The 144,179-nt window shown below is 43.6% G+C and overlaps 1 pseudogene; it reads left to right on the top strand.

Annotated features, from left to right (window-relative positions):
- Positions 1-82,962: 82,962 nt before the first annotated feature.
- Positions 82,963-83,080, top strand: LOC126189399 (5S ribosomal RNA; annotated as a pseudogene).
- The last annotated feature ends 61,099 nt before the right edge of the window (positions 83,081-144,179 follow it).

Genomic DNA, 144,179 nt, shown 5'->3' with positions numbered 1-144,179 from the left:
ACCTTTTTGTAACACCCTGTATAATCCGTTACCACTGAAAATTTGGAAATTTGTGGTAAGTTCCTATGGGACCGAACTGCTAAGGCCATCCGTCCCTAGGTTTAGACACTACTTAATCTTACTTAAACTTACGCTAAGGAAAACACACACACCCATGCCCGAGGGAGGACCCGAACCTCCGACGGGGGGAGCCGCGCGAAGCGTGGCAAGGCGCCCAGACCGCGCGGCTACCCTGCCCGGCACTGAACACAGTCTTCGTGGGAGTACCATTTTTTTCCCTGCACTATTTATTATTATGCGACTATCTCAGAATATGGTCCCAGTTCAGGCTGTCTATCTAGCTGTTTCAGGGAGCAATATTTCGCATAATTATTGACCGAATTTAGCAATCTGAAATGCTGTCGTAATCTACTCATTAACAGTTATAAGCTTAAGCTAAAATGTATAGCATAACACTGCTGGAAACTGTGTATTTCTCTAGAGGCAGCGTTACTGATAGCGCGCAAATACCCGGCTTTATTCATCCAATAATTAAGAATACATTTAGCGACTTCTAACAAAGTTTGCACATAATTTCAAACCTTTATGAAGGTTCTCAGGAGAGCTTCTGTAAAGTTTGGAAGTTAGGAGACGAGGTACTGGCAGAAGTAAAGGTGTGAGGACGGGGCGTGAGCCGTGCTTGGGTAGCTCAGATGGAACAGCCGGCACGGTGGCTCAGCATGTTCGTTCAGAGAGCTGGCTGCTCTCTGTAATAAAAAAAACTGAGTAAAAGGATCAACAACGAGCTTCAAAGAATGTCATGTGACGTCCGCTACGAGCAAATGCAACGAACCTTAACGAAAGAAACGGAAAAAAAAAGAAAAAAAATGGTAGAGCACTTGCCCACGATAAGCAAAGGTCCCGAGTTCGAGTCTCGGTCCGACACACAGTTTTAATGTCAGGAAGTTTCATATCAGCGTACACTCCGCTGCAGAGTGAAAATCTCATTTTTTATGAAATGTTATCTTGCTTACCCTAAAAAAGAAATGAGAGGAGAAATATTCATCACTTACTTGATTTTCGCTGTTTATGCAGTAAAACTTCAGCAACGGATGTGACAGTATCCACGTATACCACTGTACATACCTGCAAAATGATGTCAGTGTACGACAGGTTGTTCAGGAGAGGAACACTGAGGTACGCGAAAAACTTGGTTTTGCTTAAAATGTAGGGCATACTTCCCAGACTGTATTCATCCAGTGTTCGATAGTGAGAGCACTTAGCGACTTCCTATAAACTTTAAGCATTATTTCTAACCTTTTCTAAACTTTATCTTGTTTACATGCTAATCGTCAATTATTTAACGCTTTAACTTATTTGTGTAGATTAGATTAGATTAGTACTTGTTCAATAAATCATGAATACGACACTTCGTAATGACGTGGAACGTGTCAGGTTAATAAAAGGTGGCAATACAAGATATTACATTACACAAAATATTACATGACACTTTTTTTGGGGTGGGGGGGTAGGGATATTACCCACTTACTATATCCAAAAATTCATCTAATGAGTAGAAGGAGTTGGCATTTTAATTTCCTTTGAAATGCTATATGGCTATCTGTCAGACTTTTGATGCTATTAGCTAAGTGACCAAAGACTTTCGTGGCAGCATTATTTATCCCCTTCTGAGCCAAAGTTAGATTTAACCTTGATTTGTGAAGATCAATCATTCTCGTAGTGTTGTAGCCATTTACACTGCTATTACTTTTGAATTCGTTCGGATTGTTAATAACAAATTTCATAAGTGAATATATGTGAGGCTACAGTGAAGATCCCTAGCTCTTTAAATAAGTGTCTGCAGGATGATCTTGGATGAGCTCCATGTATTTTATTCTGATTACACTCTTTTGTGCAATGAACACTCTTTTACTCAATGATCTTTGTTGCTGTTTTATACAAGATAGTTCGATTCTTGAACTCTTCGATGCATGATTGGGTGGACTCGCAAATATGCATGAGATGGTTCTATGAGACCACTACCTCACGACAAATATGTATAGCTATTTACTAAATAAATTTTATGAAGATGATTGGTCTGGTAACACAGAAAGAGTGAGAAAGTATTTGTTTGCTACTGTGACCATTTTAGAATAAGGAAGACAATATCACAAACTATGTTATAATTTTTTGTTTCACCCCATAAGTTCAGCTCACGAGCGAAACGCGTTACAAATAATTATACTAAGCTTTTGCAAATATTTTTTGTGCTTTTGCTGCATGTTCGACCACTTTTTCTGTGTAACTTAGGTGGGTACATGAAACATCTTAGTTTTGGTAATTTTCCTGTTTCCACAATCTTCAGCTGTTGGCGAGTAGCTCCACAACATACCTGGCTTGCAGAACATTATTTTGGATGCTTTCGTTGTTGAACCTCATCTTCAAACGAAGACGTATCACTTCTTGCCCTTTTTCATTGACGAAAAATCTCCTTTAATCAGATCTTCCTTCCTGGTGGATGAGCTGTTGCTGTAAAAAGAAACACAGAGTATTGTGGTTGCCACATCCATTACGTTTGTTCATAAATCAAAAGCCTGGCTACCTCCTTTACTGTATCTTGCATTTCCCAGTACCTGCTTTCTGGTCAAGAATATCAGTCCTGATTTAGTATCGTTATTGAATAGAACTGTTGCTGGCTTCGTTTTACGTCCTTGTCCACTGTGATGCAGAGGACTGAACAATATGAAAGTTTTGTTATTTTTGGGCACATAACCTACAGGTTTCAATGTCGTTGTTAGTGTCTTTATTGTAATAGAAGCAATACTGTTTTTTTGTCTGATCAGGATCCTCAAAATGCTTTTATTTCCTCAGACGTAATATTCTGCCAACTTTTTTTGTTGATGTTAGCAATATGCCTACTTCTGAATTAGTGCAATGCACGATCTCTTCTAACATTCTTTGGGACATTGAATAGTAATACGCGTTCTTAGCGACAGTTACACTACATGTTACTGGATCAGATAGAATTTTCATGATATTGCGTACTCGAATTATGCTTCACGGTGGCAGTGCTGTTCACCATAGAGTTCCATTACGACCAAGAATGAAATGAATACTTCTGTTGCCTGTCGTCAACTGGAATACTGGAAGGTGCGGATTCATTGTCCTGTGGATCATCAGTGTCTGATTCGCGTTTCTGACCAAAAGAACTTCATTTTAAAGCCATTAAGGAGTTGTTAATTCAAAGTTCTGATTACTTGTGCTGACTTCAGATGACGTTCTTCTAACAGATAATGTAGAATCCATGCTGTAAGTAAAGGATAGAAGTATCTTGCATAATTATTCTGTTCGTGAACTAAACTTAAACTTACTTGAAAAAACTTTAGCGTATTCAAAAGAATATTTAATTGTAGCTTTTTCATTACTTTCGACTTTTCAGCAATGAGTGCAGGCGTCCCAAACTGTTAATTGTTGTCAGTAATCTTGCTAACGTAAAGAGCCATTCAGACGATTAATATTCATATAAAAATAAATGAATTATTCGAGAGATAGCTTGTTTGATAAGGGTTCCAGCAGAACTATTCCATGAATTAGACGTGTAGGATTACAAAATTAACAACTAAAATAATAAGTTTGAACTGTACCACTTAATGTTTTTCCTAAAGACGTCAAATGTAGTTGGAAGTATTACACGGATGTTAAATTAAAGTAAACGGTTTGTAAGTCAATTTATTGATAAAACGGAGGGATGCCGAGTTCAAAAGACTCCTGTAGTGCATCCAAGGGTTAAAAGAGTCTGCGATTTACTGGTAGACCAGAAATCGTTTTATTATTCACTTCGCAGAAATAAAAGAACTAACTGAAAGCACAACACAGAAGAAACTATGTAAAATGTATTACATTGTTGTATGGCCTATACTGTATTATTATTAGCGCCAAAGTATTGGCAACCTGAATCTTATAATTTCAGTCAGTTCAGAAGTGAGGAGCCCAGCGGTCAAATGATTTACAAACAGTCATTCTAAGTACACTATTCAATTTGGTTAATTTTAAATGGGCGTGCAGGGTGAGTGGGGAGAGGAATGGTGCAAATTTCTGTCTGCTAGGCTTTCTTTTCTGAGTAGCACCCATGATGCACTGAGAATTGCTTCATCATTCTACAAAAAAAGGTTGTTAGAAATAAGTGATAGCAATTGTCTCATGGACCGATCAGACCGTGATTTAATGTAACATCTAGAAAAACTCTGAGGGCGTGCTGAAAAGTAATCCTTCCGAAACTTTATGCGAAACATTTTAAACCTTTTAACTAAAACAAATTAAGAGTCTACTTCTTTATTCTTCATGTCTACATATTTATTTTTCACTATCGTCATCCTAGAGACGAACAACTTCTCCTAACTAGAGACAAGATTTTTTGAAGAATAATTATTTAGAATGTTAATCACGTTTCTTCTATTTCAAAAGATTTAAGTTTTCGCATAAAAAGCTAGGAGGCATTACTTTCCAGCACACCATCGTAAATATCATATATCTTTCATTATTTTGAGAATGAAAAGGAATTTTTTATTTTTCAATTTAGTTGTGTGCTAATGTCCGTGATGGGGGCAGACCGGGTGTGTGGGGCGGGGGGAGGTCTAGCTAACACCGGATAATACTCAGGGGCAGTGCTGTTTTTCTGGGGGAACGGTGGGGATGCGTTCCCCTAAACTTTTTCGTCGACAAAGTAATTTTTTTACAATGTTGAGAACTTGGAAGAATGCCAAAGATTTATTTCACGGACGTAAATTTTTTATTTCATTTTCTCGTGTTGGTAATTGCAATACGAATGATACTAGTGCAGTTTTTGGTGGGAAAATCGATGTCATCGACTGTTTCAAGTATTTGGAAGCTGCGGCAACCGTTCTCAACGACTGAATCGCTGGCAGCCAGTTTGACAAGCATGTACTGCCCTCGCCCGCTAATAGCGATGGTAGTGCTAAACGGATATGCGTACGCTCAAATTGCATGCTTCATTTGAGGTGATGTAAACTGAAGTGTTCGATATCACATTCTCTTGTATGTTTGTGTGTTTCTCGGTATCGACTACTTCATTTGAGCAAAGTTAAATGAAGAGTCCGATGCCTTTTTTTTTTTACTTCGACATGTTTATGACGTCATGGCTAAAAGTAGATGGGTGGTATCCCATGCTTCAGTTATAACTAATTTTCGCTGCATTACATCCCATGTCGGAGTACCCTCAAACTTTTTTTTTTAGAAAAAAAGCAATGCTCAGAGGTAATGGTGTCAGAACGGCTGGGAACCACAGCGCTAGAACCGTCCCGTCTCCGTTAAGAGTCCCGACAGTAACAAGACGTGCTGGCTGTTGTGGGTGTTCAGTGCAGCAGCGCGGCCTGAGGAGTGGATGGCCGGCGCGACTCGGCGCGACGTGCGTGCCTTACGCAACGATAAGTGTGCAGGGCCGAGTCAGGAGGTCGCCGCCACAGGCGTCCCTTTGTTCCACCAACGGCGCTCAGCCAGCCTCTACGCAGCCTCGCTGCCTGCGCAGAGCTGTGCCAAGGAATTAGCTTTCTTGTTATTTATTAGCGTTTGGCGTACATACTGTGCAACCAGTACCATATAAAGCGTGACAATTATTGAACTATATGAAGAAAACGTAAATTAGTGAGAAACTACTGCGTGCACACAATTTATTTAACATGTAAACGTCACTACAGATATTCGGATTTAGATGATGACATGTTCGATATGCCTGCCATCATTGGCGATGATGTGGCGCAGACGAAAAGCGAAATTCTGCATGACGCTCGCTAAAGTGTCGGAACTACAATGCTATCGATGACTTCCAGAATGGCTGTTTTCAGCTCAGTAATGGTTTTGGGGTTATTGCTGTACATCTTGTCTTTAATGTAGCCCAACGAAAAGAAGTCGCATGCGTTCACATCCGGAAAATGTTGTTGTTGTTGTTGTGGTCTTCAGTCCCGAGACTGGTTTGATGCAGCTCTCCATGCTACTCTATCCTGTGCAAGCTTCTTCATCTCCCAGTACCTACTGCAGCCTACATCCTTCTCTTTGTCTCCCTCTACGATTTCTACCCTCCACGCTGCCCTCCAGTACTAAATTGGTGATCCCTTGATGCCTCAGAATATGTCCTACCAACCGATCACTTCTTCTAGTCAAGTTGTGCCACCTCCTCATTAGTTATGTGATCTACCCATCTAATCATCAGCATTCTTATGTAGCACCACATTTCGAAAGCTTCTATCCTCTTCTTGTGTAAACTATTTATCGTCCGTGTTTCACTTCCATACATGGTTACACTCCATACAAATACTTTCAGAAACGACTTCCTGACACTTAAATGTATACTCGATGTTAACAAATTTCTCTTCTTCAGAAACGCTTTCCTCGCCAACGCCAGTCTACATTTTATGTCCTCTCTACTTCGACCATCATCAGTTATTTTGCTTCCTAAATAGCAAAATTCATTTACTACTTTAAGTGTCTCATTTCCTAATCTAATTCCCTCAGCATCACCCGACTTAATTCGACTACATTCCATTATCTTCGTTTTGCTTTTGTTGATGTTAATCTTATGTTCTCCTTTCAAGACACTGTCCATTCCGTTCAACTGCTCTTCCAGGTCCTTTGCTGTCTCTGACAGAATTTTAATGTCACCGGCGAACCTCAAAGAGAATATGGTGGCCAATACAGGCCCGTGCCAGTGGCCTCTGGTTACCACAGAGCCAGAATGCCTTGCCCAAAATGCTACTCCGACTTCGATGGGGTCGAGCTCCGTCTTGCATGAACCATCTTGTCAAAATCAGGATCTTTGGATAATGGGGATGAAATCGTCTTCCAAAACCTTCAAATAACTTTCGATAGTCACCGTGCCGTACAGGAATATCGCGCCGATTCTTCCGTGACTGGACATTGCTCACCACGCAATTACCCGTTGAGGGTGAAGAGACTTAACGATCGCGAAATGCGGATTCTCAGTCCCCCAGATGCGCCAGATTTGCTTACTGACGAACCCATACAAACGAAAGTGGGCTTCGTCACTAAACCAAACCATACAGCCCATACCAATTCCCACCATGCCCCGAGACCAACCGTACAGATTGAACGTCCTAACTCAAACCACTGAGAAGTTATGACGATTTTATTGCATATAGTTCAGTAACTGTCACCCTATAAGTGCTACCAGTCTTGAGCAAAACGAATTTTTTGAAGCACATGCAGAGCACATAGCAGCTGATAACAGTTGAGAATAATATATCAAGGTAACAGACAAAAAGTACACTTCCGGTCATTAAAATTGCAACAGGATGAAGGCGGGCTGCAACTAACGTCAAATTGGCATGCTTCGATACGCAAATGATCAGCATTTCAGCACAGCATCGCGAAGGAGGTAGAAGTAACGCTATCTAAGTTCAGTACATAAAGAAATAGACAGAAAATTACATTCGAATGTTAGTTGTTTACCTCAAATAATATGGAGAAAAGCCCTCAAGCACGCATCAGAACTCGACAGTGGCATGATAGAGACCTCTTGTTATGTAGTTTATTGTTTCGCAATATTGTTGCAGAATCTGGATGTGAATGGCCCCGCGTGATTAACACCCGAGAGCCCAGAAGTTTCTTTCAGTCAGGTGGGCAGGGCCTAAGCAAACAGATTTGTTTGAAGCAAAAAAGTTCAAATCGTTCAAATGCCTCTGAGCACTATGTGACTTAACTTCTGAGGTCATCAGTCCCCTAGAACTTAGAATTACTTAACCTAACTAACCTAAGGACATCACACACATCCATGCCCGAGGCAGGATTCGAACCTACGACTCCGTTGCGGTCGCGCGGTTCCAGACTGTAGCGCCTAGAACCGCTCTGCCACCCAGGCCGGCAGCAAAAAAGTGTCCACACGGATAGTGCGATGTCTTTTTTAGCTCCACAGTCAACTCTTGACAGATGGGTGGCCAGGCTTTTTTTTTAGGACGAGTTTCGAGTTTCGATCCTGCCTACAGCATCTCGACGTATGTATCCGACTACGGAGGCTCCGAGAGAACTAACGTTGCCGGATTGGATTCGTCATCGTCATAAAAGTTTAGTATGTAGCTTTATTGAATGGCGTTGTCTTTCAACAAGATAACGCGAGTCGGTATATTGCCCGCACTGTCCTGATCTACCTCGTTACAGATGGTTTCAGAACGATATCGTGGACAGCACGTTCTCCAGGCCTCTCACCCATTGAAAACCTGTGGTGAAGGGTTGATGAGAGACTGGCACACAACCACACGATAGCCATTACGATTGATGAACTCTGGCACGTCGTACCCATATATGCCATCTAAGCTCAAACTCACTCGATGTCCAGTCGGGTGAGAGACATGGCTCTGAGCACTATGGGCTTTACATCTGCGGTCATCAGTCCCCTAGACTTAGAACTCCTTAAACCCAACTATCACATACATCCATCCTCCAGGCAGGATTCGAACCTGCGACCGTAGCAGCAGCGCGGTTCCAGACTGAAGCGCCTAGAACCTCTCGGCCACAGCTAAATTTCATAGCTTTGTCGAGACATCATTTAGCGTACGAACCGCACAGGAAGGCGACGAGCAGATAGGAAGTAAGAAAACGCAGGTGTAGCCAGAAGCTCAACGTCTCGTACTTTCATTATTCGGATATTACGGAGCTAGTTTTTAAGAACAGGATCCGTGCTGCACAAACTGCAGTGCATTGTGAAGAGCCTTACTTACGATATTCTGAGAGCACACTTTCGAAAATGAGTCGTGAAACATACGACAGGGTGTTTCATAAAGATTTATCCAATTTCGCAAGGTTGTGTCTTCTATATGAAAGAACAGTGGTAGTTTTTAACTTACGCGTCGAAGCTAAAAGCTTATGTTGGCGCCAGTAAAAGGTTGCCGGTTCATGCTGTTGCCTACGGGGTCTCCCTGCTGCAGATAGTTCGTTCACTGTCTCGTGGCGACGTTTGCGTATCACATCATACAGGATTCTGTTACCACAGGTCTTTCGTGGCGGTTATAAACAACAACGTGTAGAGTTGTGTGAATTCATTCTGGGCGTGGAGACGGAAAATAATGGTTTCCATTCGGGTTTATTGCTGAGTGATGACTTGAAAAATGCACAAAAAAGTGAAGCGCCACACTCTAAGAATTTGGGAATACAACAGCCACTTACTGTAGTCGAACGCGAGAGGAATTCTCCGAAGCTTCATATGTTTTGGCCGTTTCCTGAGAAAAAATTTACGGCTTGTCGTTTCTTTGCATAAAAGACAACTGTAAGAATCAGGTACCTGGGTATGTTGGAAATCTGATTCATTCCATAACTGAGAGAACGTACCCAAAATTTAATTTTTTAGTGGGATGAAATTCCACCACACTGGCACGTGCAGCTAACAGTTGTTCCTAACCAGGAGCCAGCTCAGTGATCGATCAGCCACGTGAAGCTTACGGATCTCAGGTGGCATCATTGGCCGTCTAGCTCGCCTATATCTCGGTATGTAGCCTTGTTGCGGGGGTTTGTAAAAGGCTCCGTCCGTAGACCTTTCCATACAACAAGTTTAAGACAATTGTAATGAAAGAGTCGAGGGGCATGAAAGGGAAGCAGTGGTTGGGAAGGGAGTGAGACAGGGTTGTAGCCTATCCCAGATGTTATTCAATCTGTATATAGAGCAAGCAGTAAAGGAAACGAAAGAAAAATTCGGAGTAGGAATTAAAATGCATGGAGAAGAAATTAAAACTTTGAGGTTCACCGATGACATTGTAATTCTGTCAGAGACAGCAAAGGATCTGGAAGAGCAGCTGAATGGAATGGACAATGTCTTGAAAGGAGGATATAAGATGAACATCAACAAAAGCAAAACGAGGATAATGGAACGTAGTCGAATTAAATTGGGTGATGCTGAGGGTATTAGATTAGGAAATGAGACGCTTAAAGTAGTAAAGGAGTTTTGCTATTTGGGGAGCAAAATAACTAATGATGGTCGAAGTAGAGAGTATATAAAATGGAGACTGGCGATGGCAGGGTAAGCGTTTCTTAAGCAGAGAAATTTGTTAACATCGAGTATAGATTTAAGTGTCAGGAGATATTTTCTGAAAGTATTTGTGTGGAGTGTAGCCATGTACGGAAGTGAAACGTGGATGGTAAATAGTTTAGACAAAAAGAGAATAGAAGCTTTCGAAATGTGGTGCTACAGAAGGATGCTGTAGATTAGATGGGTAGATCACATAACTAATGAGGAGGTACTGGATAGAATTGGGGAGAAGAGAAATTTGTGGCACAACTTGACTAGAAGAAGGGATCGATTGGTAGGACATGTTCTGAGACATCAAGGGATCACCAGTCTGGTATTGGAGGGAAGCGTGGAGGGCAAAAATCGTAGAAGGAGACCAAGAGATGGATACACTAAACAGATTCAGAAGGATGTAGGTTGCAGTATGTACTGGGAGATGAAGAAGCTTGCACAGGATAGAGTAGCATGGACAGCTGCATCAAACCAGTCTCTGGACTGAAGACCACAACAACAACAATGAAAACTTTTTTCCAAACGTAATTATAAAAAGCACTCCAAGGTTGTATGTACACTCATGTAGGGGAAACACCCTCTTAAAATGGTATGGGTCTTTTGAAAATAAAAGCTTTGCAGTCCTATACGTGGAACAAGATTTGTCCTCGGTTTCAGTTTTCATTCACGTAGATGATATAGTGTAATGACGTTGACTAAATCTTTTTTAATACCCTGTACTTTCTCCAATGTACAACTCTTGTAATGAAGCTGAAGCTAAATTTAAGTACTTGTTTTGATGGGAACACGTAATTATTTATAAACCAAACATTCGTGATAAGGAAATGTGACTCTGGAGCTCTATACAGTGGATGTTATTGAAACTTACATATGACCTTTTGCCGAAGCAGTAAGTTACAGGAGCAGACGAGATAGCAAAAAAAGGGGGTTATTAGAGACGGAGAACAAACTCGGACTGAGTGAAGGAAATTGGCCTTTTCCTTTCGAGGGAACCTTCCCGTCATTTGCCAGGAACGATTTAAGGAAGTCATAGAAAACCTAATACAGGACAGCCGGACGCGGGTTTGAACCAACGTCTCCCGAATGCGAAACCAGTGTGCTAACCACTACGTCACTCGGTGCAGATCAAGGTAGGTCGACGGGCGCTTGTTTGCTGGTCTCTGCTTGCTAAATATTGTGCGGACTGATCTCGCACATTAATGTGGAAATGATATCGAGAAATTATCTGTCGATTCTGATGGATTAATTATTCTTTTGTATTTAAAGTCAATAATCACAAATCTGAGGAAACTTCCTCGTTTGGCAGCTGGAGGCTATAAGCAGAAAGCTACACTTGTTCAGTTTTGAGCCGGCCGCTGTGGCCGAGAGGTTCTAGGCGCTTCAGTCTGGAACCGCGCTGCTGCTACGGTCGCAGGTTCGAATCCTGCCTGGGGCATGGATGTATGTGATAGTTAGGTTTAAGGAGTTCTAAGTCTAGGGGACTGATGACCGCAGGTGCAAAGCCCATAGTGCTCAGAGCCATTTGACAATATTCACTACTCGATGATCTGCAACCTACCGCGATCTGATCAATGGTGTTCTTCCGGATGTTCTGCTAAATTGTTGTTTCCTCTTTGTGCACAATATTTCGATGACTGACAGAGTAGTCCTCTTCCGGCTACGAGGTTTTTATGTGTACTCGCTGCCTGGACTCAAAGCAGACCGTGAACTGTTATTGATTCGCCGCCAATGTTTACAGCTGATTTCGAATCCCGATGCCCACCGCGCTCTTTGACGTTCTTTTGTTTTTTACAGTCCGCGCTGATAATTCAGGAAACGCACATTCTCTCAGAGTTTTCCAGCTCTGGTGGACGGGAAGTCCCATAGTGCTTAGAGCCATTTGAACCATTTGTTCAGTTTTGTGTCACTCTCTTGATGAATAGTTACTTAGGCAACTGCTTGATATTCATATAACAACTATGTTAAGCTCTTCCTTAGTTACTCTAGATTATGTAAGAGAGAGAGAGTGTGTGTGTGTGTGTGTGTGTGTGTGTGTGTGTGTGTGTCTGTGTGTGTGTATGTGTATGTACGTGTGTGTAATGTTACTATTTAACACACGGGTTTGATTGCATTTCCAAATTGTTTCCTGGGGCACAGAATTTATACCTGAAGCATGCGCGTGCTTAGAGGTTCAAGGATTAACTATCACTACATGTGAGTGCAATTCACTCCTTATCAACATACACACACACCTTACAAAATCTTATGATGAAGTCCAGATCACCAAGAAAAGGGAACGAATATGGGATTATGAATTATTTGGCAATATTAATTAAGTTATTTTTCAGACCGATCTCTCTTTTTACTCCAAGGTGCGTTACTGATACCACTGAAAGACTGTGTCGTTCTTTTCTCTCTTGAAGAATTATCTGTTATGGCGTTCCTTCGAACAGCAACTGCAACAGTTTTCTTTTTCTATTCTCACCACTACCTGCACTCCCACGTTCTCCAGAAACTGCATGCTGCGTTGGAAGTAGATAAAATTACTGTCCACAGTTGTAGTCTACCGTAGAACAATGTAGAGGCCATAAAACATACGTACTTCTCCATCTCTACTACTTGCTGATTCCTGTGCCCATTCAAACATCCTTCATCTTTCACTGCAATGTGTGGAGTACCTAGAACGAAGACTCATCAAATCTCTTCAAGGTCGATTGGAAGTTGTTTTGTAAGACTAGTTTAGGAATGAGTACAGTACTAGACAACATGAGCACGCCATGAAGAACTTCCACTGTGTGTCTGTTAACTGTGTGCTGATGTTGTAGCCGTAGTCGTGAGCTGTCTTAAACGGGGTTGCATGTCGGACAGCATACAGAGGGACCCAAACCTTCAAAATTACACGGAGGATTGAGGGCTCCAAATGAAGGATTTTGAGACGAGGAACCGAAACTTGGAAACGAAGATTTCAGGAGGTACGATGTCTGCAGTGAGCAATACATGCGAGGCACGTGTTTGTGAACCGCTCTTGTTACATAAGAAACGGCTGCCTGCCACATCACAGTTGGTGGCGCTATCTCGAAAACTGACGTAGTGTAAAGGTAACTAAAATGACATGAACTAAAAAAAAAAGTCAAACAGACTTCTTGTATTGACGTCTATTGAATTTTTCTCTTCTTGAACTTTTAAGTCTTAATTTTCAAATGTTTATTCTTGCACCGGTTTTTTATGCCTGTTCCAATGACGTAATCTTACTGTAATGGAATGACCGAACAATGTGGCGCAGTGATTAACATACTGGACTCCTATTCGGGAGGACGACGGTTCGCACCCGCGTCCGTCCCTTCTGATTTAGTTTTTTCGCGATTTCCCTAAATGCCAGGACGGTTCCTTTGAAAGGCCACGGACGATTTCCTACTCTATTCTTCGCTAATCCGAGCTTATAATCCGTCTCTAATGACCTCATTGTCGACGGGACGTTAAACATTAACCTTCTTCCCTCCTCCTTCGAGTGAGAGAAATGAAACTGTGACTATTCGCGTTGCCCTTGCTTGTATACGTTCATCATCCCTCTTTGCCTTGTATGGGTCTCAAACACTTAAGCAATATTCTATGATGGTACGCAAAACTGATTTTGCATTTTCCGAGTATTCTGCCAATGAATCTGAAGCTCCACCCGCCTTACCTACAACTGAGTCTATGTAACGATTTTGTTCCATGTTCCTACCACTTGTTACATCAAGGTGTTAATATGATTTGATTGATTCTAATTGCGAATCACTAGTGTTGTTGTCGTAGGGTACTACGAAATTTCCGTTTCGTGAAGTGCATAATTTCATATTTCAGTACATCGGAAGCAAGCTGCCAGTCTTTGCACCACTTTGAAATCATTCAGTATGTGATTGAATATTTCTGAAACGTTTTTAGACAGTGCCTCGTTACAGATAACGGCGTCTTTTGAGAAAAGTCTGAAGAGCTATTAATAGGTTATTAACGTAGAACATGAACAACAAAATTCCCAACAAACATTCCTGGGGCACGGCTGAAGTTACTTCTACCGAGGAGTCTCCGTCCCGGGTAACATACTGCGATGTCCTTAGCAAGAAATACTCACTCCCGTCACAAATTTTGTTTGATGTTCCATATCATCGTACTTTTGTTAATGAAAGTCGGTGTGGCACCGAGTTAAATGCTTTTCGGTAGTTCATAAACACTGCATCTACCTGATTTCCTTGATCCACGGTTTTCAGGATGTCATGTGAGAGAACCGCAATACCGATGTTTTCAGAAACTTTGTTGGTTGATGTGGAGGAAATCGTTACGTAGGAGATACATAATTATGTTTGAGCTAGCATTCTACAACAGACTGACGTCACAGATACTAAACGGTAATTTTGTAGATCAGTTCGGCTACCCTTGTTCTAGACGAGTGTGACAGGCTGTTCGGAATTCCCGTGACAAGCTTCTAGGACTTTTAGAGAGGAGTGAGTACATAATATTTTGAACAGGAACCAACGTCCGGAAACGTACTGTTTCCGCTCTACGACGGTTTCAATTCAGATGTGTAACGCGTGAACATCTGATGAAGGAAAGAGAGAAGTCCTGGTATGCAGTAGACTAATTCACTGCCTGTGCGTCTCCGATATAGTAAACATAGTGCGGTACACATTTCCGTAATACGCAGACATGTATGTCGAAGCTGGAAGTAAAGGACGAACTGCTAGTCGGCTGTACCACGAACGTTTTCCGCAACGTGGCACGCCATAGCACAAACTTTTCGCCCAAGTTACACAGTGGCTCCCAGAAACAGGTACCTCCCGTCTTGTGCTTCAGTTTGGAGTTGCAGCGGATTTCCTACCGCGCAACACCTGGGTTTGTAGAAGTCTGTAATAGCTTATTGCTATTGTTCTTTCTAAGAGTAGGTTTGGACGTATTAGATAAAGTCTTTAGGTTGTCTTAGTTGCTCAGCACTGGAGCCTTGAGATGATTCATGAGCTGGCTTGGTTAGTCCAGCCTTAACAAGTCTGGCCACCTGGTGGTGTTTGACTAGGGTGGCCTTTGTCCGAGCGATTAGCGGGTTGCTTGCTTGCTCGGTGTTGTTGTAAAACTTCTTGGCTGTTTCCTTGAACCGCCTTCGAAGTGGCAGAATGTCGGCGACGAAGTGTAGATCCTCGGAGGGAAAATCTCGTGGGAGGTGGAGTGCCAGTTTCAGAACCCTATTTTGGATCGTCTGAAGACGGCGTAGGTTGGTCTCCGCTATGTAACCCCATACTACCGCTGGATATTCCAGCAGGGGGCGAATTGTAGCCTTATACAGCGTGAGACCTAAGTGGGCAGGAAGCGTTGATGTTCGGTTTAGCACAGGGTGTAGCAGTCGTAGTCTACCCTGTGCTTTCTCCCTCACCTCTTCTATACGTTGGCGCCACGTTAGACGTTTGTCTACGTGATGCCAAGGTAGGTACCTCCAGTGAAGAGGCAGGTCTGTGGTGCCCCACGGCAACGCCGCACGTCCGCATTTGAAGAAGATGTGCTGCTTCGCGATGAAGAGAACGTGTCAACGAATACTCGAACAATTGCGCGTGAAATGCATGTTAGCCACAGCAGAGTCCGGGACATTCTGTGTGGGCAACAATTACAACTATACTAATTACAAAGGGCACACTCTATGGGTCCAGCCGATTTTCCTTGACGCATTGCCTACTTACTATGCGTGGTTCCTGCACCACTGCAACGATACACCTCTGTTTCTATCTCGAGGTTTGTTCACAGATGAATGTAATCTCACTAGGGACCATGTTCTGAATTCGCAAAACAGCCGCGTCTGGGCAGACGAAAACCCTCGTGCTGTGCATGTTCGAGGATTTCAGCACCGGTTTGGTACTAACGTGTGGGTAGGCATTCAGTGTGGTCATGTGATTAGTCCATATCTCCTTCCACTCAAGGTAACTGGCCCTGCATACTTTATCTTGCTACAAAAAATTATTGGACCCGTTCTTGGAAGCTGTGCCAATGAACGCCCGTCAGGAAATGTGGTTTCTGGTGCACCAGCTCACTTCTCACGTGCGTTTCGGAGAAGTCTCAACAGACGATATGGTGAAAGATGGATAGGCCGAGGTGGTTCAACCGCGTGGCCGCCGCGATCGCCAGATTTAATTCCTGTGGACTACTCATTGTGTTTGGTATACGAAACTCTTGTAGAGACAGAGAAAGATCTCTTAGCATGAGTTCTGGTCACTACAGTAGAAATTAAAGAGACACCAGATGAGATGGAGACGGTGTACCAAATATGCTTTTAGGTAAAATGTCTGTAACAACGTTAGTGGTCGCCACATCGAGCCGCTGTTGTAATACACCAATACTGTTCTGTACGTACAGTATGCGAGTTCTTTTTTGTTTTGCAAAAATGTAAAAACGTAATGTTTAAGAGTAAAAAAAGTCCTTAACTGATAAATGGATGTTTCGTTATATTTTCTTTCGAATTGTCACCTGATCATTTTACTAGTTCACGCCTAATTCAGTTCCTCAACTAGAAGTGGGTAAATTAAACGTCTGAACTGAAACAGCCGTAGAACGGAAACGGTACGTTTCCGGACGTGGGTTCTTATTCAAAATATTATGTACTCACTCCCCTCTGCAAGTCCTAGAAGTTTGTAACGCGAGTTTCCGAACGCCCTATATGTGCATAAGTGAAATATTTTCAGAAATGCGAGAATAATTTTGACGACTACAAGCTGAAAAAACATAAAATGTTGGTTTTGAAACCAAACATTTACTTCATAACCAAAGAAGTACGACAAAATCATCAGTGAAACCAATACCACTCATTACTCAGAATAAACACCAAATAAACTATAATGACATGTGACACAACTTTCAAAGATTGTTAATACATACAGGGTGATTCACAAAGATATGAAAATAATTTAATATGTTATTCTACAAGTAAAACTAAAGAAAAAATTTCATATAAACATAGGTCCACAAATGTTTAGTTACGGAGTTACGGCTAATAAGAGATTTTGCCTGAAATTTAGCAATTTCGCTAATATGAAGCCATCACAAAACCGTTCAAGGTTAAAGTGAAGCACGATTTCCATTTATTTTGTTGTTATTGGTCTGGTGAATATAATAAAATATGTCCCACACGTGTATCTGCAGTAGCTTTCCAGAACATCCAGAGAAGCAAAGATTATTGTGCACTTTATTGAACAATTCATTTTCCCACGACGCCTACATCTACATCTGCATCCATACTCCGCAAGCCACCTGACGGTGTGTGGCGGAGGGTACCTTCAGTACCTCTATCGGTTCTCCCTTCTATTCCAGTCTCGTATTGTTCGTGGAAAGAAGGATTGTCGGTATGCCTCTGTGTGGGCTCTAATCTCTCTGATTTTATCCTCATGGTCTCTTCGCGAGATATACGTAGGAGGGAGCAATATACTGCTTGACTCTTCGGTGAAGGTATGTTCTCGAAACTTTGACAAAAGCCTGTGCCGAGCTACTGAGCGTCTCTCCTGCAGAGTCTTCCACTGGAGTTTATCTATCATCTCCGTAACCCTTTCGCGATTACTAAATGATCCTGTAACGAAGCGCGCTGCTCTCCGTTGGATCTTCTCTATGTCTTGTATCAACCCTGTCTGGTAGGGATCCCACAATGCTGAGGAGTATTCAAGCAGTGGGCGAACAAGCGTACTGTAACCTACTTCCTTTTTTTTCGGATTGCATTTCCTTAGGATTCTTCCAATGAATCTCAGTCTGGCATCTGCTTTACCGACGATCAACATTATATGATCATTCCATTTTAAACCACTCCTAACGCGTACTCCCAGATAATTTATGGTATTAACTGCTTCCAGTTGCTGACCTGCTATTTTGTAGCTAAATGATAAAGGATCTATCTTTCTGTGTATTCGCAGCACATTACACTTGTGTACATTGAGATTCAATTGCCATTCCCTGCACCATGCGTCAATTCGCTGCAGATCCTCCTGCATTTCAGTACAATTTTCCATTGTTACAACCTCTCGATACACCACAGCATCATCTGCAAAAAGCCTCAGTGAACTTCTGATGTCATCCACCAGGTCATTTATGTATATTCTGAATAGCAACGGTCCTATGACACTCCCCTGCGGCACACCTGAAATCACTCTTACTTCGGAAGACTTCTCTCCATTGAGAATAACATGCTGCGTCCTGTTATCTAGGAACTCCTCAATCCAATCACACAATTGGTCTGATAGTCCATATGCTCTTACTTCGTTCATTAAACGACTGTGGGGAACTGTATCGAACGCCTTGCGGAAGTCAAGAAACACGGCATCTACCTGTGAACCCGTGTCTATGGCCCTCTGAGTCTCGTGGACGATTAGCGCATGCTGGGTTTCACATGACCGTCTTTTTCGAAACCCATGCTGATTCCTACAGAGTAGATTTCTAGTCTCCAGAAAAGTCATTATACTCGAACACAATACGTGTTCCAAAATTCTACAACTGATCGACGTTAGAGATATAGGTCTATAGTTCTGCACATCTGTTCGACGTCCCTTCTTGAAAACGGGGATGACCTGTGCCCTTTTCCAATCCTTTGGAACGCTACGCTCTTCTAGAGACCTACGGTACACCGCTGCAAGAAGGGCCTAACTGGCGAGACGTAGTTACAATTTCTTCAAGAAGAAATGCACCCCTTGCTCGAAGGTGTTCCACTTGCTACACGATTGAAAATTTATTTTCAACACGACGGCGTGCCTCCACATTTCACCAGCGCCGTTACTACACACTTAAATGAACATTTTCTCCAGAAATGGATTGGTCGTGGTGCTACACGTCTGTGGCCACCCAGATCGTCCGATATAACACCAATGGATTTTTGAATATGGGGATGGATGAAAGACTTAGTTTATGAGGACAAAGGCAATGCACATGAGGCATTACTTGCTCACATCATGAATGCAATAGACGAAATTAAGAGAAAACCTGTGAAACTGAAACGAGCAAAAAAATCTGTTAATACACGAGCAGCTAAATGCATTAAACAGGGAGAGAAGATGCTAGTTGTGGTACGAGGTACCCTCCGCCACTGTGTGGTGGATTGCGGAGTATGTATGTAGATGTAGAAATTTTCTTCACATATGCAAACTGATTTATTTGGATACAGTTGCCAAACTTCTTGATTTGTAAGCCAAAGAGTAATCAGCCTTTTCTATAGTAATCTGAAAATGTTTACTCAACTGTTCAGTAAACTTAGTTGTTGCATAAATAGAGCCCATGGACAATCCATCATCAACATTAAGCAACAGTACCAAGTTCTCACCACAGAACATACATGCATCTGAACACCTTTCTCGTAAGTTACGTTCAGTAAGAAATTTAACAATACACTCATACCAGCATTTTGGAGCTTACTTTAGACCAAACAGACTCCTCATTACTTTATATACAAGTAACGTACAATCTTCAAAGCTCTATGGTTGATACGTACACTGATGAGACAAAACATTATGACTACTGCCCACCGCCAGGCTGTATGCTTCCTAGCAGTGCTGAGGGCACGGGACGCGGTAGGAGAATTATATGAGCGGAGCAGAGACGAATGGGGAATCATTCTACTAACGATAAGCGAAGCAAATGCGGAAATCCGCCACTTAAGAGACTTTGATAAAAGCCAGACTGTTGGGCCTGGGAGCGGGCATCTAGGAAACGGCAATCGTGGTCGGCTGTCGAGTTCTACTGTCATGAAGATCTACGGAAAGAGGTTGAAGAATATTGAACCCACAAGTAGGCGACAAGAAGTTGGGCTTCCATACCTCATCATAGAACGTAGGGATCGGAGGCTTGGCAGCTCCCTAAGGCACGATAGGCGGCGATCCGTGTCAGATCTGACGACAGAGTGCTGGTGTAGGCACAGGCTTTTTGGAGCACACCGTTCAGCGCAAAGTGTTGTACATGGTGTTCCGCACCAGAGGAACCTTACGTGTTCCTATGTTGTCCCAACAACATCGTCAATTATGATTACAGTGGGCACGGGATCATGCAGATTGGGCCACAGACCAATGGAATCGTGTCGTCTCGTCGGATGAATCTCGTTTATTGTTAAAATAGGTCGATGGCCGTGTCCCGATTCGCTGCTATCCAAGCGAACGACTGCTCGAAACATGCAGCGCGCCACGGACGGAGGTCCGTGGGAGCAGTATTATGTTATGGGAGATATTCACCTGGGATTCCGTGGGACCTACGGTAGTAATCTAAGGCACCCAGACAGTCGTGGACTATGTGTACCTTATTAGGGACCACCTGTAAACCCTTATGTTTGATGTCTTCCTCAACAGCAATGGCATCTTCCAGCAAGATAGCTGTTCATGTCACAAGGCCAGAATCGTGCTGCAATAACGAGGGGCATGATAATGAACTCACTTTGATGTCTTGACCATCAGATGCGTCTTATCCGACTCAGATGAAACCCATCTGGGACGCTATCGGGCGCCAGTTCTGCTCCCACAAACCAACCGCCCGTAAATGACGAGAAGTGTGTGACCTGTGCGTGGGCATCTGGTGCCACAAACCTCTGGAAACCTATCACGTACTTGTCGAATCCATGGCACGCAGAATCACTGCTAAACTGCGTTCCAGAAGTGGACCATCACGCTTTTAAGTAGGTGGTCGTAATGTTTTGACTCAACACTGTACATACTTTCTCCATCAAAATACCATACAGAATTGCTATCCTTACATCAAATTGCCTTATACACCAACCATGCAAAACCGCAAAACTCGACGGGGCTTACATCGTCTCATATCTTGCAACAGAGCTAAATTTCTCAATGTAATGTAATCCAATGCTTTTGCCAACAATCGAGCCTTATCTCGAAGCACTTCATTATTTACATTCAATTTTGCAGCAAAATTTCATCGATTTTCTATTTTTTATAACTTATTCCATGTCTTTTTTTCAGTAGATAAATCGTGGCATGTAACAGAAACGTAATAAAACTCTTTGGCAATGTTTGCAAAAATCGTACACACAGGTCACCATCATCGATCGATTTAGCTAACAGTGAAAGTTTAGTTTGTACTTCATCAGATTCCGCTGAATGATCTTGTATACCACCAGATGCTTGCGACACAATGTTCTGAAATTTGTGTCCAAGAAAATCAATGTTGTTAGCTGTGTGAACATCGTAAATTTTATATAGTTTATCCCAAATTTCTTTGCCAGTCTTGCATTTCCCCAACACGAAGTGAAGGCTTGGTGTCAAACTATAGAATTAGCCATTTCCTTGCTTTTGCATTAGCCTGGGTCTTTTAGAAAGATAGATTTCGAAATTCTGAACACTTTCTTAAGACTTAATCAGCTCACCATTTAGCAGATCAAAGATTTCGTCACACTCTAAAGTAGTTCTCATTATGATTCTCCAAGATCCCCCTTTTTTTCGCAAATGAGTATTTCAATTTACTGCCGTTCGTCGGCCATTGTCTCGTCTTTTACACTTGTATAACGTCGAGTTATCGTGGAAATATGCTACAAGTGTCACAGTTCATGAAAACTTTACCAGCCATGTTCTTCTGGCATGTTGGCAAAACATCAAATGCTGTCTTTGAAACGAAACGTATACTCAACTACTAAAGTATGACAATACCATCAGTAAATAACCAACATCACTCATTACTCTCTCCGAGCCCCAAAGCAACAATAGTTTTGAAACTAGTTCCCATGTTTTATTTTTTCCAGAGCATTCATCGCTTCCTTCGTTCCTTTCTTCAATTCATCAAAGTTTTTTGACTGCACTGCTTCTTTATAATTCCTTGGTGTCTCGCAAAGAAACATCATTCTTGGTTGTTGGGACGAAAATTCACGGTAACATATTTCGCCATTCACGTAAATTGCGGTTTCCATAGTGTTCATTTCATGCTTCCAAGTTGCTCACAACATGTTCCTGAGTGTCGTATAAATGGTTACTAAACTTTTGTCACTTATTGCTACATCATAGTTTATACACTCCCATTAACTATTCTTTTCAAAAGTTATATGTTCACGATCATTTTCTGTAACACTTTCATTTTCATTTACATCATGTACATCAACAACCCTTTTAGTGTCTTGAGTAAGTGCTTTCTGTATTCGTTTGCAGTTGAATTTTACATCTCTATAAACATACACACGCCTTTTTTCAATAAAATAAACACAGTAGCCAAAATTATCATAACCAACCACATATTCTTTTGAAGATTTAGCATCAAATTTCTTGCGTTTTTGTGTAGGAATCCAAGAATAGCATGCCCTTCAAAATATTAGCGAAATTTCAAAATGGCCTTCTTTCTTCAAAAATACACTCCTGGAAATTGAAATAAGAACACCGTGAATTCATTGTCCCAGGAAGGGGAAACTTTATTGACACATTCCTGGGGTCAGATACATCACATGATCACACTGACAGAACCACAGGCACATAGACACAGGCAACAGAGCATGCACAATGTCGGCACTAGTACAGTGTATATCCACCTTTCGCAGCAATGCAGGCTGCTATTCTCCCATGGAGACGATCGTAGAGATGCTGGATGTAGTCCTGTGGAACGGCTTGCCATGCCATTTCCACCTGGCGCCTCAGTTGGACCAGCGTTCGTGCTGGACGTGCAGACCGCGTGAGACGACGCTTCATCCAGTCCCAAACATGCTCAATGGGGGACAGATCCGGAGATCTTGCTGGCCAGGGTAGTTGACTTACACCTTCTAGAGCACGTTGGGTGGCACGGGATACATGCGGACGTGCACTGTCCTGTTGGAACAGCAAGTTCCCTTGCCGGTCTAGGAATGGTAGAACGATGGGTTCGATGACGGTTTGGATGTACCGTGCACTATTCAGTGTCCCCTCGACGATCACCAGTGGTGTACGGCCAGTGTAGGAGATCGCTCCCCACACCATGATGCCGGGTGTTGGCCCTGTGTGCCTCGGTCGTATGCAGTCCTGATTGTGGCGCTCACCTGCACGGCGCCAAACACGCATACGACCATCATTGGCACCAAGGCAGAAGCGACTCTCATCGCTGAAGACGACACGTCTCCATTCGTCCCTCCATTCACGCCTGTCGCGACACCACTGGAGGCGGGCTGCACGATGTTGGGACGTGAGCGGAAGACGGCCTAACGGTGTGCGGGACCGTAGCCCAGCTTCATGGAGACGGTTGCGAATGGTCCTTGCCGATACCCCAGGAGCAACAGTGTCCCTAATTTGCCGGGAAGTGGCGGTGCGGTCCCCTACGGCACTGCGTAGGATCCTACGGTCTTGGCGTGCATCCGTGCGTCGCTGCGGTCCGGTCCCAGGTCGACGGGCACGTGCACCTTCCGCCGACCACTGGCGACAACATCGATGTACTGTGGAGACCTCACGCCCCACGTGTTGAGCAATTCGGCGGTACGTCCACCCGGCCTCCCGCATGCCCACTATACGCCCTCGCTCAAAGTCCGTCAACTGCACATACGGTTCACGTCCACGCTGTCGCGGCATGCTACCAGTGTTAAAGACTGCGATGGAGCTCCGTATGCCACGGCAAACTGGCTGACACTGACGGCGGCGGTGCACAAATGCTGCGCAGCTAGCGCCATTCGACGGCCAACACCGCGGTTCCTGGTGTGTCCGCTGTGCCGTGCGTGTGATCATTGCTTGTACAGCCCTCTCGCAGTGTCCGGAGCAAGTATGGTGGGTCTGACACACCGGTGTCAATGTGTTCTTTTTTCCATTTCCAGGAGTGTATTCCGAGGTGCCACTCCCCCTCCCCCACCAAGGGAGGAGGAGGGGATACAACGCGTCCCCAAATGAGGACATTCTGTTCAAGAGGGTGCAGTAAAGGTGAAAAGTCAAAGTATTTTATTTGCTTTTATTTCACCAAAATACATAAATTACGCAGAGCTTACTTAATGATTATCTACATAAACTACGGTTTTACACTTTTGGAGAACAGTAATCAAAGGAACAACTCTTTTTCTATCCAGACGTAAATGAATGTTACATTTTACATAATAAAATTTGGTTTTGCCTTTGCTACCCGGTTTCTTGTACCTGTCAAATGATTTTTTGTCATTGACCATTAGAAGACGTCCAACGTTGTCCAAACGAACATCAGCTTTTGGACGAACTTCCGCATTGGCTCGTTTTCAAATACTTGGAGATGGCATTGGTCTCACACTATTGGGACACCCCCATTTCCTGGGAGTTAGCTTATCTATTTTTGGCAGTATTTCGCAACACTTGCCATAAAGTGAAGTAAATCTAGGATCTTATGTTTAGGAACACCTAATTCTGGTGGTAAGGGGATCTCCAAAACCTATAGTATAAAATGCTATTACAAAAAGAAAAGCTCATAAAAAACGTGCATCTGAGTAGCCCAGATGAAAAATCCACTAAATTCATTTTATGTCGATTTTGAGGTGGGTACACAACCGTATAGACTTTTTCAGTGCCTACATGATAGAATATGTTTCAGGTTGCAAAACCGGCAATAAACCGTCGAAAATGGCTATCGAATATCGTGTTCGCTTTCAAAAGCAGCTAACTGCATGTTATTTTTCTTATTCAGCTTTAGATTGGCTGCGCTGTAACAAATCCGTATGCAACAATAACATTTTCGCAGCCAATGCATTGTCGTTTGGATGGGACGAGTGTTTCGTGATTATCTCAGTGTCACTTATCATGCAGTTAGCGAGCTTTGTGTGTAGGCTGCTCAACCTAACAATATACCGTATGATATGAAACGCCTAACATTACCTCCATCATTGTCCTCTTGTTCATAAATATCACCAGGATAGATCTTCAGTTTCAGATGAATTAAGGAGCTCTATAACTTCTTCTTCCGTAAGTGACCTTCGTCTATCTTGGACTCGGGGCATTGTGAAATCACCGTACGATGACTAAAGAGACAACGGAATAATGTCCTAAATTTCCGTGCTATTACAACCTTTCAGTCACAATGTCCTCATTTAGTGACATGTATAAAGTTATAAATATGTCACTTATCTATCGTTCTAAAAGACACCTTCAGTTTTCGCCTTCAAGAATATCCTTTCTACGCACAAATAAATTATTTTACCTAAACTCAGTAGATATTAACCGGCTGACGGGAAGTACAAAGATTACTGGGAAGCGTCCATGTGACTGTACATATTCAATTTTGTTTTGTGGTACCACAGATTGACAGGAAGTGTCGATACTATTTTCAAATAAACTTTCTGGTAGTGGCAATATGAGGGCAACAATCACAAACGGTAAAAATTAACGAATTAAAATGTATTAAGCATTTACTATGACCTTATATGAGGACGCCATGACCGAAAGGGTTAAGTACAAAACTGCTTTCGCATGAGTGTAGCTGATTGTTACGTGGACGTATTGATTCAAATGAAAGCTGTCCGATTTAGGACTCGCGATTGTGTTCCTTAGTAATATTACTCGTATTTCGCTGATCTACGAATGTTAAACTTCTATACCGCCGACTAACCTTTCTTAATTGAACTTTACTAACGATTCCTTTAATTAAGCCTTTGTTAAGAGGGAATAATAAATTACCATTTGGGTGATTAGGAGTTCGCTTTCCTATGTCGTTTTGATTAAAGTACTTCGGAACTGATGTCTTATCGATTTATTACGTACATGTAATAACGGTCAAGTTAACTAAGCCGAACGAAGAGAGAGGACTACAGTGCAAGTCATTGTGTTCCTCTGTGATGGCTGTCTGTCTATCTTCACGCTCCTTGCGGCCGCGATATGTGACATATAGATGAATATACTCCCTGGAAGCCGATTCACGACGGGTTTCTTCAAATAGCGTGTAAGCCGGTTCAGACGCCACTGTATTTCTCTTTACTTCCTTGCCAGAAAAAACTTTATTCTGGCTGTTCGCATTTTACCTCTCTCTCTCTCTCTCTCTCTCTCTCTCTCTCTCTCTCTCTCTCTCTCTCTCTCCGAATTCTGCATTTGTACCCTGATAGCGATAACATGGAATGGAGTACATCGTACAATTGTATTATAAGGTGCCTCTTTCATTGACGAACTGCAGTTTCCCAGTAGCCTACCAATGAACCGAAGACTACCATTTACTGCGTATACAGATTGATCTTGTAAGCATTTCAGCATTTTAATGTCATATCTTCCTAGACAAATGACTGACTCGATAAATATTTTACAAATGGAACCAAGTACGTTATACCGGGCGGCGAGTTCAGAATCGATTGTTGCAGCGCGTGCGCAACCAAGCAACCTTAATGGGACCTACATGTTCTCATGCACACTGATTTTTGCTCCTCTTCTTGGTAGAACAACTTCATAAATACAAGTGGAGCAGCATAATGCTGCGAATGTTCTACAGTATTAATTTATTTCGTTAACTGTTTTCGTGGTTGCAGTGTCATCATAAGACATTAACCGGTAATGGCCTTGTAACCCAAAAACATGCACAATACTGTGCTTTGGATTTTCGAGACAAATTCAGCAGGACCAACAAATTACTCACCGACGTAGGCGTTGCGTACAGGAAAGTACTGCCATTGGGCGATCATAACGATTCGCGGGAAAGCTTGGACAAAATTTTCACTTACAAGGGGATCGCGCCTACTCGTTATCGCCTATTTCGACCAAATTTATTTCGTTGCCGTTGGAGGTGTGGAGAGCTAAGTCTACAGAGAAGTTTTAGAAATCTGCGGAAGCTATAATAGCATAGAAGTTTAGATGACTTATCCAGCTACGTCCGCAGTGACCTGGAGATGGTGCCAATGAGGCACCGAAATTGGTGGGAAAATAAAATAATTGATAAAATTACGGCTGTCAGTATTACTTCCTTCAAAAGGAATTATGGTGTATGTAGGGATTCGCCAGACATGAAAATGACAGAGCTGTGAGCGCCAGATTGCCAAAGGCTTAGAAAAATAGCATTTTCGGCGCGGTTCAGGGAGGCATAACCCATTAATATGTGTAGTTTCCAGGCAGCGGTTGACGCAGCGGAACAAGTACAGAACGCTAATCCGAGTGTCGCGGGGTCCAAGCCCTACCCGGGAACATCCTTATTTCCAATTTTTACATTACTTACATTGCCAAATAAACCGAAATAATGCTTAATACTATATTGTATTTCTTAATATTTTCGTAAAAGATATGAAAAGGAAAGGCTAAGAACCTTTTGGGCTTGCAATTTTCAGGAAAGGATTGTAAGCCGTAGTCGAGGACTTCACGTATAATATTATATACTTTTATTATTTCACAGTTGATGATTTACACCCGCTGATGCGATATTTATCGAAAGACAGGGGAAGCAGTAGCCTAATGTTCTCAGTGTCTTACACATGTTGTAAATGCCGCATTGTTTTTAATTAATGGTCGTTTTAAAGTAGCTAGAGAAAAACAGACTCGCTTACATTCATAGACGGTTCCCTCACATCGCATTGCTTGACAGCAAACCACGCGTAATGCATCTTGTCACCAAATATTGGCGAGGGTAGCTGATGATGTACAGTGGAAGATGTGCTTTCTTTTTCTCTCTCAATGAGAGAACAATTTTGAAATTCTCCCATGAAATTCTTTACCTGGCCATAAAAACAGACGCCGCAGGTTTTCACTATCGGGGACTATTTGGGGGAATCACTTTAATACTGTACAGTGACAAACCTTCTTCATTTTGAAAAATCTCATCAAAAAATTTTGGTATGAAGCTGTTATAAGTTTCTCAGGTTTTGATGAAGTAATTATATGTATGAAAATCTTAATAAATACATTGTATTGAGTATATTTCGTATTAAAAGTGTGAGCAACGTAAAATCGAGAACACAAAAACAAAAAATACACACATCAAAGACCGTTTTGCATCACCCCGTTTCCCAGAACTGCTGAAGATAGACGTTGACTGTGGATGTTGTATCACACACACAGTCCCTTTGACTGTTCAGAGATGTCACTAAACCCGCCCAAAGATGTAAACAACCATGCATGAGCGGCGCCTATTACACGGAGAGGGTCTGACAGACGATCAGTTCCAGTCATTCCACCAGGAAGGAGATACATGGCTCGTGTTGTCTGCAGTTCAACCATGCATAGGCGGTCAATACCGAAGTTCGATAGCGTCCGCATCGTTACTTTGTGCCAGGAAGCGCTCTCAACAAGGGTAGTGTCCAGCCGTCTCTGAATGAACCAAAGCGATGCTGTTCTGACATGGAGGAGATACAGAGAGACAGGAATTGTCGATGACATGCCTCGCTCAGGCCGCCCAAGGGCTGCTACTGCGGTGGATGACCGCTAGCTACGTATTGTGGCTCGGAGGAACTCTGACAGCAACGCCACCATGCTGAATAATGCTTTTCGTGCAGCCACAGGACCTCGTATTACAACTCAAACTATGCGCAATAGGCTGCATGATGCGAAACTTCACTCCCGACGTCCATGGCGAGGTCGATCTTTGCAACCACGACACAGTGCAGAGCGGTACAGATGGGCCCAACAACGTGCCCAATGGACCGCTCAGGACTGGCATCACATTTTCACCTATGAGTGTCGCATATACCTTTAACCAGACAATCGTCGGAGACGTGTTTGGAGACAACGCGGTCAGGCTGGACGCCTTAGACACACTGTCCGGCGAGTGCAGCAAGGTGGAGGTTCCCTGCTGTATCGGAGTGGCATTATGTGGGGCCGACGTACGCCACTGGTGGTCATGGAAGGCGCCGTAACGGCTGTGCGATACGTGAATGTCATCCTCCGACCGATACTGCAACCATATCGGCAGCATATTGGCGAGGCAATCGTCTTCATGGACGACAATTCGCGCCCCCATCGTGCACATCTTCTGAATGAATTCCTTCAGGATAACGACATCGCTTGACTAGAGTGGCCAGCATGTTCTCCAGACATGAACCCTATCGAACATGCCTGGGATGGATTGAAAAGAGCTGTTTATGGTCGACGTGACCCACCAGCCACTCTGAGGGATCTACGCCTAATCGCCGTTGAGGAATGGGGTAATCTGGACCAACAGTGCCTTGATGAACTTGTGGATAGTATGCCGCGATGAATACAGGCATGCATCAATGCAAGAGGACGTGCTACTGGGTATTAGACGTACTGGTGTGTGCAGCAATCTGGACCAACAATTCTGAAGGTCTCGCTGTGTGTTGGTACAACATGCAATATATGCTTTTCATGAGCAATATGAAGGGCGGAAATGATGTTTATATTGATCTCTATTACAATTTTCTGTACAAGTTCCCGAACTCTTGGAACAGAGATGATGGAAATTTTTTTTTGATGTGTGTAATTTTCACATATGGACTCTACTCCGTGACCCTCGGATTACCGTTCTGTAAGCCCTCCGCTCGGCAACCGCTGCCTGAATAGAACATTAACATGAATGCCTGAAGCCTCGCCCGACGCGTGCCAGAAACTCTATGTTTTCTGATCGCTTGGCCATCTGGAGCTTCCAGTTTTCTTATTTTAATGCTTGGCCAAACAGTACATACTCGTATGCCATAAATTTGGACGAAATTGGTGATCGCGGTGGCCTTTTTAGTGTAATAAAAGGCTGCTCGCTCTATATTTCTATAAAGCTAGAGAGAAGGAGAAAGAGAGAGAGAGAGAGAGAGAGAGAGAGAGAGAGAGAGAGAGATGGGGAAGTGCTCCCAGACAGAGAGAGAGAGGGAGTCGAGGAAGAGGAGGAAATGAACAATGAGAGGAGGAGGGAGGAGATGGACACCGAGAGTGAGGAGAAGGGGGTTAGGACGTATGTCCAATTCCCACACACATTTAGTAATAGAGAAGCATTTCCAGGTTCGTTAGTGTTAGATAAAGCAAAATAAAAAAAGGAATCTGCTCGTGCCTGACTACAAAACTAGCAGCGAACATCTGGAGCACTTCAAATCGTTTCTGTATTTAAGGGTGATACCATCAATCCATGTCATGGACTGTGCGGCTGGTCCCGGCGGTGGTTCGAATCCTCCCTCGGGCATGGGTGTGTGTATTTGTCCTTAGGATAGTTTAGGTTAAGTAGTGTGTAAGCTTAGCGACTGATGACCTTAGCAGTTAAGTCCCGTAAGATTTCACACACATTTTTTGAACACAAGCCATGTGAAATGGGACGAGCACGTGAGATCAGTATTAGGTGAGCCAAACTGAAAACTTAGATTTGTAAGAAGAGTTCTGGAGAAGTGCCGCTAGACTGTAAATTACATAAATAACATTTGGCATTTACCAGGTAGGCATGACACCTGACAACAGATTGACACATGGCTAGGATTGTATCAGGTCGTCAAATCAGCAAGGATTTAGAAAGTATCACTCAAGCGAAACTCAGCTCTCCTTTTTCTCGCACGATATTCTGTGAACCGTTGATGAAGGGCAACAGGTAGATTCCATATTCCTACATTTCCGGAAAGTATTTGACAAGATGCCCCACTGGAGACTGTTAATGAAGGCCCAAACGTACGAAATATGTTCCCAGGTATGTGAGTGGTCTGAAGGTTTCTTAAGGAATTGTCCTGGACAGCGAGTGTTAATCAGAAACAAGGGTATCAGCAGAAGTGCCTACGGGAAGTGTCATACTGCAGCTCTCGTTCTTTATATACGTAAATGATGTGACGGAACCGGCCGCAGTGGTCGAGCGGTTCTAGGCGCTACAGTCTGGAACCGTGCGACCTCTACGGTCGCAGGTTCGAATCCTGCCTCGGGCATGGATGTGTGTGATGTCCTTAGGTTAGTTAGGTTTAAGTAGTTCTAAGTTCTAGGGGACTGATGACTTCAGAAGTTAAGTCCCATGGTGCTCAGAGCCATTTGAACCATTTTTGATGTGACGGATAGGGTGAGCAGCGATCTGCGACTTTTTATTGATGATGTCGTACCACATGAGATCAATATTTCGGGAGGAGAACGAAGTTTTGTCGTTGAGTGACTGCAGGAGCGTACAGGATGACTTCTAAAAAATTTCTGTTTGATGGGTGTTGCTCTGAAAGTAGATGAATTAAGTACACACAGATGAACAGGAAAAATAATCCTGGAATGTTAAATACAGTATCAGTGGTGAGGTGCTTGAGACAGTAACGTCAATGAAATATCTGGCCATAACGGTGCTAAGTAGTAAACCCGCCTGGGTAGCTGAGAGCGCTAGTGTGCTGCTTCCTGGACTCGGGTAGGTGCACCAGTCCCAGTTCGAATCCGCCAGGCGGATTAACGACGAGGGCCGGTATGCCGGCCAGCGTGGATGTGGTTTTTAGGCGGTTTTCCACATCCCACTAGGTGAATACCGGGCTGGTCCCCATTTTCCGCCTCAGTTACACGACTCACGGACACTTGAAAACGTTCGCATTATTTCATGGCTTACACTAGATGCAGACAGCTGGGGTGCACTACTTACATCCTGGGGGGGGGGGGGGGGGGTTCAGGGTGGCGACAGGAAAGGCATCCAACCACCTTCTGCTACTCACAGATCAATCGAGAAAACAGGAAGAAGTTGTGTGGAACTATGAAAAAATAAGCAAAATATACAAACTGAGTAGTCCACGCGAATGATAGGCAACATCAAGGATAGTATGAGCTCAGGAGCGCCGTGGTCCCGTGGTTAGCGTGAGCAGCTGCAGAACGAGAGATCCTTGGTTCAAGTCTTCCCTAGAGCAAAAAGTTTATTTTTTTATTTTCAGACAATTATTATCTCTCCATCCGTCCGTCCGATGCGACTGTGAAACTGTTGCATTCATTTGTTGCAGTTTATGTGACAAACTGTCATGTTTTCATCACCTTTTTGGGAGTGATTATCACATCCACAAGAAAACCTAAATCGGGCAAGGTAGAAGAATCTTTTTATCCATTCGCCAAGTGTACAAGTTAGGTGGATCGATAACGTATTCCTGTCATGTGACGCACATGCCGTCACCAGTGTCGTATATAATATATCAGACGTGTTTTCCTGTGGAGGAATCGGTTGGCCTTGCGACCAAATGTTTTCGGTTCCCATTGGAGAGACACGTCCTTTCGTCTACTAATCGCACGGTTTTGCGGTGCGGTCGCAAAACACAGACACTAAACTTATTACAGTGAACAGAGACGTCAATCAACGAACGGACAGATAATAACTTTGCGAAAATAAAGAAAGTAAACTTTTCACTCGAGGGAAGACTTGAACAAAGGACCTCGCGTTTCCCAGCTGCTCACGCTAACCACGGGACCACGGCGCTCCTGAGCTCACACTCTCCTTGATGTTGACTATCCTGCACATGGACTACTCAGTTTGTATATTTTGTTTATTTTTTCATAGTTCCACACAACTTCTTCCTGTTTTCTCGATTGATCTGTGTTCAGTTTTTCAAGGCCTATCCACTGTGCCAACTTATAACTAAATTTGAGGGGGGTGCGATGGGGAGGTTCCCTTGTAAGTAGTAGGGAGGGAGAAGGGCTGACTTCGGTTTATTGGGAGAATTATAGGAAAGTCTGAGAGTGCAGCTCACATATAAAGGAGACCACGTATTAGACATAAGTGCAATCCATTCTTAAGTGTATGGGATCCCCACCAGGTGGGATTAAAGGGAGACATGGAAGCATTGCAGAGGCCTGTTGGTAGCGTTGTTATCAGCAGGTTCGATCATAAGGTCAGTGTTTGCAGATGATTCATGAACTCAAATGGGAATACCTGGAAGGATGATGACGTTCTTTTCGTGAGGCACTGATGAGAAAATTTAGGAAAATTTATTGAACCAGAATTATGTCTGAGTGCAGAACGATTCTTCTGCCACATATATAAATTTTATGTAAGTACCATGAAGTAAAGATAAGAGAAATTAGGGCTTGTGCGGAGGCAAGCAGGTAGTCGTTTTCCCTTGCTCCATTTGCTAGTGCAACGGAGGGAAGTGCAAGTGTGTCGGCCTTAACCCAGAGGTATGTGGATTGTAACCACCCTCTGATACCATTGCGGCGGCAGGGAGCTGGTAGGGTGAGTGGCAGGTTGGTGGGCCAATTAAAGAACACGGCATTTTAACAAATATTTCTTATCATTAAGAGTCGCAAGATAAACAAATAGCAAACACTTAATGTGGAAGCTGCTATGGTTCTTGAGAAAGCACCTTGCAAGACAGAATAAATGAACATTACAATTCTCCACTGAGAAAGTAAGTTATGAATATCTTTAACCAAAAGGAACTGCCATCAATGGCCACGTACAATTAGACTTAGAAAAAACGCCTTAGAGGAACAATAAGCAAAAATGGAGTAGCATATACATGTTGACAATGGAATTTTACAACCTAGATATTTAAGTGAAATGTCTTGTGGCACCAAATTAATAAATCAGGTAAAATACCGTCCAAAAAAAAAAAAAAAAATAAATAAATTAAAAAATAAAAGAAATTTATGATAATGAATTAAAAAATTAACCGTTAACGCTGTTGAACGGCCAGAAACAGTAAATACAAAATGCTTAATTTAACTTGCACCCACTGGGGCAGCAGTGGGAGGCAGAGCAATAGATAACAGCAGAAAATGGTGGCAATATCACAAAGGTTTGAGATCACCCAAAATTTGGCTCTAGATTAAAAAATTACGATAGAAGGACACAAATTTAACTAGGTGGTCAGGTGCTTTAGTAATAGGAGGCAGATACACTATGTGGTCAGAAGTATCCGGAACCCTGGCTGAAAATGACTTAAAAGTTCGTCGCGCCCTCCATCGGTAATGCTGGAATTCAATATGGTGTTGGCCCACCCTTAGCCTTGATGGCAGCTTCCACTCTCGCAGGCATACGTTCAATCAGGTGCTGGAAGGTTTCTTGGGGAATGGCAGTGCTGCACTGAGAAGAGGTATCGATGTCGGGCGGTGAGGCCTGGCACGAAGTCGGCGTTCCAAAACATCCCCATGGTGTTCTATAGGATGCAGGGCAAGAGTCTGTGTAGGTCAATCCAGGGATGTTACTGTCGTGTAGGCACACCGCCACAGGTAGTGCATTGTGGGCATGTGCTCGATCGTGTTGAAAGATGCAATCACCATCCCCGAATTGCTCTTCAACAGTGGGAAGCAAGATGCTGCTTAAAACATTAATGTAGGCCTGTGCTGTGATAGTGCCACGCAAAACAACATGGCGTGCAAGCCTCCTCCATGAAGAACACGACCACACCATAACACCACCGCCTCCGAATTTAATGTTGGCACTACACACGCTCGCAGATGACGTTCACAGGGCATTCGCCATACCCACACCCTGCCATCGGATCGCCACATTGTGTATCGTGATTCGTCACTCCTCACAACGTTTTTCCACTGTTCAGTCGTCTAATGTTTACGCTCCTTACACCAAGCGAGACGTCGTTTGGCATTTACAGGCATGATGTATGACTTATGAGAAGCCGCTCGACCATGAAATCAAAGTTTTCTCATTTCCCGCCTAACTGTCATAGTAGTCTACTGGCAGTGGATCCTGATGCAGTTTGAAATTTCTGTGTGATGCTCTGGATAAATGTTTGCGTATTACACATTACGACCCTCTTCAACTATCGGCGGTCTCTGTCAGTCAACAGACGAGATCGGCCTGTACGCTTTTGTACTATACGAGTCCTTCACATTTCCACTTTACTATCAAATCGGAAACACTGGACCTAGGAATGTTTAGGAGTGTGGAAATCTCACGTACAGACGTATGACACAGGTGACACCCAATCACCTGATCACGTTCGTAATCCGTGAATTCCGCGGAGAGCCCCATTCTGGTCTCTCACGATGCCTAATGACTACTGAGGTCGTTGACGTGGAGTACCTGGCATTAGGTGGCAGCACAATGCACCTAATTTGAAAAACGTATTTCTTTTGGGGTGTCCGGATACTTTTTATAACGTAGTGTACCTTTATTAGCCATTGTATTCAGAAATTTGATTAGTATGTCAAAGTAGTTCTTTGTTTTGAATATTTGTCAATCAAGACTCCAGACAGCTGGCACGTAAGACTGTACCATGCACCGCATGGTGCCTTGGGAATCGTCTATGCAGATGTGAATGTAGATGTATAGCCCATAATAAAGTCTAACAGATATGCTCGAAGAAATCAAATAAGAATTTATGGAAGACTGGATTATTTGTGTGAACGTACAGAACCTGCATTCGAGGAAGGGTACGTGACCATTCTATAGCCACTGTTGAACCTATCGCACAGAGAGACAGACGTTTTGATGTTTTTCTCTCGCTCAGTACGTAAATGTTGTAAGAAACTCGTAAAATCGCTACGAAGAGCCTCAGCCACGCAATCTACAGCGGCTTGCGGATACATGTAGAAGTAGCCAGCAGCGGTGGTCGAACCCCAGCCGTACAGCAAAAGTGACCAGGCAGCGGTCGGCTCAGCTGACGTGGAACTGTTGTTTTGTTTTTGTGTAAGGCGCTCGGACTCGAGGACCCCTTCTGCGCCACTTTCAGAAAGAAAACAAACATACGTCGGCCCATTGCAAGATAAACCATCCGTGACTGGCCCTCATAAAGCTCAGACTTTTTTTGCGGCCAGTCGCGCGATGAACACGTTATTGCTCAATACGCAATCTGCAACATTTCCTGTCGTCTTTTTCAGTTTTGTGGCGCGTGGAGATAAGTGTGGGAGGCCAGCCAAACAGCCAAGGCCAATGAAGCGAATCTCAACCGCTAATTACACGCTACTGGATCGCCCGTCTTATCAGTGAGTTACGGCTGCCAATTCATAGTACAGTGTGTGTCGAAAATCAATCACCGCCGTCCTGTCAATTGCGGTACTAACTCTTCGGGGCTGACCAATGTTTCATGCTGGGCTGTGGAATAGGATGTCACTGAAAACAATAGGGTGAAATTCCTGTACAATGTTGATCGTTCATTTTCGTTGTTGTGGTCTTCAGTCCGAAGACTGATTTGACGCATCTCTCCACGATAATCGGCCCTGTGCAAGCCTCTTAATTTCTGCGGAACAGCTGCAATCTTCATCCATTTTAACCTGCTCTCTGTATTCAGGCCTTACTCCCTCACTACAATTTTTACCCTCCTCACTTTTATTCATTACCAAATTGTTAATTCCTTGTTTCCTCAGTATCCTATCAGGTAATCTGTTCTTTTAGTGAAATTGTGCTACGAACTCCTTTTCTCCCCAATTCTTCGTTCGTTATGCGATCACGAGGTACACTGGTTGTCTCGTGGTAAAATTCCTCCTTACGAGATGAAGGATGAGTATCGTTTTTCCCTGTTGAACAACAGTCCTACAATCTTGCCTCTGTTTCTAGATGAAAAATGGTTTCTAATATTGTGGTACCTGGCCGACTTTTTTGAGAAACTGAGTGATCTTAACGTATCACTTCAAAACTGAAAAAAATGATATTATCTTTCTAAGCCAGAAAGTGCTTGTGTAAGAGAAAATTTGGACTGTGGAAAACGTAGATAAAGAAGGGCAGCCGCGAGAGGTTTTCTAGTTTGAATGATTTCGTGAATGAAAATGAGCTGGATGTATATAAAATTAGTAGAATTGGTGTAGTACATTTCGAAAGTCTTGTTCGACAATTCGAGGATAAATTTCCAGAACCTTCATACGAATACGAATGGATGTTCGATACGATCGTGGCAGAACACTTGCCAACAATAGAAATGGAGGAGCTTATGGAACTCTGAAGACATAGAACTCTTCGAAATGAATTTTAATCGAAGTCTACTGAAAATTTTTATTGCAGACTCGTAATGAATATCCCAATTTAGCAGGAAGGCAGTGTTCGTGTTATTACCCTTTGTTTCAACTTACTTGAGTGAGTCAACATTTTCCGCAACGGCATTAATCAAGACGAAACGTCGATCTCGACTGAAGTATGTGAATTGCTGTTTCAAAGATTCAACTAAGATTAGAATTGCTTTTTTCTCAGATTCAAGCACACACATCACATTAAATGAGCAAATGTTACAAAATTTCCGAATTTTGAACTGGATACATTTACTTTTTTACTCTTGTTTATTACCTTTTTTGGATGATCAGTTCGAATATAACAATTTTTAATTTGGCGTTTGAATGTTTGGCACTGTCCTACGGTCATTGGTACGTCGTGATCTTTAAAATATTAAAATATTCTAAATCAATTAAAAATATTATAGATGGGAACAGTAACTAATTTGTGAATTAATTTATAAAAAAGAAGTCGCGGAGTACACATATTTTCCCAGTGCTAATAACTGCACATGCAGTTGTGGTTATTTATGAACTAGTTGTAACTGTTTACTTTAACCACCTCTGTACAATGCAAATGCACAATAATTTAAAAAAATGTTTAACTCTTACGTCCTCGGAGGACTCTCTTTAATTATTATTAATAATATTATTGTTATTGTAACTGACAGTTGGAATAATTACACAAAAGTAGACAGATATCGTGGGCCGTTTATGTGTGAAGTATGAGAAGTGCTTAGGAAGGAAAGAAAAATAGGAGGCTTGGAGGAGGGGTCGGCAAAATAATTTAACTTCAGGAGGAGGGGGGGGGGGGCGGCGATGGAGAAATTTGAGAATCCCTGCTCTAGACCAGCACCTGCGAAAAAGACTTCCTAACACTTAAATTTACGCTATTGATCAAGAGCATCCGGATACCTATATGTAATGCGGCATTGACCAGCAGATGTCACGGGAGGCGGACCCGCCAGTGTAAAAGGAGGCTATTGTGTGTTGTCGGTAGCGGAGCAGTAACAACAAAATTAGTTGGCAAGAACATCTCAGAGACTTCGAACATGGACTAGTCATTGGATGTCACTTGAGTAACAAATTCATCTGGGACCTTCTAAAGCTGCCCAAGTCGGTGTTGGTGATGCGACCGTGAAGTGGAAACGCAAAGGAACAACCACAACTAAACTAAGAAGAGCAGGCATACCTCATGTACTGACAGGCATTGAACCGTCGAAAATTGCGAAACGTGGTTGTAAAAAACCTCATGAAATCAGAAGAAGGAAGCACTTGTGAGTTCCAGAGCGCTGCCAGGAGTCCAGCTAGCACAATGATTGTATGTAGGGAGTTAAAAAGAATGGGGTAGAATGGTGAAGCAGCTCCAGCTCCTCATAAGCCACACATTTGTGTAGTCAGTGCCCAACAACGCTTGATGGTTCAAATGGCTCTGAGCACTATGGGACTCAACTGCTGTGGTCATAAGTCCCCTAGAACTTAGAACTACTTAAACCTAACTAACCTAAGGACAGCACACAACACCAAGCCATCACGAGGCAGAGAAAATCCCTGACCAACGACGCTTGAGGTGGTGTAAAGAGAGAAGCCACTGGACAATGGATGGCTGCAAACGAGCGATTTGGAGTGATGAATCATGCTACACCGTGTGTCGATTCGGATGTGCCCTTTATCGGTTTAAGAAAACGCTAAATGCGGAGAGATATGAACACATTTCACAGCATTGTGTACTGCGTAAAATAGAGGAACAGTTGTTTGTTTGTATCAGCATGACAGTGCACTCTTTCACAAAGCAGCATCAGTGAGGCAATGCTTTGCGGACAGTAGCATTCATGGAATGGAGTGGTCAGCCCACAGTCATGATTTGAACCCAGTGGAACACCTTTGCGATAAGTCAGGCCCTAGGGTCCAACATCACTGTCTTCTCTGGTTTAGGTTCTACAGAAAGAAAGGACTGCCGTTCTTCCACAGCCATCAGAAACTTGGTTGAAACTTTCCCTAGCACAGTTCAAGACGATATAAAGGCGATGGGTGTGTCGAGTAACATGTGTCCGGGTATTTTTGATCATATAGTGTGTATTCGATGTTAATGAGTTTATTTTTTTGAGAAATGTCTTTCTGCTATTTCCAGTTTTTATTTTATTGCCCCTTTATATCCGCCATTCTCATTTATTTTGCCGTTCAAAATAGCAAATTTCTCTTTGGTTTTCTTTACTGATTACTCAACATTCAGACAGACTAACATAGGGGATATGTGACAAACTGTTTCACTCAATTCACAAGTACTGCCTTTCTTTCATGTCCGTTGACTCTTGATTTTGTTGTTTGGTTTCTATAAGTAGATAATCATTCACTACCTTTATCCCTGTTGCCGTCAAATCTCAAAGAGTTTTTCCAGTCAACACTCTACGCTCTAAATCTGTCATCTCTCTGTTAATAAATGGCTAACCCGAATACTTCATTAGTTCTCAGGGTGAAATTGCCACTCGGCAGCTGGGTGTGTGCTGATATGAAACTTCGTGGCAGATAAAGCCTGTGTGCTGGACCCAGACTTGAACTCGAGTCCTTTGCCCCTTACATTTTTGGCAAAGGTCCCTAGTTGGAGTCTCAGCAGCATGCAGTTTAATCTGCCAGGAAGAATCACTTAGTTGGTTGTTAGCTTCATTTTGGTTAGTTAAAAGCGATGTACGGAAATGAAACTACCACAGAAACTGTGTTCAAAAAGCCTACCAGTTCCAGACATTCCACCAGGAAGGACGTACACAGCTCGTGTTGTCTGTAGTTCATGCTTAGACGCTCAGTACCGCGGTTCGATCGCGTCCACATTGTTTCTTTGTGCCAGGAAGGGCTCTCAACAAGGGAAGTGTCCGGCCGTCTCTGAATGAACCAAAGCAATGCTGTTCTGACATGGAGGAGATACAGAGAGACAGAAACTGTCGATGACATGCCTCGCTCAGGCCGCCCAAAGGCTACTACTGCGGTGGATGACCGCTAGCTACGGATTATGGTTCGGAGGAACCCTGACAGCAACGGCACCATGTTGAACAATGTTATTAGTGCAGCCACAGGACCTCGTGTTACGACTCAAACTGTGCGCAGTAGGCTCCATGATGCGCAACTTCACTCTCGTCATCCATGGCGAGGTCAATCTTTGCAACCACAACACCATGCAGTGCGGTACAGATGGGCCCAAGAACGTGCCCAATGGACCACTCAAGATTGGCATCACATTCTCTTCACCGATGAGTGTCGCATATGCCTTCAACCAGACAATCGCCGGCCGGTGTGGCTGTGCGGTTCTAGGCGCTTCAGTCTGGAACCGCGTGACCGCTACGGTCGCAGGTTCGAATCCTGCCTCGGGCATGGATGTGTGTGATGTCATTAGGTTAGTTAGGTTTAAGTAGTTCTAAGTTCTAGGGGACTGATAACCACAGATGTTAAGCCCCATAGTGCTCAGGGCCATTTGAACCATTTTTAAACCAGACAGTCGTCGGAGACGTGTTTGGAGGCAACGCAGTCAGGCTGAACGCCTTAGACACACTGTCCAGCGAGTGCAGCAAGGTGGAGGTTTCCTGCTGTATTGGGGTGGCATTATGTGGGGCTGACGTACGCCACTGGTGGTCATGGAAGGCGCCGTAACGGCTGTGCGATACGTGAATGTCATCCTCCGACCGATAGTGCAACCATATCGGCAGCATATTGGCGAGGCATTCGTCTTCATGGACGACAATTCGCGCCCCATCGTGCACATTTTGTGAATGACTTCCTGCAGGATAATGACATCTCTCGGCCAGAGGGGCCAGCATGTTCTCCAGACATGAACCCTATCGAACATGCCTGGGATGGATTGTAAAGGGCTGTTTATGGACGACGTGACTCACAAACCACTCTGAGGGATCTACGCCGAATCGCCGTTGAGGAATGGGACAATCTGGACCAACAGTGCCTTGATGAACTTGTGAATAGTATGCCACGACGAATACAGGGATGCATCAATGCAAGAGGACGTGCTACTGGGTAATAGAGGTGCCGGTGTGGACAGCAATCTGGACCACCACCTATGAAGGTGCCACTATATGGTGGTACAACACGCAATATGTGTTTTTCATGAGCAATAAAAAGGCTGGAAAAGATGTATATGTTGATCTCTACTCCAGTTTTCTGTACAGGTTCCTGAACTCTCAGATCCGAGCTGATGTGTGTACAAGGAGTATCGAAAAGGCACTGCCAGATTTTCAGGACACATTCTCACACAGTGAAGCAGAAAATATGTTATATGGACATTTGTCTAGAGACACTCTATTTCCAGGAAATCTGCTGCCATATTGGCGGTATAGAGCCTTTGGTTGTTCTACGAAAACTACTTTTGTCACTACCAATATTAGTTAGAAAACTAGTCTTTTTAGCGTAAACACTTAACATACTTTATTTCCATATTAGAACTCAGTTTTTATTTTCTGATAGATCATTTGTGGGGACTATTTGAAAGCCGTGTGTGCTGAACTCCAGTGCAAGATGCCTACAGTGTTCGTGCTTGAATTGTGGCAATTCAGCGCAATGGCTGGTGTGACGATACTGGTTTGTCACTTGTTGCTACGCATAAATATAATTTTATGTTGTGCTCTCGTAAAATTTCTGAATAGAAGAGCAGGACCTGTGAATTCTGGCATTTTAGCTCATTTTTTTTCATAATTGTTAGTATCTGGCTGGACAAGCCACCTGCTAGTTTCAGCCGGTTGGTAGACAATAGTAGAAATCCGGGAGGTTTTCCACCAGGAACTCCTACAGGCAGTGGTCATACGAGTAAGGTGTCATGGGCAACTCTTAAGAGTACTGCAATTAAGAGTACTACAAAAGCACCTATCAGAGCAGTGAGAGCCACTTTAGCTCCCTAGCGATTTCAGGAAAAGTCCACATGCTGTCCTAAAAGCGAAAGCAGAGACCAGAGCCACCACTATGTTTCCGTAAACAGCACAGGAAGTGAGTGGCATTTAGACATCCGAACATCGTTCCACACATTTTTATATATTTTTTGGGTATTTTTAAAACTGAATTTTCACGTAACGTGTGATGAATAAATATTCAGCATGTGAAAATTTTTTCAGTTTTGAGGAGGACATTTGTTTATGAATCCCATTGTTCGCTTATTAATATCTGAAAAGCGACAGGGCCGTTTTTTGTTTTTGTTTGTTTGTTATTTTAATCATGGATCGCACAGATAGACTTCATCTTGTGAACCGAAAAAAAAACACGTGGGAGGAAACTTCGGCAGAATCCAAAACTGAGTTTTTTGGATATCCGGTGGAGGCAACATCAGGAAAAGAAATCATACCTGAAACACGGGAAAACACTATGGGTAATGAAGATTCTGAAGACGGACAATCAAACGAAAGTGAAAATAGCGAGGTGTCCAGTAAGTCCAGGGTTGAAGATGTAGTCGATATGCCGCCATGGGTTAAAATAATGTTAGAAAAATCGGAAGACATCAGGAAAAATTGTTTCATTATTCATTGTGATCGCTGTTTCTATTCTCCGCTAGTGTTACTCAATAGCTTAGCAAGCTGACAGTGTGATAAATAGTGCTGCTACAGATTTCAAACATGATAATTACAGCGCTTTTCATAACTCTTTTGTTATTCTATTGTTCACAAATGAAGAGTCCTAACTGCAACTAAACGAATCGACAGTACACATTCCTAGCAATGGATGGGGATAATATTACTGAGTACTTTGACGTGGAGTTGGTGACCGTTACTTTATAGAACTCAAAAGAAGGAATTACTTATAAGGGTCTTACCTAATGATTCAACAGTTAGTCAAGCAACCTAAATTAGCTTCGAAATTTTATGAAAATTGAGCTGTTAACTTTCAAATCTTTATTGTTTAGTGCATATTAATTCCATTTTTCCACTGTTATCAGTTTGGAGTAGCAAGTCACGAGACTAACCAACAGATTTGGTTTGGTGAAAAGTATTAATACGTCATGTATCATTCCATTCCTATATTTTAGAATTGAATCAGCCATTTTAGAAAGAACGTTACTCAGAAATATGGAATCGATAAAAAATTTTGACCTGTATATGTAATAGTTTGAACAGTCTTTACAGTACCAAAAATGTGTTGGTAGTAAGGCAAGTGCTAGTGAATACATTAACCTTAGTCCATACGTATCTCCTACTTAAAATTTGTCATCAGAAATTTGGAATAAAGCTCTTTCTACAGTGAAATGAATAATACAAGTAAAATGTGATACTGTTTACTTTCAACACACATGGATATCTTTATTTTCTCTGGATATACAAAGAGATCATGCATATCTACAAATAGTGAATAATTTATAGAATGAAGTCTTTCATGTATGTGTGAAATTTAAACAAAATTAATCATTCATTGTAAATTCCTTTCTCAGAAAGTGACCAAGAGAGTCCTGTATCACAGAAAGATTTGTATTTTTCAAGGATGTATCTAATTAGGCCAAATACGTCATCAATTTTCCACATTTTAATAATATTGTTGGATACATCTCCTTCTATATATCATTTAACAACAAGGAACATATCTCATTTGCCTCCTTTTTTGCTGTTACCTCCTGGTATACGTACATCACATAAGAATTTGTTTTCATATTTTTGATACAAAAAACGTTAATCCAGAGTTGCCTGAGACGAATACATCCTGGCGAGGAATGTGTGCTAACGTCAAAATCTGCGTGCAATCATATCGCAGGTGTAACACACTTTCTTCAGTTTGTTTCATTAAAAATAAAACTTTTTGCTATGACGTTGATCGACCATTAAATCAGTAACAGCCACTCGTTTTGCAACTTCACCAAGAGAAGAACTCTTTATAGTCACTTTCAGTTCTGGACATGTTACACAAGTGTCCACCTGAGGATGCCAAAGGCATTACTAAAGTTTTTCTGAAGGATTTAGCGTAGTAATGGTAGATATATCTTGATCCTGGATTTTTCGCCGGAACATGTCATGCATTAGTTTTATTGAAAATCTAGGATTAAGACACTTGTACTCGCTTGAAGTGGAAAGGGGTCTATGTGGTCATATATTTCCAGAATGAGATTTTCACTCTGCAGCGGAGTGTGCGCTGATATGAAACTTCCTGGCAGATTAAAACTGTGTGCCCGACCGAGACTCGATCTCGGGACCTTTGCCTTTCGCGGGCAAGTGCTCTACCAACTGAGCTACCGAAGCACGACTCATGCCCGGTACTCACAGCTTTACTTCTGCCAGTATCTCGTCTCCTACCTTCCAAACTTTACAGAAGCTCTCCTGCGAACCTTGCAGAACTAGCACTCCTGAAAGAAAGGATATAGCGGAGACATGGCTTAGCCACAGCCTGGGGGATGTTTCCAGAATGAGATTTTCACTCTGCAGCGGAGTGTGCGCTGATATGAAACTTCCTGGCAGATTAAAACTGTGTGCCCGACCGAGGAGAGTCGCAGGAGAGCTTCTGTAAAGTTTGGAAGGTAGGAGACGAGATACTGGCAGAAGTAAAGCTGTGAGTACCGGCCCTGAGTCGTGCTTCGGTAGCTCAGTTGGTAGAGCACTTGCCCGCGAAAGGCAAAGGTCCCGAGTTCGAGTCTCGGTCGGGCACACAGTTTTAATCTGCCAGGAAGTTTCATGGTCATATATTAGTTTCCGCCGTTCTGGAGACAAAGAGCGATTTTTATTTCCTACACATCTCATGTCTTCAGGAGCTTTACCCTGCAGAATGAGGCCTTGCAAAATCCGTATTTTTTTTCACTTACGGCAGATACGCTCAGGAAAAATTTTCTGCAGAGTTGAGCAGGCGCAGCATTAATTGTTATAAAGAACTTGTAACTATCACATTGTGACGCTTTACGAAGAGACTCATATCCTTCTGATAGTCGTCGTCGTCGAATTATACCTTTACGTTCCGTTAGACTCGCCAATAAAATGTCTTGTTCATTTTTGGTACAATTTTGTGAACATACTAATTTATTCCTCCTGTGAAATCATGTTAAAGCATTGTTTATGGCACATAAAACGAAATAAGCACAAAATTTAGTGCGATCATACGAATAATAAATTCACATATTTTTAAGCTGCAGAAATTAGATTATAACACACGTGTAAGGCTCATCGGGTTTCTTGGTGCTTACAACTTTTCCATAACAAGTTGTTTATTCACAACCATTTTCTCGTACGTGTTTGATAACCACCTATGTTCATTACTATTCCTCTGCCCAATTTTCCTTTTCCTTGCACCTGGAACCTCACAGCTGCTTGCGGTAGACATTACATCAATTTTAGCAACTGTGGTTAAAGAAACTATCAGTAGCAGCGTGATTATAAAAAACACTGTATTCCACGAATAAAGATCTTCCTCAAGTTTGAAACGAAACGGCCACTGTGTCCATTAAGATGGCTGGAATGAAGCCCGCTCTATACAGAAATGTGCAAATACGTAACAGGACATTTCTAGAGTGAGCTCTCATTGTCACCAGTTTTGGAATAAAGCCTGTTCTACACAGAGGTGACATAAATCATAGGACACCGATATCACTTACACAGACGGTAGTAACATCGCGTACACGAGGTATAAAAGGGCAGGGCAGTGCATTGGCGGAGCTGTCATTTGTACTCAGGTGATTCACGTAAAAAGGTTTCCGCCGTGATTATAGCCGCACCATGGGAATCAACAGACTTTGAACACGGAGTGGGTAGGGGGAGCTAGACGCAGAGGACACTGTATTTCGGAAATCGTTAGGGAATACAATATTGCTAGATCCTCAGTGCAAGAGTGTGACGAGAACACCAAATTTCAGGCATTATCTCTCACCACGGTCAACGCAGTGGCCGACGGCTTCACTTAACGGCCGAGAGCATTGACGTCTACGTAGAGTTGTCAGTGCTAACGGAAAAGCAACACTACGCGAAATGACCGCAGTAAGTCCTGTGGGACGCACAACGATCGTATCCGTTAAGTCCGTGCGGCGAAATTTGGCGTTAACGGGCTATGGCAGCAGACCACATCGCCTGCTGCTCCTCTTCTGGACGCTAGACAACTGGAAAATATTGGCCTGGTCACTTGGTAAGAGCTGTGTGGCGCGTACCCTACGAAGCCGTGGACCCAAGTTGTCAGTAAGGCACTGTGAAAGCTGGTGGTGGCTTCATAATAGTGTGGGCTGTGTTTAGATGGAATGGACTTGGTCCTCTAGTCCAACTGAACCGATCATTGCAGCCGTTCATGGATTTTCATATTCCCAAACAACGATGCGCAATCTCAATGAACTAAAATTGTTCCCGATTGGTTCCTAGAAGATTCTGGACAATTCGAGCGAATAGTTTGGCTATCCAGTCGCCAGACACGATTCCCGTCGATCATTTATAGGACGTAAGCGTGAGGTGAATTCGTGCACAAAATTCTACACCGGCAACACTTCCGAAATTATGGATGACCGTAGAGACAGCATGGCTCAGTATTAATGCAGGGGACATCGAGTGACTTGTTGAGTCCGCGCCGCGTCGTGTCGCTGCTCTACACCGGGAAAAGGAGCTCCCACGACTTTTTCAGCTCAGTGTATAGTGCCTGATTCAATTGTGTTTAACTATAGTACGGTGCTTCATCTTAGTTTATGTGTGTCTAGTCCCCAGTTGTCAGGTTATCGTGCTTTATCGTTAATACACGAGATTTTTCTGTTTTGGCAGGCGGAAGGTCTATGGACGTTCTGACGAGAGTGAAGGGAGGGAGTTAGCCAGGGGCAATTTTACTGTCAGGAGAATGTTTTGGAGCCTATTAGTATTATTGCGCGTGTAATTTCGACTTTCGGGTGGCAGTGAGAAGAGGCTTCTCTCTAGGAGATATTGCTATGTAATGCAATTAATGGTCATAGCATTCCTCTCCGCCGTTTATATGGTTCATTGCACCAAGGTGAGGTTTCGATTTGTTTCCCTCACCAGCTCTTAATTGTGGAAATCCTACCTCACGTTGTTTGACAAGCACTGTGACTAACATAATAAGAGGACATCAAGTGCATTTTTCAAACATGCATCTTTGGGGGTTCAGTCTTGATGTTTTACCTTTTCGGCAGCCGTTTTTGATAACATTTCTAATTTTTGAGAGAATTCATTATTATGAGGTTTCTTAATTCCTTTTCTTTCCTCGACTGTGGTTAAACTTTAAAAATTTTCTTTGCACTTAGTTCTGAACAGTAAGCAAGTCCAGTAACTATAAACATATCTTGGTGGTAGAAAGTTGGGCGTAGCAGTACTTACTCATGTGAGTTCTTGTTTCTAGGATTCAGAGAATGTAGTCGGGGGTATACTGAGTGGAGTCGCCCCACAGCTGGCGTGGAGGCTGATGGCCAGCGGCAGAGAGCGAGCGGTCGTGTATCTGCAGTTAATCCGCGGCCGGAACCAGCAGGGTGCGGAAGTCGTGTTAGGTGCCCATCTTTAGGCTTGTAAGCCTGTTAGCCGTCGTTATCACAGTTTTTGGTCTGGCTACATTCCCCTGCACACATCGGCGCGATGTACAGAGTCGCCAGTCGACAACGTGATGTGCCTGACAATTTTTGTGAACACACGTGTACACAGTTTAATTAATTATACACTCACATTTAAATCTGGAAAGTTAGCTGGATTCTCTTTAGTTATATGAACTGAATTAAATTTTATTTTGTGGACGATGAAATTTCAGCTGCATTAGCACTTAGCAGCGTGAGAATTAAACAGTTGGACGATTGTGTTGGATTCTGTCTTAGTATATAATCACTTGTTTGGTCATTTGTGTGTTAAGTGTGGCAGGCGACTGGCACAAACGACTGTTGAACCCCGGTCGTCTCGCACGTGGTCTAACAAGTACGACAAGAGACGTAAACATTTCAGTTGTTGATACAGGTGTCAATGCTGAAAATGTGATATTGAGCTGTTTCAGACCCCATTCGTATGCAATTTATGCAGTACTTTGTTTATTTTGAATCACATCATCATCATCATCATCATCATCATCATTTAAGACTGATTATGCCTTTCAGCGTTCAGTCTGGAGCATAGCCCCCCTTATACAGTTCCTCCATGATCCCCTATTCAGTGCTAACATTGATGCCTCTTCTGATGTTAAACCTATTACTTCAAAATCATTCTTAACCGAATCCAGGTACCTTCTCCTCGGTCTGCCCCGACTCCTCCTACCCTCCACTACTGAATCCATTAGTCTCTTGGGTAACCTTGCTTCTCCCATGCGTGTAACATGACCCCACCATCTAAGCCTGTTCGCCCTGACTGCTACATCTATAGAGTTCATTCCCAGTTTTTCTTTGATTTCCTCATTGTGGACACCCTCCTGCCATTGTTCCCATCTACTAGTACCTGCAATCATCCTAGCTACTTTCATATCCGTAACCTCAACCTTGTTGATACGGTAACCTGAATCCACCCAGCTTTCGCTCCCATACAACAAAGTTGGTCGAAAGATTGACCGGTGCACAGATAACTTAGTCTTGGTACTGACTTCCTTCTTGCAGAAGAGAGTAGATCGTAGCTGAGCGCTCACTACATTAGCTTTGCTACACCTCGCTTCCAGTTCTTTCACTATGTTGCCATCCTGTGAGAATATGCATCCTAAGTACTTGAAACCGTCCACCTGTTCTAACTTTGTTCCTCCTATTTGGCACTCAATCCGTTTATATTTCTTTCCCACTGACATTACTTACGTTTTGGAGATGCTAATCTTCATACCATAGTCCTTACATTTCTGATCTAGCTCTGAAATATTACTTTGCAAACTTTCAATCGAATCTGCCATCACAACTAAGTCATCTGCATATGCAAGACTGCTTATTTTGTGTTCACATATCTGAATCTCACCCAGCCAGTCTATTGTTTTCAACATATGATCCATGAATAATATGAACAACAGTGGAGACAGGTTGCAGCCTTGTCTTACCCCTGAAACTACTCTGAACCATGAACTCAATTTACCGTCAACTCTAACTGCTGCCTGACTATCCATGTAAAGACATTTAATTGCTTGCAAAAGTTTGCCTCCTATTCCATAATCTTGTAGAACAGACAATAACTTCCTCCTAGGAACCCGGTCATATGCCTTTTCTAGATCTATAAAGCATAGATACAATTCCCTGTTCCACTCATAACACTTCTCCATTATTTGCCGTAAGCTAAAGATCTGGTCCTGACAACCTCTAAGAGGCCTAAACCCACACTGATTTTCATCCAATTGGTCCTCAACTAATACTCGCACTTTCCTTTCAACAATACCAGAGAAGATTTTACCCACAACGCTGATTAAAGAGATACCTCTGTAGTTGTTACAATCTTTTCTGTTTCCATGTTTAAAGATTGGTGTGATTACTGCTTTTGTCCAGTCTGATGGAACCTGTCCCGACTCCCAGGCCATTTCAATTATCCTGTGTAGCCATTTAAGACCTGACATTCCACTGTATTTGATGAGTTCCGACTTAATTTCATCCACCCCAGCCGCTTTATTGCACTGCAATCTATTGACCATTTTTTCCACTTCCTCAAATGTGATCCTATTTCCATCATCATTCCTATCCCATTCTACCTCGAAATCTGAAACATTACTGATCGCATTTTCACCTACATTGAGCAACTCTTCAAAATATTCCCTCCATCTTCCCAAGGCATCCACAGGATTCACCAGCAGTTTTCCTGACCTGTCCAAAATACTTGTCATTTCCTTCTTACCTCCCTTTCGAAGACTGCTAATTACACTCCAGAATGGTTTTCCAGCAGCTTGACCCATAGTCTCCAACCTGTTTCCAAAGTCTTCCCACGATTTCTTCTTGGATGCTGCAATTATCTGTTTGGCTTTGTTTCTTTCTTCAACATAACTTTCTCTGTCTACCTGGGTTCTGGTATGTAGCCATTTTTGATACGCCTTCTTTTTCCTTTTACAGGCTGCCTTGACTGTATCATTCCACCAAGCTGTTTGCTTCTTCCTACTTTTACACACTACTGTTCCAAGACATTATTTAGCCACTTCTAGTACTGTGTCCCTGTACCTTGTCCATTCCTTTTCCAATGACTGTAATTGGCTACATTCAACTAACTGGTACCTTTCTGAGATCGCTGTTATGTACTTGTGCCTGATTTCCTTATCCTGAAGTTTCTCCACTCTTATCCTCCTACATATGGACCTGACCTCCTGCACTTTCGGCCTCACAGTCCCAATTTCACTGCAGATTAAATAATGATCAGTGTCATCAAAGAATCCCCTGAATACTCGTGGGTCCCTCACAGCCTTCCTGAATTCCTGATCTGTTATTATATAGTCAATGACAGATCTGGTTCCCCTGCCTTCCCAAGTATACCGGTGAATGTTCTTATGTTTAAAAAAGGAGTTTGTGATTACTAAGCCCATACTGGCACAGAAATCCAAGAGTTGTTTCCCGTTCCTGTTGGCCTCCATATCCTCTCCAAATTTACCCATAACCTTTGAATCACATTAGCAGCTTAATTTTCTGCCATCCTTTATCATACTTCTAGCCTGTACTTGGAGAAAGAATTCGGAGGGACCAATTTGTTTTATTTCTGTCTCACACCATCAGTCTCTCTCCTTTTGATAATCTACAACATGAACAAGCTCCGTATTGTGTGCGTGAGCGCGCGTAGAAATCATTGTAGTTCCTCACTTTTCTATGTAAAATCGTGGAAATTTCCTATTCAGTTCGGTTAAAACACGTCCTATAACTGGCGTATTATATTGCAACGATCGTTCCTCCTTTTTAAAAAGTCTTTCTATTGGCCAAGCATTCAGCAGCTCTTTCAACATTTTTTAGATTGGTCCTACACTCCCCTAATAGACGTAGAAAGAGGCGTACTACGGCGGCTAACAGCCGATGGCTAGAAAGCTTTCCGACACCGCTGTGAGTATTCGTGTTCCTCGGAGCTAGCTCAATAAGTTTCAAGCGGCTTGGAAATGCTCAAATATTCGTTTGCAGTATAGGTAACTATGGCGCTTTACTCAGTTTAATAATTAAGGATTATATTCTACAAGGAGCACATTTTTTTCTGCACGTTTTTCAGTAAAATGTTAACTTCAGTCTTCGCATTTTGTCCTATGTCTGATGCTGAACACGTGCCTTTAGCACAGTCCTGGTTAAACCCATAACTTTCTTCCGCTTTCATTGATTAACTAACGCACACTTGTGTTGTGCGTAGTGAATACTGAGTAAATTGTTCTTGTTTGCTAGAACTATGAGAGCGGCCTTCATACAGACTTTTCATAATTTGAAGTTACCAAGTATTTCAATTAACTGCCGCCTTCATTGAAATATCTGTAATTTCGGTTTTTAGTTATAATTATTTTAGTCGTCATTCAAGTTCATGTGTGACTATTCGGATTACACTTCTATTTCTGTGGCCTATCGAGCAAAACGTGAATTTTAGTAGCGGGTCTCCACTGCGAGACTTTTTAAATGAACAATTCTTAACTCACTGAGTTGGAGGAATATACACATGTATGTTATGCTTTACGAGTATTGGACTGTTGTTGTATTGCATGTTTTTTTGGCTTGGCTCTGGATGTGTTTCCCACCCACACTAGACCAACCTATTGCATCATGCTCAAATCTCCAAGCTGATCGCATTACTATAGTATGGCTGGGATGCTTCGATAGAATGGGATCTATTAAAATTATTGACTTTTGCCAAATGTAGCAGACTTTGGTTCTTGTCCCATGGAATCCTCTCCTATGAATGTTATGCGTGCTGAAATCAGTACATGGTGGAATTTCTCCTGTAGTTTCCTGTCGCATGAATGATCTTATGTTGCGGGATGGAGTTATTTGACTTCCTAATGCATCCACACTCCCTGTTTACACGCATGAGGGTAACGTGCTGATGTTAAAAATTAAGACTTTTAGTGTTCATCCTCCCATATATCTTAATAAGGCATATTAATTGTTTTTCATCATGCACGATGTGTGCTGTGAGAATGAAGGATTTTTCTAGTATTAAATGTCCATTTTGTAGAATGTGAATTACTTTTGCTTTCAAATCCACTCATGGTCCACCGTACTCCTATTTTACTCGCGAAATCACCAGTCGAAAGAGTACTCCCTTTAGATAACGTGTGGCAAACATATAACGAGACACCCTCCCTATATCGTCGAGTCGAAGTCTCCGAATTAATTCTGTTGCGAGTTTGATGAATCTATGGGGCCACAAAATAAATTTCAGTGAAACTTTGCATGGCATTGCACACGGTTGAATTGAACTATAGAGTCATAAAGGTCTTCAAAAGTCCTTGTATGTGATGAAAGAGGCGACTCGCAGTCTAATGTCCAAATACGAAACTCAATCAGAAGTATAGATAGCAGAACAACAATCGTAGGCATCGCTTTAAAGTTGGCTATTTCAACATTTCAAGTAAGAGAGAGTGCTTCTCGTGGTAAGCAGATATGTTCTGCTCCTGTGTGTTTCCTGAGATTAATGTGCTTTGCCGTGTTTTAGAAGCTATAGAAAATGAGTTCTAGCACGGAAATAAATAGTTTCCAGACTCATATCTATGCTGCACATTTTTTTCTTCATTTTCCAGGTATGTGTGGTGAACGATGGGTACCGTAGATACTTGTTGTGACGCCGAAAGATGATGAAAAAACACAAGTCCAAAAACATGTTCAAATGTGTGTGAGTTCTTAAGGGACCAAACTGCTAAGGTCATCGCCTGCATCTCGTGCTCGTGCGGTAGCGTTCTCGCTTCCCACGGCCGGGTTCCCGGGTTCGATTCCCGGTGGGGTCAGGGATTTTCTCTGCCTCGTGATGGCTGGGTGTTGTGTGCTGTCCTTAGGTTAGTTAGGTTTAAGTAGTTCTAAGTTCTAGGGGACTGATGACCGTAGCAGTTAAGTCCCATAGTGCTCAGAGCCATTTGAACCTTTTGCTGAGGTCATCGGTCCCTAGACTTACACATTACTTAAACTAATTTATCCTGAGAACAACACACACACCCATGCCCGAGGGAGGACTCGAGCCTCCGGCGGAAGGGGCCGCCCAACACAAGTTCATATCCGTCGTTTATTAACGGTGTCGATGCTAGCGACCATCGCTAAAAACCCAGTAGAGATTTACGCTCGACTCAAACTAGTACAGATTCGCAACAACATTAGCATTTGTACACTTAACAGCGCCAGGGCATCTTCTAGGCTTCTTATAACAATACAGACAACAGAACATGTTTAAATTATTCTTTTGAGTAAGCTGTGCTATGAGACCATGGTGGTTGCATTTGTCGAAATCAATCATTTCACTGATGATCTGGTCTGCACCTCTATATTCTAGCTCCTTTTTCAAAACATTTATTGAGGCTATCAATTCATGTGACCTATTTTCTAGTTGCCTACAACATATCGTGTGAACACATAATATGACCACGGTAGTATATTTAGAAATTTGCGAGCTTTTCCGGCTGGTTGCAGAAGCAATGCTTAAAAGTAATAATGATAATAATAAAAGAACGAAAGCCACGAACCTACTACGGTGTCGTAGCAGGCGGAGAGGTGATACTCCGACGTGGCGCGTCCCAGGTGGCGGATAGGGGGGTCCTCACCGGCTTGCCGGCGGACTTGAGCGAAATAAAATAGCTCTCGCGGACCAAACACACAACATCAAGAAATCCATTAGTGTCTGTTCTGGTATCCAGCGACTAGTGGTCTGCGTCTGTTTACCTAGTTGGTGCGGCAGTGAAATATGGCTTGATCTCAACAATCAAGTCTGCAATTACCGTGATCTTGTTAAAGGTCACCACAACCAACTTCAACTTGAAGTAATCATGATGGAACAAATGGAAAGAAATCCGCTACCCCAGGCCCCAGTCAACGGACTGGACTTTCCTGGTCATCGGATTCTGGGGGACCAGGAACATCATGAGGAGAAGAGTCGGAGCTTCTCAAAACCTCTTCGCAAGCACTACCTTGGCACTCTCAATGCAAACACTCTGTTCAAACTTGGAAAACTAAAACAACTGACAGACATGCTAGATAAATTTCACATCAAAATTCTTGCCATTCAAGAGACGCGCTTCGTAGATGAAAACCATTTCGACACAGAACATTACAGGATTTACAAAGGTAAACCTGCTGTCAGAAGAGGAACACCATTATTGTTTGGTACAGGGTTTGCAGTACACAAATCAGTCATGGATAACATCATAGACTTCAATTCAATATCAGAACGTATCTCGACACTGTCCTTCAAATCAGGTAATAAAGCATACACTATTATCAACGCACATGCACCTACAAATGACCATAACAGAAAGAAGCCACAAGAAATTGAAGACTTCTGGGAAGACATGGAGGAAGTAACTAACAACGTACCAGAAAGACATGTGAAAATTCTAATGGGTGATTTCAATGCGCAGCTTGGTAAGGAGAGAAAATTCAGAGAAATAACAGGCCCATACTCAGCACATATTCGCACGAACAGAAATGGGGAACACCTCATAAAATATTGTCAAAACTTTAACCTCAAAATCATGTCAACACAATTTCAAAAACCAAGACGAAAACTTACAACATGGAAAGCACCCAACACAGTGTGGGGAGAATTTCAGATTGATCATGTGGCCATATCCAAGAAAAATTCGCGGGAAATTCTAAATGTCAGAACACGTAAAGGAGTCTTCGAGTCTGATCATTATTTGCTACAAGTTAAGATTAGGCCAATCCCAAGACTGAAACAGACAGCGCAAAACAAAATAGTCAAACCTGATCCGGAATACTTGAAGATAAACAGGGATAAAATCGTTGAAGAAATTAATAGGCATTCAATAGACACATGGACAGATCTGGCGAAGGCGGTTCAGAAGACTATGTGCTGGGGACAACCACCTAGAAAACGCAAACATAGGTGGTGGAACGCAAATTGTGATGAAGCCATTGAGAGAAGAAAGCAAGCATGGGACAAGTTCAGTAGCTACAGAAATTCAGAAACATGGAAGGAATTTCACGAAGTTCAGAAACTAGCATCGAAGGAAATCAGAAGGGAAAAACGAGCATATGACAATAACAGACTAAAAGAAATTGAGGAAGATTTCAAAAGAAATAACACAAGAAATTTTTACAGAACTTTCAAAGAAAATATTAAGGGCTATCAACCCCCTAGCCTCTGCTTCCGAAGAACAGATGGATCCCTGGAAACAAACACAAAAGAAAACTGTAAAATTCTCAAACATTACTTTGATAAACTTCTTAATTGCAAAAAACCTACAGGAAAATTAACATTCCAAAAGACCACACCTAATGCCGATTCTGATCCACCCACAATAGAAGAGGTAGAGGAAATCATAAAACAAATGAAAAATAACAGAGCTGCCGGAGAAGATGGTATTATCGCCGAGATCTGGAAACTCCAAGATGAAAACATCACCAAAAAAATCCATAAGATTATCTCCGAAATTTGGATCACAGAGAAAGTGCCAGAGGAATGGAAATGTGCATTGATCCATCCATTACATAAAAAGGGTGATAAGTCAGATCCAAACAATTACAGAGGCATTTCGCTAGTACCAGTTACATACAAAATTTTCTCTAAGGTTCTATTAAACAGACTAGAACCACAAGCAGATCTGCAAATTGGGGAATACCAGGCAGGCTTCAGAAAAGGGAGATCATGCATCGAACAGATCTGGAACTTGAGAACACTTTTGAAAGTCAGACAGGCAAGAAACACTGTAGTTACCTTTGTGGACTTTAAAAAAGCATATGATTCCATAGACAGACAGACACTCTTTGACGTGCTGGAAGAATATGGTATCGACAGAAAAACCAGGGCACTTATACAACAGACGCTTACAGACACTACCTCCAAGATTAAGTTCATGGGAGAAATTTCGGAACCCTTCCACATACACACAGGTGTCCGACAAGGAGACGGGCTCTCACCAATCCTGTTCAACATGGTGTTAAACAAAATTATCAAGCAGTGGGAGGAACAAGTTAAAGGAATACAGCTGGGAAGAACACGTGAAACCAAAACAATCATAAAATGTCTGGCATTTGCAGATGATATAGCCATACTCAGCAATAATACACAGGAGGCAAAGGAAGCACTGGAATGCTTGCATGAAATAGCTGCCAAAACAGGTCTGCAGGTATCTTACGAGAAGACACAATATATGGAACGACAGACCAACAATGTACACACCATGCATACTGTATATGGATCCGTAGAAAGAGTCGAAAAATTTAAGTATTTAGGGGAGTACATACAAATGGGAGGATCAAACAAGGCGGCTAACATGGAACGAACGAAGAAACTCCAGAAGGCATACAAACTCACATGGTCACATTATAATAAGAAAAGCATATCGAGGCAGGCCAAACTTAGGCACTACAAAACAGTTGTATTACCAGAAGTATTGTACGCGTCAGAAACAACCACAATTGGAGCATCAGGCATCATAGACACAGAAAAAATAGAACGCAAAATTCTCAGAAAAATATTTGGACCAATTCACAGAGATGGCATATGGATGAAGCGACCTACCAAAGAGCTGTACCAGCACACTGACAGACTAACAGACGCGATCAGAAAACGCAGATTAACTTTCTATGGGCACATACAGAGAATGGACAACAACCGACTTACAAAGAAAATTTTTGATGTAGTAAACAGCTCAAGCAAGAAAACAAATTGGTATCATGAAATAGACGAAGACTTAAGGCAGATAGGGATCAACAGGCAAATGATAGGAGACAGGAAATACTTCAGAAACAAAGTTAGGAGTGCAAAATTTATTGTAAAGGAGAGAAAGAAGACAGGAACATTATGGACAGAGCAAAGGAAACAGGAGCACAGCCAAAGGATGAAGAGATTTTGGGAAGAGAAGAGGAAGAAAGGAAAGAAGTGAAAATTGTGTCATCATGTGATTTTCGAGTTCAAACACTGTCCATAAGGGCAACAATGAAATGAATGAATGAATGAAAAGAACGAAAGGTAGGAGAGCAATGACATGTTTATAATAAAATATTGTAATTTTAAATAATAAAACTAGTCAACAAATGCGGTTTTGTACCGTCCTCGGTAAAACTACGTGACATCATCTGCTGTAGCACCGGTTTCCTAAGCGAAGCTCAATGATTTTTTGGTCTCGGTATAACTCGATATACCGTGCCCCATGTGGATTGCCAGTCCTGTCGTTTTACTACTCGCAGTATGAAGGAAGTTATGAACTACACACAATCTATGGCGTACCGCGTAAGTCTGCATATACCAATAAAATAATGTACCAGTCGCTACAATAATAATACAAGATATAAAAGGAAAATGAAAAGTAGTTTTAAATGTACTGTATGTGTTAAACAGTACATTTAAAACTACTTTTCATTTTCCTTTTATATTTTGTATTATTATTGTAACGACTGATACATCATTTTATTGGTATAGGCCGACTTACGCGGTACGCCATAGATTGTGTGTAGTAGTATGTGTTAACCCCCCCCCCCCCCATGAACCATGGACCTTGCCGTTGGTGGGGAGGCTTGCGTGCCTCAGCGATACAGATAGCCGTACCGTAGGTGCAACCGCAACGGAGGGGTATCTGTTGAGAGACCAGACGAACGTGTTGTTCCTGAAGAGGGGCAGCAGCCTTTTCAGTAGTTGCAGGAGCGACAGTCTGGATGATTGACTGATCTGGCCTTGTAACACTAACCAAAATGGCCTTGCTGTTCTGGTACTGCGAACGGCTGAAAGCAAGGGGAAACTACAGCCGGAATTTTTCCCGAGGGCATGCAGCTTTACTGTATGATTAAATGATGATGGCGTCCTCTTGGGTAAAATATTCCGGAGGTAAAATAGTCCCCCATTCGGATCTCCGGGCGGGGACTACTCAAGAGTACGTCGTTATCAGGAGAAAGAATACGGGCGTTCTACGGATCGGAGCGTGGAATGTCAGATTCCTTAATCGGCCAGGTAGGTTAGAAAATTTAAAAAGGCAAATGGATAGGTTAAAGTTAGATATAGTGGGAATTAGTGAAGTACGGTGGCAGGAGGAACAAGACATTTGGTCAGGTGAATACAGGGTTATAAATACAAAATCAAATAGGGGTAATGCAGGAGCAGGTTTAATAATGAATAAAAAAATAGGAGTACGGATAAGCTACTACAAACAGCATAGTGAACGCATTATTGTGGCCAAGATAGACACGGAGCCCACATCTACTACAGTAGTACAAGTTTATATGCCAACTAGCTCTGCAGATGACGAAAAAATTGATGAAATGTATGAGGAGATAAAAGAAATTATTCAGGTAGTGAAGGGAGACGAAAATTTAATAGTCATGGATGACTGGAATTCGAGAGTAGGAAAAGGGAGAGAAGGAAATATAGTAGGTGAACATGGATTGGGGCTAAGAAATGAAAGAGGAAGCCGTCTGGTAGAATTTTGCGCAGAGCATAACTCAATCATAGCTAACACTTGGTTCAAGAATCATGAAAGAAGGTTGTATACATGGAAGAACCCTGGAGATACTAAAAGGTATAAGATAGATTATATAATGGTAAGACAGAGATTTAAGAAGCAGGTTTTAAATTGTAAGACATTTCCAGGGGAAGATGTGGACTGTGACGACAATCTATTGGTTATGAACTGTAGATTAAAACTGAAGAAACTGCAAAAAGGTAGGAATTTAAGGAGATGGGACCTGGATAAACTGAAAGAACCAGAGGTTGTACAAAGCTTCAGGGAGAGCATAAGGGAACAATTGACAGGAATGGGGGAAAGAAATACAGTAGAAGAAGAATGGGTAGCTTTGAGGGATGAAATAGTGATGGCAGCAGAGGATCAAATAAGTAAAAAGACGAGGGCTAGTAGAAACCCTTGGGTAACAGAAGAAATACTGAATTTAATTGATGAAAGGAAAAAATATAAAAATGCAGTAAATGAAGCAGGTAAAAAGGAATACAAACGTCTCAAAAATGATATCGACAGGAAGTGCAAACTGGCTAAGCAGGGATGGCTAGAGGACAAATGTAAGGATGTAGAGGCTTATCTCACTAGGGTTAAGATAGATACTGCCCACAGGAAAATTAAACAGACCTTTGGAGAAAGGAGAACCACTTGCATGAATATCAAGAGCCTTGATGGAAACCCAGTTCTAAGCAAAGAAGGGAAAGCTGAAAGGTGCAGGGAGTATATAGAGGGTCTATACAAGGGCGATGTACTTGAGGACAATGTTATGGAAATGGAAGAGGATGTAGATGAAGATGAAATGGGAGATATGATACTGCGTGAAGAATTTGACAGAGCACTGAAAGACCTGAGTCGAAACAAGGCCCCCGGAGTAGACAACATTCCATTAGAACTACTGACAGCCTTGGGAGAGCCAGTCCTGACAAAACTCTACCATCTGGTGAGCAAGATGTATGAGACAGGCGAAATACCCTCAGACTTGAGGAAAAATGTAATAATTCCAATCCCAAAGAAAGCAGGTGTTCACAGATGTGAAAATTACCGAACTATCAGTTTAACAAATCACAGCTGCAAATTCTAACGCGAATTCTTCACAGACGAATGGAAAAACTGATAGAAGCCGACCGCGGGGAAGATCAGTTTGGATTCCGTAGAAATGTTGGAACAAGTGAGGCAATACTGACACTACGACTTATCTTAGAAGAAAGATTAAGGAAAGGCAAACCTACGTTTCTAGCATTTGTAGACGTAGAGAAAGCTTTTGACAATGTTGATTGGAATACTCTCTTTCAAATTCTGAAGGTGGCAGGGGTAAAACACAGGGAGCGAAAGGCTATTTACAATTTGTACAGAAAGCAGATGGCAGTTATAAGAGTCGAGGGGTATGAAAGGGAAGTAGTGGTTGGGAAGGGAGTGAGACTGGGTTGTAGCCTATCCCCGATGTTATTCAATCTGTATATTGAGCAAGCAATAAAGGAAATAAAAGAAAAGTTCGGTGTAGGTATTAAAATCCATGGAGAAGAAATAAAAACTTTGAGGTTCGCCGATGACATTGTAGTTCTGTCAGAGACAGCAAAGGACTTGGAAGAGCAGCTGAACGGAATGGACAGTGTCTTGAAAGGAGCGTATAAGATGAACATCAGCAAAAGCAAAACGAGGATAATGGAATGTAGTCGAATTAAGTCGGGTGATGCTGCGGGAATTAGATTAGGAAATGAGACACTTAAGGTGGTAAAGGAGTTTTGCTATTTGGGTAGCAAAATGACTGATGATGGTCGAAGTAGAGAGGATATAAAATGTAGAATGGCAATAGCAAGGAAAGCGTTTCTGAAGAAGAAAAATTTGTTAACATCGAGTATAGATTTAAATGTCAGGAAGTCGTTTCTGAAGGTATTTGTATGGAGTGTAGCCATGTATGGAAGTGAAACGTGGGCTATAAATAGTTTAGACAAGAAGAGAATAGACGCTTTCGAAATGTGGTGCTACAGAAGAATGCTGAAGTTTAGATGGGTAGGTCACATAACTAATGAGGAGGTATTGAACAGAATTGGGGAGAAGAGGAGCTTGTGGCACAACTTGACTAGAAGAAAGGATCAGTTGGTAGGACATGTTCTGAGACATCGAGGGATCACCAATTTAGTATTGGAGGGCAGCGTGGAGGGTAAAAATCGTAGAGGGAGACCAAGAGATGAATACACTAAGCAGATTCAGAAGGATGTAGGCTGCAGCAGATACTGGGAGACGAAGAAGCTTGCACAGGATAGAGTAGCATGGAGAGCTGCATCAAAGCAGTCTCAGGACTGAAGACCACAACAACAACAACATGTATTAAACTCGCTAGGTATCAAATACTGTACTGAACAATGTCTACTAACGTAACTCAAGTAGCTTAAGAAGTGACTGACACTTCAGCTATAAGTATTTCTTTGTACCCTGAACTTTAGCACTTCCTTATGGGATATTTGTTTAGTGTTATTATTCATAGTTACCCAGGAATCAATTTATTTTAATACATTATGAAAGCGTACACGTAAGGTATTGTTGCCTTTAATGTCACAGTTTATAGGACACTGTAACAGAAGACGATCTGGAGTAGCGACTTTTCCACATTCGCATCTGACTGTCTATCACCGTGTTTATGTAGATAGAAGTACGATTCGTATCCCATTATGAAGTGGATCATACAGCCACTTGGGCTTATTTACTACAGTTTCTTTCTTCCTCAAATGTGAAACTGAAGTTGCGTCTGTTTCGGTTGGTGTTTTTGCTGTAGCGACACTTCCTGCTATGCCACTAAAACTTACTGTCGGTTGTACTTGGTGACACAATTTTGCCACCATAGTGCAGCAACTCGACGAGGCATAGAGCCATGCTGCCTCTATAGCTGTCCATAACTGAGAGAATGTTGCCGGTGCAGGATTTGATGCAAGTGCTGAGTGCTGAGCTCTCGATTGTTGTTGTTGTTGTGGTCTTCAGTCCCGAGACTGGTTTGATGCAGCTCTCCATGCTACTCTATCCTGTGCAAGCTTCTTCATCTCCCAGTATCTACTGCAACCTACATCCTTCTGAATCTGCTTAGTGTATTCATCTCTTGGTCTCCCTCTACGATTTTTACCCTCCACACTGTCCTCCAATGCTAAATTTGTGATCCCTTGATGCCTCAAAACATGTCCTACCAACCGATCCCTTCTTCTAGTCAAGTTGTGCCACAAACTTCTCTTCTCCCCAATCCTATTCAATACCTCCTCATTAGTTACGTGATCTACCCACCTTATCTTCAGCATTCTTCTGTAGCACCACATTTCGAAAGCTTCTATTCTCTTCTTGTCCAAACTAGTTATCGTCCATGTTTCACTTCCATACATGGCTACACTCCATACAAATACTTTCAGAAAAGACTTCCTGACACTTAAATCTATACTCGATATTAACAAATTTCTCTTCTTCAGAAACGCTTTCCTTGCCATTGCCAGTCTACATTTTATATCCTCTCTACTTCGACCATCATCGGTTATTTTACTCCCTAAATAGCAAAACTCCTTTACTACTTTAAGTGTCTCATTTCCTAATCTAATTCCCTCAGCATCACCCGACTTAATTTGACTACATTCCATTATCCTCGTTTTGCTTTTGTTGATGTTCATCTTATATCCTCCTTTCAAGACACTGTCCATTCCATTCAACTGTTCTTCCAAGTCCTTTGCTGTCTCTGACAGAATTACAATGTCATCGGCGAACCTCAAAGTTTTTACTTCTTCTCCATGAATTTTAATACCTACTCCGAATTTTTCTTTTGTTTCCTTTACTGCTTGCTCAATATACAGATTGAATAACATCGGGGAGAGGCTACAACCCTGTCTTACTCCTTTCCCAACCACTGCTTCCCTTTCATGCCCCTCGACTCTTATAATTGCCATCTGGTTTCTGTACAAACTGTAAATAGCCTTTCGCTCCCTGTATTTTACCCCTGCCACCTTCAGAATTTGAAAGAGAGTATTCCAGTTAACATTGTCAAAAGCTTTCTCTTAATCTTCCTTCTAAGATACGTCGTAAGGTCAGTATTGCCTCACGTGTTCCAACATTTCTACGGAATCCAAACTGATCTTCCCCGAGGTCGGCTTCTACCAGTTTTTCCATTCGTCTGTAAAGAATTCGCGATAGTATTTTGCAGCTGTGACTTATTAAACTGATAGTTCGGTAATTTTCACATCTGTCAACACCTGCTTTCTTTGGGATTGGAATTATTATATTCTTCTTGAAGTCTGAGGGTATTTCGCCTGTCTCATACATCGTACTCACCAGATGGTAGAGTTTTGTCATGACTCTCGATTATGCCCCATAAATATTCGATGGGATTCATGTCGGGTGATAAGGGGGCCAATGTTCTTCAAACCAGTCGTGAAAAATGGTGGCCCGGTGAGATGGTGCATTGTCATCCATAAAAATTCCATCGCTGTTTACGAACATGAAGTCCATGAATAGCTGCAAATGGTCTCCAAGTATCCGAAAGTAAACAGATCCAGTCCATTCCAGGCAAACACAGCCCACTCCATTATAGAACCACCACCAGCTTGTTCAGTGCCTTTTTGACAAATTTGGTCCATGGCTTCGTGGGGTATGCGCCACACAAGAACCCTACCGTTAGCTCTTAGCAACTGACCAGGCGACTATTTTCCAATTGTCTAGGATCCAACCGCCATGGTCACGAGCCCAGGAGAGGCGCTGCAGGTGATGTGCAGTTAGCTAAGTACTCGTGTCGGTCGTCTGCTTCCATAGCCCCTTAACGCCAGTTTTCACCGCAATGTCCTGACGGATACGTTCATCGTACTTCCCACATTGATTTCTGTGGTTATTTCGTGCAGTGTTGCTTGTCTGTTAGCACTGGCAACTCTACGCAAGCTCCGCTGCACTCGGTCTTAACGCCCGTCGGCCGTCGGCCGCTGCGTTTTCGATGGTGAGAGGTAATGCCTGAAAAGTGGTATTCTGGGTACACTCTTGATACAATGGATTTCGGAATACTGAATTCCCGAAATGGAATATCGCATGCGTGTAGCTCCAACTACCACTTCGCGTTCAGAGTATGTTATTTCCCGTTCTGCGACCATAATCACGTCGGAAACCTTTTCACATGACTCGCAAGAGTACAAAAGACAGCTCTACCAAAGCACCTCCCTTTCATACCTTGCATACGCGATACTACTGCCATCTGTGTATGTGCATAACGCTATCCCATGACGTTTGTCGCCTCAGTGTATAGCACCTTTCGGCTGCTCCCCGATTTTCATATATCTGCAGCGGTTTACTCATTTTCAGTGTTTTTTCATTTCATTACTGAAAATAACTTTCCAAAAAGTGGTCGTTAGGTATAGTTTCGCAGTATTGGAGTTATACGAAGAGCGACTTTGATTGTAGAAAGAAAAAAGTGAGAAGTATTAAGATTGCTGTTTGAGAGACCAAATTGTGATAGAAATTGTTAATTTTAAGTGGGAAAGAGTCACCGAGTGTGATCAAAATTTAGAAGTATTCGAAATGCCTGCATTAAGGGTTACAATAAATCCTTGCATCTTCTAAGAATGGTCAGTCCGGAGATACTTAGGAGACAATTGTGGTTTGCCATTGCAGACAGGTTCGTGAAGTATGTCGTGGAAACACATGCAGTGACACGCGAGCAACCCTCGTATAGCAACCGCATGTAGGATGAAGCTCACTCGATACACGATACTGGAAATTTGTTGTAGTAATTTGGAAATGGTTTATGAAAGAATTTCTGCTTACGTTGTTTCTTTGATAAATGTACTTGCTGATCCCATTTTATTTCTTCACCAGATCAACATTTTTGATTGTCTTTTCCTTATATTTAACTCGTGCCTCAATTCTAATGCCATAAGCTGCTCCATAGCGTTACGATTTGTGTTAATCGTTTCCAGTGGGACTGGTAGCTGACGATGCTTCCGCAATGTACCACGAACTGTGGCGTCACTTTAGTTGCGCGTGTGAATGTGGCTTTATTGTCACAGTCCACGGGCCACTTACCGTGAAAGGTATATACACAGGGTAAATTAATTCAAGTTTTGTAAGAAAATATTATGTTGAACCAGAGATGGTCAAATGTAGCATCGATTGTGTAGTAGCGTCACTGCTCAAGAACGGTCGCTGATTCAAGGTGTTATGGGTAACGTGTTAGAGTTACTTTATATCGGGAGATTTATGGAGGACTCTCAAGTGTAAAGAAGTGTTGTACCTGATGTGTACTGGATATATACTTACCCGCTACGGGCAGCAATGATTTTTTCATTTGCGCCGGCCGGGGTGGCCGAGCGGTTCTAGGCGCTACAGTCCGGAACCGCGCAACCGCTACGGTCGCAGGCTGGAATCCTGCCTCGGGCATGGATGTGTGTGATGTCCTTAGGTTAGTTAGGTTTAAGTAGTTCTAAGTTCTAGGGGACTGATGACCTTATAAGTTAAGTCCTATAGTGCTCAGAGCCATTTGAATTTTTTTTTTTTTTCATCGGCAAGATACTATGATGTTTGCTAACCGTAAAAGAAATCTCAACAGAAGTTGGAAATAGTTAAGATAAAGTAAGTTGTTTCGCTACTAATGCAATGCGCGTATTCATAAGTGATGATTGAGATAATGCACGTCACTGACATCCAATGATTTTGTTAAGCTAATTGTTAATGAATAATCGGTACACGAAGTGTGTGTATTGTGAGCATTATTAATTTTCAAAGACTCAAAATACAAGTTTTGAAGTTGGTGCCATATTGTTACTTACCTCATGTCAATACCAGCTCCCACGTCCATGTAATTTTTGATTAACTATTTTTCTTAAGACGTTATTATCTCAGTCATATTTGCTTTAATTAAATGTATGCTATGCAACAGCCTTGCACAATAGCTGTTTGCTAACTATACAATTTAAAGTACTAACAGAGAGTAATACGAAGAGCATTACGACTGCTCAGATAAAGGTGAGAAATTTTATTATTTCAGGGATAGCATTCATTAAAGACAAGGACCATTATTTTCAAATTGATGAAGTTTTATTTTATTACCAGGGCCAATTTCAAATCAATAGTGTTGCATTAGATTCAGTCTTTGTGCTAATTCATTCAATTTTGGTTTGGTTTAAAGTTATTGAAAGTTTATATTCTCGCAGCTAAATTAAATTTACGTTCTCAGAAAAGTTCAGTACAGGGCAAAGCGCATGAGCGGAGAGATAAAATACACGTTCACATGCCGGTCCTATTGTAACAGTTGTGTTTCAGACTGCTGTCAGCCACGTAATTTCGGTCATATTTGAAACGTACAAAATACACGTTCACATGCCAGTCCCCATTCTAAACAGACTGCTGTCAGCCACGTAATTTCGGTCATATTTGAAACGTACAAAATACACGTTCACATGCCAGTCCCCATTCTAACAGTTGTGTTTCAGACTGCTGTCAGCCACGCAATTTCGGTCATATTTGAAACGTACACGTTTCAGTCGGTCCTCCAGGACTAGTGTCCAGCGCCGAGCGAGTGCGGTCATATTTGAAACGCACAAAATACACGTTCACATGCCAGTCCCCATTCTAACAGTTGTGTTTCAGACTGCTGTCAGCCACGCAATTTCGGTCATATTTGAAACGTACACGTTTCAGTCGGTTCTCCAGGACTAGTGTCCAGCGCCGAGCGAGTGCGCTGTGGCAGCTGACAGTGTGTCGGCCCGCCCAGTCGGAGAGCGTGGGTCAAGGTGGGCGGCGGGTTATCTGCTCGCCCGGGACGGCGCCATAAACAACACGGCCGCAATTTGTCTGTGGGGCGGCGGCAGCGGACACGCCCCACCCCGGAAGCCTGGCTGCAGATACGCCGAGCCGCGCCACCCTCGGTGCTGCCTGGGAAACACCTGCTGCAGGTACCGCCCCTCCTCCACTTGCTGCTGTAAGTCCTTCTCTCTCTCACTCTCTCTCTCTCTCTCTCTCTCTCTCTCTCTCTCTCTCTCTGTCTGAAGGGACCAACTTCGTGAAAGAAACAGGCAATCGGTCCTTTTCACTCACCACGAAAATATAGGCTGAGTTCAGACACACTGATCTATCTTGAACGAGAAGGTGTTTGCTGTAATACGCTGTACTATACGACCGTGTATCGGCGTGTGCATCTCCTAAGAGTCGTCAGGGTCATTTCCTCTAGTGTTTCAGAAGATTTTTGTAATTTCGTTTTTTCATTATGCAGTTCGATTGAGCCGTAACAAATACATTCATCAGTTACAACATTATGATTACCGACCTGCTATAGATATAAACCCGTCCAGGCGATAGCAGCGTCGCGTGGCGAGAAATGGTTCAAATGGCTCTGAGCACTATGGGACTTAACTTCTGAGGTCATCAGTCCCCTAGAACTTAGAACTACTTAAACGTAACTAACCTAAGGACATCACACACATCCATGCCCGAGGCCCTGCGACCGTAGCGGTCACGCGGTTCCAGACTGTAGCGCCTTGAACCGCTCGACCACCCCGGCCGGCAGTCGAGGAATGATGAGTACTAGTCAGACATACGCGCGGTGCATGTAGTATCAGCGTACATGCTGTCCATGCGTAGTAGAATGGGGAAGACAAAGTTTGACCGAGGGCAGATTGTGAAGGCCCAGAGGCTCGGCACGAGCATTTCCGAAACTGGAGGTGATGTCGAGAATTGGCGGAGTTCTGTGGGAGTGTCTTCAACACGTGGCGAAACCAAGGTGAAACCACGTCCAGACATCGTTTGGTTGGGTGGCCACCCCTTATTGCAGATGTCAGACGTCGTAGGTTGGGCAGAGTGGTAAAACAAGGCAGGCGGCGATCTGTGGCGGAGCTAACATGAGACTTTAATTCTGGGCAGAGTACACGAGTGTCTGAACACACAATGCACCAGACACCCCTAAGGATGGACCTCCGCAACCGGCGGAAAGGGTACAGTACCGCCCGACATTGGAAATAGGATAACATTCTTCGTTATTCTTGTCAGAACAACATATTTTTTTGTAATAATAACTCAATTTCACTTAATACACCGAAGCCGGATACCAGTGTAGGAAGGAAGGACAATTTATTTATTTAATTGTTCACATGCGCACTCCCGCAAAATAAATCCCTACATCCAATTTGGTGAGATCTGTGAAATGAATGAATGTATGGTCGTCTGCTAACCACAGATAGTGAATGTGCAAAATATGATCATCTCTGAGACGGTCCTTTGGTCACCTATGGTGGAACCAGAGAGATGAAATTTACCTGAGCTTTGAGCGCCTGAAATGTCGCTGACCAACACGGTAGCATGGTGTTCCCCCACCTCGGCGGAGGTGCGAGATGACCTGAAGAACAGCCATGTTTCAGCACTCTGGTGCTGGATCTTGTGTTGGTAAGACCTGTCTTAGGTGTGCTCCGTATAGACAAAAGAGTTGAGAGAATGGTATGCATGTGAAATACTTAAGAGTAGTTTGGAATAATTATTTCTCTATTTCAGGAACTTTTTGGGGGAGAATTAAATGACAGGCAGGTAATGTTAAGGGGATCGTAGTAATCTTCGGAAGTGACCAACGGTCACAATGAAACCACAGGTAGCAATAAGTTGAAATACTTGCGAGTGCTAGTACTAAGTTGAAATACTTCCGAGTGCTAAAGTTAAGCTGAATTACTGGCGTGTGTACTGTAAGTTGGAAATATGGAAATATTTAAGAAATGTCGTGTGCAGTGCTTGAAATTAGAGACGAGCACTTCCACGTGGTGAGTACTGTGTGAGTCTCAATCTGTGTATGAGACAAACGATAAAGAGAAGTACTTGTCCAAGGTATCAGTTGTCCTCTAGAGTTCGTGGTAGGAAAGATGAATATGATCTTAATATACCTTTGCGTGTTATGTTCCCATGTGACGCTAGATTCAAACTCTAATACTCTGAGAGAGAAGCAGGGTGAGTCAGTCGTCTATCCAGCAACGCCACTTGGCTTGCATTGCACAGGAAGTCGTGCATATATCCTCAAGAGTTCGTAGTAGGAAAGAAATGTTGCGAAGTGGGGCAGTGTTGTGTGAAACTGGGATGAATACTAATTGAAGTGGGAAAGCTGAAAGTGAAGTGATTCTAACGTTGTGACTATTCTTTGTGATGTATTCTATGTTGCCAGTGTGATGTATTTCATGTAATTTAAGTATGTGTGGTTTCCGTGGGGGAGTAGCAAGATAGGTTCAGAGGCAGTGGGTTATGCATGTTCCTTTTTGTGCCGCTCGGTCTGAAGTAAATTTTCGTGATGATGGTTGTGAGAGTCGAAGTGTGAGATATAGCAAAAGATCCACGATCCTATCCAGAAAGTGCACTGTAGCGTTAGATAATTACGAGACCATAAGGTAGAGAATCACCAATGTAAAGCCATGCCCACTGGGCGGAGTTTCTCATGTGTAATTGTTGTATAAAATGTAATGGTGTGTTTAGGTTATCTTTGAATCATAATACAATTTATCGGAATAAAAAAGATAGTAAAAAGAAAAAGATTGGTGGCCTTGTTCTTCGAACAGTGTGTAGTCATGATACCCAGTATTTATAACGTGTGCGCCATTCATATTCAGTGAGATGGCCACTTGTTGATCAAAGTCGTTGGGTAAGCAAGAAAATGTGGTATTGCCAGAGCGTAGTGAACAATCAGAGTTGTGTAATTTCCTAATAGTCAGATGTGCGTTATCAGTTTCCGTTGCGTAATATTCAAACAGGAGAATAATTTGTAGGTTAATTGTGGGTACTAGAGCTCATAATCAGTCATTGATGTTACTCGAGAAATAAGACTAAATCCACTAGCTTGGCAGACCACTCATCTTGCAGGCCTGACTGCTTGATGCCACAATATGAGCAAGGCATGTGGGTGCCTCTCACCTGCTATCGACATAAACCTGTCCAGGTTATAGCAGCGTCGCGTGACTACTACTCAGACATATGCATGGTGCATGTGGTATCAGCGAACATGCTGTCCATGTGTAGAATGGGGAAGGCAAAATTTGACCAAGGGCAGATTGTGATGCCCCAGAGGCTCGGCACGAGCATATCCGAAACTGGACGTGATGTCGAGAGTTAGTGGAGTGCTTTGATGAATGCCTTCAACACGTGGCGAAACCAAGGTGAAACCACATCCAGACATCGTTTGGTTGGGTGGCCACCCCTTATTGCAGATGTCAGACGTCGTAGGTTGGGCAGAGTGGTAAAACAAGGCAGGCGGCGATCTGTGGCGGAGCTAACATGATACTTTAATTCTGGGCAGAGTACACGAGTGTCTGAACACACAACGCACCAGACACCCCTAAGGATGGACCTCCGCAACCGGCAAGCCATGCCTGTGCCAAAGGAGTGTCGTCCACTGGTTGCACATCACGTACATCCTTCTACATCACATCTACATACATACTCCGCAATGCACCATACAGTGCGTTGCGGAGGGTACCTCGTACCACAACTAGCATCTTCTCTCCCTGTTCCACTCCCAAACAGAACGAGGGAAAAGTGACTGCCTATATGCCTCTGTACGAGCCCTAATCTCTCTTATCTTTGTGGTCTTTCCGCGAAATGTAAGTTGACGGCAGTAAAATTGTACTGCAGTCAGCCTCAAATGCTGGTTCTATGAATTTCCTCAGTAGCGTTTCACGAAAAGAACGTCTCCTTTCCTCTAGAGTCTCCCACCCGAGTTCCTGAAGCATTTCCGTAACACTCGCGTGATGATCAAACCTACCAGTAACAAATCTAGCAGCTCTGAATTGCTTCTGTCCTCCCTCAATCCGACCTGATAGGGATCCAAAACGCTCGAACAGTACTCAAGAATAGGTGGTATTAGTGTTTTATAAGCGGTCACCTACCCAAAATTCTACCAATGAACCGAAGACGACTATCCGCCTTCCCCACAACTGCCATTACATGCTTGTCCCACTTCATATCGCTCTGCAATGTTACGCCCAAATATTTAATCGACGTGACTGTGTCAAGCGCTACACTAGTAATGGAGTATTGAAACATTGCAGGATTCTTTTTTCCATTCATCTGCATTAATTTACATTTATCTATATTTAGAGTTAGCTGCCATTCTTTACACCAATCACAAATCCTGTCCAAGTCATCTTGTATCCTCCTACAGTTACTCAACGACGACACCTTCCCGTACACCACAGCATCATCAGCAAACAGCCGCACATTGCTATCCACCCTATCCGAAAGATCATTTATGTAGATAGAAAACAACAGCGGACCTGCCACACTTCATGACGATCATGTTTGCCGACGGCAGTGACCTATGTCACAAGGCCAGGAGTGTGATGGGTAGTTCGAGGAACACAGTGGCGGGTTTCATTTGATGTGCTGGCCCGTCAGCTCTGCAAATCTGCGTCCGATCTCATCGCCCCCCTCTTTCCCCGGAATTTACGGGAGTTAGGTGACTTGTGCTTGTTGTGGTGCCAACTCTCTCCAGCGACCTACCAGGGCCTCATTGGTTCCATGCCACGACGCGTCGACGCTGTTATCGGTGCCAAAGGTGGACATACCGGCCGGTAGACAGGTGGTCGTAATATTCTGGCTCACCACTGTAGTACTCATCACATTTTCATCGCGGGGCCCATTGTCTCTGAAAAGCGTCGGTTTGTTTCCCGTTACAAACAAATTGATTTAAAGTGGAATTTTAATGCCCATTCGACAGAGGAATCCGAAATTGGACTAGTTCAACATTCGTTTTATTGGTATGTGTTAACAGGGATAGTAAAACCCGAAGTGTGAACAGTATTCCAGCGGCGACAGCACTGCCCTGGCCTGAGCTGGCCGCTACTTAAAATACATTTTATTTGCAACGGGAAACAAAACCAATGCTTTTATAGCTGTGATAAGCACTATTTGTTTGGGCTGGCTCCAGCTACACTATGCAAAAACGAAACTGCAAATATCTGCTGAAACATCGGAGAAAATTCATCTGACCACTCGTAGACGAGACACTCTGTATATTGGCAATAGACATCTGCATATTCAATGAGTCTACTTTTTCGGCAAGTTCACCACGGGATTATTTATTAATAGCTATACAGAAAGTATTCATTAACTGGTCGATATAAATTATCTTCTTCCTAATATTATTGACTTTTGGTTGGTATAGTACTGATCAGAGAACGTATTATCTTTATCTGTTTTCGCAGAAGTCACAATTTTAATCACTTCCTTTTATTTAAAATCGCTAATATGAGCTTCATTATGCTGGATAGTTTATTGGAAATTTAAAGGTGCAAGATGATATTCAATTTCGTAAAATTCAACACATCAACACCTACGTTATTCGCTACGCTGAAACTTAATCTCATTCAGGTGTCAGTAAGCGTGGCCAAACATGAACTGATCAGAAGAGAAAATAACAGTAGGATGCGTGACTGCCTCACACAATTATCTTTGTTTTACAATCACAAAAACTGTCGCAGTGACTCCGACCAAAACGACGGGTTGTACTACTGGTCGCCGACACTCGTCTAATGTTGTCGCATCGACCGGCTCGGCTGTAGTCTGTTTCGCAGCGAAGTACACGTGGCCGTATTGCATCGATCCCCGTCCGTGAACATGTAACATAAACAGGATACACTTTCGTAGTTATATTTTTGAGCATCGTAATAATAAAATTTTTCTTAATAAATATACATGCCCTTACGTTCACAGGATGCAAAGACAGCACTGTGCTCCCCGTACACTTTCCTATGGTAAATAGCATTTGCGCCGAAAACATCGATCAACGCGAATCCGACTCGACCTCTTCGCACTTGATATTCTAAGAACCGTGAGCAGCAATAACGAAGTACATTCTACATGTTCGGACGTTTTAAAAGTAGCAAGTCCATTGCCCCATGAACGTCTGCTGAACTTTTTATTTTGCATGTTCCAAACGTCATATTGGCGCAACTAGCTATGGTGTGGAACGTCTAGCAGGTTTACAAATAAGATACGTTTCCTCTGTGAAAACATGTCTACATGTTAACCAATTGTATAATCAGATTTAGTTTTTATAATCAACAATAAAAGCTGATAAATGCAACCCAACCACCTACAGACAACACGTATTCAGAAATTTATCTATGGAGTTATCAAGCGGTTTGTTGACATGCAATTTGTTTTTGAAGCTTTTCACTCTGTTGGCACCTTTAATTCACAAGGGAGGTCGTAAAATATTTTTATTGCTGGAAGCTTGGTAATAGTGTGAATGTATTGTCAGGATGCTAATAGTATGTCAAATTATTTCATAGAGACACAGAACACACAGACACACAAACACAGACAATCCGTTGAAAGACCTAGCAATCTGTATAGAGAGCGGTCCAAAACATATATAACATCGAGACATAGAACATCAACATCTACACCTACATGGTTACTCTGGAATTCACAGTTAAGTGCCTGGCAGAGGGTTCATCGAACCATTTTCATACTACTTCTCTACCATTCCACTCTCGAATGGCGCGTGGGTAAAAGGAACACCTAAATCTTTCCGTTCGAGCTCTGATTTCTCTCATTTTATTATGATGGTCATTTCTCCTTACGTAAGTGGGTGTCAAAAAAATATTTTCGCATTCGGAAGAGAAAGTTGGTGATTGAAATTTCGTAAATAGATCTCGCCGGAAAGAAAACCGCCTTTGTTTCAGTGACTGCCACCCCCACTTGCGTATCATGTCAGTGCCCCTACTGCGCGATAACACGAAACGGGCTGCCCCTCTTTGCACCTTTTCGTTGCCCTCTGTCAATCCTATCTGGTAAGGATTCCACACCGTGCAGCAATATTCCAACAGAGGACGGACAACTCTAATGTAGGCTGTCTCTTTAGTGGGTTTGTCGCATCTTCTACGTGTTTTGCTAACAAAGCGCAGTCTATGTGGTCTTTCCAATTTAAGTTGCTCGTAATTGTAATTCCTAGGTATTTAGTCGAATTGACAGCCTTTAGATTTGTGCGATTTATCGTATACCCAACATTTATCGGATTTCTTTCAGTACCCATGTGGATGACCTCGCACTTTTCTTTGTTTAGTGCCAATTGCTACTTTTCGCACCACACAGGAATTCTCTCTAGATTATTTTGTAATTGGAATTGATCGTCTGATGATTTTACTAGGCTGTAAATTACAGCATAATCTGCAAACAATCTAAGGGGGCTGCTCAGATTATCACCTGGATCATTTATGTAAACCAGGAACAGCACAGGGCCTATGATACTACCTTGCGGAACGCCAGATATCACTTTTGCTCTACTCGATGATTTACCGTCTATCACTACGAATTGTGCCCTCTCTGAGAGGAAATCACGAATCCAGTCACACACCTGAGACGATACTCCGTAAGCACGCAATTTGATTAATAGTCGCTTGTGAGGAACGGTACCAAAAGCCTTCTGGAAATCTAGGAATATGGAATCGATCTGAGATCCCTTGTTGAGACCACTCATTACTTCATGGGAATAAAGAGCTAGCTGTTTTGCACAAGAACGATATTTCCTGAATCTGTGTTAGTTATGTATCGATAAGTCATTTTCTTCAAGGTGAGGCATAATGTTAGAGTACAGTATATGCTCCAAAATCCTACTGCAAATTGAGATCAGTGATATGGGTCTGTAATTCAATCGGTTACTCCTATTTCTCTTCTTGAATATTGGTGTGACCTGTGCTACTGTGTAGACTGAAGTCTCCACCAATTATAACTGTATGAGTGGGGTACTTATTTGTAATGAGATTCAAGTTTTCTTTGAACCGTTCAACTATTATAACATCTGAGTTGAGGGGTCGGTAGAAGGAGCCAATTATTATTTTGGTACGGCTGTTGAGTATAACCTCTACCCATAGTAACTCGCAGAAACTATCTATTTCAACTTCACTACAATATAAACTACTAGCAAAAGAGACAAACACACCACCATCTACTTTATTTAATCCTTTCTGAACAAGGTTTGCACCTCTGTAAAAATTTCGGCAGAATTTATCTCCGGCTTAAGCCAACTTTCTATTCCTATAACGATTTCAGCTTCCGTGCTTTCTATCAGCGCTTGAAGCTCTGGTAGTTTTCCAACACAGCTACGACGATTTCTAACTACAATACCCACCGTTGCTTGGTCGATTGTTGTCGTTTCTTTGCCCTGTACCCTTTGCGACTGGAGCCCTTTTTGATCTTTTCTGAGACTGTCTAACCTAAAAAACTGCCCAGTCCACGCCACACAGCCCCTGCTACCCGTGTAGCCGCCTCCTGTGTGTAGTGTACACCTGACCTATTTATCAGAACCCCTATGGCGCAAGTCGTGAATCTGCAGCCTACACGGTCGCAGAACCGTCTGAGCCTCTGATTCAGACTCTCCACTCGGCTCTGTACGAAAGATCCGCAATCGGTCCTGTCGACGATGCTGCAGATGGCGAGCTCTGCCTTCATCTCGCTAGCAAAACTGGCAGTCTTCACCATCTCAGATAGCCGCTGGAAACCAGAGAGAATCTCTTCCGATCCATAGCGACACACGTCGTTAGTGCCGACATGAGCCACCGCCTGCAATTGGCTGCACCCTGTACTCTTCATGGCATCCGGAAGGACCCTTTCCACATCTGGAATGACTCCCCCCGGTATGCACACGGAGTGCACATTGTTTTTCTTCCCGTACTTAGCTTCCAATCCCTAAGGGGCTCCATCACCCGCCTAACACTGGAGCTCCCAATGACAAGCAATCCCACCCTCTGCGCTTGTCCGGAGCTCTCAGGAAAACTGGCCACTGCCGCAACAGGCGAGGCCGCCCTTGCTGGCTCAGAAGTACTTTCAGCATTGGGTAGCACCTCAAACCTGTTACGGAGGCGTACGGGTACAGCCTTGCGGCCAGCACCAACTTTCACCTTCCGCCCGGGGATTCGCGACCCCGCCACGTTCGCCAGTCACCGTCAGGCAAGTGTCGACCGACAGGGACGTCCGAATCCGAGGGCGCACTGGCATCAGAGATCCCAGGCAGTGCTACAGGTTCCAGAGGCGCCAAAGCGCTCGCTTCGGGTGTCCCAGTGTCACCGCGGCCCAGGGCAGCAGCCTGGAGCCTGTCGAACACGGCCAACACAACTTCCAGCTGTTTACGGATGGTGGCCAATTCCTCCTGAATCCGTACACAACAAGTGCAGTCCCTATCCATCCCTAAAATTTGTTTCCTCTCTTTTATTTCACAAGCCGTTCAAAACAAACAGATTACTGACGACTACTCGAATTTACACTATACGGGTACTAAAACGCGATGCTATAACTCTCAAATGCTATAATACGCACGAAATTTGTGAATTAAACTATGCAAGTACCCAAAAACAGTCAAAGAAATTAAGAATTAAGCTATGAAACAAATAAGTGAGCTAAGAGTACGACTTGCTGCTAGCTGCTGCCTATCCAATGGCAACAGGGAGCTGACATAGACACACAAACACATACAGTCTGTTAAAAGACCTAGCAATCTGTATAGGGGGCGGTCCAAAACAGATATAACATAGAGACACTGAACACACACACACAGACAAACACACAAAATCTGTTAAAGGACGATGCATTCTGTTAGAATGCGGTCCTAAACAGATATAACGCGCATACACTGAGTTAAAGGATGCAGATATCGGAACACTGAAAATGTACTTACCAGGTGATTGAACTTCCTCTACACGACATAGTTTGCTGCTTCTGCCACTGGCACTGTCGCTGCTGTTGGTACTGACTGTACGCTTCATATTGAACGAAAGTAGACTGACGACGACACACACGTATCTAACGGAGTATAGGAGCAAAGTGTGGGTGAGTTGGGTTGTGGTTTGCTTTATATAGGTTCTATGACGTAGAGTCACGTGACTAATGGTGTAGCCAATAGGAGAGCAGCATTCTATGGGTGGGGGGTGCTACGTCATGAAGGAACACTGTGTGCCTAGTGAGAAAATGTGAAATTTCTCATTTGTTTATTGAATATCGAAGTGGTACATTAAAACTGGAATCGAATTAAGTACTTAGGTAATTGATACGTGTGTGTGTCCTAGACCACATGGTGAAGAAAATGTATGCAGCCATCTTGAATAACGGTACTTTTCTCATCACCTGACATCATGGTAACGCCCTCTAGTGGCGACGAACTGCACTAAGGCAGCTTGCGTCCAGACACAGTGGTGAATAAACCTGCTTGAAATTGGTTAAATTATAAAGACAAGTCCTTTTTTCCAACGAATCCGTAGGTGGAGGAGCCGACTGACGTTAGTACAAGTGTGCTTTCTTTCGCGCCAGCAGCAAAACCCCAAGTGACCCATCTTCCCACCAAACTTCAAACTTGGTGCCAGTTCGTAGGATGAACTGGCGGTCGATTGACTTAGGTTAGTGGAAGTAGCCCAAGTGAGCTATCTTCCAGCGACTTTCTTTGCTTAATAGAGTTTACCGAGGTGTGGTGCATTATCCTGTTGGAATTTGAACTTGGCACCATTTTTCTGGGGGGAAGGAGGCGAGGCAATTTTCTGCCAAAATTCAAACTTCCCGCCATCTTGAATGACGTCATGGCCGACATCTTGGATGACGACATGTGCTGTTGCCAAGTCTAGTGAGGCCATCTTGGATGTCATCGCCGCCATCTTGGATACATATGGCAACAATGCAGAGTGGACTGGTACTGTTGTTGTCCCAATACTCATGTCGACCCCTCTTACTGTGCAGGTCCCATAAACCGTTTGGTATCTGAACATCACATCACTTCCATGACTTAAGTCAGAGATCACATTACCCCTCAGTACCACTTCTACACAATCTGTGCTCCAAAGCAACCAGTGTGCTTTTTTAGGGGTTGACTACATCTACATCTACATCTACATCTACATCTACATGGATACTCTACATATCACAATTAAATGCCTGGCAGAGGTTTCATCGATCTACCATCACAATAATTCTCTGTTATTCCAATCTCCAACAGCGCACAGAAGAAACCAACACCTACATTTTTCAGTTTGAGCTCTGATTTACCTTATTTTATTATGATGATCGTTTCTCCCTATGCAGGGAGTAGTGTGCTCTTTTAAGAGCTGACTAATAATTTGTCGGTTAACTTATTAACTTATATCAGCGAGATCATATGGCTGATCAAAAAAGTTCAACGGAAATGCGTGCTTATTCTGTCAGCCAGAGGGGACTGCAGTCACTCAAAGAATACAAAACGCCCGACGATAAACTACGATTAATTAGCCTTAGTTTATGCTGAATAATATGTGGCTCAGCTGTAGGATAGAGGTGACAGTCAGGTAGACTATGTAACAGTTCTGCCTTTCATTTTAGCAAGCACATACTATACTATCGATGTGTAAAGTTACCAGTTTCTCTGGAAGTATGCTAACTGGTTTACATATGTGTAGTGTCTGTTCTTTTCGATATGTGCGGATGCGCTCTCTCTCCTGAATTTTTGTGGGAGTCCATCGTGATGTGGCAAGCAATGAGTATGGTGGATATGGGTCGCTACGTAATTAGTGTACAACAAGTTGGGGATTTGTGCTGGATGGAGAGCTTGCTCGGATAGTTGAAGTAGTTGAGGTGACTGCTCACGTAAAGAGTTAAATCTGGGTTCAAGTCCTGGTCCAGCACATATTTTCACTTGCCGCCACTGAATTTATTTCAATGTCTAATTATGGCTGGTGTAAGAATTAATTCCATTTCATCATGTATACGTACAGCTGTGGGATCAAGAATGGTGTCGGTTCTTCTGGAAATGTCGAAAATAACTGGCAGAACTCATATATAAGCCATTAAGATCATTTCAGTGTGGATGCACTCTCTCCCCAGTGTGATGCGGCGAGCAGTGAGTATGGTGGGTAACAAGTGGCGCTTCGTAAGTAGTGTGCGACGAGTTGGGAATTTGCATCAGACAGAAAGCGTGCTCCGATAGCTGAACAGGTTAAGGTGACTGCTACTGTGAAATGAAGTAAGGTTTCGAGTCCCGGTTAAGTACAAATTATCACTTGTTGCCGTTGAATTTATTTCAATCCCCAATTGCGTCTGATGTCGGAGTTTGTTTCATGTCATCATGTATGCTAATTGGTCCTGCGATCTGACATGAATTAAAGGATGGCGAGGAGGAGGAGAAGATAAAGGTTTAACACCCCGTCGACAACGAGGTCATTAGAGATGGAGCACAAGCTCGGATTGGGGAAGGATGGGAAAGGAAACCGGTCACGCCCTTTCAAAGGAACCATCCCAGCATCTGCCTGAGGCGAGTTAGGGAAATAACAGAAAACCTAAATCAGAATGGCCGGACGAGGGCTTGAACCGTCTTTTTCCCGAATGCGAGTGCAGTGTGCTAACACTCGCTCGGTGAAGTAATTAGACACCCTGAAGGAAGTCTACTGGGGTATATTTATATGCGGCATCAGAATATTGTAATGATACTAACGTAAACTAAAATGAAACTATTATATTGTAAACAATGTATGTCTCTGATTGGCTCTATAAAGCAGATCGCTGACTTTGCACGACCACAGAGTCAAAGATACTGCTTTTTGTAGTGTTGGAGTAAGAGAGCGCTTGGCACACGGCAGTGAGTATGTAGCAGTCTGTGAGCAAAAGAGGCTGCGGTAAGCAGTTTTTTGTGGTGTGCCCTGTACAGCCACCAAGTGATAGATTATAATGTAGGAATTTTCTCATGCGAATATTTTTTGTTACAGAGTACGTAAAATAGGTAGTTAAAAATGATGAATGATTTTATAATGGAGTGTAAAGTTAAATGTTGAAATGAAAATTTAATTGTGATAAGAAAGGGTTACTGGATTGATATTACAAAGAAGCTTTACGACTGCCTGTATTATTGGAAATATACAGGAGGAAGCAGAAGTCTTCTCGCATTTAATGTAAAGAAATTAATTTTTTGTTACCTTCTTTTTGCCAGCGCTCTAGTGTAAATAAGTTGGCTGATAATTGGTAACCCCAGAATGTACGTAAATATTTTTCATGTATCGGCTAGTTAGATACTTCCCTTTGGTAATCTTTCTAAGATTTGTTAATACAGGTATACGTAATTTGGTGATTTGTCTTTATGCTTTTTAGTGATGTTAGATAATACGTGCTGTACAAATCTCATTGTTTGTGGCTACGTCAGCAAAGATAGGTTTGCATTTAAGAAAAAAGGATACAATTTTTCTGTGTAATGTAATTTCAGTTGTCAGAGGTTTTGAAAAGCCAAACTTAACTTCGAATACAGCTTCACTATTGAAAATGTCAATGTTAGTTTCTGACCCAAATCATTGCCGCCCCCTGTCCATGTGATGTTTTTTAAAGACGTTTAATTTTTCTGGAATGTTTTCATTTTTCAGACAAAAGAATTTCATGTATATTTCAAAGCATTATGGTCAGCATTGCACACTGGTGAGCCTGTACCTAGCATATGTTTGTTTTTCATGAGAGATCAGAATATATCACGTTACTCCGTTGCAGCTTTAGAGGTAAGACAATTTTATTTATTTGTTATGTGCATAGGGACCAAAGTTACTAGTTTTCAACAGAGCCAGAGGATTCAGTACCTAAGGGGCTGTATGTATTTTGCAGTGACTGTATTTCTTTGTTAGTATTGGGTGTTGCGTTGCCCAATCAGCTCGTATAAAGTCTTGCTAACAATATCACTGAGTAAGCACACCACTTATTGTACGCATTCCCAGTTCAGTCAACTATTTAAGCATTTCAATAAATTTTAAAGCATTACAGTCCTCCAGAATAATGAATTAGAAATTCAATGACTACTAAAAGAAACAAGAATCACAATTAATGCTGTTTATTAAGAAAATGTGATTGTTAAATCATCTGACAGTCAATGATAACAGTCAAGCACTAGTGACGTATGAAACGAAACAATTGCAGTCACAAAGCTATAAAGCGATTGTCGAGATGTTAGTATAAAATACAGCCAATACCAGAGAACATAATGCCTTGCATCTTTGACTGGAATTGGGAGCAAACTGGTAACCTGAATTTAAAAACAAGACTTCAGACTAAAGCTTGAGGTCACTGGAATTCTGTAACAATAATTTTAAAGTCTCTAGGCATCATCTCACATTCATGGCTCGATCTGGCGACGTCAAACTTTAGATGCAGGCTGAAGTGACTGCAGATCAGTCACTGGTGACATGAACGACTCTCGCCAGTGACAAAGGTGAACTCAGCCCAAAATTGTCCTCATCTGCTCTTGCAGTGTTGCAGGCTGGCGTAGCGGAAGTCTGACGGTGGAGGCTTTCAGCGATGAAGACTCCTAGCGATCTAGTGATGGCGGTGATGTAATTTTGTACTGAATACTTACAAAAGGGAAAACCCATATTCTTCCATTTCGCGTTCTTGACCTTATTCAGATTGGGTGTTGTACAGATATTCCGAGCGCCGACAAGTAAAATTATTCCTTAGAATACGCGGGTCTCCTTCCCCGAGTTTGTCTTCAGGCACTAAACCAGCAATGTGTGTCCTGCCTTTAAGTGTTGAAAAAAGACATCTCACTCTCTATTTTTTGCTATGGCCGAAGAAGTGGGTTCTCAGCAGTACAGTTAGGTTTCTCTCTCTAACTTCCAGTTTACTTAAGTTAGCCAACGCTGGGAATTCTTATATTGCGTAAAAATTTCATTTTTGTGAAGTCAATGTTCGACGGCGTCCCATGCTTTCAAAGGCACCCCAAATTGCAGGATCTCACTAAATTTTTTGAATATCATCTGTAGCGTCCACTATAAGCCAAAGAAACACAGCTTTGTACGTTTTGTGCACAATAGTGGCTTCCTGAGCCTTGCTAATAACAGAGTTTCCTCTCTTTCCAATTCTGAATTGCAAAACGGAGGCCTTATACCACAGGAGAGCGTATCTGTGTTGCCTGCGGTGCATCTTGTGCCCAGTCATGGCACTGAAAAAGGAAGTCCAGTGAACTGCAAGGTACTGACCTACACACTTCCGGTGCATACTTCTGAAAACTCCCCTGAGGGTACTCCCTCTCTCCGCTTATGTGACTTCACTTCTCCCCCGAGCACTGTCACCTCATTCGAATGTGCTTCCAAAGTCCTCTTACCTATATAGAGTTTCGAATAAAAACGTAAAATACGTTAAATAAATACCAGCAATCACTGACACAGATATACATTACAAAATGGTTCAAATGGCTCTCAGCACTATGGGACTCAACTGCTGTGGTCATAAGTCCCCTAGAACTTAGAACTACTTAAACCTAACTAACCTAAGGACAGCACACAACACCCAGCCATCACGAGGCAGAGAAAATCCCTGACGCCGCCGGGAATCGAACCCGGGAACCCGGGCGTGGGAAGCGAGAACGCTACCGCACGACCACGAGATGCGGGCGAATATACATTACATTACATTTCTCAGTGTTAATTAATTATTTCGATCTATGGGTCTTCATATTCTGGTTTTATATTGGTTATAGGACAGTTTTGGAGAAAAAAAACAGTCACGTACCGTCACCTCTTCCTTACGTATTTTACATTTATACCGAAGTAGACGTGCTGAAAAAAAGTACAAGTGAATCAAAAAGTTTTGGGGCCTATGTGAGACATTGTTTAGTACTTGGATATTGCCCAAGTTACAAATATTACTTTTTATTGTTAAATTCCCACTTAACCTACCAAACCATTACACACTTATTCTTCTACTTTGCTGACATAAATCAAACTTCTTCTTTATCAATCATGACGGGTCTATTACTATCCTTCTTTAAAATTAACATAACAAATTATCATCTGTTAAAACACATTCAAAGTGAAACAATTGATGAACAGTATGAAATTACGTTACTTTCTCAGTCACACACCGATGGCTTCAACACATTCATCTGTTCAATTTTTAAAATTTGCTCCAAATAATTTCCTGATATTCAGCTCATTCACACGCTTATAAAACGTATAAGATATAGTAGCATGACAAAACTGTAAGATTTTACACCATAACGTAACAAAATATATGGTACAAGATACTCAAAAGACAAGCATATATAGCAACATAAAATAATTCAGAATACAAACAGATATATAAGACTTACATATAGAGAATATGTAGAATGACAAGCCCATCAAATTCAAATTTCTATATACAAAATACACTTTTGTTACTGTGTGTGAAATGAAGTACAGGTCTGCAAACAAGATTTCAATTTGTATGTTGAATTTTGAGTTATGGCCTGGTGGAGTTTAACATTTCCACGAGTAGGTTCTCAAAAAGATCATTATAACATAAGACAAAAATAAGAAGTTCATAATTCGCTGCCGGCCGAAGTGGCCGTGCGGTTAAAGGCGCTGCAGTCTGGAACCGCAAGACCGCTCCGGTCGCAGGTTCGAATCCTGCCTCGGGCATGGATGTTTGTGATGTCCTTAGGTTAGTTAGGTTTAACTAGTTCTAAGTTCTAGGGGACTAATGACCTCAGCAGTTGAGTCCCATAGTGCTCAGAGCCATTTGAACCATTTGAATCATAATTCGCTGATGTGATAATATTCATTTGTAAGACCTACAGGTCACTGCCTATTCCACGAAAATTGCACAAAAAACATGAAATACAAACGCATCATCCCTTAAAAAACACCACAGAAGACTGACATCGTTTCAGGGCACAACAGTTTTGCCACACAAGGAATACAATCTCACAGTCTTGGTAAGAAAGGTACATGGTTAATGTACCTACTTCATGGAAGTAAGATCATGGTAATGTAGCGAATGGGCCCAGTCTGACATATGGCAAACTGACTGCAACGCAAGATGTTTTTTCCTCAGATCACAGCTGTGCACATTACATTTTTAAATGGAGGTGTTGGAGTGAGTTGTAACAATGTCTCTTAACACTGAGTGATTATTGTCCTTTTATACTCAGCATTGTGTATTGTGGCCAACGGCCTTGCCGCAGTGGTACCACCGGTTCCTGTCAGATCACCGGAGTTAAGCGCTGTCGGGCAGGGCTAGCACTTGGATGGGTGACCATCCGGTCTGCCGAGCGCTGTTGGCAAACGGGGTGCACTCAGCACTAGAGAGACTAACTGAGAAGCTTCTTGATTGAGATGTAGCGGGGCTCCGGTCTTGTAAACTGACATACAGCCGGGAGAGCGGTGTTCTGACCACATGTCCCTCCATAACCGCATCCAGTGACGCCTGGGGCCTGAGGATAACACGGCGGTCGGTCGGTACCTTTGGGCCTTCCAAGGTCTGTTCAGACGGAGTTAAGTTTTATAGTGTATTGTGACCAGTGTTGCAGCAAGGAAGTGGTCAGACATGTGGTCCCACTCAACAACAGTTTACAAGTTCATTCCGTATGATATTGTCTCAATGTTCCTTAAGCGTGAAAATACAGTATTGTATTGTCTGGGTAATTTGCAGCAGTTAGTCAACAGGCTATGTGCAGTTGCCTCCTGGTATCATAAACAGTGCGAACGCAGTTATCCCAGATGGCACTGAGGCATCTGGGTAGCAGCGAGGCTGTGAGATACCCTGTGGTGCAGGAGGCAAACTTGTGGGGTTCTGGCAGTCCCTTGGGATGGCGCCTTGTCTTGAGAGCTTCTCAAGCTCTTGTTGATAGATAATCCCCCAGCACGTGATCGCCACAGGGAGCAGACCCGAGTGGCAGGTAGTGACTTCAGAATGCAGCACAGATGCGAGCCTACTGATCAAATTCTGCATGTCCTGTGTGTGTGGGTGATGCCTGCTAGGCTGTGGCTCAAAGCCACTCCATTCTCTCATTCCATTTCCCATCTGCATGTCTCTCATACCTCCTTCCCTTGTGTGAGTTGTTGTGATCTCAGGCAGAGTGACAAATCATTCGTTAGCAATACAATTCAGGTGAAAAATACGATCTATTCTTAGAACCCTTTTGCTATAACTCTTACAATGAATATACCATTTCATTCACCATTACTTTAAACGAATTTACTCAAATTAGACTAGTCCACAGTGGACTTCTTGCGGAAACCAAAGTAGACGGACTTTATAGATTTCGATGTACTGAACACGAATACCATGATTAATATTGTCTGCTAGCTCTGGGTTACAAGTAAATTGGGACTTTACGTTTCAAGTATATTGCTAGTATAACCAATAGGATGTATACATTACCTGAAATTACGTAGTTTATTTGCGCTGTTTCTTTGCCTTCCTCTTGTGGGTGATGTCTGGAGCATATCTCTGTAGCATCCAGCAGAAGTAAGACAGCACACTACCGTATTGTGTACTGCTGTTCCAAGAGAGAGATGTCTGGTGGAACCACTCGCCGTGCATATCAGTGAAAGCATCACAGTTCTCTGGGAACACATAGACGTGGGAGTTAAGAAAGAGCACCTTCAGGGTCATGTTACGGCCAATGACCCTGTAAGCATGAATGAGTTCGTCCACAAGTTCACTGTAATTTTCGGCTCCCCTGTTTCCAAGAGCCATGTTGTCACAGTACAAAAACAATGCCATGCACGCAGCTGATCAAGGGTTAGAGTGGACTCATAGTATGTGTCTCCGAACAGCTGGCGTACCTGTGGACCAGTGAATATCCCGTTTTTTCTCTGCCTCGTGATGGCTGGGTGTTGTGTGCTGTCCTTAGGTTAGTTAGGTTTAAGTAGTTCTAAGTTCTAGGGGACTGATGACCATAGATGTTAAGTCCTATAGTGCTCAGAGCCATTTGAACCATTTTTGAATATCCCGTTTGTGATGTTCTCTGCGCGGATTCTGAAATCCTGCTTCTTTGCTGTGCCCAGCATTAAAAAATGCCATGATGAGTCTCAACATAATCTGCAATTGTGGGAGAATAATTTTTTTCGGCTTCACATGATGTTCTTCGGCAATATTTTGCGACCCAAGCACGAGAACTGTTTGTGGAAGCCATTCCCTCTGTGTGTAGTGTTTTTCCTTGTGCGACTATCCCACTCACAGGCAGATAGCAACGATACATAGTTTAACCCCCTTGCAAACCCTACTGCATCGCTATGACTCTGAGATTTCCACATACCAGACATTCATGCATTACAACAATGAAATTGACACAGTTTACAGCGGATTTAGTTGTGGTATAAATTCCTTTAGCTAAGAGAGCATATAGGGATGGGTGGTCATTCATTACCATTGTTTAACAGTACTGCCATCTTGGTTGTTTTTGAGCCATGTGTAGTCTCAACTCGTTTGATTTGTGGGTAATGTTCAGGTCTTCCATCAAACCGTCAATGCCAGTGCAGATGTAATGTCTCCTTCAGTACTGAAATTACACTCAAGTTTTTCTGACGACCCCGAAACACAGACACACATACTGTGTCAGCAAGAGAGAATTCCAGTGCTGTAGTCATGAGAGCAAGAGTTTGGCTTTATGGTTTGAAGAATATAAATCCTGAATTAGATCACAGAGTCCATACTATGATTTTGTATGGTCTTCCAGATAACGATGCTGGTGTTATTGTAGGGCCAGTGTCATTAGCGGATGATTGCACATTTTCGGCTGCATGTGTCGGCTCAGCATCATCGCTATCTCTGCCTAGTGGTGGTACATGTTGAAGAAACTGGCGATCCTTCGCTATTAGCCAAAGACTAATGACAGTTGAGATGTCTAGGTATTGAACATTCCTCATCCTATTAGTATTGACTTCTTTTCTCAAGGGAGGTACCATACTAAAATAGCATTCCGGTGGAAGATTTATGGTTTCACGTCAAATAGCAGGCAGACCAAACTTCATGGAGGCGGTTTTTCAATGGATCCAAGCATTCAGTGTAGACAAATACAAGGTGAAACACACATGTGGAGCCTACGATTTGTCTGGGTCTCCAATTCGACACCTGAAATACAAGGCTTATTCTTTTTTTACTGCTGTAGCCAATGGTCAACTTCTTGAACCACAAATAACATCTGCGCAAATGTAACAAAAGTTACCGAGTTTAATACTGCAGGTGCAGGGCATTTTTGTGGAAGTGTACACACACACACACACACACACACACACATACACACACACACACACACACAGCTCTTAACAGTTTCAACACTTCACCTCACTTGCACTCACTGCCAACTCCCACGACACTCATTTCAGTAGCAAGTGAACTAGCACAGTACAAGAGCACGTAGCCGTGACAAACGATAAGTAAAATTACGTCTGGTTTCTACATTCGTCAATGCTCGCGACTTGTTCGTCGGTGATGATAAGATGATGATGATAACAACACAACACCCAGCCCACGGGAGGAAAAACTCTCAAACAGGGAATCGAACCAGGGCCTGCTGTATGATAGGCAAGCACGTTACCACTCAGCTAAACAGGCGGACGTTGTACTGGAACAGTCCACCTCATTCACTTACGGCAGGAATCCCTCACAATGTCTTTGCATGTAGTTCTTATAAGGCACCACAAGTGTGACTGTGAAAGGTAAACACGGAATTTACGTATAACCCTGAGCTAAGAGAAATTTTAAACTTGATATTGGTTTCCGTAAAAAATAAAAAGTGAAAATTTGTGAAGCAGTGTTATTATTTTAATTTGTGTTAGTTATTAGTTATTCATACGATTATTTTTCGATTTCATGCACCACACGTTACACCATAGTGGTCTATCAATACGCAGCAGCTCTCTCTCAATTACCTGCACATTGCTGTATATAGTCTCCATCACCTCAAGGCTACTGTGGCCACACCACAACTATTGGTTTTCTTACTCGTTCCTGTTATTTCAGTTCCTCCATTTATTATTTTGTCGCTGACAGTGCGTCTTCCATCCATCCATCATTTAAATTCAATAGGTCCTCATATTTTGGGTTTCCTGAAGATCGCAAATCTCTAACAAAAAGATCACAAATATTATTTGGCTCTCAACCCATCTAACTTTCTCTACGTCAGTTCATTTTATTTCCTACATTCTTAAACGACGTTGTTTCTTTACATTACCTTTTTTCACTCTTACTTTCTACCTTAACCCACATTTTACCATTATTCGTGGTTTGTCTCTAGTCTATATTTAGCAGCAGATCCAAGAATTTTAAATATTCCTTCCTTCAACTTGGATCGTAATCCCTTTTATTCCCTCTTCTGCTTTTACTTTCTACATTGTTACCGATAATCATTCAGCTCTCTGTTCTGTCAACATTCATGCAGATACATAAAACCATTTTATCACACACTCATCACCTCTCAGTATTACCCATCTAAACCAGCGTATCAAAACTCAAACTCATCATTCACATCTGGCAGCATCCTTCACGTTTGCTAAACCATAACTGTGCCATGTCCCTTTAGGTCTGATAAATCCTAACCGTATAGCGTTCTTTCATGTCTGGTATTAAGTCACCAACCTTCATTGCTTCGTGTTCAGTGTATTATCGCATCTGGTGCACCTACAAAATTAAACCTCAATTAATATGCATCTCTTCAGCGGGGCGACTACACCCAATGATTTGTTTAATATTCCTCATCTCAATATCTCCTGCACCACCTTCCTTACTCTTTCTGACAATATCTGCACTCGTTTCATACGAAGAATTCTTGTTCAACTTCACAATTCTTATCTCTCACAGTATTACCTCATGTTATTAACACTACATCTTTTCATAACAGACTGGAGAGTAGATATTGCATCTCTATTCCTTTTTCCTATACTTTTCTTTCCGTAAATGCTTTAATGCGCGTAATGTGATGGTTTCCGGTCGACTTACAACTTCGTAGATTTTCCAGTTATGATGGACCATTGTTTATACTCGATAAGGTCCCCAAAACATGTAGAAAAATTTACTCTTTATGTAACGACTTTTCTTCGACCTTTTCTTTGACCTTAGTAAAACTTTATTTTCCACAATGATTATCATCCCGCTTATTGATCCTTTTTGGTCTTCCTTTCTCTTCTCTGCTTTTGCAGCAATCATATCCAAGGCTAGTTTTATGATTTCCTTGTGACATAGTGTCGAGACAGTGGGAAGTCCACAATTTCTCTTATCTGGTTCTGAGATGATTCATTGGGTACAGCCTGCATATTTTAGAAATTTCTTGCATTATCCTCCCTGAACGGAGTGAACAGTGTCTTGAAAGGAGAATATAAGATGAACATCAACAAAAGCAAAACGAGGATAATGAAATGTAGTCGAATTAAGTCGGGTGATGCTGATGGAATTAGATTAGGAAATTAGACACTTAAAGTAATAAAGGAGTTTTGCTATTTGGGGAGCAAAAACACTGGTGATGGTCGAAGTAGAGAGGATATAAAATGCAGACTGGCAATGGCAAGGAAAGCGTTTCTGAAGAAGAGAAATTTGTTAACATCGAGTATAGATTTAAGTGTCAGGAAGTCGTTTCTGAAAGTATTTGTATGGAGTGTAGCCATGTATGGAAGTGAAACATGGACGATCAATACTTTGAACTAGAAGAGAATAGAAGCTTTCGAAATGTGGTGCTACAGAAGAATGCTGAAGATTAGATGGGTAGATCACATAACTAATGAGGAGATATTGAATAGAATTGGGGAGCAGAGGAGTTTGTGGCACAACTTGACTAGAAGAAGGGATCGGTTGGTAAGACATGTTCTGAAGCATCAGGGGATCACCAATTTAGTATTGGAGGGCAGCGTGGAGTGTAAAAATCGTAGAGGGAGACCAAGAGATGAATATACTAAGCAGATTCAGAAGGATGTAGGTTGCAGTAGGTACTGGAGATGATGAAGCTTGCACAGGGTAGAGTAGCATGGAGAGCTGCATCAAACCAGTCTCAGGACTGAAGACCACAACAATAACAACATCCTCGCTGAAGGATCTGAGGCTGGGTGGTACTATGATACATCCAGAATGTCCCCCCCCCCCCGGAAAAAAGACACCAACAATGCTTAGTGCTGTACGGGAAGGAAAACTGAGAGGATTTCAAGAAGGAACGCTTGCCTGGAAACGCTCGGTGTCTGAATACGGGAGGTCTGCAACACTATAGCCATCTGTGTTCTGCGATGGGCGGCCTGAGCCTAATAACATTCCTGCACACGTGTTTCATTCCTCCACACTGGCCTTGTGCACATCCGACTGCGGACATCGTGTGGTCTGCGAGTGCAGTAACGTTGTTGACAGCAGTCTGACATGTACCAATACACAGCTGCAGAAATGACCGACACGATTCTTGTATATAGCGAAGCTGCAAGATTGTATGCAGAACTTCTTCCAGATAGACGTACTCCACAACATTCCATGTTCGCCACCGTCAAGAGACACCTCAGAGAAGCTGGAAAGTTGCATGTAGGTATTTTCTGTCTGAGGTGTGCATCTTACAGTAAAGTAGTAGCCCTTTGTGGGTGGTACTTGCAAATATATACCCAGTCAACTGTTCGTACTCTAGTAGGTGCCGAAACGTGATGCGGGTCACCCACGCTCGGCTCGAACACTACAGTTGAAGGAGGACCCAGCTACCAGCACTCAGCAGGTGACATAGGCGCTGCACATGAGTAAAAGCGCCTTGTGACGTTGTCCATGAACACTGCTTCCACCCATAACATCTGCACAAAGTCCAGGCATTACGGGAGAAGGACTACCTAGGATGGGTTCAGTTTGCGCAGTAGTATTTACAACAACGCATACTTCAGCCACAATTCCTGAAATTGGTGCTATTCATGGGTGAAAGCACATTTACTAGAGACGGCATATTAAACTTGCACAACATCCAAGTACGCAGGCGATTCAAAATCACCAACACAGGATCGGTATCAACATCTGGGTAGGTATAATTGGTGACAATATTACTGGACCACATCTATTGCCAAGAAGTCTAATAGGACAGATCTACCTCACATTTATTTGCGATATTTCGTCTACTCTAGAATATAGTGCCTCTAAATGTTGCATGGACATGAGGCTGCAACACAACAGACCTCCAGTACACTTTGATGAATATGTGTGGAATCACCTCAACGGTGTATATCACAGTCAATGGACTCTTAGATGTGGAACGTTCCATGCTCAGTACAGTCGCCAGATATGACACCTCTCGACTATTTTCTCTGGGGTAGTATCAAGAATATTGTGCATCTCACACCTGTAACGTCAGCAGACGGTGTTATTTTTAGGGCCCACGGAGCGATTGAAATACATCGAAGACAACTACATGTATTGGCTCATATGCACGAGGCTCAGTACCGCTGATTTGCATTGACATAGGAGGTACGCAGTTCGAAGCCCATTTGTAATGTAGCAGACCACTATGCTACTCGTGATGGGTTTATTGACGCAATGTGGAACGTGAACTCATCTCAAATTTCGACGTTTTCCAGCGCCCAGGTCGTACATTTATGGGTTCCTACTCGAAATATGATCAGTGTGCCTTCCCGCACAACATAATAAACGCCGCTTTTTTTTTTTTTTGAAGCCCTGTACACTGTTTTAATCTTATTTTTTCCCATGAAATTCTTCCAAAACTTACGTCTGAACTGTAGCCGGTGGTTTGACAAAAACCTTTTCACTTTTCCCAGTGTGCGAAGAAAGTGGTTGTTAAATGCTCTCATCACTGATATGATTGTTGAGCTCTTCAATGGAGCAAATGTCACAAATATAGAGGTTAGATCTATACACTCATGCTCATAAATTAAGGTTTGAAGACGTGCAGCGATACGTCGACTGAGAGCATCCCAGGCGTTCTCGATGGGGTTTAGGGCTGGAGAACAGGCAGGCACTCAATTCGCCTGATATCTTCTGTTTCAAGGTACTCCTCTATGATGGCAGCTCGGTGGAGCCGTGCGTTATCATCCGTCAGGAGGTAGGTGGGACCCACTGAACCATTGAAAAGGCGGACATACTGGTGCAAAATGACGTCCCGATACACCTGACCTGTTACAGTTCCTCTGCCAAAGACATGCAGGGGTGTACGTGCACCAATCACGATCACACCCCACACCATCAAACCACGACCTTCATACAGCTCCCTTTCAAGGACATTAAGGGATTGGTGTCAGGTTCCTGGATCACGCCAGATGAATACCCGGCGAGAATCACTGTTCAGACTGTACCTGGACTCGTTAATGAACATAACCTGGGACCACTGCTCCAATGACCATGCACTGTGTTCTTGGCACCAGGCTTTACAGGCTTTCCTGTGTCCAGGGGTTAGTGGAATGCACCTTACAGGTCTCCGGGCGAATAAACCATGTCTGTTCAGTCGTCTGTAGACTGTGTGTCTGGAGACAACTGTTCCAGTGGCTGCGGTAGGGTCCCGAGCAAGGCTAACTGCAGTACTCCGTGACCGTCTGTGGGCTCTGATGGTGAGATATCGGTCTCCTTGTGGTGTTGTGCACTGTGGAAGTTCCGTACTGTAGTGCCTGGACACGTTTCCTGTCTGCTGGGATCGTTGCCATAATCGTGAGATCACACTTTGTGGCACACGGAAGGCCCGTGCTAGGACCTGCTGTGTTTGATCAGCCTCCAGTCGCCCTAGTATTCTACCGCGCATAACGTCATCAATATGTGTTCTTTGAGCCATTTTCAACACACAGTCATCATTAGCACGTCTGAAAACGTCTGCACACTTACTCGCTGCACCGTACTCTGACAAGCACCAACACACTTCCGCCTATGTGGACTGCTGCCAGGGCCACCGCAGGTCAAATGCACCGCACGGTCATACCCCGAGGTGATTTAAACCCGCAAACTGCCCATCAGAGCGTTGTTTCACCATGTATCAGCATTATCCTTGATTTGTGAGCGTGAGTGTAGTTGCCAATATGTATCGATATCACCTGCATGAGATGGGAATGGGTCCGAAAAGAACCGTGGCCGCGACGTCTCTCAATCCCTTTGGCACTTCAGGAAACATGGAGGCCCAATACGTAACAATGATCAGTTTTGCTTTCTCACAAGGCGTATATTTGCTCAATATCTTCTTTAGTAGTCTATTATGTTACTGAGGTTTACCGTATCTCTCAATTTAACATAACATTTGAGGGAACCCAAGTGAACGTGACTAAGGTTTGCGTTCCTAATCAGCTTCTTTATGGATTCCTCCGTGATAAACACTAGCCAGTTACTCTCTGCTGCGTTAGTCGCTTTTACAAAACAACATTCCAGCTCAAGTAAAACTGTCTAATACGTATGGAAGATCTATCTTGCTTTTTGTCTTTTACTGCCCTTAGGACTGGGTCTCTGTCTTGTTCCATGTGAATGTTGGTAAGCATTGTACCCACAAAATTTTCGAATGTCACTTTCTTGAGGTAACGTACATCAAAATTTGCTTCCTTAATCTCGTTACCACTCTTTCCAGTTTGTCCAGTGGGTGCTCATGACAATGCCTTTTTTTCCAGAAAATGTGCCCCACAGAAAACGTGCCCCACATAATATCGTAACTCTTGAAGATAAGCTGCCCATCTCGAGAGTCGTCCATAAGTCAGATTGGCTGTCACTAAAAATTCTAAGGCTTTATGGCCAGCGTACACTTTCGTCTGAATTTACTACATTTCCAAATTACAGCTAGAAATTATAATTCTGTCATGGAGTAATTTTTCTCTGCTTTACTCAGAATGCAGCTTCCAATGGCGTTGGTTCTTTTTACTACCTCTCTATCCTGTTCCATTTCCTGAAACAGATGCACACCGAAATCTGATCTTTACGCTTCAGCGCATACACAGAATTCCTTGCTCAGTAATTCCCCTTTCAAATCTTTGCATTCTCGTTGTTCTATTTTAGTTCACTTCCAGGTGACATTCTCACCTTTTATGCGGCACAAGTTAGGGGTAATTACAATGTCCCTTATGAATAACATATAGAAGTTTGTTAGTCCTAAAACTACAAGTACTTGACGCTGTGTCCTGGGTGCTGAGTACTTCTCAATGGCCTCTAATTTTTTCGTGCCTGGCAGGTTTCCATCGGCAGATATGACATGTCCTAATTATGAGTTTTTCGAGATGGTGGTATCTCCCTGTTTCTCAAAGGCTTCGAGAAATTGACACGAAATTTCATTGTGTCCTCATGTTTTCCCAGCACGGAACATGTCGTTAGCATAGAGCATGTCCTTTTTCCTTCAGTGATTCCTGAATTCTGCGTACTAGTCCTCTAATAAAGGCAGATAACAAAACGTTTAACAGAAATGGTAATTTCTTAAATTGAAAGCAACGCGCATTACACAAAAATGCTAGGTACTGGTGATACTTCAGATGCCGCTTTATTTGCCAGTAGCTCTTCCACAAATCGATTGATGTTAGGACACGTACTCTTTGGAATCGCTGCAGTAGTTCTTCCAACGTCTCAGGCTTTTCTGTATCCATTTATATTATTGCATTTATCTCTCGTGAATCAAGTTCAACTTTAATGAATCTCTCCTTTTTATTGACATAATGCAACGAGTTATATGAACTGATTGCCTCTTCTGTGACAGCGTCCTTCAACATTGTCTTGACCTCTTTTTGTACATTTTCTTAATAAATGAGTAGCAGTTAATCGGGCTTAACAAAAAAATTTCCGATTTCCTAACCTTAAATTTCTATAGGAAGGTCTGAATTGTAGCAGGTGCTGTGAAAGTACTCTTGTGTACGGTTTTAAAACGTATTCCAGTTCTGCTGTTGCATCCGTGTATTATATGTCTCGAATGTTCGCCTCTGTCTGTTGATAACTTCCTTCGATTTTTATCTCGTTGGTTTCTATTAATCTCAGTGCCATGAATTCTTATCGTCCATCCTTCTCTACACAGTTATCGAAATGCAAACTCACGATTTTATCTACTACTTTGCAGTAGCGAATTTTTCTTCTAAGTGCAGAACTATCTCATATCTCTTTTAGAAGTCGAGTCCCACGTCAAGCAGTGTATCATTGTAAAATTTACATGGAAATCAGTTATCTGTACTTTGAATCTACTTGCACTTGTTCCTTCGCATTGGCACTCTCACCTCGCATAGATTTTCTAGTCTTTACATTTCTTGTCTTGAGCACTGACCATTTCTTTCCGTTTCACAAACATCATAAATACTCATCTCCAAAACAAAAACTTGGTTTGCTGTATTAAGTACACACTGGACTAATTTATCTTTAAAATATATATTGACAACAGGATATTCACGAACTTCAACCTCATCTTCTTTTCTTAATAATATAACCCTAAGTTCTTCAGTATCTATATAGAGTGCTCTTGCTGTTCTAGCACATCGAACTGTCTGTTATTGAATCGTAATGAATTGTTTCTTAGTTTCTCATTCCTTGAGTTTTGTTGTGGATCATGTCCTCTAAATTCAACAAATTGTACTCTTTCCTCTTGTCTATCATCTCATCTTCCATTATTTGGTCGGTCGTCACATCTCTGGCTGTTTCTTCGGCCATATGGCCGATGGTGATGTCCCGAGGGCTGCTATCCCATCCATCTCCGTAATATTGTGCTGGTTGCCACACCCATCAGTTCTGATTATTCATTTGTTGCTTTTACGGCAGAAAGTTCGTCTGAATGGAATGTGCGTATTATGTCGCTTCTCCAGTCCTGTTACATCCTAATTCGTACAGTAGGTGCTTTAATCCGCGAATATCATGCATGTTTCTGTCGGCGATCCTAATCTCTTTCTGACTTTGACGTGAGAGCTTCGTCAAGAAAATGTGTATGAGTTCCGATGCTTCATAAAGCGCGTCTCAAATTTCTTTCTCCCTGCCATATCTTTGAAAAACTCCACGAGTCCGGCAATCTCGACTCTACATTATTTTCAGTCATCATTATTCCCATATTCACGTGTTCTTGCATTCCTTTCGACCAATATTCCTCGAGAAAGTCGTGCGTAAATTCATCATATGTCTTGCACTGTCCCGCAGTTGGTCGCATTTCGTCGCTGTTTTCTCTCTGAAATGAGCACAAACGAACTTAGTTTTTAAAACTTGTAATCTGGATCTCGGAAGTGTTTCAAGGAATTCTTAAATCTGTATTTTCTTTGTTCAGGCAGGTTTTTGCGACGGGTAACAGTGAATACTTTTGTACCAACACGAACTGCTTCCTGATTTCCTGCCCGTCCATGTCGCATGATACAATTTCTTCGGTAGTCGCCGTAGTGATTATAGTTGAAGGTGGCTGCAATCCCATGATGTGGTATAATCTTTCAGTATGTTTACAGATCTCATCCTCTGCTGCGTTCTTCCTCGCTCTGAATCGTTCTGTCCTCTCTTCTGTTATTACTCGTCGAGAATACCCTACTCTTCATTTCTTTCATAAGTGCGTCTAACGTCTCACGACTCCCGCGATTAATGGTTTCCAATGCATCCTTAAATCGCACTTAATCTCTTACCTCGGCATGTTCTCTAACGTTTACTGGTAAGGATCTGTCAGATGCTTCTTCATTATGATTCGATTGCTGTTCAGTGGCAGTGAGTAGCACTTCGTCTTGCTCTATGACTTTTCCTATTGCACTCTTCTGTGAATTCACATATTCCTCTCTCTATGGCTTAACTGCTTAAAAATTTTTAGTATTGGCGTCAATATTCTTCACGTGGGTCTGAATAGTCTTCGTGTTAGTGTAAGCGTGCTTTGTATTGTTACGGACGTCTTTTCTTGATTCGTCTGTTGCATCTTGACTGTTCAGAGCTAATGTATCTACTTCTGAATTTACTTTTTGCGTTTTGTCATCTATCTATCTATCTTCTTTTCTAAAGTCTTGCCCTGCTCCTCGCACTTGTTTGTGTGGTCTTCTAGTTTCTGATTCATGACTCCAGTTTGCTCGTCTAACATTTCCTTTAAATTTTTAAATTGCTTCTTATTTTCCTCAAACTGTGCAATGCTGGTTTCTTTGCTTTTATTCAGTATGTTTCGCTTTTTTCGAGTCGTTCACCTACTTTCTTGCATTGTGCCTCATTTTTTTCTTCGATTATCCTCATTCGCTCCTCGCTCTTCTTGAATCTCACTTAATTTTTTTCTGTCGCTTTGTTTAAGTGAATGTTCGCCTTTCTTAAATTAGTTGCTTAGAAATCTCTACATGTCGAGTATTGGAATTGCTGACGGCATGGGCTCACAATATTGTCACCATTCTGTGCTGCACTTTCGTGGTCTGTAGTTTCCCGAATTTTCTGTTGCACGTAAAGTTTCACTCTCCTTTGCTCTTCTATGCTCTACCTTCAATACTTCGTCACTAATTTGTTCCTGGTCTTGCTCGTTTTTCAAAATACTTTCGCCCTCAGACTCTGCTTCGTACTGCTCGTTAGTATCTACCTACTGAATATTTTCTTGCAGCACCTCCATAGCTAATCAGTTGGCTAATGTGTCTAAGTAACTTGAAAATTCTCTCTCTGCCTCGCTCTCCCATGCTAAAATTTGAGCTCTCGCTATGTTTAACTTTGGTATTCCCTAAAATAAATGCTAAACTGGCATTCAAAGAAACACTACTAAGCCTGTCATAAAATTTCTCAACTCTCAAGCTCACACTGAATTTTGTTCCCTTCCTAACATATAAAATACACACAAAATAAATAAAATCATCTCCAAAAGTTCGACGATGCTTCTTCAGCTGGACAATGATGTACATATCCTGCAACTTAGCTTGGTTTTGGGTTTAGTGAATTAAGTTATTTTTTTTAAAATAGCAATGCAAGTCCTTCTGTCAAAATTAAGTTTTTGGACTTACCTGAGGCGACAGCTCATCGAAAGTCAACGAATGCTGACAGGGTCTCCAAAAATGTAAAGTTACCAGTTTTTCTCTAATCTGAAAGTTTGCTAACTGGCCCTGTTATCTGACATAACTTAATTAGACATCCATCAAATGTATCGTTGTAGACTTTCACGGTGGCTTATCTCGATAAAATATTCTCAGTCTTCAAGCTGCATCAATTTGAGTAATTTTATTCGAATCAGTGGACCTTGAGACTTGAGAAGTTTTATAAATCCTCAAAAATAATGATTTAGGAATTCAGTTACTACTAAATGAAACAAGAATCAAAATCTGTTCGGTTTATTATGCTAAAGTGACTCATCTATCATCTGACAATTAATAATAATTCTCAAGTACAACATGGCACATTCTGAGAAAAGGGTGTGGGATAAGGTTCTAGTAATAATCTATACACTGAAACAATTGCACTCACATTACCTTGTGCATTAAGTGTTGAGATGTTAATGTAAAAGACAACCAATACTAGAGATGGCAGTGTATTAGTGGTAGGGCCATGTCCGTTCTGGCACACTTTTGACTTCAAATTGATATGCAAATTAATTAAACTCATCAGCAGATTGATTTTTGATCTTAATCTATTGTTCTGCTAAGTGGTTCATGACAATGTGAGGGTTGATTCATGATCCCATGGTATAAACCGTACCATTGAGAACCCCTCCCCCCAATACACCCCCTTCCCCTCTGTCTCCCCCACCCTCTGTCTCCCCCAAACCCGTTGTTACGCAAATTGATTTATGGCCCTGTGGGCATATTCTCTCCTTCAGAGAAACTCTCCCAACCTCCTCCGCCATTCACCCCTCTGTGAATACCCCAAACCTCCCCTCCTCCCCTTCACTGATACAAGCACACCTCTGATATCAAATTAATTGACTAATTAATTAAACTAATCAATTAATTAACCCCTCCCTTCTTGACAAATCCAAAAGCAACCCTTCCACTCCCACACTACTTCTCCTCTCCGCCACATGTGTAAGGTGGCAGAATTAATGGTCAACCTGTGCTTGTACACGTACAAGCAGCCCATAGTGACTCGCCTTCATGCATTCCTTTTTATATATTTTGTGACTAAAGCCCTTCTGGCCTGTTAATTATTTTATATGTGACATGTCAGTACTGCCTCTGTCTTTGTTAGTCAGTTCTTACACTTGTTACAAAAAAATGTCTTTTCCTATAAATTTGTAACTATGTTATAGGCCATTTTGTTTTAATTTTGTTTTAATTCTGATGAAGGCTCTCTTAGAAGTGTTGAAACCTGGTTAATAAGACTAAAAATAATTGTGACCAAGAGCTCATTTGTTTCAATTTTAATTTAGAAATGGTCACTGAACCAAGCAGCTGTGTTTAAAACTTGGTGTTCTAGCAGTATAAATATCCTATATTCCTTATGGCAAATTGCAACATCCTCAGATGTCATACCAAGAAATAGGAGATGACTACTCATATGAATACCTAGAGATGAATAGACCAACGATGAACCGACATAAAGATTCGACGAATGAAGAAGAAAAGTTTTTTGCTGCCAAAAACGGACCTCAAATAAAACATCACCATGGGCACATTAAAGGCAACCACGCATTCACAACATGCTCAGACCTTCAGCAACCTTTCTCTCTGCCGACCGTCACTCCATGTTCAGCAGAAACGAGGCAAGGCGCATACCAATCGTCATTCCATGCTCAACGGAGGCAGCGAGGCACACGGCCGACCGTCATTCCATGTTCGACGTAGGCACGTCGAAACACATGAAAAAAAGTGACGATTTCAATGAACCATGTTAAAGATGTACGAGAAAGAACTATCTGTGACAGACTACTATCCGAACAAACTGAAGAAAGGGATAATTTTTATGACTGTGTTATAAAAATATTTGAATTTGAAGACTTTTAGGTGTAAGCAATAGATCTTGATTACCAATGTTTTTAATACTTTAATCTTGACATATCAATAATATTTCCTTGTATTTCATATTTTTCAACATGTTTAAACTAAGAAAACCTAATATTAACGTTTCTTGGGAGGTTAAGATACTAATGTGTGATATGTTTGTCAAAAATAGAGGCTACATAAATATGAATTGGTTTAGGTATTCCATGACGTCAATTTAAATTTTGTAAAGTAGGATTAGAAATCTAATATGTTTGTAGAAGTCATATTTGAAAATTTTTGTAAAGTTTAATGCATAGATTTAAGATTTTTGGGGACATGTTTATGAAAAGGATTATGCCTGTAAAGTAATGAGAATGATTTAGTTGAGTTTAATATAGATCATAGAGCTTTATTGTAAGAAATGAAACTTTCTTAGATTAAGATTGATATGAAAGCTGGAGATAAAGTGAAAATTATTGAAAAAGGGGAGGATAATGTTAAATGAAGGTTACCTCAACTTCAGTACATATCCATCATCATTTAACATAAACTAGGTAATTAAAAACAGATAAGTCTCAAAGTAAAATTTTAAGAATGATACAAATTTATAGATAAGCTCAAATTGTTTGAATTTAAATTAAGATTAAAATGTAGACAACTGTATTGAAAGAAAAGGACCTTAGATTAGTTAAATAGAATTGTATAAAAATCGGAAAATTAGAAAGAAAGTTAAATTTTGAAATAAAAAAGAACATTACTTAAGAGCTCAAATCCGTAAACATGAAATCAAGTACAATGTAAAATAGAACGATAAGGAGACTAGATTGAACCACTGTTTAAGGTATACAAAATATTAAAGTAGGAAGTTGGTCAGTAATATGTCAGTTGCTACTGTCAGTAGTTGCAAACAATTTTGCACTGACTTCTGTCAATTTCTCAACCACTGATTGACCCAGCGTAAAATTCAACACAGAAGGAGGAGGATATGTAAGGTGGCAGAATAAATGAAGGTCAATTTCGCACCTTACATAAGAGTTTTCTACATCGTAACGGGAAGGTGAATATGACACCTAACTTACACCAGTGGTAATGAGCAGATTTGCCTATAAGTATCCAATGCAAAAGGGATGATACCCAATCGATGGTATTAACATACCATTTCTACATAATGCATGTTAATGAGCAGAAGCTGAAACAAGCAGCGAGAGCAAACGTTTTGTGTGGAAGCAGGCACGGGCAGAAGCAGAGGCCGCACCACGGGAGGCATCACGAAAACCTCTTAGGGGGCGTCCTGCAGGCGGAGTCAGTGACCGGACAGGTGACGTATACTGGAGAGCAAGCAACAGGCCACCAGAAGTAGGACAGAAAGAAGGTTTAGAAACTGCGTTTTGGAATTCCAAATGGATACGAACAAAACCAGTGACGCAGTTGATCACGTGAACAGCAAGTGGTACACATGTGATGTACGGATGTGACTTTTAGGCGTCTGGAGCGGGCACAAAACGTCAGATTGACGGAAACCAACTAGGAAGGGGTAAATTGCCGAGATTTCGACGCAGTTTAATGGTAGGGCCCTTACGATTGGCAGAGTGAGTTTCCACAAAATAAGAGGAATGCTCCTATTGGTCAAAAGAAGCTGTGGCATGGCGAATGAAAGAATCCAGGTGGGGAGACAGTTCGGCTATGAGAAAGACGAGAGCTAAATTTTCGGGTACTCTTCTCTGAACTGGGATCAAGTGCAGAATGGGGAGCACAATGCATTGTACGACGCAGAGGAGAAATTTGTGTGAACACTGAATTCACTGCGGCTGACATTCAGCTAGATATTAGCTGCAGCGCTGTTGAGCACCGACTGTGGAGAAACGAACCAGCCAGTTAGTTAATTGTTTTTGCGCGGACTGAGAAGGCATTTTAATATGCACGCTGCTCCAGCCACGTGCTTGCATATCGCCATATTCCAAGACTAGGGATGAGTACATGTTTTCTCGCACAACGAGAAACATAGGGAGAATTTCGGCTGGAAAAATCAGCAAAGGCTTAATTAGTTTTTATAGGAATTTCAGAGGATGAGAGCAGCCATGCAAACGACAGCTCACCGCAGCTACGGCAAATACCGCGAGCAAAGGTGTAGTTTGTTTGACAACTGTTGTAACATTGTCACATTGTAAACTGTGTAAATGCGCGTATTTCTGTGATAAGAATGCAACATTAAACCAAAAACGTTTACAGCTTACACAGTTTTTGTTCTCTCCTCGAAAACTTACACATGGAAACTGGCAGGAAATAGACTCACTCTGTGCTGAAGAGGAAGGATCTCACGACACAATACTGAAATCAATGTCGCTTACATAGCAAAGGATATACTGTTTATTTAAAAAATTCAGTTCACAGGAACTGGATATATCTTTTATTTGGTGGGAAAAGCTCATCATTCTCTGTTGTTTATTTAATTTTGGAAGATGTAGATTTTGTAAAACACATCGAAAGAAGATTTTTTCCGATCGCACAAGGAATACCATCACGAAGTCAACGTCAGCATAACTCACTGCATGTAATTACCCTGTTAAAAATTTTCCGATCAAGTATTCGTAGCGACGGAGAGCAGACAGGGAGGCTGCTTCGTGTATTCCTGCACGCGAGGTCGGGAGAGAGCCCCTCTCACAGGGCTGTCTCATGGGGCATGCAGACCGGAAGTCGCGCTAATCGCCGAACAAAGAATCAGGTGACGGTAACCCTTTGCGCAGTTCTGTTAACAGGTAAAAGGGGTAAGAAGCACTAGCATTCTGCTGCCACAAATATTAGACGTCATGTCCTGTTCTGATCACAGTGCTACAGATTAACGGTGGGACTAACAAAAAAAGGTCACTAATAATGACCTAACCTTTTACAAAGGTCGCGAAAAAAAACAACGCCTAACACATACACCGCAAATAGACTTTATAAAAAACGCACCCACTAACAGCTCCGAGCAAATGGATATAGCTAGAAAAATAATTTCCTTACTGCACTTAGCTGCGGTCGTTGCAGCAACAACATCTGCTTTCCATGGTGACCGGAAGCCTTATGCCCAGGACTGCGGACACATAGCGAGCTATCCCAGCGCCCCCAAGCGACATTGTCCGCAGCTCGTGGTCGTGCGGTAGCGTTCTCGCTTCCCACGCCCGGGTTCGATTCCCGGCGGGGTCAGGGATTTTCTCTGCCTCGTGATGACTGGGTGTTGTGTGATGTCCTTAGGTTAGTTAGGTTTAAGTAGTTCTAAGTTCTAGGGGACTGATGACCATAGATGCTAAGTCCCATAGTGCTCAGAGCCATTTGAACCATTTTGAACCCAAGCGACATTGCTGCGAACTGCTGACTGGTGATCACATCACAAAGTGTGATCCATCCCCACGTGCACAGATAGACGATTTTTTTTTCTTTATTGTTATTTTAAAACCTGTACAACAGGCAGGCTGTCAGCAGCATTCTACGCTGCTCTTCAGCCATAGAATACACAATGAGAAAAAACAGAAAGAATACACATAAGTTACAGAACGGTGGGCAATAAAACAGTAGACACATAAAGACAAACATGGAGCCGTTCACATTCGACGATAATCCACACTGCAAACTGTTGACACGACGCACAAACACTGAAGATGGCGATGGCACAGGTGAACGATGGAGTGCGGCGGTGAACACTGAACACTAAACACGACGGCACACACGAGACACTGATGGCGATGATCTCCGGCGCGCGAATGTCCACTTAGCATGTGCGAGTCCGGGGACCTGCCAAGAGGGGAAGAAGGGTGAAGTGGGGAAGAGGGGAGAACAAGGATGCCAATGGCTGAGGAGATGGGGGGAGGAGGAGAGGGACAGGGGAGGGGAAGCACGGGGGAGTGGGGAGAAATGGAGGAGGGAGGGAAGAGGGAGAGAAGGGTGGGAGGGTGCCCAAAGGAGCAAACACAGGAAGAGGGAGGGAGGATCAAAGTTGGTAGGAAGGATAGATGGAGGGGAGGAGAGCATCATCAGGGAGAGGGAGCTGGCGGAAGCCACCTTGGGAGAGGGTAAGGAGGGTGGAGAGATCGGGTGGGATGTGGGAATACAGGCGCGGCAGCAGGTAGGGGCGGGAGAGGATGGGCGAGACAAGTGGGTGAGGAGGATCGAGTTTGCAGGAGGTGTACAGGATCCGTATCCTTTCAAGGAAAAGGAGGAGGTGGGGGAACGGAATGAGATTGTACAGGATCCGCGTGGGGGAGGGGAGACGGATGTGATAGGCGAGGCGGAGAGCATGGCGTTCAAGGATTTGAAGGGATTTATAAAAGGTAGGGGGGGCAGAGATCCAGGCCGGATGGGCGTAACAAAGGATAGGGCGGATGAGGGATTTATAGGTGTGGAATATGGCCGGAGAGGAGCTTGAGGAGACTGAGTCGGGAGCGTGCCTTGGCTTGGATTGTCCGGAGATGGGGGGTCCAGGAGAGTCGACGGTCGAGGGTGATGCCAAGGTACTTACGGGTGGGGGTGAGGGCGATAGGACGGCCATAGACGGTGAGATAGAAATCAAGGAGGCGGAAGGAAGGGGTGGTTTTGCCTACAATGATCGCCTGGGTTTTGGAGGGATTGACCTTGAGCAACCACTGGTTGCACCAAGTGGGAACCGGTCAAGATGGGATTGGAGAAGGTGTTGGGAGCGCTGCAGGGTGCGGGCAAGGGCAAGGAAGGCAGTGTCATCGGAAAACTGGAGAAGATGGACGGGAGATGACGGCGGCGGCATGTCTGCTGTATATAAAAGGTACAAAAGGGGAGAGAGGACGGAGCCTTGGGGCACACCGGCGGAGGAAAAAAAGGTGTAGGAATCTGTGTTATGGATGGTGACGTAGGAAGGACGGTGGGAGAGAAAGGAGCCGATTAGACGGACGTAGTTAATGGGAAGGGCGAAGGTTGGAGCTTGAAGAGGAGACTGGAATGCCATACACGGTCATAAGCACGTTCAAGGTCCAGGGAGAGGAAGATTGCGGAGCGACGGGAATTAAGCTGTTCGGAAAGGAGATGAGAGAGGTGAAGGAGAAGGTCGTCGGAAGAGAAGGACGGCCGAAAGCCACACTGGGTAATGGGAAGGAGGCGGTGCTGGCAGAGATGCTGGTGGATGTGGCGGGTGAGGATAGATTCCAGGACCTTGCTGAAGACCGAGGTAAGGCTGATGGGACGGTAGGAGGAGACGGCGGACGGTGGTTTACCAGGTTTATGGAACATCAGGATACGGGAGGTTTTCCACAGGTCGGGGTAGTAACCGGTGGACAGGACTACAGTGTAGAGCCTGGCCAGGGTGGAGAGGAAAGAGACAGGAGCTTCACGAAGGTGACGATACGTGACACGATTGTGACCAGGAGCGGTGTTGTGTTTTGTGTGAAGTGTAGCAATGAGATCCTGTGTAGTGATAGGGGCATTGAGTTCCGTGTGTGCAATGTTGTCCAAGTACTGGAACCAGGTGCGAGGGGAGGGACAGAGGTGTCAGTTCGATCGTGGACATCTGGGAAGAGGGAGTAATCGAACTGGGGATCATCGGGGAGGGAAAAGACATCGGAGAGGTATGAGGCTAAGTGATTGGCCTTACTAAGGGTGTCAGGGAAGGGGTGCTCATCATGGAGAAGTGGATAGTAGGGGGAGGGTTTAGTTCCGGTAAGGCGACGAAAGGCTGACCAGAACTTGGACGAGTTTATAGGTAGGGTAGCATTTAAACGGGTGCATGTCTGTCGCCAGTCTCAGCGTTTCTTAGCCGTGAGCAAATTTCGAATGTGTCACTGGAGTTGCCGGTGGCGTCAGAGTGTGTCCGGGTCACGCGTGTGGAGGAAGGCACGGTACAGACGGAGGGACTCACGGAGGAGGAGGAGGATGGCCTGTGGGGGTAAGGTAGGACGGTGGGGGTGGATGGCGACAGTAGGGACGTGTGCCTCCACAGCCTCAGACAAGGTCTGCTGGAGAAAGTAGGCGGCATGGGTAACATCATCAGTGTGGTGGTAGGTGAAGGGGTGGCTATCGACCTGGGTGGAGAGGGTATCCCGGTAGGCATTCCAGTTGGCACGGGAATAGTCATGGACGTACTTTGGGGGAGGGTCATCACGAGGGTCGGGGCAGGGGCGACCATCTGAAATGGTGAGGAGGACAAGGAGAAGGTTTCATTGAGGAGGAAGGCATCCATGCAGTGGGTGACAAGGGTGTGCAGGAAGGCTCCAGGACATCCACCGTTATGCGGCAAGGAGGTTAGGGGAGGAAAGGATAACATCGGGAGTGGAGTTGGATTCGGGATGGGTGTGCTGGGGGGTGGGGATGAGGTCGCCTTGAAGGGAGGAGAGGAACCGATGCCACCGCCGTAACTGGGCGGCAGAACGAGTATGGATGGTGAGGTCGGTGGCGATCATGTAGGAGGAGAAGGTACAGTCAATGTGGGAGAGGATGTCGAAGGGAATAGAGGCGTTAGGGCGGACATAGATGGTGGTGCAGATGACGGTAAGGCCGGGGAAGAAGAGACTAAGGATCAGGTGTTCGGTGGGATCAGGAAGGAGAGGTTGGAGCTGAACTGGGATCTGGCGGTGGTGACCAATGGCAACTCTGCCACACGCAATTGGGAGGGGATTATCGGTGTGGTGAAGGAGGTAGGGCGACGTGTGGACGGTGTGGTGGGGTTGGAGGAAGGTTTCATTGAGGAGGAAGGCATCCATGCGGTGGGTGGCAAGGGTGTGCAGGAAGAGGTTCTTGTTGGCGGGAAGGGAGCGGATGTTGTTGAAAAGGATACGGTGCTGTCGCGCCATGACAGGGATTTAGACAAGGGTGTTGAGACGGGAGAAGGTGAAATGGGCCTGGTTGTTGGAGTAGGTGGCATACATTTTTAAGTGGAAAATGGAACGGGCAGTGAGGGAGACCTGTTGGAGGGTGTGAGGGCGCTGGAAAGGGTGGACGTTTTGTAGGACAATGGTGAGGAACCTGATGATGTCCTCAGCGGTGGGGGAGGGGAGACGAAGGGAATTGCCAGGAGGGGTGGGGGCATCCAGAGGACGGATAGGGACGGTGAGTTCAGGAGTGGTCGGAGGGGGTTGGGCTTTACACTTTTGGGAGTAGGTGGGGGCCTCGTGGCACTCGGCTGTTGGGTGTGCGTTATAGTGCAGACACCTCTGGCAGCGCAGGGATTGAGGAGGGGAACGGGAGGGGTCGACCTTATAGCGCTGGTTGAAGAGGAGGGCACCCTCCGTCAGGAGATGGTCAATGGAGGGGGTGTCCTCGGAGAAAATCCGCATAAGGCGTGTGGGGCCGGCCAAGTTGAAAATGCGGCGGAGGCAGGAGAGGATGTTAGTATGGAGGGTGGGGCTTGCTGGGGTAGGAAATGAGAACAGAATCCCGTCTGGGAGTGAGGAGTGAGATGGGGGCACTAGGGAAGTTTTGGCGGAGGAGGAGGGAGAGATTCTGGGCCTCGAGAAGAGAAGGATCGGGATGGGAGAGGTGGTATTTGTATGACAAGGGGGGGAGGAGGAGGAGGCGGAGGGAGCAGGGCCAGGCGGGGAGACATCAATGGCATCCTATGGGGGGGGGAGGAGGATGGGGCGGGGCCTTTTTGGGAGCAGAGGAGGTGGTGGTGCCACTAGGGCATTTAACGGCGGCAGAAGGGTGGGTGGTGACATGAGGGACGGGAGCTGTAGGGAGGTGGTGGGAAGGGGCAGGTCCCGGCGTGGACGCCGCAGTTGGCGCCGGAGATGGTGACGGTGAAGGCGACGGCGACGGCGATGGTGATGGTGGTGACGGCGAAGGCGATGGGGAGAATTGGGCATGGGCAGTGGCCCAATGGGCCACCACCCTAGCTGGAGTTGCAGTGACAGGCTGGGGGAGTGGGGGGGAAAGGATCAGAGGGTGAGGAGCGGGAGGAAGAAACTGGAGAGGGGGCGACAAAGAGCGAGGGCGGAGGGAGAGTGAGAAGAGGAGGGATGGAAAGAGGGGGGTGTGACTGGGCACACCATGTAATGATGGTGGTGGCGACAGAGGGCGACGTGTACGCAATGGCAGTGGTGGTAGTAGTGGCAGTGGTGGTGGGGGCTGACATGACGACAGGGATAAACAAAAAAGCACAGGATGAAAAGGAGAGGAAAAAAACTGGGGACAGACAAAGACGGACGAAGACGAAGACAGATGAAGACGAAGACGGACGAAGACCAGAGTCCCACGCTGCTGACGCTGGCGCTGGCGACGGCTGGCAGGAATGCCGCAGCTGCTGCTGCTGCTGCGGACGGGGCAGGGGCCGCTGCTGTTGCTGCTGCTGCTGCTGCTGGAGGGCTGGCTGGCTGGACTGCTGCTGCTGCTGCTGCTGGAGGGCTGGCTGGCTGGACCGCTGCTGCGGGAGGGCTGGCTGACTGCTGCCGGCTGGACCGCTGCTGCTGGCCGGCACCGCTGCTGCACGGCTGGACCGCTGCTGCTCGGTGGGACCGCTGCTGCTCGGCTGGCTGGCTGGCTGGAACCCGAAAACCTAGCGCTTCGGTTAGTGCTGGAATGGCACAATCGAAGGGCGGTGTCCTTTTGGAGTACCGCCGGAGATGTGACAGATAGACGAAACCAAATCGCCATATATCAAGGGTCTTGTATGCAGAGATTTGCATTGCCCCTGACCCCTAAGGTCACAAAGGCAGGAAAATGCATACTGAGCGGTAATTCACTACTCACCACATTGGCTAGTGCTGAATCAGTGAAGGTGTATAAACCCTGCGCCCTCCACTTCCATACTCAATCTGCTATCATCTGCAGTGGGGTCAGCTTGTCTTGTTCTCGCTTATGTGTGCATTAATCGTTAGCTTGCTTAGAAGATAGCCGGCCGTGGTGGTCTAGTGGTTCTAGGCGCGCAGTCCGGAACAGCGGGACTGCTACGGTCGCAGGTTCGAATCCTGCCTCGGGCATGGATGTGTGTGATGTCCTTAGGTTAGTTAGGTTTAAGTAGTTCAAAGTTCTAGGGGACTGATGACCACAGAAGTTAAGTCCCATAGTGCTCAGAGCCATTTGAACCATTTTGCTTAGGAGATAAAGCGTTTTCCAAGGCAAACGCCCAAGACTGTCGCAGGAATGGGAATTACCAGGTAAGCACATAGTTAATTTCATAGCAAGAGGTCGAATTTGTAGTGTACATTTCCGTAAAAAGATTACTAGTATCAAATCATGGTGTGTTCGGATTTCGAAGTATATTTTCGTAAAAATGTTTTGAAGTATCAAATCGTTATGTGTTCAAATTCTGAAGTTAAAAAAATGTCATACTATGTGTTCAGACTTAGGTGTTAATTTTTTTCTTATTGTTTCTGTATAAGTCCAGTGGACAACTGAGATGATCTGGCTGCTGAAAGCAGCAAATGTAGCAGCAACAGCTGCACTCTAAGTAGTTCATATTTTCTTCTTCATAGTATGACCATACATATAATATGCTGCTGTTAGACAAAATTTCATCGTATGTGAAAATATGTTGCTTACCCTTTGTTGTTGTTGTAGATGATTTCGGGGAGCAGTACAGAGAGGGGCAGAGGATGTGATTCCAAATGCATATCCTGTAACTACATATTTGTTGAACAAATTTTTTCTTAATTTTGTGTGTGTACAGATTATTTATATTAAATCAGTATCTTGCTGTTGTAGGTGATTCCAGAGACCGCGATCGATTGATTCACGGTGTTTCAGGTGAGGAGATGCCTGAGTGGGTGGAGGACATGGAGACGGATCTGTACCGCCATTAGGAGATGCCGGATGACCTGAGGGACATGTCGTGGGGCCAGAGCGACGTAGGTAATTTATACATGTACTCATTCTGAATACGAATGACCAGTGTTCTTTCTTTCCTTGCAGCAATGGGCGACGTCTGGAATGACGTACTTATTTCTAGTTATTCTTCTTCTACAGCACCATCGTCCACACAGTAGGCAGTGGCGTGGGTGCCAGGGTCGGTGAAGAAACAGCCATCTAGATGAGGTCCAGTGCTGCATGCTCGGCCAGTTAAGATGGACTTCGTCGCTGCACAGGAAGCCACCACCGCGCAAGTAGCAAGAGCTGAAGCTGCTACCCCTGCTCCCAGTGCTACCCCGTCGCCACTCTGGCGTCCATGGGCCACCCTACCTCCGGCAACTGGTTCAGGGATGTGTCAACAGCCATCTCCACAGCTGCAACAGCAGCCAGGGTGCTTGCACTGGTGCAATGCACAACCTCCTCCTTCCCCACGTTCTTGCCCAAATCACAAGGTACATGCACCTCTCTGTTCCCTCACACAACAATCCTCAGCAGCAGCATCGCTGTCACTAGTTGTAGTTATAGTAATTCCGTGGCTAGCGGCACTTCCGTCTCCCATCTTGCTAGTGAAGGACATCAGATAAGTAACACCACACCACACTTAGAATACTCCATGGCTGTGGACTCCACTGAAGTGCGAATCTCGTTCACTAGAATTGAGAAACCAGTAGGTGCGTACCGAAACCCTTTAGGGTTTCTGAAAGCCTACCATTCTATTCTGGGAACGAAGCTCCTCAAGGTTGCTAATGATCCGCAGTATCCCGCCATTACATGCGGCTCTGTGCTTTCGCCTCCCTGCCCTTTCTCCCAAACAGGCCTGTAGCTTTGAACAGATAAGTCTTCACTAACTTTGGGGGAAAATGGCGCTATAATGTGGAGCACACCAGTCGCCGAGTGTTTTCGTGAGACAAACTTGAATGCTATACTGGACTGCAATGGAAGTTAGAGGGTCAGCTAAAGCACTCAGCCAAATACTGCACCTTGACGTCCATACACATGTATGGCTCTGAGCACTATGGGACTTATCTTCTGAGGTCATCAGTTCCTTAGAACTTAGAAGTACTTAAACCTAACTAACCTAAGAACATCACACACATCCATGCCCGAGGCAGGATTCGAACCTGCGACCGTAGCGGTCGCGAGGTTCCAGACTGTAGCGCCTAGAACCGCTCGGCCACTTCGGCCGCCCATACGGATGTATCTGATCTAGTAAATGAAGAGCAGTTATATTAAGTTTCCTAAAGATATAGCTGATAAGAAGGCATGTACTAATGTCGAAAATAAAACCGACCAGGATAGTTTTGCATGGTCAGTCCTGGCTTGTGAGAGAAATTGCCCGAAAAATCCGCCGCTCACATCTCAGTACCGCATTAGTATTGACTTTCGTAAGTGTTATAACTTTAATGGTATCGAGCTCTCCATCAAGATCCAGGACAACGTGAATTTGAGATGCAGAATACTGGAATATCGGTTCTTGTTTACAACCTGGAGAAACGCGTCAAATGAGCAGAATGAGCAATCAGCCTCCTCAATTTCTCAAAATTGCCACTGAGCAGAACATGCATGAAAACATGCTGTTATTCTCAGATGAGACGTATAAAGAGAAAGGTAGTTATCATTATGTCTGGATCAAAGGCATGTCCTGTCTTTTTCCGTTATTTCCACTGTGAATCCGTACCACTGTAATAGGAACAGAACATCATGTCTAATGTTTGTAGCAGCGGAAAGCCAGTACTTTCTAACACCTATTAACTATCTGCAGAACTCCACAAAGGGATACTGCCACCTGATGCTTTGTTCGGCTATTAGCGCGACTTCCTGTCTGCATGTCGCATGAACCGGACGTGTGTGCGGACCTCTCTCCTGACACTGCACACACAGGAAAACGTGAAGCGGCGTGCACAACCACCCTGTGGTCGGTGCGTAGAGGATCGGAAATTTTTAACAGTGTATTTACATGTAGTGAGTTATGCTGACGTCGATTACGTGATGGTATTCCTTGTGTGAGCGGAAAGAGCTTCTTTTCGATGTATTTTACAAGACCTACATCTTCCAAAATTAAATAAGTAACTGAGAATGATGAGCTTTTGCTACCAAATAAAAGATATATCCAACCCCTGTGTACTGAATTTTATAAATAAACATATCCTTTGCTATGTAAGCGACATTGATTTCAGTTTTTTGTCGTAAGATCCTTCCTCTTAAGCACAGAGTGAGTCGTTTTCTTGCCAGTTTCCATGTGGTGGAGAGGAGGAATAGTGTGGGAGTGGAAGGGTTTCTTTGGCATTTATCAAGAGGGGAGGGGGTAATTAATTGATCAGTTTAATTAATTATCAATTAATTTGCTATCAAAAGTGTGTTTGTGTTATTGAGGGGGAGGAGGGGAGTGTTGGGGATTTCGAAGAGGGGTGGGGGAGGGGGAGGGGTGGGAGGGTGGTTTTCTCAGAAGAATAAGTTATCCCCGGGGGTCATAAATCAATTGCCATAACTATAGGTTAAGGAGGGCATAGGGGGAAAGGGTGGGGGATTTCTCATGAGGTCAGATTATCCCCTTGGATTATGAATCAACCCTCAGGAGTCATGATCCACTTAGCAGAACAATAGGTTAAGGCCATAAACCAATCAGCTGTCACAATTTAATAAATTTGCATATCAATTTGATACGAAAAGTGTGTGCCAGAACGGACATTGCCCTACTAGAATGAAATTTTCACTCTGCATCGGAGTGTGCATTGATATGTAACTTCCTGGCAGATCAAAACTGTGTGCTGGAATGAGGCTCTAACTCGGGATCTTTGCCTTTTGAGGGCAAGTGCTGTACCATCTGAGCTACCCAAGAACGACTCACGACCCGTTCTCACAGCTTTAATTCCGCCAGTACCCATCTCTTACGTTCCAAATTTCGCAGAAGCTCTCCTGCAGACGTCGCAAAACTAGCACTCCTGGAAGAAAGGATATTGTGGAGATATGGCTTAGCCACAGCCTGGGGGATGTTTCCAGAATGAGATTTTCACTCTGCAGCTGAGTGTGAGCTGCTATGAAATGTCCTAACAGATTGAAACTGTGTGCCGGACCGAGACTCTAACTCGGGGCCTTTGCCTTTCGTGGGCAATTGCAGGAGAGCTTCTGTGAAGTTTTGAAGGTAGGAAACGAGGTACTTGCGGAATTGAAGCTGTGAGGATGAGTCGTCAGCCGTGCTTGGGTAGCTCAGATGGTAGAGCACTTGCCCGTGGAAGGCAAAGGTCCCGAGTTCGAGTCTCGGTCCGGCACACAGTTTTAATCTGCTAGGAAGTTCAATTGCCCTACTACTTGCCTTGCATCTGAAGCTGTAGTTGGAAGAAAACTGGTCATTTGAATAAGCTACATAATCGTTTTGTACCGTTTTTCGTTTCCTTTTTGACACTCCAGTAGTTCTCACATACGCTCAGCACAGGACTTTTTAAGGTTTTGCACATCTTTCGATGTGAGCTTTTCTGTGACTTTCATTTTCTATAAATTGAAACATATTTACGAGTCATATGTTATGCCTTTCCCTATTTTGTAATTTTCAATTTAATACCGATGTTCACTTATAATTCGGCGAATATTTTTATTGTCCCACTTCGTGTTCTAGCAGGGCTCCACAAGTTCTTTGTAATGACACCTGAATCACTTACCTTGCTAAACGCGTTTCCACGCCACACCAGCTTATAAGCTGATAAAGCTAATCCGTAACAACCACGTGCATGCACCAATACTGGCACGATCACATCACAAGAAAAAGAAATACTGTACGACAAACACGTAAGGGAGACCGGGGCAAGTTGGCGATGTTAACGATTAAACATTTTTAATAAATTAATTTTTTGAAGAAAATATTTTTTCAATGCAAATATTATTTGGCTGGTCTTTATTGCAATGTTCGTAATTATATATCATTTTATTGTAATGTTATCCGAAATTTTTTGTTAATTTTAGAAAGTAATGCGAAAGTGTCATCTTGCTGCAGTACTGGGGCAAGATGACTTTGACCACAGGGCAAGATGACACTTAATAAAACTGCAGTACGTTTTTATTGTTATAAATATTAATACATTGTTGTACATACATTACCAAAAGTCACATACAAATTTCCCTCCTTCACAGTTTGAGCAGTCTTCGTGCTACCATCTAAAGCACATACAGCACTGTATCCAGACTTCTGACGGAGGGTCCTCATGTATCTATCACATTTAGGACACTTAACTAAACTTTCTTGGGAAGCATTGGTTGATTTTATCGAAACTCTGGGTTTTTTCTTTACATCAGAAGAGGAAAACGCTAGTTTCGTAGTAAAACTTCTATTTCTTGCATCCCGAGCCTGTCGTCTTTGTTGCTTTAGTTCTTGTTCCATCTTCGGTTCTTCTTTCTGCTCTAAACTATCTTTCATAGGCGTGTTTGATAAAACATTTGCACATTGTTTGTGAGTTCTACGTTTCCTCAGGTTTGGTTTTTCTTTTGGCACTGGTTTTAAGTCAAAAATACTTCTGCATAATTTTGGTTTATCTGGATGGGCACTACTTGAAGATCATGTTTCTTCATTTAGCTTTTTTGAGGACAGGACATTAGGTTCTTCACTCTGAACTGCAGGATTTTCATGTTCAGTAGGACTGTCTGAAGCAAGAGCATGGTCTGTGACGTCTGCTGCAGCAAAATAGTCCTCATCAAACATAAGAGGATCATAAGGCTCGATTCGACATTTTCTGAATCCCTTAATGGCATTTCCAACGGTGGCTGCTTTGAAATAGGTAGTGCTCATTAGCCCACCAACATTTTTGTCAGTTTGAAGCCAGTTCAAACAAATTTCGGGCTTGGAGCCGGTCGTCGCTCAATACCTCACACGATATTTCAACTGGGCAAACATCGAGTTGCCATCACTCGTCGCAAACCATGAGTGTGCTTAAAACACTTGTTCATAGAGCTCATACTGTCGCGGATCTAGATAGCTTACCACAAGAAATCGTCCATCTAAAGACAGTATTCAGGGAAAATGGGTATTCTAGCCGGCAGATTAACGGGGCACTAACAGTTAAAACTAAGAAGCAGGAAGTGGATAAAGAGGAGAACATGCAGGAACAATCTTTAGCTTTTCTTCCTTTCGTTGGCAACACTTCGTTTAAAATAGCAAGAATCCTCCGAAAATTTCAGGTAAAAGTGATTCTCCGCCCACCATCGAAGATTGCGGACCTTGTGGGATCAGTAAAGGACAATCTATTACTACGAAAGGCCGGAATTTACAAGAGACCTTGCCAATGTGGTATGGCTTATATAGGTCAAACCACACGCACCGTGAAAGAATGCTGTACTGAACATCAACGTTACACCTGCCTTTTGCAGCCAAGCAAGTCCACTATTGCCGAACATTGTATTTCTACTGGACATTCAATGGAGTATGAGAAAACAATGATTTTGTCCACAGCAACATCATTCTGGGACTCCATTTTTAAAGAATCCTTAGAAATACGTCTGATGGAAAATCTGTCGAACCGTGACAGTGGCTACCAGCTGCACAGTGTATGGAATCCCATCATCTCCACAATTTGCTCAAATCGAAGACGACAGAGTGCGCTGACGGCCGCTGCAAACAGCTATGCAGAGGGCGACTGAGTTCCGGTATTCCACCAGGGAGGGCGCTGCCGGCGGGCAGTGTGGTCCATCGATCGAGTTTTCGACGCAAGCGCAGAATAGTTACAGCGCGCTATATATTGCGGAACGGAGGACGTTTTCGCTTCGTGAAAATCAATCCTTCCAAGACCCAGGCAATCATCATAGGTCGTACTACTCGCTCCTTCCGGCTCCTGGATTTCTCCCTTACCGTCTGCACCCGTCCTGTCCGCCTCTCCCCCACCCTCACCTACCTTGGCCTCACCATTGACCGTCACCTCACCTGGATCCCTCATCTCCGCTCCATCCAATCCAAAGCCCACAGCCGCCTCCGACTCCTCAAACTCCTCTCTGGCTGTGGACATGGGGGTTGCACCCATCTACCATCCTCCACACCTACAAATCCTTAATCCGTCCCATCCTCTGTTATGCCAGTCCCACCTGGATATCCGCTAACCCCCCGCCCCCCTCCCAAATTCTATAAATCCCTCCAGATCCTTGAGCATCATGCACTTCTCCTCGCCTTCCGTATATGCCTCCCATGCCCCACGCGGATCCTCTATCACCTCATTCCTTTCCCCCATCTGCTCCTAGTCCTCAAACATATCCGCATACTCTACACCTCCTGCCATCTTGATCCCCCTCAAACACTGGTTGTTCCTCTTTTCTCCTGTCCCCGCCCCCTGCCACGCCTTCACTGTTGTGTCCCCCCTACCCTCCATCTCTACACCCTTCATCTCCTTTCCCAAGGTGGCTTCCATCAACTCCCACTTCCAGATGATGCCTTCTCTCCCTCCATTGATCCCTCCTATCAACTCTGATCCTCACTTCCCCTCCTTTCCTCTGTCCTTTCCCCGGGTTCCCTCTTCCCACCTTTCCATCCGGTTTTCTCCCCACCTAACCTCTCCCTACCTTCCTCTCTCCCCCCCCCCCCCTCGAGTCCTTTTGTATTCCTCTCCTCTGCCTTTCCCCACTCCCTGTTGTGTCTGCCCAGCACGCCCCCCCCCCCTTATGGGTCCTCATCCTCCATTGGCTCCTTTCTGCCTTCCCCCCTTCGTTTTTCCTCTCCTTCCCCTCTTTTTATGTTCCCCCCACCTCCCCTCAGCTGTGGTATGTTATATTTTCCAATTTGTTAGTGCAGTGTTCAAATGATTGTTCAGTGTTGTTCGTCTTCCCAAAATGTTGCAAACAGAAATCATGCTGTCACTGGGTGTGAATTTTATGTCTCTTGCGAACAGAAACCAGACTGTCGCTGTGTTTTTTAATTGTCTGTCTATTATTTTACCTGTCTGCTTCATATGTATTTTATGAGCATCATCATCCCTTTGTTCTATGTTTTAAGTTCGACGATTTTTCCGCCATGTCTCCGATTTTATCGCCTGTTATTTATTTAGCGACATGTTTCGAGGTAAACCTCATCTTCAGGCTAAATGGCGTTACAAAAACAACTTTAAAATAAGGACATACTAATGTACATAGTCTTTTCGTAAATGTTGTGGTCATTCTGTGGAAGAAGAGAAAACTTAGTAAGGGGTGCTGTCACTTTGGAAGCTGGACTGATGTTGGCACGAAAATGTTTTGTAACTGTCACTTTTCTCTTCTGGCATGGCAGTCTCGTAGTGATGCGCTGGGGTGCCTCCATTTCCGTGCCTCTCCTGGTCACTGTTTGTCACCCGTTCACCATTTCCTGACAGAACGCCCTTTTCTTAACCACTTAAGTTCTAATGTACGTTTGCCGCCTTAGTTATCAGCCGTTTTAGCGAACGATAGCGTTTTACTTTCTATCTGTCGCAGCAATATGGCGAAGGACATTTAATCTTGAGAATTTTGAAGATATTGCTTAGACACGGCATAATTAAGGCCTAGCTATTTCTTTCGATACATTGACGACACGTTCGTCGTTTGGCCCCATGGACATGAGAAACTTGACGAGTTCTTGGAACATCTCAACAGCATTAACAGTAACATCCAGTTCACCATGGAGGTACGAACAGAAAATGAATTACCCCTCCTCTGTCTGCTTGTCCTCCGCAAACGAAATGGATGCCTCGAGCACAGAGTCTATAGCAAACCCAACCAGACTGATCCGTACTTGCACGCCAGCAGCACTCGGCACAAAAGTGCACTATGTTACAAACATTGGTACGTCATGAAAGAATGATATCAGACGCTGATAACCTGCCCCGTGAGCTGAGTCACTTAAGCAAGATCTCAAGGAACAACGGCTATAACGTTCATCAAATAAATGAAGTAATTTCAAATAAGAATCGCAATAAGACCACCGACGAGGAGCAGGGAAAGGAACTTGCTTTCTTGTCGTTCTGTGGCTCTGTGTCGGGCAAGATAAGCCACTTGTTGAAAAGGCACAAGATCAAATCGATCTTTAGGCCTCCAACGAACATCTGTCCATTAATGAGACCAGTTAAGGGGCTCCGGAACGCCCTATACTTACAATGTTAAAATAACGCTTATAAATTACATCTTTCCTCACAAAGTATTTGAGGTAGGAAGTTGAACTTTTTACAGATTATTTATTGGAATATGAGCTACAAATTAACACAGGGATTTTACAAAATTTTAGTTCAGTTATTAAAGATGATTTTTTTCAATTGTAATGAAAATTCACAACATTTTTTTGCAATTTTTTATTTATATATTCAAAAATATACAGTTTTTTTGGAAAAAGACTGTGTTAAATTATGCAGAAGGTACTGTGTAACATTTACTGAAAGTTTGAAACAAATATGTTTGGAAGATCCTTAGAAAACATGTAATTAGTATGAGAAAATAAAAGTTTTGGGAATCGAGCGACAAAGATTGGATTAACTTTTTAGTGCATTCCAGGTCCATAGGATGGATTATCTTCATCCTCTGCAAACTCCTCCTCCAGCTTCCTCTTGTTCCTCCTCCTGTTTACTCTTGCTTGTATTTCTAGACTCTTCACAGCCCTGTCTGCAGCCCGAAGGCGTTCCTTGTCTAAAGCAAGCATCGCTCGTACCATGTTAGAACCTATCTTCATTCCCATATTTCTAAATACCTTGCACCTTACAATGTTGCCATCATTGAAAGTCGCAACAGCAACTTTACTTTTACTCATTATTATACTTCAACGAAACAGAGACTCAAGAAACAGAATTAATTACGAATATTTTCGAGATAACGACAGAGTAAATAAACATGAAACAATCGACAATCACACCAGCGATATATATTGAACCATCACAGGTTAGCCACAACACATACTTTATCTCACATCACTAAAATGTACCTGATGAACACGGACGTTAATAATAACACCATTTGACAGCAGTTTAACAGCGCCACAGTGGGTCACGCCCATGGAGAACACATTAAAAAAAATTAAAAATAGTTGTAGTCTTCGGAATTGAATAAATTATATATCTATTAAAAGGTAATAGTCTGCAGATTCTGAAAACGCAAAAAAGTAAAAATTGAACTTTTCATGATTTTGAGCCTTTCCGGAGCCCCTTAAAGACGCAGCAGGTCTCAGAACACCTGTGGCCTGCAAGACCTCTTGCGAGTGTGGCCAGTATAACGTCAGACAGACGGTACGACCTGTGGAACGACACAGGAAGAAGCATGAGAGGTTTTATCACCTCCGCTGCCCCGAGAGATCTGCTTTATCTGAGCATGCTTTAGAAAACGAATACCTGATAAAATTTGACGAAACATCCGCCGAGGCTCGCACTAACAGCGTTTGTGATTGTGTAATGAAAGAAGCCATTGAAATAAAAATTACCGATTGCACCCTGAATGGAGACGGTGCCCTGCAGATCAGAACGGCGTGGGATCCAGCGAACGCGTGGTTGTAGCGGGCACGTCGATCGCCGAGTCAACGTATGGCCATCTATGGCGATGCCGGGAGCACCAGTGACGTCATAGCTGGCACAGCTAGATTATATAAGGGGCGTACCAGCACCCCACTAGCCGTGACACCAGTTGACAATGGCCAGGCTGTGCTTGGCCGAAAGTTCGAGTAATTTCACTCACTCAACAAGGATGGAAACCCAAGAACTTTTTATGTACGTGCCGGTGTGGGCTTGTGATCACTACCTACTTCTCCAGGGGTCTTACTGCCTACTTCCTCATTTAGTGGTGGTAGACGGATTTGATCGATATCTCTAACGTCGATCAGCTGTAAAATTTTGGAACACGTATTATGTTCGAGTATAATGACTTTTCTGGAGACTAGAAATCTACGCTGTAGGAATCGAAAAAGCCGGTCGTGTGAAACGCAGCTCGCGCTATTCGTCCACGAGACTCAGAGGGCCATAGACACGGGTTCCCAGGTAGATGCCGTGTTTCTTGACTTCCGCAAGACGTTCGATACAGTTCCCCACTGTCGTTTAATGAACAAAGTAAGAGCATATGGACTATCAGACCAATTGTGCGTTTGGATTGAAGAGTTCCTAGATAACAGAACGCAGCATGTCATTCTCAATGGAGAGAAGTCTTCCGAAGTAAGAGTGATTTCCGGTGTGCCGCAGGGGAGTGTCGTAGGACCGTTGCTATTCGTAGTATATATAAATGACCTTGTGGATAACATCGGAAGTTCACTGAGGCTTTTTGCGGATGATGCTGTGGTATATCGAGAGGTTGTAACAATGGGAAATTGTACTGAAATGCAGGAGGATCTGCAACGAATTGACGCATGCTGCAGGGAATGGCAATTGAATCTCAATGTAGACAAGTGTAATGTGCTACGAATACATAGAAAGAAAGATCCTTTATCATTTAGCTACAATATAGCAGGTCAGCAACTGGTAGCAGTTAATTCCATAAATTATCCGGTAGTAGGCATTAGGAGTGATTTAAAATGGAATGATCATATAAAGTTGATCGTCGGTAAAGCAGATGCCAGACTGAGATTCATTAGAAGAATCCTAAGGAAATGCAATCCGAAAACAAAGGAAGTAGGTTACAGTACGCTCGTTCGCCCACTGCTTGAATACTACTCAGCAGTGTGGGATCCGTACCAGATAGGTTGATAGAAGTGATAGAGAAGATCCAACGGAGAGCAGCGCGCTTCGTTACAGGATCATTTAACAATCGCGAAAGCGTTACGGAGATAATAGATAAACTCCAGTGGAAGACTCTGCAGGAGAGACGCTCGGTAGCTCGGTGCGGGCTTTTGTTGAAGTTTCGAGCACATACCTTCACCGAGGAGTCAAGCAGTATACTGCTCCCTCCTACGTATATCTCGCGAAGAGAACATGAGGATAAAATCAGAGACATCAGAGCCCACATTGAGGCATACCGACAATCTTTCTTTCCACGAACAATACGAGACTGGAATAGAAGGGAGAACCGATAGAGGTACTCAAAGTACCCTCCGCCACACACCGTCAGGTGGCTTGCGGATTATAGATGTAGATGTAGCAGATGTAGATCTTATTCAACCCTCGTAGCTCTGGCTCGTCCTTCAACGTCAGAAGTCCCTGGCTGGCGTGGAGAAAGACACGGGTGCCATAAGAGACGAAGCGTCAGGTTACTCGGAGACGTCGGCGCACCTGCGAAAGCGGTGGCCGCAGACGATTAGGTAACGACGGAGCAGGTCTCCATCAGTCAAGCGCGAGCTGCGCGATTAGTGGAGCGCTCTCGCCCCCTGCGAGCGGCGTGGTGGTGCGGTGAAACACTTGTCGCTCCGCGCCGTACAAACGACCCCCGCGAGATAAGACGCGCCGCCACCATTTGTTAGCGAGCGGGCTGGTGCTGCGTAAAAACAGCCAGAGGCAGGGGCAGAGGAGAGGAGGCGGAGGCACGCACACGCCGGACCGCGGCCGCGGGCTCCGGCGCAGCCGCAGTCGCCCGCCTTTGAACGCCGGCAGTGCCACCCCCCCTCCCCCTCACCGACCGCTATCCACACGCCTGCCCAGCGCGGCCTCTGATGGCGGCAGAGCCAGGTCTGTGATTGATGGTCGCGGCGCGTCCCGGCAGGAAGCGGCCAGACGCCGCCTACCGCCTACCGTCTCCTCCGGCCTTTTTCGTTTTCTTTGTGGCCCGCAGTCGCTTTTTGGCTGCTGAGGAGGAAGGCGGCGCGACGCCGGCGTCGTCTTTTGTAGCTGGCGGAGGCGTCTGACAGCAGCGGCGCCTGCCGCGCCCTCCTCGTCGTTCTGCTGCCGGCTGCTTACCTACGTCCCTCACCCATCTGTCATAACTACTCGCTGACGGTTCTCATCTCCTGCAGCACTCTCTCGTCACGTCTTTAAAGCCTTAGCGTCAGTGCCAAAATACACTACTGGCCATTAAAATTGCTACACCAAGAAGAAATGCAGTTGATAAACGGGTATACATTGGACAAATTCTTCTCATTTGGGGCTCATGTCTGGTGTCGGCGGCAGCTTTGAGGTCCACCGCCACCGCCACCGGTGACAACCCCGACCGTCAGGGGGCGCGCGGGGGCGGACATAGCTGCACCCACACGTGGCCCAGGCGGAGGGCGCCTGCAGAATTGCAGATGCTAGGGGGACACTTCTTGTAATTGATAAGACATTCGTATTCGCGCGGTGTACAGAAGGCGTGTACAGGGTGTTTCAAAAAACACCGACAAGGATAAGCACACTACTGGCCATTAAAATTGCTACACCAAGACGAAATGCAGATGATAAACGGGTATTCATTGGACAAATATATTATACTAGAACTGACATAGGATTACATTTTTACGCAGCTTGGGTGCATAGATCCTCAGGAATCAGTACCCAGAACAACCACCTCTGGCCGTAACAACGGCCTTGATACGCCTGGGCATTGAGTCAAACAGAGCTTGGATGACGTGTACAGGTACAGCTGCCCATGCAGCTTCAACACGATACCACAGTTCATCAGGAGTAATGACTGGCGTATTGTGACGAGCCAGTTGCTCAGCCACCATTGACCAGACGTTTTCGATTGGTGAGAGATCTGGAGAATATGCTGACCAGCGCAGCAGTCGAACATTTTCTGTATCCAGAAAGGACCGTTCACGACCTGCAACATGCGGTCGTGCATTGTCCTGCTGAAATGTAGGGTTTCGCAGGGATCGAATGAAGTGTAGAGCCACGGGTTGGGTTGGGTTGTTTGGGGGAAGAGACCAAACAGCGATGTCATCGGTCTCATCGGATTAGGGAAGGAAGTCGGCCGTGCCCTTTCAAAGGAACCATCCCAGCATTTGCCTCGAGCGATTTAGGGAAATCACGGGAAACATAAATCAGGATGGCCGGACGCGGGATTGAACCGTCGTCCTCCCGAATGCGAGTCCAGTGTGCTAACCACTGCGCCACCTCGCTCGGTGCCACGGGTCGTAACACATCTGAAATGTAACGTCCACTGTTCAAAGTGCCGTCAGTGCGAACGAGAGGTGACCGAGACGTGTAACCAATGGCACCCCATACCATCACGCTGGTATGGCGATGACGAATACACGCTTCCAATGTCCGTTCACTGCGATGTCGCCAAACACGGATGCGACCATCATGATGCTGTCAACAGAACCTGGATTCATCCGAAAAAATGACGTTTTGCCATTCGTGCACCCAGGTTCGTCGGTGAGTACACCATCGCAGGCGCTCCTGCCTGTGATGCGGCGTCAAGGGTAACCGCAGCCATGGTCTCTGAACTTATGCTGCTGCAAACGTCGTCTAACTGTTCGTGCAGATGGTTGTTGTCTTGCAAACGTGCCCATCTGTTGACTCAGGGATCGAGACGTGGCTGCACGATCCGTTACAGCCATGCGGATAAGATGCCTGTCATCTCGACTGCTAGAATGATACGAGGCGGTTGGGATCCAGCACGGTGTTCCGTATTACCCTCCTGAACCCACCGATTCCATATTCTGTTAACAGTCATTGGATCTCGACCAACGCGAGCAGCAATGTCCCGACACGATAAACAGCAATCGCGGTTGGCTACAATATAACCTTTATCAAAGTCGGAAACGTGATGGTACGCATTTCTCCTCCTTACACGAGGCATCACAACAACGTTTCACCAGGGAACGCTGGTCATCTGCTGTTTGTGTATGAGAAATCGGTTGGAAACTTTCCTCATGTCAGCACGTTGTATGTGTCGCCACCGGCGCCAACCTTATGTGAATGCTCTGAAAAGCTAATCATTTGCATGTCACAGCATCATCATCCTGTCGGCTAAATTTCGCCTCTGTAGCACGTCATCTTCGTAGTGTAGCAATTTTAATGGCCAGTAGTGTATATGTGCAGATGCCCCAAAACGCTATGATCAACGCTCGCCGCGAGACAATGCTCCATGTCGGCGTTGAGGGCACGTGACGCGGTGAGGAGAGTACAGAGCTATTATAAATGATTCATTCATTTCCAAAGCTCTACATTTTTAGGGGAACTCGAGACAGAATGGCATAGCGGGGCACAACGGGACTGTACTGTTTTCTAGTCTGAAGAACGCTGGAACATATTGTGATGATATGTAACTACAGGGTGGTAAAAAATAGGTGTTAGAAAGTAGGTGCCTACTGTGCTTGAACTGTGTGCCGTAAATGATTCTCCTTATGATATTGTTGTATTGTACAGCACCTGATTTAGAATAGCAGTTGAACGGAAAGGGTAGTGTCTTGAAAAGAGGATGTAAGATGAACATAAAAAAAGCAAAACAAGGAAATGGAATGTTGTCGAATTAAATAATGTGGTGCTCAAGGAATTACACTCCTGGAAATGGAAAAAAGAACACATTGACACCGGTGTGTCAGACCCACCATACTTGCTCCGGACACTGCGAGGGGGCTGTACAAGCAATGATCACACGCACGGCACAGCGGACACACCAGGAACCGCGGTGTTGGCCGTCGAATGGCGCTAGCTGCGCAGCATTTGTGCACCGCCGCCGTCAGTGTCAGCCAGTTTGCCGTGGCATACGGAGCTCCATCGCAGTCTTTAACACTGGTAGCATGCCGCGACAGCGTGGACGTGAACCGTATGTGCAGTTGACGGACTTTGAGCGAGGGCGTATAGTGGGCATGCGGGAGGCCGGGTGGACGTACCGCCGAATTGCTCAACACGTGGGGCGTGAGGTCTCCACAGTACATCGATGTTGTCGCCAGTGGTCGGCGGAAGGTGCACGTGCCCGTCGACCTGGGACCGGACCGCAGCGACGCACGGATGCACGCCAAGACCGTAGGATCCTACGCAGTGCCGTAGGGGACCGCACCGCCACTTCCCAGCAAATTAGGGACACTGTTGCTCCTGGGGTATCGGCGAGGACCATTCGCAACCGTCTCCATGAAGCTGGGCTACGGTCCCGCACACCGTTAGGCCGTCTTCCGCTCACGCCCCAACATCGTGCAGCCCGCCTCCAGTGGTGTCGCGACAGGCGTGAATGGAGGGACGAATGGAGACGTGTCGTCTTCAGCGATGAGAGTCGCTTCTGCCTTGGTGCCAATGATGGTCGTATGCGTGTTTGGCGCCGTGCAGGTGAGCGCCACAATCAGGACTGCATACGACCGAGGCACACAGGGCCAACACCCGGCATCATGGTGTGGGGAGCGATCTCCTACACTGGCCGTACACCACTGGTGATCGTCGAGGGGACACTGAATAGTGCACGGTACATCCAAACCGTCATCGAACCCATCGTTCTACCATTCCTAGACCGGCAAGGGAACTTGCTGTTCCAACAGGACAATGCACGTCCGCATGTATCCCGTGCCACCCAACGTGCTCTAGAAGGTGTAAGTCAACTACCCTGGCCAGCAAGATCTCCGGATCTGTCCCCCATTGAGCATGTTTGGGACTGGATGAAGCGTCGTCTCACGCGGTCTGCACGTCCAGCACGAACGCTGGTCCAACTGAGGCGCAAGGTGGAAATGGCATGGCAAGCCGTTCCACAGGACTACATCCAGCATCTCTACGATCGTCTCCATGGGAGAATAGCAGCCTGCATTGCTGCGAAAGGTGGATATACACTGTACTAGTGCCGACATTGTGCATGCTCTGTTGCCTGTGTCTATGTGCCTGTGGTTCTGTCAGTGTGATAATGTGATGTATCTGACCCCAGGAATGTGTCAATAAAGTTTCCCCTTCCTGGGACAATGAATTCACGGTGTTCTTATTTCAATTTCCAGGAGTGTAGATTAGGAAAAGAGATACTTAAAGTAGTAGATAAGTTTTACTATTTGGGCCGTAAAATAATTATGATGGCCGAAGTAGAGAAGATATAAAATGCTGACTGACATTCGTAATAAAAGCGTTTCTCAAGAGCGGAAGTTTTTTTATTATTGAATGTAGGTTTAAATGTCACGAAGTCTTTTCTGAAAGTATTTATCTAGAGTGTAGCCGCGTGTGAAACTGAACCATGGATGATAAACAGCTTAGACAAGAGAGAACAGAAGCTTTTCAAATGTGGCATTGCAGAAGAATGCTGAAGATTAGATGAGTAGGTACTGAACCAATGAGGAGGTACTGAATAGAATTTGGCGGAAAAGAAATTTGCGGCACAACCTGACTAGAAGAAGGGATAGCTTGAAAAGGACATATCCTGAAACATCAAGGGATCATCAGTTTAGCACTAGAGGGAAGTCTGTGTGTGTGGGGTTGGGCCGTGTGTGTGTGGGGGGGGGGAGGGGGGGAGTGGAGGGGGAGGGGCTAAAATTGTAGAGGGAGACCAAGAGATGAATACTGTATGCAGACCCAGAAGTGTGTAGGTTGTGGTAGGTATTCCGAGGAGATGAAGAAGCTTGCACAGGATAGAATAGCATAGAGAGCTGCATCAAACTAGTCTTCGGACTGAAGACCACAACAACACAGAGCTCTGAAAATTCTATAACTCATCCACCGGTGTCTCAGTTCACATTTCACTATGGAAGCGCTTAGACTGGAGCAGCGTTTGTTGATCGCAAATACATTTTACGCAAATTCTGGCGGTATCGTTGTGGCGAGAAGCGCATTCAACTGGAAATTTGGTTCAAGAACAGCGCCATACGGAATGACCACTTCTCGGTGAGATTACAGTGCAGAACTGAAGTTAAATTGTGATGACAAAATTTAAGCATCCTCTGATAGTGATTTGGTGTAATGTTTTCGCTGTTTTTATAACAGATTATTGAAATGTTTTGAAAATACCGGATCCCTACCTAATTCCTGGAATGGCCATTCAGCATTACAAACCCCAGTTGTAAGCCTGGAGAACGTGGAACAAGTTCGAACCCTATTCAGTGAGGAACCCACTACACCAAGACATTCAGCACAGCAACTCACCATGTCACGATGATCTCTTCAGAGGACAATCAAAGAGAAGCTTAACATGTCCCTCACAAAATTAAACCGAGCCAGCCTTTGATGGACTGGTATATGGAGCGTTGATATTCTTTTGGAATGAGGCCTTTAAAATAGAACACCGGGTACAGATCAGATCTGATTAGTGATGAGGCACACTTCCCTTCTCTATGGGTACGTCAAAAAACAAAACTCCTCCACTGGGCTACTGACAGTCCACACGATCAAGATATTTCTCCACCTCGTCAGCAAAAAGTCACTGTTCGTTGCGCAGTCAGCGCACAATACATTACTGGGTCCATGTTTGTTGTGGAACCTATCAAAGCGGACAAATAAAGGCAGGCACTGGATCATGAACTTGTACCAGCTGCATCACGCGGTCGAATCTTCCGAAACTACTGACTCATGAAGGATGGAGCACGTCCACATCGTATCGCAGACGACTTCTTTTGGAAAACGTTCAGAGATCAGGTAGTTCCCCTGGATCCCTTGGCATTCACTGGAGATGATGTGGAATGGCCCTCTCAAAGTCTCAAAAAATGGCTCTGAGCACTATGGGACTCAACTGCTGAGGTCATTAGTCCCCTAGAACTTAGAACTACTTAAACCTAACTAACCTAAGGACATCACAAACATCCATGCCCGAGGCAGGATTCGAACCTGCGACCGTAGCGGTCTTGCGGTTCCAGACTGCAGCGCCTTTAACCGCACGGCCACTTCGGCCGGCTCTCTCAAAGTCTCCATCTTAACCTGTGTGATTATTTGTAATGGGGTTATTTGAAGGACAGAGTCTTCAAAGATGCATCCGTAACAGTCCAATATGTTGTTACTGTAATTTCCGGAAACATTCATGCATTTTAAAGTAATATACCTCGAAACATCATCACGGAATTCAGGCCAAGGCTCTAGACCGTCAATGCTGCGGAAGGAAAGCACTTTGAAAACCTTATTATTAAATTTCAGGTTGTCTGCTATAGCATAAATATGAAAACAAGATTCTATCACCCCATATTATGTTGTTGTAGACAACATAATACATCTATTTTACGCCACACTGTGTCTCTGAACTGAAGGGTAAAGGCGACTGCCATTTTGACTTGATTGGGAGTTCGACATGTAAGTGAACAGTTGTCCTTCACGTTTTCGGTTGTATTTATATAGCTTTTGGCGGATAAGCCGCTAATCCTTAATTTCACGCCCTTAGATGACAGGTAATCTTAAAGTGTATGCCATTCACTATACGTTAGTTACATGATATGTTTAAATCCATCAGTTTTATGCTCCATAAAAGTCGGCAACCTGAAATTTTTTCCTGGGGCGGATCGGGACGTGGCAGAATGGGATAATGTCCTGTCCTGCACCTCCATGTTTTGCTGGTAGTGAATTTCGAGTATATATTTCTGTTTCCCGTGCTTTTCCAGATGACGTGAACTTACGTGAGAAACACTCACAGAACAGTAGTTGGATATTACTTCAATGGAAATGGCACTTTTAGCTGTTTTATTTGCTGAAATTGGAATTTTAAAAGCAACTAGGAAATTTAACGTGCCCAAATCAACATGGGAAAGGTACATCCCTAAAGCTAAGACTACTCCCCAATACAGAGTTGACGAATCAGAGTGGAAATTTATAGATGTGTTCACTGTAAAACAAAAAAAAAACGCGCTGGTACCTTATCTTAAATCAATGGAGAGTAGATTTTTTACTCCAGCAACGAAAGATCTCATTGTCAGAACATTAACCTATCGACTAGCAGAAAGAAATTACTTATCACACATATTTTACGAAAAAACTTGTCTAGCTGGGCAAGACAGGGCAATAGGCTTTGTGACTAGGTTGCGTATGTCTATTCGCAAGTTAGAGAAGACGTCTGATGTAAAAGTCATGGGATTTAATAAAGAAACAATAACTTTTTATCAAGCAATAAAAATTAATTGTACATCTTGTCAAAAAGACATTAAAATATTTTGTTATTGTTTTCTGATGATTCCCAATTCTTTAGTTTAAATTGTTCATAAAACTATTTTATGTCTTAGTTTTAAAATAGTATTCCTAATAAATACAACGTCTACGCAATAATTTCACAAAAGCATTGCCTTATCTGATTCTGCCCCGGCGAGTGGGGCAGGACAGGAAATATGCAAGCGTTTCTTTTCAAAAACGTAAAAATAGATACCATACAGTTGTAAGATATTTTCAAGTCTGATACGTTAGGTTACACTACTTTAAGAAGTGTTTTCTTGTGCTCCTTATTGTACAAAAATCGTGAATCGTTACGTATCCCGTTCAGCCCAGAGTTCTTCTACATGCGCAAATATGACTAAGGTTTGCGTTTGCTCTCTATAAATGTTGTGCTGACTGCCCCTCTCGTCACACCACTCACACGCAAGTGACAGTCAGGTTTGTTCCATAAATAACGTAGCAACACCCTGTCAATGGACACCACAGTAGCATGGTGGGTTCTCTGAGTTGTTCCAGTGTTCTTGGCAGTACCCCCGAAGGAAAATGTCACAAGGCGCTAGGTCAGACGACCTGGGGTGCCAAGTGAACAGAGCCACATCAACTTCATCACTAAGCCCAATACGGCGATGCGGAAGTTCGTCGTTTAGGCAACGACGTACTTGGATGCTTTAATGAGTGGGTGTCCTGTCTTGCTAAAAGATGAAACTCTCGGAATCAACAGTCAGTTGTGGAAATAATCGCAACTGTGACATTTGAAGGTGAAAGATACTCATCGCAGACTTCTCACTGAAGGAAAACGGGCCGTACAGGTTCGCCTGAGACACTACACAGAAAACATTAACCTTCGGCGAATCTCGTTCATGCGCCAAAATTTAATGAGGATGTTGTTCCCCACATTCTCAAATTGTGGCGTTTAACCTTCCCATATAAATGGACATTTGTTTCGTTACTCAATACCAGCTTGGTGGCGAAATGTTCTTCCTATAGTGCTTTCTGTTGTTTGATGCAAAACTGAAGGTGCTGGGCATAATGTTCGGTTTTTAATTTTTCCACGAGCTGCAGACGGTACGGTTCGAAATGCCAACGCTGTCGCAGACTCTTCCATACAATATGCTGTAGTATACCAAGTTCTTGGCTTCTGTGGACCGTTGACTTTCTTGGACTGCGCACGAAACTTTTCCTCTACCTCTCCATGGTTGCATATAACATACTTCGTCAGGCCACGCGGGGTAGCCGTGCGGTCTAAGGCGCCTCGCCTCGGTTCGCGGTGTTCCTCCTGTCGGAGGTTCGAGTCCTCCCTCGGGCGTGGGTGCGCGTGTTGTCCCTAGCGCAAGTTAATTTAAGTTAGATTAAATAGTGCGTAAGTCTAGGGACCGATGACCTCAGCAGTTTGGTCCCATAGAACTTACCACCATCAAATACTTCGTCAACCGGTACTACTTTGATTACAGAGACAACCAGTATCTCTAAATTGTCGATACCGCGCACAATGCTGTGTTTACATAGCGGATCTGTTCCATAATTCCTTGCGAATGCACTCTGCACTGTTTTACCAAAAACAAATGTGTGTGAAATCTTACGGGACTTAACTGCTAAGGTCATCAGTCCCTAAGCGTACACTCTGCTTAACCTAAATTATCCTAAGGACAAACACGCACACCCATGCCCGAGGGAGGACTCGAACCTCAATGTGATGTATTGCGAATACATAGAAAGAAGGATTCTTTACTGTATGATTATATGATAGCGGAACAAACATTGGTAGCAGTTACTTATGTAAAATATCTGGGAGTATGCGTACGAAACGATTTGAAGTGAAATGATCATATAAAATTAATTGTTGGTAAGGCGGGTGCTAGGTTGAGATTCATTGGGAGAGTCCTTAGAAAATGTAGTCCATCAACAAAGGAGGTGGCTTACAAAACACTCGTTCGACCTATACTTGAGCATTGCTCATCAGTGTGGGATCCGCACCAGGTCGGGTTGACAGAGGAGATAGAGAAGATCCATAGAAGAGCGGCGCGTTTCGTCACAGGGTTATTTGGTAAGCGTGATAGCGTTACGGAGACGTTTAGCAAACTCAAGTGGCAGACTCTGCAAGAGAGGCGCTCTGCATCGCGGTGTAGCTTGCTGTCCAGGTTTCGAGAGGATGCGTTTCTGTATGAGATATCGAATATATTGCTTCCCCCTACTTATACCTCGCGAGGAGATCACGAATGTAAAATTAGAGAGATTCGAGCGCGCACGGAGGCTTTCCGGCAGTCGTTTCTTCCCGCGAACCATACGCGACTGGAACAGGAAAGGGAGGTAAAGTGCCCTCCGCCACACACCGTTGGGTGGCTTGCAGAGTATAAATGTAGATGTAGATGTAGAACCTCCGCCGGGACCAGCCGCACAGTCCATGACTGCAGCGCCCTAGACCGCTCGGCTTATCCGCGCTGCTGTTTTAGCACCAATCATATTTGTACATGTAATAATTTCGAAAATATACAACTAGGAAAACGAATTAAATGTCTCTAGCAGCCCAACACATAAGCGGAGCCATAACGAATGGGGAGCCATTCTAGGGAAACGAGCCAAAAATGGGGTAATGCACTGACATAAGCGACTTTGTCATAAGACAGGTTGTTACGTTGTTGCGCCTGGCAACGAGCGTCTCGCAAAACCCGAAGATGGATGGTTGTTCGCGTGCTACTACCGTGACCATTACTGAATGTGACTGAAGGACAGTGAACTCACGAGTAGGTGACGTGCTGGATGTCCACGTGCTATCACATGACGTGGTCGGAGGTTTTCCTGCTCTATAAAATAGGAGGATCTGCGCTCTTTGTCAAATCTGACGACGGAGCACAAAGTTGGTGAAACTAGAAGTACTTCGGAGCAAACCGCTCAGCGCGTATTGTTGAATATGGGGCTCAGCAACACACGATACCTTTGTGTCACCATGTTGACCCAACGACAGGCTCAATTAACGATTGCTGTGGGAACAGGCTTGTCGAGATTAGATGTTGATCAGTCGAAACGTGTGGCTTGACGTCTTGTATCACAATTCTTGCCACAACAAATGTGCGGATACGCCGCCATTCAGGCGAACGGCTGCTCGAAACATGCGCCGCCCCATGGGCGCAGACCTGTGGGGGTAGCATTATCCAAGATTGACATTCAGTTGGGACTACAAGGCACCTATGGTAGTAACTGAAGGCATTATGACAGTTGCGGACTACATGAACATTATTATGAACCATCTGAATCTCTTCATGCTTGATGTACTCCCCAAGAATGAGGGCATTCTCCAGTAGGATAACAGACCCTGTTACAGGCCATAGTCATGATACAGTGATAGTCAACTCCCTTTGATATCCTACACATCAAAATCGCTAGGCCTGAAACCGGTGCAACACATTTGGAACATTATCGGACGCCATATCCGCTCTCACACACTGACAGCTAATAATTTACGGGAATTGCGTAACCTGTACATTGTCATCTGATGCCATTAGCTCTGAGAACATACTAAGGAGTTGTCATATCCATATCACGCAGTGATAGGTCCGATTTCACGTAGATACACACTAAAAACAGAGGTAGTCACAATATAACACGTTTATTTCTCGTAACACCTTTAAGAATGTCTTAGCTGCAGTTCCTTCAAGTCCGAAATTAAACAAAGTTCTTCCATAAACGAAAATAACACAACAGTTCTCCAGTGGGAAACAAAATTAAAGTTCCTGAATAAAAAAGTAATTAAGTTTCTCAAACGTGAAAATAACCTCTGATAAATGAGAACACAACACTCTTTAAGTATGAGCAAAATCTTGAAGTCTGAATAAAGCTGAAGTTCAACATAAAATAAGTTCCTTGATTATTGGGTTTCAAAATAAACAAAATCCGTACTCTAGCTTAAGTCGTAGAAACAAACAATTTCAAAATACCTTACAATCGTACTTCAGAGAAGTTCGCATGATCAACAGTATACAATATTTTTAGGTCCAGCAAGGCTAGAAGCACAAAGTTGTCTTTGCACTATTTTGTCACTGAAGTAAAAACAGTAGAAATTATACCAAGTACTAGGTAACACGTCGTCGATCACACTTGGAGTCCAGAGTCCACATAATGGGTAAACTTGGCGAATGTCGGTATAGTTTGCTGGTCCCGACATCTCAGTAAGAACGCGAGAGAGCACAACAGTCTCTCCCTTTTGTTGCGAAGTTTATCGAACTCACGTACTGTGTTAACCATCTCCTCCCGGTAGAGGTACCAGATGTGCTGTTTGAGGCTTTCCCGGCGCTGCATCTGCTTGATAGGTTCCCGGGAATTACGCCGGAAAATATTGTAAAAACCGCGCAATATTTCAGCGAGACAACTGCGCGCAATCTTCAGGTGCTGCTGTCGCGTCGCTGCGGCGGCCAGGAGAATTAAATAACGAGCAAGCAGGGCACTGGTGCGAGAAAGAATCCGTTATACTAGACGAGTATTAGACCAAGTCTCCAGAAGCCTGCTCTCACTTCATCTGAAGATCTTGTCGTGTCTGTCAGCGGATTTCTGGGAGTGGTTGGACAGCTCTACTTGGGCGCTTTCGGACTGGGCACGGCAGCAAATCACGGCGCGTCAAACTTCTAAATTCCAACGCCTTACACACCGGTCATTGCAAGAAAAGAAATTTAGCAGATGGACTGTTTCTAATCTCACATATGAACCACTGAGTGACACTGCAATGTCAGTGTTAGAAAAGGGACTTAATTTTGCGCCTACTCCCAAGATCTTGCCCATCAAGGAGTTGATCAGTGCCGTTGAACAAGGTGTTTTAAAACTTCCGAATGATACTGCTGAAGAAATAAGGTAAGAGGCTTGCAGATCAATAACAAGGATGCCTGCACCCAAGCAGAACGTCAACATTGGGGAAAGAAGAGCGCTCCGTTCTTTAAAAGAAGACAATGATATAGTAATTTTACCAGCTGACAATGGTAAAGCCACTGTTCTTCTGCCTGCTACCTCTTATTTTGGCAAGATGATGGACCTACTACAGGATACAGCGTATCGTCGTCTCCAGAAAGATCCGACGGATACCGTACAACGGAAGACATCCCCTCTCCTCAAATCCAGCCAACTTTCTGGCCATCTGAAGAAGAGTTTAAGAGAACGAGCACCAGTTCCGCCACGACTTAATGGCCTGCCAAAGATACATAAGGAGAATATTTCGCTTCGCCTTATCGTCAGTAATATAGGTGCCCCAACATACCACCTACCTAAACATCTGGCTTCTCTTCTGAGTCCCGTGGTAGGGACATGTGAACACCATATTCGCCATATTCGAAACTCAGAAGATTTTATACGGTGACTGAAGAACCTGCGCCTTAAATCTACCGATTTACTAGTGAGTTTCTATGTGGTTTCTTTGTTCACACGAGTGCCTCTGATGGACTCATTACAACTCATAGGAGCTCAGCTGGAATAGGACATCTTACACCTTTTCAAACACGTGCTTACCTCAACTTACTTTTTATCTAACGACCAGTATTTTGAGCAGACTGACGGTGTTGCTGTGGGTAGTCCTCTGTCTCTCATAGTAGCTAATCTTTTTATGGAAGATTGCGAGGACAAAGCACTTTAGATAGCGGTTTTGAAACGTAAATGTTTTTGGAGATTTGTAGATGATACGTTTGTGGTATGGCCGCATGGAACAGCAACGCTTCCTTCTTTTCTGGAACATATGAACTCCAACCATCCAAGCATCTGTTTCACCATGGAAGTAGAGAAAGATGGTGAGCTCCTGTTTCTGGATGTTTTGGTTCGTAGAAAAGGAGAGGGCTCCTTCGGTCACAGTGTGTTCTGGAAGCCTACGCACACAGACTTGTATTTACAAGCTACGAGCTGTCATCATCCCTCACAGCGCAATGGTGTGTTACGGACGCTAGTGCATAGGGCTAGAGCCATCTCAGATCAGGACAGCTTATCGGCAGAGATTAGCCATCTCCGCTCTGTGTTTGCCCAGAACGGGTACTCCGAGAAGCAGATCCGGAACGCATTTCGACCAGCGCCCTCCAAACCTCAAAAACAGCCTGAAGAAGCAGAGAACACCACGGGGTTGGTTTTTCTACCGCATGTCGGTGGCGTGTCTTTTAAGATGGGCAGTTTTTTCAAGAAATACCGGATTAAATGTGTTTTCAGGCCTCCAGCACGAGTACAATCAATGCTGGGCTCTGTTAAAGACAGCCTCGGCCTGAGGAGACCAGGAATATATAAAATCCCGTGCCACTGTGGGAAGTCTTATATTGGCCAGACGTGTCGTACGGTTAAAGACAGATGCGACGAACATAAACGCCACACGAGGTTGGGTCACCCAGTGAAATCTGCGGTTGCTGAACACTGCCTTGACACGGGACATGGCATGAACTATGAAGAAACCAAGATCCTCTCGTATGCTTCCACATACTGGGACTCCATCATCAAAGAGACGTCGAAATACGTATAAGCAGTGACCTAATAAACACGGGGTTTCATCTGAGCAAAGCCTGGGAGCCAGCCTTGGAGGCACAAAGGAATGGTCAGCTGCAGATTAGCAAGTGCACCGAGTCAACGCAGATGGGAAGCCTTAGCGCAGATGCTCAAATCGCGCGCCAACACCTCTCGCGCGCGAACGGGGTCCGTTGCTCCCGGCCGCATTATCCCGCGCCGCGGCGCGCTTCCGCAGACCGCGATCCGTTTCTCCAGCAGATGGCTCTGGTATTCGACGCCGTCTACCATTGGTCTTCCATGAAGTTATGCCCCGCTGGCGCCTGCGCTGTTCTATAAAGCCAACATATAAATTGGCGAGCTTCTCAGCGACGCGATCCCCCCCCCCCCCCCCCATCTGCCTTGGGTCGGGAGTGCCATCTTTGCGCCGCCTTTTTCGTGCAGTGTTTTTCAGTGTGTTTTTCCAGTGCGTGCTCCGTGTTGTGTCTTTTGGGAAGTGTAGCGAACAGCCATCATACTGTCGCTGGGTGTGCTTTTTATTACTTGCGAACAGAAACCAGACTGTCGCCATGTTTTTTAATTGTGTGTCTACTGTGTTACTTGTCTGATTCCTGTGTCTTTTATCTACATTGCCAACCCCCTTTGCTTTCTGTTTTAACTTTCCGCAATTTTGCGCCATTTTTCACTTTAAATCGCCATTTTATCGCATGTTTTTCCTTGTTTCTTTCTTCTTCCTTTATTTACAAAAAGTCTGTAGGCTGTAGAGCAGCGTAGTAAGCTGCTGCCGGCCCGTCCCCTTCGGGGGGAATTGAAAATCAATAAAGAAAAAAAAAACAAAAAAACAAAAAAAGCGACGCGATTGAGCGTCATGCACTCCGCCTCGCCTTCCGTATACGCCTCCCGTCCCCCACGCGGATCCTCTATGATCTCACTCCTTTCCCCCATCTGCTCCTATTCCTCGAACATATCCGCATCTTCTACACCTCCCGCCGTCTTGAACCCCCTCACCCCCTGGTTGCTCCTCTCCTCTCCCATCCCCACCCCCTGCCACGTCTTCACCGTTGTGTCCCCCCTACCCTCCATCTCTACACCCTACATCTCCTTTCCCAAGGTGGCTTCCATCAACTCCCCCTCCCAGATGATGCCCTCTCTCCCTCCATTTATCCTTCCTATCAACTCTGATCTTCACCCCCCTCCTTTCCTCTGTCCTTTCCCTGGGCTCCCTCTTCCTCCCCCCTTCCATCCTGTGTTTTCTCCCCGCCTATCCTCTCCCTATCTCCTTTCTCCCCCCCCCCCCCGAGTCCTTTTGTACTCCCCTCCTCTGCCTTCCCCACTCCCTGGCACGTCTGCTCAGCACCCCCCACCCCTCTTCTGGATCCTCCTCTTCTATTGGCTCCTTTCCCCCCTCCCCCTTCACTTTTCCTCTCCTTCCCCCCCCCCCCCCCTTTTTCCCATCATCTGCCCAGTTTCCCCCCACCTGCTCTCGGATGTGGTATATCATATTTGTGCCAACTTTTAGTGCAGTGTTTAAGTGAGTGTTCAGTGTTGTGCGTCCTTCCACGGTGTTGCGAACAGAAATCATGCTGTCGCTGGGTGTGCTTTTTATATCTCTTGCGAACAGAACCCAGACTGTCGCCGTGTTTTTTAATTGTCTGGCTATTATTTTTCTGCTTCCTGTGTATTTTATTAGCATCATCCACCCTGTGTTTTATGTTTTAAGCTCCAGAATTTTCTGCCATTTTACCTTTAAGTCACCGATTTTATCGCCAACTGTTATTATTTTTTTATTATCTTCATCTTTTTAAAACAAATTCTGTCGGCTGCAGAGCGGCGTAATAAGCTGCTGCCACCCCGCCCCCTTTAGGGGGAATCGAAACTCAATAAAGGAAAAAAAAAAAAAGCGACGCGACAGTAGCACCTGAAGATGGCGGGCAGTTGTCTCGCTGAAATATTGTGCGGTTTTTACAATATTATCTGGCGTAATTCCCGGGAACCTATCAAGCAGATGCAGCGTCAGGAAAGCCTCAAACAGCACCAGTTAGTTTCTTTCGGTATCAAAAATCTTTATACTAACGTCCCCGTACAGGAAACGCTTACAATTGTAGAAAAAAATTTACGTCGGTTCAAAAAAGATATTTCAGATGAACAAATTACAGACTTCATGAATCTCATCTCAGTCGTAGTCAAGTACAACTATATCGAATTTAGTGGACATTTGTACCAGCAATCCGACGGTCTCGCTATGGAAAATCCGCTAGCTGGTATCCTTGCTGATATTTTCATCAACTCCCTCAAAGAAAATTTTTTTAATAGTTTTCCAGCTGCGTCACTAGACATTCTTTCTTATTCCAGATACGTTGACGATATTCTAATCATCTACAAAGGACCCGCTGAGGTGTTGATCGTATCTTTAACCTATTCAATGATCTTCATTAGAAAATTTCTTTCACAATCGAATTTGAAAATGAGGCCCGTCACTTAAACTTCCTTGACTTGACGCTTACCATAGAAACAAATAAAATTTCTTTCAATATTTTTCGGAAAATAACATGTACCGACCAGATCGTTCCTGCATCTTCTACTCATACAGGATCGCATAAAAAAGCCTTCTTTCATTCTGCTGTTCACCGAGCCATTTCCATCCCACTTTCTAAAGAAAAGTTCAACGACGAAATCAATTTACTTAAAACAATAGCAGTTAACAATGAGTAGAAACCTAACATAGTAGATGACGTCCTTAAAAAGAAAACTGCTAAAAGAATTACTACGCTAGGCACTTCTGTCATCGAGCCTAACTCAAAAAAATATTTCTCTATTCCTTTCGTGGAGCCTATCTCTTATCAGATCCAACGCATTCTTCGAAAGCAATACGATTGCAACGTTGCTCTTTCTACTAATTACAATTTGAAAAAAAAAACTTCATTCATAATTTATATTCTATTCGTTCCCCTTTAGAAAATTCTGGTGTCTACAAAATTGTCTGCGATACTTGCACCTCTTACTATATAGGGCAAACTGCACGTGCCTTCACTACCACACATAAAGAACACTTGCTAAGAAAAAATGGCACTAGCCCCCCAAATTCATCTTTTGCCTACCATCTTCTATTTATAGGTCGTTCACCTAAAGCCATCTGCGATAGCAACAGTTTGCACACCGAAAAGAAAGGGCGTAGACTAGATATTCTAGAAGAATTAGAGATTTTCAAGCATCTAGCTCGAAAGGATAGCGTCATCCTTAACGAACAGCTACAGCTACGTAACAAAAATTTTTTCAACGGTATAAAGCCGTTACTCGATATCTGACTTCGGGTCTCCTTGTGTAGGTTGCCGAAATGTTCTTTTCCTCCTGAGGTAATCCTATGTTTTCTAATTATCAAATGTTTCTTGGCTGTATTTCACGTCAATATTACTTTCTACAAGTTGTCATTCAGTCATATCTACATTTTCATAATGATGTTTTCATGTTTTATCTTACTGGTATAAGCTTTGATGTAGACAAAATGTTATGTTGTATGCTACTATCAAACAAACATTGCTTTCCATTATGTAAGGAATACTGTTTATTTATAATCATTTCTGCCTATATTTCATGTGAAGTAACCTAATTGTATCTACGGCTACTAGATGGCGCGCTCGTTGCAATGCCATGTTCACCTGGCCGCATTTGTTAACGCGGGCTCCTCAGTCCGTTTACAACCTACACCACGCAAGTAACGAGCAGCCCTTAGTGGTTCACCATCACAGTTTTTTTATCTTAAATATCTTTGTGACTAATACCCTTTTGGCATATTTATTATTTTATAAATGACATATAAGTACTGCCGGTCTTTCACGATGATTTCGTACTTATACTCTGTATCATACGTTTTTAGTCATAATTCTGTGAACATGTTATAGACCATTCTTTGATTTAAATTCTGAGGAAGACACTCCTGACAGTGTTGAAACTCGGTTAATCCGTTAAAAATTAATGACCGAGGGCTGTTTTCTTTCAATTTGTGCATAAATCCGTAAGAGTACGAGGGGCTGGAGATCTCTTCTGAACAGCACGTTGCAAGGCATCCCAGATATGCTGAATAATGTTCACGTCTGGAGAGCTTGGTAGCCAAAGGAAGTGTTTAAACTCAGAAGAGTGTTCCTGGAGCCACTCTGTAGCAATTCTGGACGTTTGGGATGTCGCAATGTCCTGCTGGAATTTCCCAAGTCCGTCGGAATGCACAGTGGATATGAACGGATGCAGGCGATCAGACAGGATTCTTACGTATGTGTTACCTGTCAGAGTCGTATCTAGACGTGTCAGGGGTCCCAGTCACTCCAAGTGCACACGCCCCACAGCGTTACAGAGCCTCCATCGGCTTGAACAGTTCCCTGCTGACATGAAGGGTTCATGGATTCATGAGGTTGGCTCCATACCTATAAACGTCCTTCCGCTCGATACAATTTGAAACGAGACTCGTCCGACCAGGCAACATGTTTCCAGTCATAAACAGTCCAATGTCTGTGCTGACGTGCCCAGGCGAGGCGTAAAGCTTTTTGTCGTGCAGTCAATAAGGGTACACGAGTGGGTCTTCGGCTCCGAAGGCCGGGCCTTGGGCTCCGAAAGCCCATATCGAATGGACTATACGCTCACACTTGCTGATGGACCAACATTGAAATCTAACAACTTGCGGAAGGGTTGCACTTCTGTCAAATTGAACGATTCTCTTCAGTCGTCGTTGGTCCCGTTGATCAGAATCTTTTGCCGGCCGCAGCAATGTCGGTCGATGTTTTACCGAGTTCCTGATATTCACGGTACACTCATGAAATGGTCGTACGGGAAAATCCCCATTTCATCGCTACCTCGGAGATGATTTGTTCTATCGCTCGGCTCGTGCGCCGACTGTAACACCACGTACAAATTCAGTTAAATCTTGATAACCGCATTGTAGCAGCAGTAACCGATCTAACAACTGCGTCAGGCACTTGCTGTCTTATATAGGCGTTTCCAACTGCTACGCTTTATTCTACCTGTTTACATGTCTCTGTATTTGAATACGCATGACTATACCAGTTTCTTTGGCGCTTCAATGTATAATGGTTGTCTACCCTTAAGTAGTCAATAACCTTTTTTTTACTCAAGCCCTGGGGGAGTACGATATCTGAATGTTGGCAACCATATTTTCATCGATCAGTAGCGGATTAGTCCTCTATTAGTTATCACTTTGTTACCTCAGTACGTTTCCATGAAACCCAAGAAATGCCTTGTGTCTTGTAAGCAGGCTGTTTATGTGTTTGTGTGTCGGCAGTGTTATGTAGCGCTCTGCATTAATATATTCCGGAGGTAAAATAGTCCCCCATTCGGATCTCCGGGCGGGGACTACTCAGGAGGACGTCGTTATCAGGAGAAAGAAAACTGGCGTTCTACGGATCGGAGCGTTGAATGTCAGATCCCTTAATCGGGCAGGTAGGTTAGAAAATTTAAAAAGGGAAATGGATAGGTTAAAGTTAGATATAGTGGGAATTAGTGAAGTTCGGTGGCAGGAGGAACAAGACTTTTGGTCAGGTGATTACAGGGTTATAAATACAAAATCAAATAGGGGTAATGCAGGAGTAGGTTTAATAATGAATAAAAAAATTGGAGTGCGGGTTAGCTACTACAAACAGCATAGTGAACGCATTATTGTGGCCAAGATAGACACAAAGCCCATGCCTACTACAGTAGTACAAGTTTATATGCCAACTACCTCTGCAGATGATGAAGAAATAGATGAAATGTATGACGAGATAAAAGAAATTATTCAGGTAGTGAAAGGAGACGAAAATTTAATAGTCATGGGTGACTGGAATTCGTCAGTAGGAAAAGGGAGAGAAGGAAACATAGTAGGTGAATATGGATTGGGGGGAAGGAATGAAAGAGGAAGCCGCCTTGTAGAATGTTGCACAGAGCATAACTTAATCATAGCCAACACTTGGTTCAAGAATCATAAAAGAAGGTTGTATACCTGGAAGAATCCTGGAGATACTAGTAGGTATCAGATAGATTATATAATGGTAAGACAGAGATTTAGGAACCAGGTTTTAAATTGTAAGACATTTCCTGGGGCAGATGTGGATTCTGACCACAATCTATTGGTTATGAACTGCAGATTGAAACTGAAGAAACTGCAAAAAGGTGGGAATTTAAGGAGATGGGACCTGGATAAACTGAAAGAACCAGAGGTTGTACAGAGTTTCAGGGAGAGCATAAGGGAACAATTGACAGGAATGGGGGAAAGAAATACAGTAGAAGAAGAATGGGTAGCTCTGAGGGATGAAGAAGTGAAGGCAGCAGAGGATCAAGTAGGTAAAAAGACGAGGGCTAATAGAAATCCTTGGGTAAAAGAAGAAATATTGAATTTAATTGATGAAAGGAGAAAATACAAAAATGCAGTAAATGAAGCAGGCAAAAAGGAATACAGACGTCTCAAAAATGATATCGACAGGAAGTGCAAAATGGCTAAGCAGGGATGGCTAGAGGACAAATGTAAGGATGTAGAGGCTTGTCTCGCTAGGGGTAAGATAGATACTGCCTACAGGAAAATTAAAGAGACCTTTGGAGAGAAGAGAACCACTTGTATGAATATCAAGAGCTCAGATGGCAACCCAGTTCTAAGCAAAGAAGGGAAGGCAGAAAGGTGGAAGGAGTATATAGAGGGTTTATACAAGGGCGATGTACTTGAGGATAATATTATGGAAATGGAAGAGGATGTAGATGAAGACGAAATGGGAGATAAGATACTGTGTGAAGAGTTTGACAGAACACTGAAAGACCTGAGTCGAAACAAGGCCCCGGGAGTAGACAACATTCCATTTGAACTACTGATGGCCTCGGGAGAGCCAGTCATGACAAAACTCTACCATCTGGTGAGCACGATGTATGAGACAGGCGAAATACCCTCAGACTTGAAGAAGAATATAATAATTCCAATCCCAAAGAAAGCAGGTGTTGACAGATGTGAAAATTACCGAACTATCAGTTTAATAAGTCACAGCTGCAAAATACTAACGCGAATTCTATACAGACGAATGGAAAAACTGGTAGAAGCTGACCTCGGGGAAGATCAGTTTGGATTCCGTAGAAATGTTGGAACACGTGAGGCAATACTGACCTTACGCCTTATCTTAGAAGAAAGATTAAGAAAAGGCAAACCTACGTTTCTGGCATTTGTAGACTTAGAGAAAGCTTTTGACAATGTTAACTGGAATACTCTCTTTCAAATTATGAAGGTGGCAGGGGTAAAATACAGGGAGCGAAAGGCTATTTACAGTTTGTACAGAAACCAGATGGCAGTTATAAGAGTCGAGGGGCATGAAAGAGAAGCAGTGGTTGGGAAAGGAGTAAGACAGGGTTGTAGCCTCTCCCCGATGTTATTCAATCTGTATATTGAGCAAGCAGTAAAGGAAACAAAAGAAAAATTCGGAGTAGGTATTAAAATTCATGGAGAAGAAGTAAAAACTTTGAGGTTCGCCGATGACATTGTAATTCTGTCAGAGACAGCAAAGGACTTGGAAGAGCAGTTGAACGGTTTGGGCAGTGTCTTTAAAGGAGGATATAAGATGAACATCAACAAAAGCAAAACGAGGATAATGGAATGTAGTCAAATTAAGTCGGGTGATGCTGAGGGAATTAGATTAGGAAATGAGACGCTTAAAGTAGTAAAGGAGTTTTGCTATTTAGAGAGTAAAATAACCGATGATGGTCGAAGTAGAGAGGATATAAAATGTAGACTGGCAATGGCAAGGAAAGCGTTTCTGAAGAAGAGAAATTTGTTAACATCGAGTATAGATTTAGGTGTCAGGAAGTCGTTTCTGAAAGTATTTGTATGGAGTGTAGCCATGTATGGAAGTGAAACATGGACGATAACTAGTTTGGACAAGAAGAGAATAGAAGCTTTCGAAATGTGGTGCTACAGAAGAATGCTGAAGATAAGGTGGGTAGATCACGTAACTAATGAGGAGGTATTGAATAGGATTGGGGAGAAGAGAAGTTTGTGGCACAACTTGACTAGAAGAAGGGATCGGTTGGTAGGACATGTTTTGAGGCATCAAGGGATCACAAATTTAGCATTGGAGGGCAGTGTGGAGGATAAAAATCGTAGAGGGAGACCAAGAGATGAATACACTAAGCAGATTCAGAAGGATGTAGGTTGCAGTAGATACTGGGAGATGAAGAAGATTGCACAGGATAGAGTAGCATGGAGAGCTGCATCAAACCAGTCTCAGGACTGAAGACCACAACAACAACAACAACTGCATTAATAACTCTGACATTACTGTGTGCACTCTGTAACGGACTCTGTGGCTGGTCAGACTCGCTGTTAGAAGTGAACAGTCAGCAGTGATAGCAGTTGGAGGTGAACAGCCAGCAGTGATGGAAGTTGGAAGTGAGTAGTCAGCAGTGGTGGAGGTTAGAAGTTGATAATTAGCAGTGTTGGAGGTTTGCAGTATTCGCGGGAGCGGACGGTCTGAATGTTTATCCGTCATGGAGATTTATTACTGATGATTATATAATTTTTTGAGCTGGTTGCCACTTGATTAAGGTAAAATCTGGTGAATGCATTGTTTACTCTGTAACAAAATCTTTCCTTTGCTAACCACATGCCTATTAGTAGTTAGAGCCTTCCGTAGTTAGCATCTTTTGTTTAGCTGGCTTTATTGGTGTTTGCTGCATTGCTGCAGTTCGTGTAATGAAGATATTTTTCGTGAGGTAAGTGACTTACAATATGTGTGGGTTATTGTTAGGATTTCTTCTATTTCAGGCCCATTCTTTTGTATTAATTATTTGAAGTCAGGTTATTATTTTTTTGGAGCAGTCAGAATGCGTTGCGCTAGAATATTGTGGGTCAGTGTTGAGATGATAAAAATAACTAAAGAGAAAGTAGGCTCAGTACGTTCAGTTTCACTCAGCAGTTTCAGAATCAAATAACGATGAGGTTTCACCCTCTCTCAATTATTGCAATTTAAGTAATAAATTTATTTAATTAAGATGTTTCACCTGTCGACCCTTAACCGAGGATACCTCACTGGAATCTTCTGATTTTCTTGTAGTTTGAATAATTAGTGCATGATTAGAAATTAGTTGTTGTTTAATGCTAACGCTTAACTGCATAGAGAATTTCCTTTGTAGTTGTAGTTTCGTGTTGTTGTACTGTAGTGTAATGAGCAAAGCAGTTGTGGCATGCATGTGAATTTGCACCAAGTATTTCGCAGTCGTTTTTGCAACTGATTAGATATTTATTATTTTCAGTGCTATTTTAATGTGTCTTCTTATTTTTTGCTTTTCAATTGTGTTTTTCCTGTGTCATCGTGTGAAATAGTGTGATAACAATGGCGAGTGAAAAGCGTACCACTAGGCTTCAAATTGAGAAATGATAGTGACGATGAGCGTAAGCTTGTCAGCACCACCTTGTAATGAAGTGACAAATGTGCAAAATTATTTGGTAATTGTGCATAGGGACATGGACCAAACAATAAATAACGGTGTAGATAGTGAAAAAATTAGTGAACAGGGAAGTATTGTCCATCGATCGGTCGGCAACTGTTCACCTCAGGAATGCGAAATGATAGGACAAAATCTTGCGAATACCGTAGATTCAGGTTTTTTGTCATTACCCTTTTCTCAATTAAGTGAAGATTGATTCTCTGCTTTTCAAACTACGAATATTGCCGGTGCAAATGCACTGCCGAAAAGCACAGAGGAACATGTTCCAGTCACTAATACATTGTTATTACAATTAATAAAACACAGTATCACAATGCTGAAACATTTCGAAAAAGCTCAATTTTCCAGCCTGGTAAAATATTTTGAAGATATGTTGCATAAAAATCAGTATTTGTCTAACCAGTACAGCCCTTCAGAACTCATCCGCATTTGATCATAGAATGAAGGCTTTCACGGCAGGTGTTGTCATCACTTAACATTTCCGGGCTGAGATACCGTGGTCCATACATAAGACTCTCCCCTGACGTTTCGCCTTCGACTGCGGGAGGCGTCCTCCGAGGACAATCGGCGAACTGCAACGAGAGCACTAGTGAGCGCCGTATATATAGGTCATCCAGAGGGCGCTGCTGTCATCACGTGACGTCGGCTGTGCTATGATCTCTAATACTGCCAACTTTCTCAATTGAAATAATCGACTGTCACGCTGTTGCTGCAATGTTGACATCCATATCTTATCCAGCTTAATGCCTTCATCTTTTATATTAAAATTATTGCAGTGTTTGGCAATCTCAATGGTCTCTCTGTACATTCGCGCATAATAATGCGACGTCTTTGCTATGACGGTCGTCTCACCAAACTTTATTTCATGATCACCTCCCTGAAACACATGTCCCACTACAGGCGATTTATCAATATGTCGGAGGCGGCAGTTCCTTTTATGTTCACTCAGACGGATGTTGACGCTTCTTTTTGTTGCGCCTATATAGACCTTTCCACAACTGCACGGAATTTTATAGACACCTGGTGTAGCTAACAGTTTCCACATCGTACGTGCTAAAAATATTTCCAATACGATCAATGCGACCTTCAAGAAGAATGGGTATTCCAACAGAGAGATAGATCGTGC

Source organism: Schistocerca cancellata, chromosome 5 (assembly GCF_023864275.1).
Source record: "Schistocerca cancellata isolate TAMUIC-IGC-003103 chromosome 5, iqSchCanc2.1, whole genome shotgun sequence".
Classification (NCBI taxonomy): domain Eukaryota; kingdom Metazoa; phylum Arthropoda; class Insecta; order Orthoptera; family Acrididae; genus Schistocerca; species Schistocerca cancellata.
Note: the sequence above shows the minus strand (reverse complement) of the source record. Positions and strands in the feature narration are given on the sequence as shown.